The sequence below is a fragment of the Strix uralensis genome, chromosome 2, assembly GCF_047716275.1.
Source record: "Strix uralensis isolate ZFMK-TIS-50842 chromosome 2, bStrUra1, whole genome shotgun sequence".
NCBI lineage: Eukaryota > Metazoa > Chordata > Aves > Strigiformes > Strigidae > Strix > Strix uralensis.
In genome coordinates, this window is record NC_133973.1 from 107,465,963 (window position 1) to 107,610,141 (window position 144,179).

Consider the following 144,179-nt stretch of genomic DNA (forward strand, 5'->3'; position numbering starts at 1 on the left):
ATGATTAATATGGCCATGTCAAGAGTGTAAATGAAAAATTGTAACTGCATGGCCCCTGATGGAACTGGGATCCTTCTCCCATCTTTGGTTAGGCTAATGATGTTTTCTGCTGTTACTGAATAAGAAGAGTTTTCTTTGACAACTGAAGTGTGATAACGCAATCCAGAGTTCACTGGTGTTCCTATGCAGTCCCAAAATCTCTACGGATACGTGTGTGGAAAAGGATGGGCAGATCATCTTTTTGCTAGACTCATCTTCTCAGAGATTCTCTGCAGAACTTGGCTGGAAAATGCACTAACAGGCACAAGGACACTTGTGCGACCGCTCCATTGGCTATAGTTTGCCCTTATAAGCTGTGCTGTAGCAGTCTCTTGTGCTTAGCTAATGAAACCCTGACCCATGCTCTCACTGAACTTCTGAGGTAGGCTTTGAGATTGAAAAGCTGAACGTCAAGTCATATGACGCTAATGGAACATCAGTCTGCTATGGTTTTGATCATCTATATTCTGTGGAGGGATCTATACTGACTTCTTGTCCACCCTCAGCACCAAGATATAGCCATGAGTGGAGGATCTAATGACAGTTCTTAGGAGATCACAACCGGCGTGTTCAGGATATGAATATGTGGATTTCTGTTCTGAAAAAAGTGGTAACAAGCACGCAGGTCTTCTACTGGAGGCAATGACTCCTGCTACAAAGACCACACAGCTTCTTCAGGCTGGGTGGATAACAACGAGGAAATAACGGTTTTGAAAGCTTAGAGCAGGGCATTTTAACCTGATAGTGAAAAACTGCTAGCTGAAAACATTACTCCATATCTGATCTTTCAGATGTATGTATTCACATCTCTTGAGATCTGGGACAGCCAAAGCAAACACTGCACTGGAATTGAGTCATTACCATCTTTTCCCCGCCCTTTTTAAAAGACAAAGTGGGATCTCTTTTCTGTAGGAAAGAAGTAATATTACTAATGATCTAACATGCTCTCATTAAAACGCCTTGGGACAGAATGGAGTCAATGAGAGACTAAAATAGAACACGCAAGCATGTCTCTGTGATGGCTGATAGGTACTAATCTGTTACAAAACCACTTCAGTGGTTGAAAGGAAAAGGTAGAACTTTAGAAACGTCCCAAATGTTCCAGATCAAACAGTCAGACACTTTGCCACATTGATGAAAGAAGTAGGTGAATTGCTACACACAAGGAAGTTGTTTTTTTTCTCTTTAAGTCTTGCTGGAGGGCATATAGGTCTGTACAGTTGGAAAGCCTGTGCTCTGCGATGCCCGTGCTCGGGAACCAGTGTTTACTCTGTTGGGAACCCAAGAATAGTGTGCACAACCTTGTCTATACAAAAGGTCGCAAAGCACTGAATAGCTGCTCGTGCTTCAGAAAACCCATAAGGGTGTCTTTATAAAGATGTCTCTGGAAATGTTGTTATTGCCATAAATGGTCTCTACTGCACCACATCTAGATGTCAGTGGCAATTCTTGCCATTTTAAAGCAGCATTTGCAATATTAATTAACCATAGCCTATTTGGGACCCTCATTTTTGGAAGGTAGGTCTTTCTGCACCAGAGATGAACCTCATCTTCTTTTTGCTCTAGGTGTTTCATTTTTGCTGGTTTTGGAGGCAGCTTTCCTTCCAGAGAAGGCTGTCCTGAGACAATGTTCTAGTCTGGTGGCATTTAGTAATGGTTTGGTAAAACTGTTCTGTCAACTGGATCTTTGGAGGCTTTGTACTCATGGCATGCAAGTAACAAGTCAGGAGCTGCCTGGTGGTGAGAAACAGGATGAAACATGGACATGGACCCTACTACAATAGCTGGTGTCATAGCAACAACAGGCTTTCCCTGAAGGCTGAAGTTGGAGGTCTGGATGGCACGTCGAGGACCCTTGGTGTTTAAGAAATGTTAATATTAGAGATGCTGAAAAATGCAGGAAGTTCCCCTCTCGCCAGCTACCCTAGTGTGAACACACCTGACCTCTCTACCTAGTGTAGGATGCCCCACTAAAGAGAACCTTACAGAAGAACCTTTCAGTCCTCTTCTGGTTCTGACTGAGCACATGAATATTTTCTATGGAACTAGTCCTACACGAGAAACTTATAGAAAACGATCTCTCAGTACCAGCAGAGTAGAGAATGGTTGAATCAGTACAGAAGGTTGGACATACATGGAGGCTTATAAGGGGTGATTCTGAGCCTGATTTGACAGTGGGGTGCTGGATTGCTGTGGTGGGTTGACCCTGGCTGGATGCCAGGTGCCCATAAAGCCACTCTATTCGCTCCCCCCCTCAGCAGGACAGGTAGTGAAGAAAATAAGATGGAAAAAAATCCCATGGGGCAAGATGAAGGCAATTTAATAAAGCAAAGGTCACTCACGAAAGCAAAGGAAAAGAAAATATTTATTCTCTACTTCCCATCAGCAGATGATGTCCAGCCATTTCCTGGGATGTAAAGCTTCAGTAGGTGTAGTGGTTGCTCTGGAAGATAAACGTAACAAATAATAACTGCCCCCCTTCTTCCTCCTTTCTCCTAGCTTTTATTGCTGAGCATGGTATGGAATATCCCTTTGGTCAGTTGGGGTCAGCTGTTCTGGCTATGTCCCCTCCCAAGATCTTGCCCACCCCCAGCCTACTGGTGAGGGAGGAATGTTGGAGAGACAGCCTTGATGCGGTGCCAGCACTGCACAGCAGTAGCCAAAACACTGGTGTGTTATCAAGACCTTCATAGCTACCAATACAAAGCACAGCACTGTGACGACTGTTATGGGGAAAATTAACTCCATCTCAGCCCGTCCCAATAAAATTGTTCTCCCTGCTTGCAGCTGAAGGATCCAAAGGTGATTCAACCTTGTCAAAATCAATTTTGGTGCCATTGTTACTGATAATTTCTGCTCCAGCATCATCGCTGCTGAGGGATATAAGAACTGCAGACCACATTCCATGAAATATCCAAGGTAATTCCAACTCTGCATCATCAGACAGTTTGGTGTTGCCAGGTTTGAGCTATGCTTAACTTCAGAAGAATTTATGTAGGAGAGATTCAGAATCTGTTTTGCAAATGTTCTGTTCCTTGTCACCCTCTAATCAAGGTCTAGCCTTATTAGGAGACTTGCTGACAGCCTAAGGCAAGAAGTGGGAACAGCAAAAGAGTTCTGGTCTTTCTCTGTGTTTCTGCTCAGGCAAACTAGAACCAGAGGCCAGGTGCCTGTATCTCTTGTGACATCTTGAGGCAAGATGTTTTGTGTTTTGTTTGCTCAGCCTTCTAAGAAGGTTCACACAATGCCCAGCAAGCCACATAAATGTATCTTATGCAGACAGTCTTTAATGACACCACTATGTTACACTGTAAGTGTTCAAATGAATGCTAGGGAAGTCGTGCTCATTCACGGGGTATGCACTGACACGGAATTCCTCCTCTACTAAAGCAGTTTCTCCAACAAAAAAAATAACAGAAATGCTACAATTTCTAAAACTAAACCCAATCTTAACAGCTATTTAAGTGTTAATTATAAATTAGTGAATAATAAAAGACTACCTGGTATATCACTGGCTAATGAAAAGCTCTATTCATAGCCACCGGTAGTCTGAAGAATGACGGGACGGCAGGATTAACACTGCTCTTGCACAAAGACACACAGTTACTGCTTTCACAGGTGCTGCTGAACAACAGTCTCCCATACGGAAGTATCAGATGCACAGGTACAAATGGCTGCACACAGTGCTTGTGTACCAATGCACACACACGGAGAAGAGTTCCACGTATTCTTAAAGATATTAGAATCCAGGAGGTTTTTTGGTTTTGTCTATGTAGTACCAAGAGGAGGATGAAAGAAATTGGCAAAGGTAAAGAAGCTCAATATAAATTATTTGGTTTTAATATAGAGGGTGACAGAGAAATTCCGATCCCAAGGACAAGCTTTATGGGGAATCAGAGTAGTTTCACCAGGCCTAGACGTCTCAAAGGAAGAGCCTGTTGGCAGCCTGAGAAACTCAAACACTATAAATCACCAGGACCAGGTGCTATTTTTACAAGAACTCTGAAATAAATGTGAAAAAACAGAGATACAGTTAAGAATTTGTCAATTGCCATTAAAAATATCCACTGCTCTGGACAACTCATAGCTAAAGAGAAAAAGGTGCAGTTTTAGAGGAAACCAAGATACTTTCGTAGTGTAAGGTAATGCCTTTCTCGGGCTACTTACTTTATGCCTGAATAAGCATAAGATAACGGGATCACAATAGCAGAGCTCTGCAAGTAACCTGGTATGGTCTAAGCTACTAGAACTGCTTAAACAAAATAAGTTACAGATACTCCAAGAACTGTGAGGAAGTCCTGAAGTTTAATTCTAATTTGGAAATGGAGAAAGTAACCACTCCTCAGAAAAGTGTTATCATTTTTCCAGTCAGGGTTAAGTTATTTGAATCTTCTTCAACCCAGAACAGACTCTTATCAATACCATTAATTTGTGACAAAGATTGTAAACCCTCCTGTCAAAACCGCATGCCCCCCGCCCCCCCCCCCCCCCCAAAGCCTCCTCAAACATAGAAAAAAGAAAATAGTTTGAATGTAGACTGAAGAAAGGAAGAGGCAAATCCCCTTGCTGGTTGCTGAACAGCCATGAAGTTCTTTGATGCTGTTAGTTGCTCCCCACTTTTCTCTTCAGCAGCTTTAGAGAAAGTAGGACCATAAAGCAGTTTAAAGCCACCTTTACTGGTGCTCTCTTTAGCAATAAAACCCAGAACTTTGGCATAATAGACGTCTGTGATGCAATTCACAAATATTCAGTTATCTTAGTGTTCATCTACTGGAAACATAAGGTATTCCTTTAGTGAGCTTTAATGGGTACTTATATTTATTGTATGCTCATTTTACTGTTACTTCAGGAAACATCTTAGGAAAAGAATATGGAACTTGCAAGGAACTGCACAGTTAGTCCAATAAAAGCAAATTCCACTACCCTTTGAAATCCTACCTGCAGCTTGCTTTCATCTGCTAACGGTAATAGTTATCACTGCCAATAACCTTTGAACAAAACCATTTTGTGACTTCTCTTCTTTTTTGCACATATCCTTGATTTAACAAGAAAGATGGGGAACATCTGTGGGCAACTTCCACTGGGCACTTTTTCAAAAGCAGGAGATGTGAACTTGAATCCCCTCAGGCTTCTGACATCCAGGTTTTCTGTTTTGTGGAAGAGTCCTCTCGCCTTGAGATCGCTTCAGCCAGTTTCTTAAAACTCTTCTGATGGATTTTAGCAAGCCATGACAATTTTTAAGCAGCTCTTTGGTCTACCCCTGTCTTTCCCATTCCCCCTCTTCAATCACAGCATGTATCCTTACCCTCTGTTGTTTTTGCCAACTGTTCTAAGATATCTGATTACAATCAATTTTTTAATGTGTACCGAAGGGGAAAGGGAGAAAGAAATAGAGTCCTTAAGCACTTTGGTTTTCTTGGCATCGTGCTAGTCTTCTGTTCTGTGTTGTAGTAGACGATTAATTCTCACATCAGTTTCTCTACTCCTGTTACAGCTATGGATTTTTAGCCACAACTTCAATTCTTCAAATGAAGATGAGCTTTTACAACCTAGTCCATGCCTGATGCAGAAAGAGATCACCTCTGTATTGCTTATTTCAGAGCAGAGTTTTCAGTGCCTCAGAGTTCTTCCTGGAAACCTTCCTTGGGTCACCCATTTCCACCACAAACAGTGCCTTTTAAGCATGGATACGTCATCAGATTCTATATAATAACTGCTTGCATACATTCATACAGTGCCTACAGCATTCCGTCACCACATGGATATACAGTGACCATTACACGGCAGATTTTAGGTTCCTTTTACAAACACTTAAAAAAAGCCAAAATACCTAATGTGTCCTTCAATATTTTAGAAACTTTGAAGAACAAGGTTTTTAGTTTCTTAACACATGGGTAAACACAAACTGGAAGTAGGCAGCTAGGTGCATCGGTAGCAACTTAAGCCACGTACAAAAGAACAGATTAAAGCAAAGCCAACATGAATAAAAAAACTCCAAGCCTCTTGGTAAAACTGTACCTTGTTAAAGAGCAGAAGCTCTGATAGACATACATGCCTGCAAGAGTACCAGTCATTAAATAAGGCTGGAGCCTATATCTGGCTAGTTCACTGCTAGATTACAAACTTCTATGTTTTAAAATACATTACCTGCACTCTTGACAAAAGTTTATCTAAATATTTTTCATTAGCCAGGTTGTAAATGTGATAGTAAGTATGCTACTCTTAAGTTTTGATCACAAGGACAAAGTACTGTTCTACATTTTCACTGCAGCTCTTTAAAAAATAAGCTTCTATAAAGACATTAAGAAACTGAGTGCAGATACCCTATTTAACTAAGCTTTAACATTTATCTTATACACAAGAGGGATAAAACTTGATTCAAACGTAATTTTTACAAGTGCACACAATTTATTTCCCCCATTTTCTCTATTTGTGATATGGAAATAAAAATAATAGCTTGTTGAGTGCAGTGAACTGCTGAATTCAAGCACAAGTCATTTCTGGAACCTCCACAACAATACAACCAACAGGGGGCTGTCTGGCTACGCGTTGTTATCGAATCTGCAGCGAAATCCTTTCTCTGACTGTACAAGCTACTTCCTAAAACTAGTTGTTGCACAGGTCATTTAACAGATTTCATACCTTCAAAACAGTAGAGCTCTTTTTCATCTTTGTCTGATATTACTGGAAATTTCTTGGTTTTGTGTCTGAAGTTTCATTACACATAGATGGATAATATAGTTTATATATTTATTGGTATGTCGAAAATAACAGATATTGATTATTAGAAAAGAGGGAGCCTTTCACATTGTCTAGATGACAGGAAAGGTGTGTCACAGCTGTTTCCATATGCTAAGAAGCTACATCTAGTGTTAGTTTCATATGTAGACAACCTTCTGTAGAAGGAAAGAGGTAGACCAAGATGTTGTTAGCCCCTTTGATATTGATTTAAAGAGCAGATAGGCAAAGTCTGTCTGTAGGAGTATCAAGAAAGGAAGAATAAGGCCCTGAATATTCCTTACATTGGTTTAAGCAATGGAAATTAATACTGGACTGCCGTTCTCAAGAGCAGAGGGAACTTTTCCTTGGTGCCAGCACTGTTGCTCTCACAGCAAGCACATTCAGCTGGCTGAGCTTACCAAAAACTAACCCAAAGTCATTCAGTGAAACCACCATGGAAATATCAGAGCCAGGCTAATATTGAAGGAAACAGGAAGACTCTGGCAGTCCCAAACTTGTCTGGCTTAAGAATCACAGGACTGTAGAACCATAGTCATATATAATTGTTGACTATTCTAGCTGGTTCAATAATATAATCCCTGAAGCTTTTCCTTTGCCTTTATTTCAATAAAATATTACAAATGTATACATTTGAGACTTTATATTCTATAATTCATGCCTTGTACGGTTCAAATTTTATAATACTTAAGGTTTTTTTGAGTATTTTATGAGAGATTCCAAAATGTTTTACTTTTAAAACCACTTAAAAGTGTAAAAGCTGCTGACAGAAGGTTCCTTTATAGGTAAAGCCACATGCTTGCCCTGCAAAAACCATAGGGTAATGTGAAACTTTCTATCCATGGCTGTCTCCTATGGCTATAAACAGCAGAAGAAAATGTTATGGACACATTATTCCCATCTCTCAACAGAAGCTAAGTGAGTTAGCCTCTAGATACTCAGCACTATATACTTGATTGAAGATTCAAACTGAATAAATGCTGCTATAATTTGTTAATTTCAGAACTTTTGAACACAGGGTTCAAATTTTGCATTAAGAGATGGAAGCAATATTAGATAATTTTAATTTGATTTGTATAGACAGATATTGTAAGTGAATCAAATTTGAAAAAAAAAAAAGTTGTTGCATCTAAGAGCCATTAAATAACTTCCAGCAGAAACGGTTTAATTTAGAGTGAAAAAGTAATACGGCAGTGATATTAGCCCCCTCACAAAAAGATGAACAATGTCACTCATGCCATTGCATTTTCTCTGTCACTTTTTCTTATACCTGCTTAAACATTTTCTTCTCATACACACTTACAACTACCACCTTAGAAAGGAGATTCACATCTAGCTCAGACATAAGTTTTCCTTCAAATACATTCTAAACTTTTTCCTGTTTGTTTTTAACTTGAAGCAGAGCAGCAATTCTTCATTTAACTGTGGTAAAATAGTAGCTCACCACTTCGGATACATTTCTATCAATCATTTCTTGTGACTTCTATGACAGGAGGTGGTGATGAAGAACATAAAAGGAGTCTAAACATTTCGAATTTCAATCATTACTGCTAGTATTGCTACCTGATTAGGAGAGACTTCCCCCAATACTTAACAAGATGCCATGAATAAGGGAAAAGCTGAAACATTTTTCCGATCTGAATATCAAGCACAGAACCATTCTCACTCAGTAGAAGTGTGCCACATGCAGTACCAGGAAAACTGCTTTCGAAATTTGAAGAACAATGGCCTGTGGAAGTCCTAAATACATGGGTGTAAGTCACTTTACATTTTTAAAGATGCACTGTTTACCATGGTACATAAGAAATTAAGTATTACAGTTTCACTAGTTCATTCTTTCTGCAAAATAGATCTTTACAGGTAAATTTCTTGTAAAATACGCTGAAATTCAAACATGAACATCATCTTTAGTGCATAAAAGATTTTGCAGAATATTTGAAGGTGTTACTCAGGAAACCACACTCCAAAAATGGGACAAACAAGTGTTTAATAATAATAGCTATACACACAAAATCAACCAGTGACAAGATAGGACACAAATCAGAGTATTTTGGAGTTCACAGGACTGGACAAATAGACCATGAATCAACAACATGAAAACTCAGTTTTTCAGCTTGAGCTGGTAACAAGGGAAGTTGGAAGCAGATCTGGTCTTTAAAAGATGCACACTACTCACCACTTCCTCTGAGATCAGAATTAATAAATGCATTTCCAGGAGGAAATGTATTACTGTAGTACAGCTACTAAACAAAAGTGGGTTTTTTTAAACAAACAAAAAACCATCAGCCCTTCAAAGTAATTGTCTATTACCCTATTGTAAATGTGACAATGAAATGTAGAAACTATAGTAGTATGCAACAGTTTGAGGCACCCTGTTTAAGACGACAGGAGACCAGCAGACATAACATTACATAGTATAATTCCAATGACAACTCCCAAGAAGCTCAGCTGCAAATGCAAACAGTCAGTGTTTCCGTCAGACGTGAGTGTTTGAAGTCAGACACCTCTGAATTGAGGAATAAAAGTACTACAAAAACAATGGCCTGGTAACTTGTTTAGCATCATGTAAGAATGAAGGCAGAAAAATAAGTATCATGTCAAATGAGAATTCCGAAGAATTGGACATAACCATGAAGACATGGTTTCCTCTACTTGCAGTCTTTTGTTCCATTGGCTACAGAATTTTCTACCAATTTCTGGAGCACCTATAGCAGCATCAGTCTTCTTGCTTGCAGAGCCCACAAACATCTTTCCCGGCTCAGCACCACACCAGGCCAACCCTATCATTAGATTAAGTATTCTGTATGATCACGAAGATTGCTTCATAGTGCACTAACACAAGGGGGCAAATGAAGATTGCAGAATCTTAAAGCAGGAGTTATCTAACTTCTTAGTGTTTCATTTTGTGAACTTCATGTTATTTTTACAGTTATTAGGTTGTGTTTTGGGTTTTTGTCCCCCCAAAGCACTTCCCTCTTTGAGTTCCAATTCTTATATTAGTTGAAACATTTTACTTACTTCCACAAAGACGATGAGAGAACTGAAGCATCTTTCACATGAAGAAAGGCCAAGAGAGCTGGGACTCCAGCCTGGAGAAGAAAAGGCTTGTGTGTGTGTGAGCTTATCAAAGTTTATAAATGCCTACTGATGGGGGTAAGGGAGAGGAAAGAAGACAAAGCCAGGCTCTTCTCACTTGTGTCCAGTGACAGGACAGGAGGCAACAGGCACAAAATGTAATGCAGGAAAGTCTATCTGAACTGGATAGGTTGTAGAGTCTCCATCCTTGAAGATATTCAAAACTTGACTAGACATAGCTCTAAGGAAACCTACTTGGACTAGATGATCTCCAGAGATCCCTTACAACCTCAACTACTTTGTTATTTTGGGATTCCTTTTCAGGACCAAGATCCATGAAGTAGCTGAGAGCACTAATAAGGTTGCCCTCTTCTGTGTGGAATATGATGAGGGGGATGAAATTGACAAATGATTTCACAGATGACAGCAAAAGCTCCTACTTAACAGTCTGCATTCCCTTCTGGATCTCAAGCACAGAGCACTCTAGTGAATGTTAGGAATGATCTGAGGTGTGCAAACCCCTTTTCCCCAAGCCTGACTCGTTCTCTTTGACTCAGACCAGATCCCTTCTGTCAGGCTGCTTCTGCTTCCAATTTCAAGAAACAAACAAAACCCCCAATCTTTGCCCAATCTGACCAAATCCTTCCAATTTTCCAGTTCATCAGATCTGTCCTTCCCCTATCAGTTCTCAGCTCCAACCTTTCAACATCAGGTTTTCAGACACGCTCCTCTCTCTAGCTGTCTTCACTCCTATACAGCTAGTAGTCTCAGTTTATTTTCAAGCAGGCCTACCTTTTCTTTCCCTTTAATATGAATTAAGCATCTTCTTCCTGTACAGCTCCTAAGCCTAGCAGAAAATAAGCACCTGAATGGAAAACAGCGAGTCTTCCTTTCTTACATCAGGCACAATCCTTAGGACCCCAGAGCAGCAATGCAGAGGGAGTTCCATTCAGCCATGGGCTCTGGCAATGCCCACGCAGGTAAACCTCTGGAAAATACAATTGCTAATATTATGTAAGGCAGCTGTGAACCATGTGAGAAATATGACATTCTTTTCAAAGGTTTAGGAACAGAATAATTTGAGTAGGCCTTCATAAGCACTTGCAGTAATTTTCTTAATCCAGATGGGAACTTTGGTTCCTCAGTTGAGCTCTGGTTCTGCAAATGCTCAAATTGTATTTTCATCACGTCACTAAACTGTTATAAGCTGCTAGGGCCACTAAACAAGGCAGTCCAACCTTTCCCCTTCTGCTTCCTCCCACTCCCTGCCATCCTCTGCCTTGTGCCCGTTATAGGGGTTTGCATGGAAGGAAGCAGCCTGTTTCACCATTCACACAAAGGCCTGTGCTGCCACAATGAAGTAGTCAGGGACAAATGGTTTGGCCACTGGACTTTGAGAAAGCCATGCAAATAGACTTACTTGTTGCATGCTCTCAAATCTTTCTGATCAGCTCTTTAGATTCACATCTACTCACAGAGGTCCTGGAGGAAAAGCCTAGATACATTAAAACACTGGATCTACAAGAGTAACAGGATGGGTGGCCCCCTGCAAGCACCACAGTCTGCAGTGTGCTAACAAAAATCAGTGACATTTAAAGGCAGGGAAATAGTGGAAGAATAATGTCTTTTTCTTTATAATACTCAGAGTCTGTTCTTTTCAAGCATTTCTAAGCTTTTAAATGGCTGAAATGTATGTGGAGGTCTTTAGGATTAAGCAATTACAGATAAGCAAATATAACATAGTGCTACTTAAAGAAGCCTCAGTGAGAAAGCTATCCAACTTTGAGCCAGATAGCATATTTTTTCCAAGTAGTCAACCTCATTTTGGCCACATATCTTAAGAGACCTGTAGTAGGTAAGTGTACACACAGAAGCATTTACTTTATGAAAAGCTGTAGGCTAATACTGCATAGCTTTACTATTAAGAACTGCTCAGGTCTGAACTAAATTGGAAATTTCACCAGTTCAAATCTATTGCAGGTACAGTCAAGGAACGTGTGATTTTTACCAGCACATATACCAGGCTGAAATTTCATATGGTCAAACAATGCAGATTTATAAATTCTAACAACTTGGATCCATATTCATCTGTGTCATGTTTGTACCTGTGCAACTGTACCGGAAGCAGGGCTGTGAAGCTGGAAGTCAAAACAAATCCCCAGTGCAGATAAGCATTTTTTTTTGTTCCTTTAAAAAAAAAAATCTGTATGATGTATAAACTTGAGTCTTTGAGCACTTAATTGAAGAAGGCACGTGTATTTTAATGGTAAAATATAACAGGGCTAATAAAATGAGATTAGCAAGTGATACTGAGTCATGATAGTGAAGAAAATAAAATCTTAAAAGGAAATACACTTTCAGATCTTGACTGTATCTAAAATTAGTGACATTTACATAACCATTAGTCTACATTTGACTCACCACACAGTTCTTGCACACAGCTTTTAAAAGGAAAGAAGCCCAATTTCCATTCTCACTGCAACGATTTCAATCATCTCAATGAAAGATTCCCCTGCAAGAGAAACACCTTGGTGGAAGATGAGAAAAAAAAAAAAATTAGTAAATTCAGTCAGATCCACAGTTTAAATTTCTAACCATAAAATTGTTACCTGTCTACAGACACAGCGATTTAAGAAGTGAAGTGTCTCAGAAGCTTTGTTAAAAATTTTGGAAGACACTTTTGCTGTATGTGCTCAACTTTGCTAAAAACATGACAAAACATTTCCCAGTTCTATTCATTAAGAAGAGGCTATAAAAATAAACACAGAGTTTTAAGAATTTTAATAAACACTGACATTTAAAGTACCACCATTTTCATAAATTTTAAAATATATATATATATAAACACACTTACCAAAGCATTGCTAGACAGATGTAGCTTGAGATGGCTCCATTAATAAATTCAGATTTCACGTAAACCAAAGCACTCAACGTTTTTTTATATATATATATATATGTATGTGTGATATATATGTCTATTCTATATTTACCATCAGAGATACTATGAAGTCCCAAATATTGTTTCTGAATAGATAAGAATACAAACAAAAGCCAAGGAAGTGTTCATAAACAATCAACATATAAACTATAACAACAAAAAGGCATCAGGAAATACATGAAACATCCTTTTCAATGACTCACATGCAGAAGTGGCTAGCCTTACTTCAGCAGCACAGTTAATACTGGAGATATTTACAGTCTTAACACCAATATTTACGTGCTGCTAAAGTATGACAGACATCAGCATCACAAGATTGACTAATTTATAAGTGATATTTTCTCTTCAGGATGATGAAATCCTTGTATTTTTGAGGCAGCACAATATGGCCTGCACCTTTTCAAAACTCACAAACCATTATGTGCTGCTACGTTATGCCAAGGTGTCTACTATACCTCAAGGAAATAGAAACATAGGCTGAAAGCTGAATGCAGAATTTTCTTATCAAATGTTAGTTTCATGTACTGACATCAGCTGTATTAATAAACTACAAAATGTTTATAAAACATTTGTCTGTTGCCAAACTGACTGTTTATTTACAGTGAAGCTCTAGACTTTGTCAACTGTGCGTAATACCTTAACGGGACATGAACCAGGAACTGGACAAATGTGTCTGATAAGAGGAACTAAAGATTATGCAGATGTTTACTTCAAAACAAAACAAAAAAGTCTGGGTAATTTTCTAATCTAACTTTTGGTCATCTGGAAATTTCTGACGTGAAAAAACCCCAACTTTCAAACATAAGAGAGTAAGAACTAATTTTGAAATAAGCTTCTGTCAAGTACTGTATCAGTTCTCAAGACATTCATTGCCTCTGCAGGTTACCCTTGTCACAGTTTTTGGGCAGACAGGTTTACAAGTGCTTCTTAATCCATTTCAGGGAAAAAAATATATTAAAAACCCCACAATAGTTCATTACCAAGAACAGTAATTACTTGCTATTAGGAGCAGGAGTTCATCTGCCCCCAGCCTAGAATGGCCATGCTACTTTACTTGAAGAGGTAGGCAAGAGACTCAGAGTTCACATCCCTACCAGGTATCCTTTTCTTATACTAAAATATGCCAGCATTTTAAGTGTGTACGGTACTTTTATCAGTTCCCCAGATAACATGAATTATGCTTTCTTTAATGTTTTTAAACCAAATTATTAAGACAAAAGCTACTTACACAGCACAGACCCCAAGTACTCCATTCCACTGTAACGAGCCTTCTAGTCAGTTCATGATAAAACAAATTCTGTAAATTAACAGGGCTATCTGTAAGCACAAAAAAGTTTGACAGGCCACAAAGGGGGAAAATTTGATGAGTTTTCCTTTTTTCCATTCCTATTTTTGCTCCTACAATAATATAGCAGGATGATTTCTGCTAGCAGGGTGTGTTGCTATAAATGTGTCAATTAAAAGAGAGATTTGCCAGTGTAAGTTTACAGGTAGCTGCAGCAACACTGAGGTTTTTATATAGCTATCTAGGTACAAATGCTACTTTAGGAACTGTATAAAAGAGCCATTTCCGGTATATTTTACACATGCATGACTATATTTACACTTTTTTCCCCTCTTATGACCTCTGTTTGTTTTTTAAATCAGACAGCTAAAATAGGCAAACTAGATTATATAGGTACAACTTACCCAGTACCTTGGTCAAGTAAAACCTGAATGCAAAGTCAAATAAACCTAATGGTAAAGGTAGCATACAGTGACAGTTGGTATCCCCCCTGAAAAAACTGTTCTAGGCTTAATCCAAGATATACATGATGTGGAAGGCAAAGATATAGACAGATGCAAGCAAAAATGCTAGCCAGCAATAAGAGATTTACTTAAACTTTTCTGAAAGATGTTTTCCAGTAAGAGAAAATAATGCTTCTTACTTGTAGATTTCCCTTAAAAGATTGAAAGGAAATTATTTAAATAAGACAATTGCAACATTTAATACCTTTGGAAGTACATTTCTCATTTGTACGTTCAGGTCAAATTCTTCATTTGTAAAGTATATGTGTTTAACTAGATACTGTCATTTCGAATGCCTAGTTGTTTTTAGCTTCTAGCTTAAGCATGGAGGGTTTTTTCTGTTCCATAAGTAAATCCCTCTAAAATTAACCTACACACACCATGAAGACTTGGCAGAACTATTATGCTATTTTCTACAGTAAGTACTTTAGTAAGAGAACTTGCAGGTAATTCCCCCCACCCATCCCAAACATGAACACAAAACCTCACATGTATTACAGAATTGGGGGTGGTGTTTATGTTTTTGTGGGTTCTTTTGGGGTTCTTGTTTGTTTGGTTTGCCCTTTTTTTAAGCTTCACTACCAAAAATGCCCTCAAACAAACCAAACAAATAAAACAACAGGACTGTATATTTTCTATCTTGCTATTAAAAATATATTTCATCTGTAAGGAGAATAAGCAACTTTTCACATAAAACTGAATACGTTGTATGTGAAAGAGGCTGAAGAACAGGAAAAGTCTAAATGAAGGAAGACCAAGATAAAAAGTGTACTGATAGCTAAGCCAGACATCTACTGAAATCTAGGATTGTCTGAACAAAGCTTTGTACTTCTATGTTTTGGTCATAAAGCTAATATAGTCATGCTATCAAGAGTGCTTCTCCTACCTCTATCCTTGTGTCTTAAGATGGGGGTCCGTGGGTGAGTGACAGACAGATAGAAGAGACCTCAAGGAAAGCTGGGAATCATGTATGCAGGCAGCTCCATTAGCTCCCCCCAAGCCCCTGAAAGCGAGAACTCTGCTGAGGAAGATGGAAGAAAGAAAGATTCTGAAGACACAGAACTGAAATTCCATAGAAACAGGCTCTCTACACATACACAGAAGTCAGGAATGCTGTTAGAAAAAAATAAACTCTTTAAAAAAAAAAAATAAAAAGGGCGTGTGTTTTTGGGATTGGGGTATTCCCAATCAAGGAAGGAGCCTTTCCTTGATTTCAGTATTTCTTAGTTGATTTATCAAAGACCAAACCTAATATAAAATATCATGTTCAGTTTTTACTGGTTTATGGTTAAGAGTTTATGACAACACCAAGCCCAATTCAATTTTCTGACCCCATGAAAACCAGCTACAAGTGAATTTATGGCTACTATAACTGCTAATAAGCTCCTTAAATGCTACTATAACTACTAATAAGCTCCTTAAATTCTATGTAACATATTGTATCCAAAAAGGTACCACTAGCCAGCAATCTGACAGTTCAGTGAGTTGGAGTAAAACATATCAAGCCCTTTCTATTAAATACTGTATATTGTTTTAGATGCCCAAGAACACGACATAAGATTAAACATTTACCTTGTGCCTTTTGCTCATACAACAAAAGTGCTCTCTTGATATTTCTTGGCCAAAACACCTTCTTCATGGATAGTGTTATACACCATTTGCACACAACCATATTCCATTACTTGTGTTATTCATGCAAAGCAACACAGATCCACCATGAAAGCAAGGTTATTGCTTCACTGTTCATTGTGACCCTTTCCCAACCTTATTTCAGTTTAAAATTAGATATCTGAAGGTGAAAAACACTGAAAGACTCATACGTGTTCCACAGCCTAAAGCATTACATTGTCCACCAGTGCTACTATCCCCCATAGCACAGACGTCAGAAAGTACTTTTCTGTATCTCAGTTTTCCCAGTTCAGCTTCTTAGTTTAAACTAGAAATGAGACAGGGTTTGTGCTCAGATGGCACAGTATGAAGTGGGGCAGTTTTGACAAGTGTGTCCTGTGCTGTGCATTCCATGAAGTGAGTAACTTACTCATATGGTAGACAGGACGTTTTGCAGTGATAGCTTTTTTTGACAACTGCTGGTGAATTTGCAAAGCTCTCCTCTCAGAGCTCACAGTTCAGTGCCACTAAGACACCATTCAGTACGAATAAGCACACTGACAGTTCAACTCTTGCTGCAAATACATGATTATTTTTTTTTTTAGTAAATTCATCTGGGCAAAAGACAGAATTAGAGATAATCTCAACTCACTGTTAAGAAATCTAAACACTTCTATTCTCAAACATCAAAACTGTAAGAGCTAAAAGTATAAGTAGCTGTATCTTGACAATATACTGTTTACTCCCCCCCCGCCCCCCCGCCCCCACCAGTTTAAACAATAGTAGTTTCACTTTATTTTTGTCATATGCTTACTCAACACTAATATTTATACTGCAAACACACTGGAATTTATAACTCTTGCTCATTCTTAAAACTTACATTTAGAAGTATATTATTTTACTCCTGCCTTCTGGTTGTTTTTGTTAAGGAACCCTCTTTCCCCCTAATTCTTAGTGTCAGCAGCCTTTAAAGTGATATGCACATATTTGAAAAAGGAGAAAAGGTTCAACTGAAATACTTCAGAGTATTACTTTACAAGTATCAGTGCACTTTTGGCTACTACTGCATTATTATTTGGTTCAGGTATAACCTATGATATTCAGTTAATTCACTCAACTTAATTGAGGCTACTTTGTGGTCATAGAGGAAGAAGAATTAGAATAAACTATACACCTTAATTGCTATTCTCACAAAGTAACAGTAACATTTTGAACTCATGTTTAAGACTGCAGTTCTAAAGAACAATCTGTCTCTAACCTAGCAAATCTGTGCTAGGGTTGGTGGTTTTTTGTGGGTTTTTTTGTTTTGGTTTGGTTTTTAATTAAATGACTGTAATCCAGCAATAAATTAGCCCCACTTTACCTCAAGAAGGAGCAGTCATTCAGGATGGAGCTTATACACACTCTCCATGTATAATAGATCTTCCCATACCTTCTACCAAGCAGTTGAATATTTCTAAGACTACTATCAATTTGTGTTAAAAAGTCACAATTAATGCCTTGGATAATTTTCTGAATGCAAAGATGAATATTTGAACAGAGATAACTAGCACCGATCTGGAGTTTTGGTTGTAAATTATGGGTAAAGTCGAGCATACAAACTTTGACAAAAAAGGGTTTGTCTGTTAACTATTTTGTGACCATGTCAACAATTTTCCCCATATAACCATGACAAAAGCCTGGGAGAACTACAGAAGTTGTTTGCAATGTAAAAATATTAGTAATGAAAGTTAAGCAGATAACTGCTGATTACTGAAATCTACTGTTACTAAATTTGGAGAATCTATATCATGCGTCCAGCCATCTCTCCAAGGATCATGAACATATTTAGACTAGCTGGGGAACTACTGCATAAGATAAACATAAAATAACAAAGCCAGCTAAAAATAAAAACCAGGAAGCAAAACCATTAAGACATTCAGAAGTATAAAAATACCTGGAAATTCTGAAGTGCAGTTATGGTCTATCAGCATCAAATTCAGTTTTACATCCAACCACTGCTTATACCAGCTTGACTCACGTATTTGTTTGTATGAGGTGCACTTTTTTTTCCTACCATTGCAGTCATGAAAACAAACCAAAGTAAAGACAGTTATTTGGTACTGCAATATTGATGCTTCTATTGGAGTGATAACTAGCAACCAAAATGCAGTGGATTTATGTGGAAAGCAAGAAACTAAAGGTAGTCAGTTCTCACTTGAACAAGTACAGAATGTCAAACAGTTTTTATAGCTTGATAGCTAAAAAAAGCAGAACTAAGGGAAGCTAATATAGCACACAAATATTATCAATGTATATTTTAGTATATTATCAGTATATTTTAGAATCAAATCTAGCTTAAAAATAAAATTGAAACTCCTCCCACCTCTTTTCCCAACTTCTAAAGAGTGTTTTGTCAGATGTTGATGCATTAACTAGACTGCTATATGAAATACTTTACAGGGAACTTGTAAAGTGTAACAAGCTCTGGGTTCTAACAGAGTTTGTAAAAGTTGTATTTCAGAAAAGCTTTCCAGATCCCTCTTGATTGCACTGCTATAGCTTGCACACAGCTTTTAAAAAATCTGTCTTCCCTGCACCTTTGGCATGCATGCAGGAAGAAAACTCTGTGAACACTTTCAATCTGTACCGGCATTCTTTCTGCTTGAAAGGACACATACAAAATTAGAAAATAGCTTCTTCGTTTTTCTTGAGTTCTATGAAGTAAGTTTTATATTTCATCATAGTGGTTATTAAAATGTTCCTTTGCCCCCAATTTTATCACAAAAAAATATTAATACTCAGTCTAGTGGATCTACCAAAAAGAAAGCCAGGCCTGTTTTAAAATACTTCAGTTTCTATATTAGTATTTTTAAAAAATTCCCAACACCTTTTCAGATTAAAAAAACCCAACCAAGATACTTTCTTTTCAACTTCTCCAATAAACATATCCTTAGATCATTACACTATCACCTTCAGAATAGATTATTCTATGATTATAGTTCAGGTTTACAAAACCTGAAATATATAGAATTGATTCCGGTAAAAGAGAAAACGGAACAATCCTTCCCCAAATAACAATACCCATACAGTACAAACCAGCTATATAATGGAAAGTTATTAAGACATAGAAAATATATTAAGAGTCTTAAAAAAGAAAAAAAAAAAGATAAAAATTCAAAACATATCAGCTGTTAGTTTTCTATCCTTTCCATTAATTTCTAGCTTTCTTAAAGTTGGGGGGTTTTTTTGTTTTTGTTTTTTTTTTTTTAAAAAGTTAATTTTATTAAATTCTCAGAAGACTTGCTTGTTTAGCCCAGGAAGCAGTCACAGGCCTAGTGTAAAATTTTGTGCTCTCCTAAGCTGGCACCCAGTCTTTTATGAAAGCAAGCCATGCAGGTATTGTTGTTTAAATCTTCTAACTCTATAATGTACAGCAAAGCCTTTCTTGCCCTCAGCAGAATACTTAATACGCATGTAGCATTTTGCAGGAACTGGTGGTCTGTGCACAAGATCAGTTTCCAAAGTACTGCTGGAAAAGTGGAAAACACATTAGTCAGTGTTAACCAGACTGCCTTCCTAGTTGCTATCTTATCTGAAATTTGTAAATAATAATAAATCATAGGGTAGTAATATGGCAATGTATTAAAAAAAAATTGGCCTGATATGTGAATAATACTACTTGCACTACACAAAACCACAAATCTTAAATTTTGATTGTGTTACATCTCAACATTGTATGGAACTATAATGCCTAAAGACAAAAACCAGGCCCATAGCTCAGAATGCAACCCCACTTGTAAAGGGCTAAATTTGCTGCATGTCTGCTTCCAAAGATTTAGGGTCAGAGTGACAATGCTATAAAATAAGGGTCAAAGCACAAAAAGACCAGGGCCACAGAACAAAGAGCTTTTCGTGTCCTGAAAGAAGTTGCCTTTTGTAAGCCTGCCTTCTGGCCCCGACAGTAAATTTGTCTTTTTCTTGACATCATCCCTACATGACTTCTATAAAATGCCAGACAACTGTACGACTTATGAAAGGTGAGACTGAACTGTTAAAAGAAATCAGCTCAACTGTTAAGGGAATCCACTAGTTAACAGAAGAGAATACCTCCTAGTAATTGCAATAACTTTTCCAATCCTTAGCTTTATTTCTACAGCTTCATTATTTAATAAGTCACTTCAGCAGAAGTTTAAAGTGTCCTTAACACCTTTGAGGTGCAGATTCCTAGTCATATTATCTACTTAGATTATTGTTTATTCAATGGTAGCTGAGGAAATATGGAGGAGCAGCAACTCAGAAGGCTGTTTTAATCTTCCCCCCACCCCTCTGAAATACTGATAGAAGAGATGCCATCTAAGACAGCACATACTCCCTTTCAAAAACGTTTATGGGTTGGTTCCCTACTTCCCCATCAGTGAGACCCACTACTCACAGAACTGAGTTAATGCAAAATAAAATGGTGCTTTAAGGCTGACACAGATTACTAGGCAGTGAAGTTCATTTTTCCAGCTACAAAGTGAACTTCACTTAGGATATGCTTTTTCAAAACAACAATAGTTTTGCCAAATGAAAGGAACTTCATCCACTGGGGGAAAAAAAAAAAAAAAAAAAGAAAAAGATAAGGATGCTGGATACCTCTTATGGCTTTATATTAAGCTAGATTTTCAATATTTCACTAACAAGCTTAAAGTAAAACCATGCTGAATTAACTAGAAGTTAATATATTAAGAAAAAGATTTATAATCCAATACCTAAAAAGCACACCAGTAGTAAGAAAAAAAAATAAAATCCAAATTGTACTCTTAACCTTATCAAACTGTCTAATAAATATCCACAAACCAACAAGAAGACATTAATCTCTGAACAATTAGCATCTGACACTTTAAAAAAAATAAGTCCAGTTGACAGTATGTTCTTTGAACAAATACCAGTATTGCAAGAGGTCTCTCTCCATCATAACCCAATCCTACATGAAAGGATCAGAATTATCACTAAGTTTTGCATTATCTTTTTTAGCAGGTCTAAAGCATGATATTTTGAAAATCAGATCTTCCTTACTTCAAGTAATTATTTTCCCCTTCGAAACAGATGGCTTCTGTCCTCAAAGTTACTATATTTATTTTTTTTTCAGCCCTACTAACTTACTTAAAAGCAGGAACTGGAGATTCAGATATGTGGAATTAGGTAAAAAAACCCAACAACTAAATAACTTACCTTTTGACTGTGGAGATCTACAATGGTTTTTGAGTTTCAGTGCCAGCAAAACAGAAGCTTTATGTTTTCAAAAGGAAGCAGATTTCTTTGCTTTTACTCTGTATTAAGCTATAATGTGCCTGTTTCCTATTTTAAACATTAAATGTAGCATTTAAGGGCATTATTTGTTTTTTTTATTCCTAAAAAATTAATACAATCAAAAATATATTAGAAAAGCCTAGTGTAACATATGAGAGGCCTACTCCAATCATCCTACACTTTCTGAAGGAAATGATTACTCCTCATCTCTCAAGAAGCACTGGTGCTAGTATACTGATTTTCCTTGCGGTGAATAGCAGCCCACAAGTTAAGGAACTGATGCAAACTGGCAGATTCTCCCTTCTAATTCTGAGTCATATGCGTCATCTTTTTATCAAAAGCTGGGAAGAAAGAGAGTCTCTCTTCCAGCCTGCCACATAAAACCACCTGCTTAAAGATAGAACAGACCAATATTGCAATATTGGTCTGCACGTTGCTGATACTTACACATTTGTTCTTGCTTTGTTCAAATAAACAAAATTCTGAAGACAGCCTTAATGTTAACAACAGAACTTATCTCTTTGATTTAGGGCCAAAAACATCAAGCTGGTAAAAATGAAAAAAAAAAGGAGACAAGAGTCATGTTGGCATGAAAATGCTTATTCTTAAATTGGTAGTGTTTTACCTCCAAAAGACTAAGGATTCAGTTTCTTAAAAGCTTACATGTATGCTCGGTTTAAGCACTTGAGTATTCAGGTAAATTTGGTATAAGTATTCACATTCTCAAAATCAAAGAGTTCATGTGTGTGATTAAGACCTCTTTAGCACTGTACATGATTATCAACTAATTCCTCAACATCCACTCCCCCCCGCGCCCCCCCCCCCCAACCCAAAAACCTCCCCTAAACCCCAGAGAATCTTAACTTCAGTGAGCTAAACTCCACATGTTCCTTTTTTTTTTTTTTTTGGTGCATTTTGCAAATTAAGAAGTGAGAAAACTATTTTCTTCTTTCACAGATTCATCAAGGTCAGTCACTGTTGGACTATATACTGTGTGATGACACAATCTCTCTTCCAAAGGCTCCAGCACTGATTATAGTTGGGCACATCATTTGCCAGCAGATTACATATTTTCAAATTGCACTGGAGTTGCTGATCAGACCTGCAGAAAACAGGTGTAAATGTTTACTGTAACAATGCATTGCAGTATTTCTTTTGGTTTGTGGCACTGCCAGAGTGATTTTAAGTATTCTTTATTAAAAAAACAACTTGAGAGCAGTTAAAGCAAGAATAAGTTTTAGACATTTATAGTAAGTTGTGCAAAAGAATGCAAACATAACACTACTTGAATAACTGGTACAGTGTTGGAACGATCATGCCATTTTAATCTGAGATTAGCTTTTTATATATAAGTACATATAAAATATATAATAATATATATGTATATAAAACTAGATAGAGATAGGTATAAAACCACACACACACACTTATAAAACGCCCTTGTGTTGAAATTTGTACTGTGGCACAAGCATTTACATGGCTGGACGCATACATTTCAATATAATAAGAGAATTTGCATTGCTAAAATAAGAATTCTTGAGTGCTTTTCAAGAACCATGACATCACCATTTGCATTACAGGTTATTATTTACAGGCATTTAGGATGTTCTGTAAATCTATAATGAACATTGCAACCGTGAAAACTGCAATTTATTATGTAATGCACTGTTATATAAATTGTTTAAATTGTGCACAATATACACAGATGGTCTCTCCTCAGTTAAATATTAAATACAGCACCTGGTTGCTCATCTTACTTCAGCTACATTTTTTTTACATTCAATATATTATGTTTTCCTTAATAAAATTATGGACACAAAGTACCTGTTTGATGCCTTATCCTGTTTGTGGTGTGGCTTGCTTTTCATTTTTGTAAAATGAAATTGATTGTTTATACTGTCTTGTTAATTTGCATGTTTTTACAGTATTTTAAAGAAATTTGTAAGAATATATTTTACTCACCATATATTCCATTTTCCTTGATACTTAACAAATATCTTTCAAAGGGTTCAGTGTAACATGAGAGCAAATTAAAAACAAACAAACACAAACCACCACTGAATAAGTTCTGCATTTTTGACAGTGGCAAGAGTGACTGAGGTAAGACACTGGAAGATGTTTCTTAACTTGTAATTCAGCAAAGCATAAGAACTGACTTAACTTCCTCCTCATTCAGTAGAGCACTCAAGGATATGAAAAGCAAGTTAAATAAATGATTTAGGAGGGTAATCACAAAGACCAGCTTTTGCCTGGGGGGGACCCTGACAAAGTCCCTGTAGGCTCCTGCTTTTTCAACACAGGGCCACAGGCACCCGTAACTGTTCTGGGGTAAGCTGCTGCTTTGAATTGCCCTCTAGTGTTAGCCTTCATGAATTCCTACCTCAATGACAAATTCTGTTCAGGTTTTTACATAATGGAAAGTGGGTCAGCAACATAAGTTATATTATTCTAAAAATAAACAAAAAAATTTGAACAGCATTTTGAATAATCATTTTCAGGTCAGAAGACTGAGGTTGACAAATTAAGTATCACCCAATAAAACTGCAAGAAAAAATCTGCATAACTAAATAGTACCCCCCCCCCCAAAAAAAAAAGGACAATAAATTTAAGAGATAACATATGAACATTCTTGTATTTTACATTTCTGTTAGTTTCTTATGCAGCCTCACAAAAATACCAATTTTTGAAACAAACGTTCAGCATTCACTGCCAAATTCACTGTAATTACAGTGACATAGCTGGGATCAAAACCTTAATGAAAATTGAAGAGTTGCTGGTGTAAAAACAGAACACAGTCTAGCAGTACTAATACCCTGGAAGGAATTATTCTCTCGCTGCTAATTCAAGAGTCTCCTAGTTACACTCTAAACCTGGATGCAAAACAGGCACCATGCAAATGAAGATCCAGATTTTAAACCTGGTAATTCCAGAAAGAAAAGTGCACGCATTTTTCTGCGAGTTTATTTCAAACCATATTTTATCTACTCTTGAATTGCTCAGAGAGGTCATGAATTCAGGACTTAAAGAAGTATGGAGAACATATTAGTAACACTGCCTATCATACAGGCTCTGGATTTCAACTTACATAGAATTAAAGACAAGCATATGACCCTTGTTTAAAAAAAATACTCTGGTCATACAGAACTACAATCCCTAACTAATACTCACTCTGCCTGAGAACTGAAACATATTGTTAGAGTTAGGTGATAAAACAGATGAAGAAAAATACACATTTGACTGCTGCTTGTATAACTCCTGTGCTTGGCATTAAAAGCACCATTCTCCCTTCTCCTGCGAACCTAGAAAAAATCTTTTAGTTTTGGGGAGCACAGGGACAGGGTAACAAGTACATAACCATTCTTTTGATAAGGAGGTTCTTTTCCTGTGCAAGATACTGACATAAGTGTGACAGTATCAACAGAGAACTCTGTTCTGCAATAGACTTTTGAATATATATTTTGATTTAGAGATAGACTTTCTCATAAGAGCCATTACAACATTTCACATCAGATGGAGCATCCTCCTTTTCTAATTCTTAATCTTGACTAAAATATGGACTAGCTTATAACACAAGGAAGCAAAGTGTTTGCAGAATTACTAAAGTGATAACACACTTAAGACCACAGTATCTACCCATTTTACCAAGTGAAAAATTTGCTCCAAAAGAATACAGAAATTCTAAAGCACATGCTTGATTTATCAGATCCACAGGATCCACTGGAAGTCCTATCTAAATCTAAAAGACTTATATTATGCTATATCTCTTCTGAAGTAGAAAATTATCAATTAAAGCTGAGAAGATCATCATCATGTTCAGAATTACAATACTTTCAAAATGTTAATGTTAACTTTCATACGAATACATAAATCTATTTCCTTCTGTGAGAGAGGGGAAATTTAAAAAAAAAAAAAAAAAAAAAAAAAAAAATCACTCTTCATCTCAACTACGAAGTGAATGGATAAAATAATGAAAATCTTTGGCCTGAAGGCTTAAAATAATCCCAACAAAACCCACAAAACAAAAACCCCCATAGGACGCTCACAGGAAGTAAAAAGCAAGCTCTTAAAATTTAATGGGTTAATGGAAAGGTGTAAATATTTTAGAGGTATTTGCACATTACTAAGATTTTAAAGTACTGCACAAATTTAAAAAAATAGGTATTGCTGATTTCTTGCTTTGAGATTATCTTAGTAGTATTTTTTGGTAAAAAGCACTAATTTTCTCAAAATACTGCTGTAAAAATTTAGAATACTGTAACAGAAGAAACCTGCTCTCTGAAAAAAAAAAAAATCCTGCCTCCAACAAACTTAGAAAAATTTACTGTGAATATCCATGTATTTAAAAGAAATTCAAAAATAACAAAGCTAGAAACAGTGGTTTATTTAAACACACTACTCCATTTGCAATTGCATCTTCATACATGCCCTTTTTTATGTTAGTGTGCGAACAGCAGTCTAAAACAAGGTGGGTTAGAGCCATCAATACAGTAGTTGAACATTTAAAAACTCTGATTACATTTCTCATTCCCCCACCCACAGCTTAAATGTATGGGTTTACATACATTTCTACTTAGTTTTTTATTTAAATAAATAAATAAAATTAAAAATAATAAAAAGGGGCAATACCTTACTTTGATATATTTGTGCCTGAGTGAGAAGATTAAGCATTTAAATATCCCAATTAGCATGTTCTAACTATTTTTCCTAAAGAATTTGTATGTCATTTGTTTTTCTTTTCCTATTGCCTTGCAAGAACATTTTATCAACAGACAAGGAAAAATGAAGTGTAAGTACACCAGTCTTAAATCCTTCCTATATGCATGTTTCATTAAATGCCTAATCTAATAATGAAAGTTAATGTCTATTTAAATCTAGTACTATAAAAAACTCTATTTTAAAATAATGTTAGGGCTGGATCTAGTTTAAACTAACAAAATCCAGAAAATTCAGTTGTTTCAGATTTCAAAACTTAAAACAGCCATGCCTAAGATATCATAGGGTTTCAAACAATGGCTGATTTTACATGTGTTGTAATAACTAGGCACGGGTTGCATTTATAGCTAATATCTCTTTCAGGAAAATTATTTAAGTTGCCTTTGAAAAGCAAGAGAAGTCCTTAAAGAAAGCATAGATAAGTTGACAAAGTAATCTGCAACAGTTCTTTCAGATGAGCAATAAGCATGCATTGTCAGCTTTCAAATTATGATTCAGTCAACAAGGTCTGTAGAGCCTCAAGTGTACACCTATAGTACGAACAGTAAAAGTGGCCATGCAAAGTTACACATGAGAAGCATTTCAGCAAAAAAGTCTGTACATTTTTATCTTTTCAGCTTCATTACAATTAGATATTGCAAAACAGTTTACGAAGTCAAGCATACAATTTGCAATAGCCACACCAACAATTTTTAAGGGGCCAGCACTGCAGCCCTTATTTCAGGCTCAACTTCCAACAAAATAAATGACAGTTTTACTAAGTAAGAACTACAATAGCAGAGGCTAAGAAGAAGAAAATAAAACAAACACACCCCACATCTCTCTTGAAAGTTTCACCTACTCTTTGGCCCATGAAACAGCCATGCTAACTACCAAATACAAAACAGTTCTAGGAAAAAAAAAAAAAAGGCCAAATTTCAGCATAAAAAAATCTTCTAGAGCCAATCAACACTTTGAAAGTGGATTCTAATGATAACTGACAACTGCAGCACTCTTGAAAGATATTTGAGCTTGTAAATGAGTAAGACTCAATTACTGCATTACTGCAAAACTCTTCTCTTTGGACTTTATAAAAATTATTTAGACTTGTCCCAAAGTTCAAAATACTTTAACATTTTTTATACATTAAAGGAAATAAAGTTTGCATCTAATGAGAACATGATTCTACAAAACCTTATTCATGGTAGTGAGTCATTAGGACTACTTGTGTATTTAAAAGTTTGCAAGATTAGGCCCTATATTTAAAATCCCTTTGATTTACAGTTGTGAACCAGAAACTATATTTTTTTGCTGAATAAGAACCTATGAGAAATGCTCTGAACTTGTGTCAGACCAAGGAACACTCCATCAAACTTTCACCTTTTAAATATGTCTCAAGGGAGCCTTAGATACCTTTGCCTTGCAATATAATCCTGATTTTCATTAACAAGAATGTAATTGCTTTTGTACAGAAAAAAAAAGAAAAAATGAACAAACTCAAAGAAGTGTTCTGTGAAATCCTTATATTCCTAAGAGAACTAGAAGAAAAGAGGAGGGAAAAAAAAACCACCCAACTCAGAAATGCAGTACATGCAGAGCAGAGTTTCTGGTCAGACTGTGAAATATTTATTTATGTGGGAGCATATTAGGCATGCTACCCAGACACTGTTACATCATTAACAAAAATACTTTCACTGTGATTTTTAATCACAGAATGAAAGATAAGATTAAAAATTAAAGAATTACCTACTCACCAATCACACACTGCAAAGCTTATATAAAGTTATGTTTCACTTCCTATACTTTCTGTATTCAAAGTTTTGTTTCTCAACTGATAATTTTCTATAGGAGGTCTTAACTACCCTAAAATCATAGTATTATATGAAAAATATATGTATGAACACATCTGCCTTAAATACTTCTATAACAGGAGGTGTACTACTGGTAAAAGCTAACAATTCTTCAATTACCCTCGCCATGAGTTACAACAATGAGGAAATATGTAATTTACACCTCACTGGATTTGCTTGGTATAAATTAGCAGTTACTGAGATAATCTAAAATTTCATTTTTTAAAACTTCTCTTATTTTATGGTACAATTACTTCCTACAAAAAAAATGTGCTCTTGAAGACAGACAGATTTGATTAAGGATAAAAACTGGATTCCAGCTGAAAGCTGGAATTGCTAAAGTCACGACATGTTCATAAAATTTGTTGTACTATAATATATTTTGCTGAAGATAAAGTCTTACAGTTTTTACTACTCCATTTAGTATTTAAACAAATTTACTCAATCCAAGAGCAGTTACTATTTTAATTTCAATTGTTTATGTAAATCGTTAGTTAAGATTATTCATATACAAGTAGATAGGTTATGATTACTCTGAATGGATTTCTCAGTTTCAGCCAAATTCGTACTTTTAGTGCAAAGCTGGACTTGCAATATGAGTGTAGCACAGTCCATAGTAATTATTATCTAGTAAAGCAGTGAACACTTAAGAATATATATTTACCGACAAATAGATAAAATAAATAAAATTTCTGACTATTCTCATACAGGTAGAGGGCTCAGAAGACCATTTTTCCTGTTTTCTGCTTCTTTGCTTGTCAGGTAGCTAGTTTATTAATGCCTTTAAAAACAAATTTTGCACACTACATTGAAATGCACTCAGCTAGCTCTTTATTCTATTCTTTTACATACCCTCCCAACAAAAAAATAAAGTGTTTTAAAAATAAACACTATTATCATCCATACTTTGTTTTTGGATTAGCAACATTTCAGTTGGAGTAATTCCCAAGACCAGAATATGAGCACAATACTATATGGAGAATTTATATAACTCCAATGATCAAGGCTGTTGCAAACTCAGCTTTTTATACATATTTTTGGCCACTTCATTTCCTTCTGAGCACAGCTTGTGTGAATACTTTTACTTAGTCTTTTATAATTTTAGAGAAGAAGTGTAAAGAAGAATTATTTTACCAAATAAAAAAATCTTGAACAAACCCAGCAGAACTGGCCTATTTTGAATAATCTGAGCAAGTTATACTACCATATACATTTTTTAAAATAAAGAACATATGTAATAAGAGAAATGTTAATACAATATATACCATGCTCATGCTCCATCAACCTTCCAGAGAGTTTTTCAATCACAGGAGTAAGCTGTTCTCCAAAATCAGCTCTCTATTGAAAGGTCGAAACCTGCAATAAAAATGTCATGTATTATAACATATTTCCAACATCCACAGTTTCATGGTTGATCCCCAAACATAGATGTAGGTCATCGGCTTGACCCTCGCATTGTCTATGTTACAGGAAATCCTAATTTTAAAAATACTTTTTTTTTTTTTAACCAAACTGACTTGATTAGGAACACCTGTGATATGCCTCTTTATTATCAGAAGACTCCTGAAACAAATCAGATTAGCATGTTTCTGCTTTCATTCTTCCCGCAGCATTTTAAGATGAAAGTAAGAGGAAGAAAAAAAAAAGGGGGGGGGGGAGGTATGGGGGTGCTGTTCTCCCTCCCCCCCCGCCCCAGTCTCTCCCTCCACCCTCAAACAAGCGAACAGGTAAGTATAAACTACTTAACAGATGTGTGATTACTACTGTCATATTTACTAAAATATGCTACTGAGTGTTAAGTATTTAACTTCTAGTGTTTTTCTTTAAGGAGCTTTAATTTTTTTTTTTTTTTGCTCTTCAAGGCAGTACCATTATTGCCTTTATTAAAATGTAACCTAAAAATATTAGCTACTTTAAAACATATAATGGAAATATTACAGTCATATAATACACTCTGAGAGATTAAATAAAATCTTAAAACTTTAAAAAAAAGCCATGAGAGTAATTAGCCATGATAGGTAAGAACAAAGTATAACTTCATGGTGGTAGTAACTATAGTCAAATATCTACTGGAGGAAACAATGCATTCACACAGCCAAATTCTTAAATTTATTTTGACTTTTCCACTGTAGATACCATGACAAGACACATCCTATGCCTAATAAATGAGTGGCAGATGCCTAGATCAGGTCACCTGTTTACAAATATTTCCATAAGTTTGTTCTGTATACTTTAAGTGTATTCCAGAAAATACTAAAAGCCCCCTCACAGATATGGAACTATAAGCAGCACCCTGCTTTAGCAAGAAAAAGGAATTTGTCTTTATTTTCATGTATTCCACACATCATCTATTTCACCTTTCTAAAACCAGTTTCTGTTCTTAAACCAGAAATACAAGAGTTCTTCTGAAAATCCCCCTCCCCCCCCGCCACCGCCGGCTTATATTGAGATTTAACATACTTAAAGATAATACTGAAACTGGACTTACACTAAACCATTTAAAATGAAAATACAAGCTTAAGCCTTATTCGATGTGTAATTATCTTTTTCTCAGACCAAATCTTCAAGTGAATTTTAGTTCATGATAAATAAACTAATTAGTTGCAACTAGATTCAATGTTGAAAAGTTTATTAATAATCTATTTACTGTGGATACACTCATTGCAGCGTCTGAAAACAAACTAAATAGTCACGGGTTGGGGGGGGTCCTATTTCTAACAGTGATTTCCTTTAGGCATTAATAACGGTCACTGAAATGTCTCAGTTTTGAGCAATGTAAGAATATTGTGTTCAGTTTTAGAAGACATTGTGGGAAACTTAACAAAATAAAAGCTAAATGCACATAATTTACATTTTCTACTGTATGTGGTAATAAATGTGTGTGTGTGTGAGGTCATCCTTATACACTAGCAACTGTTCATTACCGAGATATGGAAAAGTGTTAAGAGTTATATAAAAGTTATAAAACTCAGCATTCTCTGTAAAGAGAACCTATTTTTTAAAATGATACACTAAAATATTATCAGATGCAAATATTAAAGTAAAAAATTGCCAAACTTTAAGTGTTAGCTGCACTAGAGATCAAGTTCTGCTACCCTCCTCTAATATTCATGCAATCCTGCTTGAGTTCCCACACAACATACGAAGCTAAGATCAAAACTATTTCTCAACTGTGGTACTATCAGCTGCCTAGTGAATAGATAGAGCCCAAAGTTTCTTTATTAGAATTGGGACTGTTTTAAAAACTTACACAGAAGGGTTAAAAAAAATAATCAGTACAGACATTGCCTTACACCCTATTAAACATGGGCAGAAATTTTTATACCTAGCTCTCATTCTAACCATTCCTGAAATTGTCCAGTATCCAAAATTAAGGTATTTTTCAATAAAGAGATTTCTTTTGAAACCTAACTTATCAAGCTTGTTATGTATTAACACATCAGTTACCTAAAAATTCTATGTAACTCCTGCCAATAACGCACAAAACAAAAATAAAATTGCACAGCAACATTTTCACCAAGTAAAAAAAAGTTACTGGAAATCTGTGGCTGCACATCTCCACTCTGTCTGATATCCCCTTTGTATTTGTGGGGCATACATTTTTTTTTTTCTATCTTTAAAATACATTACTAGTTCTACTTAAAATAGATGGCTGTGAGAAGAGTCACAAAGGACTATATACAAAAGTAATTTGGGCAGCCTGTTCAAACAAAGTTTTTCAAGTATTACTGATAATAGAAAAGATCATAATTTTTGAGATTGGGTTCCAGTATTAGGTGTTAAGTGTTTAGAACTTGTAATTATATATATATATGTGTGTAAAGAAAAAAGAAAAAAAATCTGTGGAGAACACTTATTGGTGTACATAAAGTTATTTTTAGTTTTAAAAAATTTATCATAAAAATATTTTTCTGTTTACGCACAAAAGCCTACAATTTCATTCCCCATTTCTTTCACAGACAGTCAAAACTAGTCCAAGATGCGCTCTACCTTTGACAGTGTGCAATTAATGTAAATTACTGGAATGACTTGCAATGGGCCTTTGGGTGTGGGTGGATGACTGTATCTACAAACAGAATACCTGCAGCATATTTGTAGAATATAGTGATAAGCTTCTCAGTTCTCCCTTATATATTCAGTAGTGAATTGCTTCCCAACGCAAATAACAAAACCCAGTAAGGTCCTATAAAAGAAATGCTAACTGTTATGTGGGTACTTTTTATGTAAAGAAATGTCATGTGCTTGTATATATGTAAAAGTTACAGAAAAGCATTGATACACCTGTTAAGATGGCTTTTGACATTCAAGATGGATGAGCTGTGCACCTTCCCTACAGTGTTCACAGGCAGGGTGTACAGAGACAGGTAGTGTGTGTTGTAGTTCCAGTTGTACCTCACTACGGAATTAAGGAAATAAAGACTACAATTTAGCAGCAAAATTTCTTCCATGACATTACATTTTGGATGGAATAGTAAGAAGTTCAGAATTTCAGAAGCTAAGCAAAAAAAACCCAACCAACCAAACAAACAGAAAAAGAACCCCATGATACCTTGTTATCGTATATATAGTCTGCCTTTAAAATGTTACTACAATAAGCCTCCTATGTAATACTACTCTAACACATGAAAAAATCACTCAGGTATACAATCACACTTCCAAATTACTGTTATTTCTGAAAATTAAAAACCTCAGAGTTACTCCAAGCTTCAGTAGATATGTATCTCTAAAATGAAAGGGAACCTCTGGGAAACTTTCAGAACAACTTAGTGGGCTAAAAAAAAAAAAAAATGCAACTGAAGCTTATTTGGATGCTTTTCGTAAGAATCAAGATAAAGGATAAAGGATTAGACTCAAAAGAAACAAATTTAAAAAAAAATTTAAAAAAACCCACGCACACTATGCCACATGGTATACCTAAGCAATATTCTATTAAGCATAGAACTTTAACTTTCACTTATCCATATAATATAAATATATGTTTAGATCTTTAAGTTCATTTGATATTTCCTCTGAATGTAACTTTTCCAGGGCCAAGTAATCCCAGTTAATGTTTGACATTTTAACTAAGGTGAAAAATGCAAGCAGTTCTACAAGGGTCTATTTAAGCTACATGATTTCTCCCCCAAAATAAGGAGTGCATCAAATATAAGAAAGGAAAAGCTACTTAACATACGCTATATATTGATATTAGACTGCTCACTGCTTTCATTTTAGCCACACCCACCTTTATGTAATTGTAAAATATGGGAATGGTGCAGCTGAGAAATAAAAAAGCTGAAAAGAACAGTTGTTTTATGTAGTCAAATATATGCTAAGTGCAGATTTTAATTAAAATAAAAAATAGGTATTAATTGCATACTGTTGAACATGACTGTCGAACAGTGGGGAAAAAAATACATACGCACCTGTACGATACTGAATTATAGAATTTTTTTTTTCTAAATTAGCTATGAGTCAGGACAGTTTTTTCCTTGAAAGTGAAAGTCAGTGTCTGTGAGTGCATTTCCACTGTTGAATAGTGTAAATCTCTTCAAATCCTGATATTTCGAAGTATACACAACTACAATGAAACAGCTTTGTGCACATTCCCATACTGACTGTTAAAAACGTTTCTGAAAACACTCTGAAAGTAATGATGCGAATCTAAAGAAATAAGTGCTAAATTTCAATAGGATCTTACTAGTATCGCAATTTCAGAGGTTAAACTGCATTTTCTAGCTATCGGGGCATAAAGGTATAAATTGGAGAGACAAACGAAGCAGCTATTCCCAGGAAAAAAGGGCTGAAAAAGTGTAATTTGTGTACTGGATTAAAGGAATCGAGGGAAACTAAGGATTCGAGTCAGAAAAACCTCCTTGAACTATTGTATTTCTGCGTTACACAGAAAATACCTTGAATCACAATCCAGTTGCCATGCTGGAAATGCTAAGTTTTGCATTTCACTTTAAGACTACACGCTCTCAGCCATGTACACAGAAATCTTTTGTACAGCACTTCTGCACCCCAACTCTTCTCTATGTCCCTCCTACGTTCGTCGGTTAACTCGTTATTTTCGGTGGCGAGGGTGCTTAAGCGCAAGGCGGCCGGTTCTGGCTTTGAACGCCGCGGAGGGATGTGCGGAGGGGGGGGGTGGGGGGGTAGGGGAGCGGGGAAAGGCTGTGACCCGGTCCAACCTCCCAGCCCCAGCACCGCGTCCTCGCAGGCAACCAGGGGGGGCAGCAGCCGGTCCAGTCTCTGCTGAACGGGCGCCTTAACGGGGGCCCGATGCTGCATTCGCTGCGCATCCTGCGCGCCCGCCAGCTCGACGGCAGCCCCGAGCACCCGCCGATCACACGGCATCGGGGAAAATATCCATACGCCTTCCTGCCCCCGGAAAAAAAAAAACAAAAACAAAAACAAAAACACCACCAAAAAAAAAAAACCCAACCGAAAAAACCCAAACCCCCCCAAAACCCAAACGGTCGGGCGGCCGAAAGTGCAGAGGGAAGTAGGAAGAGGAATAAAAAGTAACGCTAGAAATTGTAGCTGGGAAGGAGCCCGCTGGCCTGCCAGCGCCTGAGCTTACCGCGCTGCTATGGAGCTCCCTACCCCGCTGCTCCGTGTTATCCCTGCCTGCGCTCCCACCCAGGAGCTGCCGCAACAAAAAGATGTCTTGTGTGTGTGTGCGCAACTCCGAAACGCGAGCGCCCACGCCAAAACCAGCCCCGAAAGGGTTAAACGGCGTCGTGGAGGAAAAGGCACCGTGTCACATATTATGTGTGTGCGGCGGGGGAATCGCTCAGCAGATAGACTGCGAGAGCGATTTCGGCGCCTATCACAATAAGCACGATCGCGCTTGTACAGCTACGAGAGACCGAGAGCTGCTGGCCACCGAGAAATGACATAGAAACAGCCACCAAAAAATAGCTAAGCCAATGACAAATAGCGACCCGGGTGACAGAGACAGAGAATTTTGTAGGCGGAGAAGAGGAGGTGAATGGCCAGCTCTGATCACAGTATTAGGCTGGGCTATCTATGGGGAGGGTATTTACTCGTTTTTGGGCTGTGTGGGACGGGAGGAAAAACACCTACAAATAGCTGGCACGATTCAAATGGCCTCGGATTATATTTCCCCCCTCTAGTTCAGGAAGGAAACTCGCGTTTTAACGCTGGGGGGGGCGGGGGGGGGAAATAACCCTGTGCAATACGCGATGAACAGCACTTTGGTCCTTCGTTAATACCCAAAGGGACAGAGATGATAAATGTGATAGCATGTGGCAGCATAACCGTCACCCAGGTTTCTGCTAAAGGCGGCTCCTATATCGTGACACGGGAAATTAAGCGCTTAAGTGGGAGGTGGAGAAAGCGCTTGAACGGAGAAGTTAATCTGCTAACATGGAAAGGAAACAAACGGAAGAAAAAAAAGCGAAGGTTGTCCTCTTATTTTGGGGAGTGGGGGGGGGGGTGGGGAAGAGAACGAGCGAAGGGGCATTAATCCGGGTTACGAAAACACGGGGAGAGAGGAAGGAGGAGGCGGGGGGGGGGGGGGGGGGGGGAAGAGAAAGGGAGATGTGCATGTAAGTGGGGAAGTCATCCTGGCTGCTGCTGCTGCAGCGCCGGGAAGCAGGAGCCGCCGTGTCCCGAGCGCTGCCCCGAAATTTCCACGGCAGAGAGGCGGGGGAGAAGGCGGGAGGGAGGGATCCGCGGGGGGGGTGGGGGTGGGGGTGGTAAGGCGCGGGGGGGGAATCAGAGGAAAGCCTGTCATGTCATATCACCGGAGAGCGGGGCGCACACCGGGGCCGCGGCGCGACCCTCCGCTCCGGCTGTCCCGCGCCTCCCGCCCGCCCCGAGCGCCCCCCGCCCGCCTCCGCGCCGCTCTCCCCGGGGCGGGCCGCCGGGGGTGGAAGCGGGGCTCCCGGGATCCCCGCCCGGGCGAGATGCTGCCCGCCGCCGCCCCGGGGAAGCGGGGTTACCTGCCGGAGGAGGCAGCCGCTCCCGCCCGCTGAGGCTGAGGGAAGCGAGTGACAGATCCGCCCAGGAGCCAGCGGCGAGACCTGCCGCCGCCTCCGGGAGCCTCCCGCCCGCTGCCCGCCGGGCTCCTCAGGCGACTTTTCCCAGCGGCGGGCGGCGGCGAGGCACAGGTTGCCCCCGTTTTCCGAAGACGGGCTTCCCCCGCCCGCCCAGCTCCCTCTGCCCCAGCCGCGCCCGGTCGCCTCCGGCTCTTACCGCCTATGCCGGTGGCGGCACCCGCTCCGAAGCACGGCGGTGGAAGCGGCGGCGAAAGGGAGAGGAGGGGGGACGGCGGGGGAGGGAGGCGACTTTCGGCGGCAGCCGACGCGGCGGCGGGCGGCCCCGGGAGCCGCGGCTCCCCCGCGGCAGCGATGCGATCGGGCATCACTCGAAAATGGCGCCGAAAGAGCAGGGCTCTTCATTCAAATTCGTTAGAGCCAGCCCCGCTGCCCTGGGGCATGCCGGGAAGGGAGGGGGGGCGCGCGCGGGGGGAGCGCCGCTCGGGCTGAAGCAGCGCTACGGACACGGCGCTCGCTGTCAATGCCGCCCCTCCCCCCCCGCCCCCCCCTCCGCTCGCGGCCAGCGCGCGCTCCACGCCCTCCCCGCTAGCGCGCGCTCCCGCGCCAGCAACCCAACCGCCACTAATGGGGAGGGGGGGAGGAGGAGGAGGAGGAGGAGGGGGGGGAGAGAGAGAGAGAGAGAGAGAGAGAGATGTCACCCGGAGTCCCGGTCCGTGGGGGAGAGGTGGCGCGTTAGAGATGTGTGTGGGGAGAGAGAGAGAGAGGGGGAGCGAGACCTCCGCCGGCCCCGCGGACTTGTCAAGGTAAAGGCGCGGGGGGGGGCGGGGGGGCAGCGCGTTTGGGGAAGGTAGGGGAAGGAAGCTGGCGGGGGGAGGGGGATGTGCGCCGGAGGACCTGAGGAAAATATGAAGAGCGCCTCCCCCCCCCCCCCCCCCCCCCCGAGGACCCCCGCGGCTCCCGCAGCGCTCAGGTTGCAGCTCCCCCCGCCCCAAGCCACGCACCCCGCCGCGGCCGGAGGGTTTGAAGCGCTCGGCGCTTGCCCACAGCGCGCGGAGGCTGCCCGCGGGCCCGATCCCGCCCTGGCAGCCGCCGCTCCCCCTCCCCCTCCCGCCGCCTCACGCGCTCCGCCGCACCGGCTCGGCGGCGGCAGCGGCCCGGCTCCCGCCCGCCGCGGCGGCAGCGGCCCGGCGACCCCCCCACACCGCCCCCCCCCTCCCCGCCCCCGCCCGGGCTTGCGAACAGCCTGTGGCGGAGCGAAGCGGAGCGGTGCCGTGTGGGCGCATCTCAGGGCAGAGCGCGGCCCGGAGTGCCGTACGCTGGTCATTTGAAAAAAAATATCTCTCCGAGGAACTTGACGGAGCGAGGTTCAACTCTGAGAGCGCTCCCGCCTCGGCTGCTCGCAATGCTCAGGGGAAAACGCGAACTTTCATTTTCACGCTGCACCGCCCCAAGTTGTGACTGATCATAAGGTACCTGATAGTTGGGTTAGTGCTCCTATCCCCGTTCCACAGATGGGGAAACCGAGATGGAGGTTGCGGGCTGCTGAAAGCCAGGGAGGGAAGGCAGGCTACAGTGCCGCCCGAACCACTAGTCTGCACTTGACTTTTGACTGCTGAAGGTTTCTTTCCTGTGAGCTCTCCTCGGGCTGCGCGGACCCCTGCCTTTGTAGAGAGACCCAACGCATCACTGCCAGCGGCTCCTCGGGATTTTTGACTTCAGTGCTTTTTTTTGTCTGAGTCGCTTTTAAAAAGGGAAAGGAAAGCAGTCAGAAGCAGAGGCCTCAGACCTGCAAGCTGTTGTTCCCATGACTTTGGGGAAGATTTTCAGAAGTACATAATGAGAGTTTGGGAGCTCTGTTCCCACCGACTTTCAAAATCTTCCCTTCACGTCTGTGAGCAAGTCCTCTTAAACTCAGTTGGACTGCTTGCAAGGCGAACGTTAGCAGGCTCAGGGCCTAATGCTCCTCATGATTCCACTGCTCCCTTCTAGAGCTGCACTGACAAAAATATAAGCAGAGCAAGTTTTGAAGGGAGAGGTAATTTCTCTCTCTCTCTTTTTTTTTTTTTTTTTTTTTTAACCAACTGACACAGTAGAAAACAGCAAGCTTTTGGGCTCAAAAAGCTTAGACCATCATGGCTACGAAAACTGCTGCTACTCAGAAAATACGTAATTCTGGAGTTCCTTAGCGAAAAAGTAGTGCAAGGCAACATGTAAGTAATCACATAGCTAACATTATTCATTTATGTTACTATGTTTTCCTCCGATTTGAAGTTTGGTATTGCTAAAGAAACTGATTCTTAATTTTTTAATCCAAGCTCTCGGTGAAAATTAGCCAGATGAAAAAACTTCAGTTCGTAAAACCTTTCTGTTAAAAAGGAGGAAATATAAATGATTTGCAGTGTATTTACATTTTTGCCCTTATTTTATTAACATTACCATGAGTGAAATTTTCAAAAAGTGTGCCTTTCAGCTGAAAAGAATGATAGTAAATGTCTTCTAATTTTTTTTCTGAAGGTTATGTGCCTGTGAAAAGAGGACTTTGCAGTAGAAATAGCAATGAAAACAGTAAAGAAAAATATAAAATTATGATGTTGCTCATACCACTTCTCCGTACTTAGATTATGTATAGTTTTGCCCTAAAATAATTCTAGTTATTATTTTTCACCCATTTTTCAAACCATAATATAAGAATAAGATATGGAAGATAGCATGTCATTCTGTTTAACAGGACATGGTATTCTCTTATATGAATCACACCATTGTCCTTTCAGATGTCATTCCAAAGGCTTCATTAAGATTTTTAATGAAAGTTAAATTTTTACATCCCCTAGTATCTAACGTTTGCTCTCAGATTCCGTACTTAATGTACATATAGGCCCTGGTCCTGTACAGACTGAAATGTATATTATTATGTGTAAGCACACTGAGTAGTTCTCTTCATTATTGTGCTTTTGTATTTTGGACTTAAGAAGCTAATAGTGATATTACACTGTCATTATTCTCAGTATTACTTAGGACTGCACGAAACATAAACCTAATGTAGTAGTCTTGATTTACATCTTCCATTCATATCTCTTAAGTTAAATAATGCACTATTATAGTAATTTAAGGATCAGAATGGGTGAATATTTAAGTGAGTATCAGAACAAGTGAGAAAGGCAATTGCTGTAGTCTAAAAATCCATGTAATACGAGGTGGGTATTGCATTCTCTGACTGTAGCATCTGGGAGAAGATCATCAGTTTGTTTCCTCAGTGACTAGTGAAGCCAAAAAGTCACAGCAGGAACACAGCTGAGGACAGAAGGGAGAGAAAGGGATTTTGAGCCTCGCTAAAAGTGATGTCAATTCTTTAGATCAGGTTTCCATTCCAAACAACTTGGGCTCGTCAGAATGATGGAAGTCTTATCTGCTGTGGTAGCAAATATGAGGTTAAGCTGCAGTTTCCATAATGGACTCCTTTCCTCACACAGTTCTCATTATAGCACTACCTGAACACCTTCTAGTAGTGCCTGTCCTCTGTTATAGATTCTTCTCCTCAGAGAGTGTCATTATACTGTCAGAGAATCTCCTCATACTGTAATAAGTGACATGGCCAGCATTTGTCATATTATCTGTTCTCTTGTTGCCAGGGGAAGGAGCATGTGCAGTTGAATGTTTTCAGTTTATTTTATCTGTCTTTTCTTCCTTATACGTGTTATGTATTTATGTTAGTGAGGCAAGGTCAAAGTAATGTGTTTTGTTCTTCAAGCAAAATGCAGTTAGGTTTCTGATGGCCCTTAGCTGCTAGGCATATTCATTCCACAGACTTGCACCAGCCCCGAGAAAGTTCTGTCTCTAGAACTGGTAGCTTTTTCCCCCTTGTTGCACAAGTTCTCTTATGTCAGAAGAGGGAAACGGCTGGCAACTGGATCCAGTCTGGAGACCTAGTAGGCATTTCTTTAGGAATCCTGCATTTAGGCCCTGGAGGATCTTGAGACCCTGAATTTGTAATTTAAAATTCTAGAGAAAATCGGTATAGAGGGAAAGAGAGGGACTTAGAATAATCCACATTGCTGAGATGACATCCCCCCAGCTTCCTGTACTTGGAGTTTCTTATATGTGGCAGACTTCGTGCTTGGATATACTGAATTGCCTAGGTCCAGTTGAGAGATGGCAAAACCAAAGCGAAGTACTTCTCTGCCAGAATGGCACAGGAGCTCATAGCTAGTCAGAGATGATTAGAAAGCTGGAGGCTGTCTTCTGACTCAGGCACACATTACTTTACAAATTACCTTGCTATGTGTTTCTAAGATTTATTTTACAACTATGAGGATTAGAGGAATTTGTTGTAATGAAAACTGGCATTGTGTCATTACTCTGTAACTTTTGAGTTAGATTCTTTGGCTTGCCTGGGTACCTTCATCTGGTCCAGTTCCTACGTTAAGTTAGACCAGTTGGAGGGCACCAAGATACACCCACGTGTAGTAATTATAATAATCTTTTCAATATTTGCACATCTACATATTATTTTGGTGTTCTGTGTTTGGGTGGCACATGGACATCCAGCCAGTGGGAATTCCTTTTTTTTTTTTCTATTTATTTTCCTAATTTGAGCCCTGCCTGGCCCCTGATGCTTGTCCAGCCTTCTAGATCCCTGTTACAGATTCTAGATCCCTGTTACAGAAGCCTCCCTTCAGACCTCTTCTGTAAATTTGATATTAGTTGAAGTTTAAAGTTTCAGTTTAATAACCTAGTAACTGTAGTTGAACGTCCTCTTTCACGTATGAGTTTTCTACTTGCTTCTGTGGCCATTCAGTCTCTGATTTATCCTGACAAATATAGGATTTGGAATTCATTACTTTTGCAGTTTCAGTCTGCTAGCAATGGCAGAGGTTGTAATCTAGAAAGAACTGGACAGCATTTACTATTGTACAGTGAAAAGAGAGTTCTGAATTTGCCAGTATAGACCTGATCTAGGGGTGCTTCTGTAGGCAGTGAGGACTAGAAGAAGTATGTGCTGGCTTAGGACTTGCAACTACTTTATTAGATGTCCTATAAACTTCCAGATTAAAAAAAAAAAACCTTAATATTTTTTTTTTCTTTACTGTAGACTACCTCCTAATTTTTCAATAGCCTACTTTCAATTTAATTTTTTTTTCAGCCTCTAAAATGCTCAATGTAGCACAAAGACTAATGGTGTAGTTGAAAGGTTGGATTTACTATATTTCATTCAGATCTTATAATACTGACTCTAACATAGCTATAGGCCTGAGTCATAATAATGAACATATCCCTGAGGATTTAGGAAAGATTTGTTATTAAACTTAGGTTCTGTGGTAAAGTTTTTCTAAAACAGCCTAACTGTAACTTCTAAATGTTTTAATATTTTTGTGGATTTAACGGTTGTGAAAAGTGCTGGCTTGGTATCTGTGAAAACTGAAGCCCGTTCTTTATTCATGGATTGATTACAGCAGAGCAGTTGCCAAGTGATCTTCTCCACAGCACCCATGAACTTCAGCCTTGAACTGAAGAGGACTCCTCAAATGGTGAGAAAACAGTGTGGTTGTCATGACTATTAAGTTATTGAGGGGATGCTCTATTTTTTTTTTCTTCCTAGCATTGATTCTGTTACTTAATAGGTATTGAAGTTAGGTTTTTGTAGGGTAATTGCTGGGACCATAACCTAATTTCTCCCCCTCCCCCAGTATTTCAGATGTTAATTTCTCAAGCTTTGCTATTTTCTTAGCTGTCCTTGACTTTTCAAAAATAATTGTTAGTGATACACTGAATTCATTAGCTAATTTCTTTGTTACTTGCTTTAACCTTAGACCTGTGCATGTGCTTAACTCTGTTCACATGAGTAGTTTTATCAGTAGCACTACTTAGAGGAGTGAAGTTCAGATACGTGGAATCATTTGAAAGATTGAAGCTTAAACTTTGCAGACATGTATGCCCGCATTTAAATGAAATGCTACTGAAATGAACGCAGGAGTGGGGGATCTGGAAATGCTTTAGCTTGTACTAATTTGTTTGCTTTTATGCCGTTCAATTTATTTCTCTCAAGACAGCTTGATGTAAGTTGTTCATTTGCTTCTCTAGTTTCCCAATTTCTGGGAAATTTTAAAATCAAAACATTTATAAAATTTTAGCAATGCTCATAATTCTCCCGAGAAGAACAAAACATTATTTTATTTAACCATTTTATGAAAAGGTGACTGAATCTATAGAGGAACGAATCCTACCTCTAACTCACTGCCTTAATCAGGTCTTTAATCTTACTCTAGTGCCCTACTTTCATTAAGTAATGATTCTTATATGTATAGATTTATTAACCATACATCTTAAAGACAGGGAGTTTCCTTTTTTACAGCTGAGGATAAAGGATGGAATATTGGTAGCAAGGGGTTTGTGTGTGTAAGAATATAGTTGTTGAGTGTTGATATTGGCTCCCTGGTCATTTAGATAGGTGACAGCTTAAAATAATGATGCACAGAATGATCCAGAGTTCAGGAGACAGATCACAATGATCAGAAGTTCACAGGATGCTGAGAGATGCCCATTTTTTGGTATGTCAAAAAGTGGCTCAATTTCTGTTTTCCTTTAATAATTGTATTGTAGACTAAGGAGTAAAAGGGACAGAACCCTACTATCAGCTTATGATTTCCACATTTTTCTCCTATCTCTATGGTTGCTACCATAGGGGTTGGAATACGGGATATTAACCCTCTCCCAGCTATTTACCCAATTGGGTTTGGAAGTGCAAGTGCATTTAAATAGGCAGGAGAGATGGCGAGCCCTTTATACCAATAACTGAACTACACCCTCTTTTAAGAATTACTTTAGTACTCTTATCAAGCACTGAACTCATTTAACCTTTGCCAGGGTTATTTACCATTTCATGTATTAAAAATAAGATTTAATACTTAAGCCAGAAAGAAGCAGTAGTTTTCAGGCAGAGTGCACTGAGATATAACCTAGAGGTCATTTATTTTTAATACAGATTCAACAATCTGTTTCTTTTTTCTTTCTCAACCACTCTTTCTTTAGTTTTCTTTTTGAGACCTGATTCTTGAATTAACTTTAAGCACTTAACTATTTACATTCTGCTTCATCAAACAATTAATCTTGTACTTAAGTCACAGTAATTGCATGAGTATGGCTTTTGAGAGAAGAGTTAGTCCCTTGCATGTTGTGCTTGACTCTGCATATCTGCTAACCAATAGGCTGGATCCAGACTAGCGCCAAAATGTGAGTCTGCATGTTAGCAGGGTAAGGAGTTGGGGCTCAGATCTGAATGTGTGCTCAATACTCAATCCCCTTATTGGTTAAATCACTTCCCTGACTCTTCTTATACCCATTGTTTCCCGCTAACCCTTCCTCTAACGTCCAGTTTTCTGTTAACTTTTCTGCACTGACTATTCTTTGTCTCTGTTCTTTGTCTCTCTTCTTTTTACTGGAGTTTTGGAGAGGTCATTATACTTTTCCAATTTCTTCTTTCATCAGTTTCTGGAATCCAACAATAAATAAACCTCTCTGATTTCAACTATGCCTTTTTGGTGAGAAACATAGAAGTCAAAATTTACTGTTAGATCATTAGAAAGGGTAAGCAGAGCACTATGGATGCCATTTATAAAAAAGGGAACTGGGACTTGCATGTTATTAAAAATTATTCCCTAAATCGGTACATCAGGTTCTGAATCCAGGCAGTAAGATCAGGATTTTAAGGTGATTCTTTAAAAATCCCTGTGCTTATTCTAAAAAAAACCCAAACCCAACCAAAAACCCCACAAAAGAAAAATCCAGGTATACTGACTGGATTCATTAGACTTAATGCCACTGTTCTTTTACTGAGCTATGTATCACTGAACTTCTCTTAAGCCTTAGGAGAGACAGCATGGAGTTGGAAGAGAAGCAGGGGTCTCCATGAAGGGCAGTCAACTACAGTCTTGGTAAGTTCAAAAAATTATATATAAAATCTTATTTCTGTTAAATTTTCACCTTTATGAAGTGACATATATTTAGGGCCCTGTTCACAGTGGCAAAACAAAGCCAGTTTTATTGAAACAGTCTCTACATTCTCTGGATTCATTTATGCTATCACCATGTGAAAATCTGTGTTCTGTTATAGCTGAGTGGTGTAACTCCTGAATGAAAACAAGAAGTGACATAAAATTCATTAGTTATTTTCACAGTGATTATGCTACAGTGTTTTCATGCCCAGTTTCTGAACAAAACAAGATATATAGGATTGTGTTGTCTCCTAATAACTTTTGAATCCACTGCTTAATTTCAGCTGCGTTTGATATAGAGATAGAGGTCACAAAGTCAAGTTCCTACAATTTGAGTGAAACTTAGCAGCTGGAAGTAGAGAAAGGACTCAAATTAGTGCCCCGGGGTAGAAAAAGCTGCAGCATCGACTCAGAAATTTTCTGTTTTGTTCAACCTGTTGACTTGCCAGTCAGCATGCTTGGTTGGTCTGCCAGTCAGCGCATTTGTAGCTCAGACCTAGCCGCAGCGTGAGCTGCCTCTTGTTCTCCTAGAAGTCAGAAGCTGATGTTTTCTGCAGGAATTTAGGGAAATCTGTTTAGAAGGGAATGGGAAAACAGCCAGGGCAGTGTCAGGCTGGGATTACTGCACAAGTGTGTTGGTGGCACGTACAAGCACGCTGATAGGTAACTAGACTTCATTACTTCTGCTAGTTATGAAAAAAACCTTGGTTTTGCCAAGGCCTTCTAGTCTACCAAACCACTTGTGAATCATTCCATTTTATGGCAGTTTCTCTACCTGGATTAGATGCATATTTTTCCTGTCCATGTCAGAGAAAGGAACTGTTGAGACAGCTTCAGTATTTAATTTCTTTGACTGTTTGGATGTCAGCTCTGAGCTATTCCTTAGGCTGTCAAAATTGTAAAACTGTGTTTTCAGCTCTCCCCAGAAACTGACTGTAATTTAGACTGCAGCTATGTGTCCCTGACCCATCCTACAACCTACGCTCCTGGATCAGCACAGGAAACATGCATTGTATTCCAATTAACTTCCTTTGTGAAGAAAGATGTGGAGCTAGGCCCAGGGACAGAAAACAGTATTAGGGTCTAGCTGCATCAAGTTACCGCATTGCATTGCAACTTGGGAAATGCTAAATCTGTAGCTGTGTGATTATGGGCACCACGATTGTCCTGAAAGGTATGGTATGCCTGTTTTTCTCAGTCAGTGAGAAATGGCCAGATTACACTTGCCCAGAGATACTGATTCACTCACTTTGCAGCTCAGGTAGGCAGCACTACCTTGGCAGATGTCTGATATTTTTAAATTTTCTGCGTAATGTTAGACAGAGGTCAAGATATCTTATAACACTTTTTAAACAGAACTTAGCACTGTAGCAGTGTTCTTTAGAAACAGTTGAATTTCTCAGAATAACAGAAGCCTAAAAGTCTTGCATATGAAACAAAATTTAAAAGTGGTAACATGAGAAGAAACACTTCCAATTCAATATTGTAAGACAAATACCTTGAAATTTGTCATGAAGTCTGAAATGTGTATTTTAAATTTTTTTGTTTGTCCTCCTGCCCAGTTGAAAACCATCAACCTGGTGACACGAACACTGTTCTCCATTTTCTGCTTATTTTCATGTCTGTTGTTTCACAAAATCAAAGGCAGTAAGAGAACAACTGGTCATTAAAAAAAAAAAAAAAAAAAAAGACTGCATTCCATTTACATGGAACTTTTGGTTCTTCTGTTAGATTCTCAAATTCTTTCATTTGGTCCCAGCTTTTTTTTAGAAAAATACCATTGTTTTGCTAATGCTATCTCTATTAAAGTGAAAAAGAAATGTCTTCTGCAGGTTGCTAGATTTGGTTGTTCTTTTAACCTTTATCACCAGTACTCCTGCATAGTGTCACAAGTTAAATATTACTTAATGGAACCTATGGCTAACCTGTTTTTAAATGGTTTCTAATATATAAAACTTTATAACTTATAATATTTTCATTATAAAGATCAACATAGATGTGTTTTTAATAAGAGCAGTAAGGTCAAATTATGAATGTTAAGTTTTGTGTCAACAGCAAAGTGGTGGTATATTCTTGTTCAACATTATGTTGGTGCTTCCTGTGTTTAAATGGTGTTCACTAAGAGAAACTTAGCAAATAATTAATTATAGTTGATTATCACAAGGATTTTTCATTTAAAAAAAGCTGACCCTTTTTAGTCTAAAAATGCCTAATACTAAACTACTTTTTATCATGTATTTTTGAAGACCTTGGTCTTGGATGCTGTTATATGTGGTCAGATACTTCCACGATCATGAAGACCTCACCAAATTTACAGATCTATGGTGTGTCCCCAACATTGTGGGACAGATTTTAAGAAGTCTTAAGAACTAAAAACCACCTTGCATCATAGACCAAAGAGACTAGGATAATGAATTTTTAGAAAATAATAATTAAAAAATTATATTTCAAATATATATCAGTAAAAGCTCCCATAATGTGCTGTCACTGCATGTAAAATCCATAAGCAATTGTAAGCCAACATTCTTTAAAGAAGGAGCTAAAAATTCCTATAAATAATATGCAACTTAAAGATGTATGGAACTCCTTTATTATGTGCTAAATGCTGTAATAAAACAGGCTATCAGTAGGTTTTGCTGCATGTGACTAATTTTAATTTTTTTTATCCCAATATTTTTGCAGGTGTGTGGAGGAACAGGTCCTGTTCTTGCTGTTGTTACTCCCACATAGGCGGACTCTGTAATTGATTATGTGTGGGTAGGGCCCTATTGAAATTAAGGAGATTCTGCAATAGTGCAGGGTTCTTTTTGTGAAAGTTCAGTTGCAAGATCAGGACCCTACTGTGACTCCTTACTGTGAATTCTATCAGTGTATCATTGATTGTGCTGGAACCTGCCTTTTGGGATAATGTAAGTCCTGCTTTTCCCCCAAATGTACTTTAGACATGAAATAATCATAAAACATTTCTAATTAGAAAATTAATATAATTTACATGCATTCTTTTAATTATGTTTTTTTGGCAGTACCAAATAATATATTCCTCAAAACTTCTTAATGGCACTGAGGCTTTGTGGATAGTTGGTCACATGATGAGAAAATTCAGCTGTAAGTACATTGAAATGATTGAATTTTTCAATAGTTAGTCTTTACTGATGTTGACAAACTAATAATGATTAAAAGGTGAATCGAGAGGTTTGACTCATGTCAATTGACTTCAGTTCTTTTTAGAATATATATACAATATATCCATTAAGGATTTCATTATTCTTGGGTAATTCACCATGTGAACCTGGAGTCCTTCTGTACTGCTATTAGGTAGGGAGTTTTAATTTGTTTTCTTTATTTTCAGAATAGTGTCTCTGATTTGCTCTGTATTTTCACCCATAATCTTTCTGAAATTTATAGATCTATAAAAACTGTTTATACCGCCAATATTTGTGTAGATATTGCAAACTGATTTACTAACATAACTGTCTTGCTGAGTTGAACATTGAAATGTTAATAAATATACGCTTACACTTGTGTCAATGTAACTTGGTTAAATTAAACTAAACTGAGCTGGCATTATGAGTGAATTTGATCATGCATGCTGATTACCTATAGTCTTAAACAGGAGCTACCTATTTTATTACACCCAAGTACTTTGTGCTTAATCAATAATAATTACCCATATCATATGTCAGTAGATTCACCCAAAATAACTATAAATACCTATGCTTGGATTAAGGAGGAAGTTCTTTTCCTGTAACTATGGGTACAGTCATTGCTATGACTCCTATTTTTATATACAAATGAGCAAAATCTACATGTAGGTGTTTTCCCTGTATAACAAAAGGGGTATTATAAACTTCATGCCCTTTTTTATGATGCTGTATTTCCTTTCTGGTATTCAAATACAAGAATGTTTTCAATGGGGGCTTAGTATCTGAGAAATGGAAGAACTGGAAATGTTAATGAATTTGTGAATAATTATTAAGGGGCTGTAAAGGTCTAGAGGAGTTGTGTCTAAGGACAATTAGAGGTTCTTTCCTGTGGAGCAAGGACACAGATAATAATTGGTGAGTAAAGATTAAGGAGTACAGGATTTTTTTTTTTGCTTGCCACAAGACCAGCATGAAATGAAAGTAATTTCAAGAAAGAGGAAGACCAAAGAAGAAATCATAAACTCAGTTCAAAAGCAGACTAGAGAGTCCAATTTAAAAAAAAAAACAACAAAACAAATGAAACCAAAACCCAGCAAATGGATGGCAAAAATATGCCTGAAAAGAGAACTAAATGAATAGCTACTGGTATTTCTTGTTACACTGAATATATGATAGATGTAAGTTTAAAACTTTCAGTAACTGTTTTTCTCCTTTTTTTCTGTTGGAGGGGAGTATATGGGCTTTGAAGAAGACTCGTTGACTAGTTGTACCTGTATAAATTGGGGATTCAAGATGACAGTTACAACTAAGAACAGAGGACAATGGGTTATGTGTGCTAAACTACAATTAGTTCTAAGCAGAAGCCATAATTTCTTCTTCAAACACAGAACTTAATGATTTTGAAATGTATCATCTTCAACAGAGCTTAAAACAGAATTTCATTATGTTCAGTACAGGATGGGAATTTTCCAAGTTCTAGTTTAAAAACTTAACAGTGATTCTTTTGACATTTTGCAATATAAAATGAAAATGAGATTTTTCAATGTGAAATGAAATCAAGATCTGAGAACATTGGATGTTTCATTTTGCATAAAAAGATCTTGATCAGCGTATTTTGTTTTTCAGATATTTAGACCTAATGGTTTACTGTTTTCACCTTTTAATCCTATTGGCCATAATTATTCTTACTTGCACTAAATTGGGTAAAAGAAAGAAAAGGAGAGGTAGATTAGGTGATTGCAAAAAAAATGCCAAACACGGCCCTCGATGCCTGCCCCGCCCTGAACCAGATCAAAAGAAGTGCCTCAAAACAGATCCAGTTTCAGAGGAGAAAAGGGAGGAAAGTGACAAGCTAGTGAGTGGGATATAATGAATCATCTGCATGTTTCATATGTATCCAATTTTTTCACTCATTGCCACTGAGAGGCAGGTCACCTAGGTGTGACTGCTTCTCCCTCCTGTCATGGCAGCTTCCCAGTATTTTGAGGGAGATAATGTCAGGGCACAGCTCTATTCTGCCTGTTGTAGGGTACTACAAATATTATTTGGAAGAAAAGGAACTCTGAATTGTCTTCTGCTGTAACCAGCTCTTCACTACTCACTGCTGCTAACCCCCATTGTTGAGCACCTGATCTGATTGTTTCTTTGGTTGAACCCATGCCGTGACGCCATAAATGACTGAAACTAGGAGAACAGCAAGAAAGCAGATAACAAGAGAAGGAGTTGATGTTGTGGAATGTAGGGAGTGGGCATTTGCTACACAGCTACCCATTGTGTGGGCTTGGGAATACTTCAAGAGCTGGAATACCAAACTACAGCTACAGAAAGTTTCCTTTAGTGGCAAACCAAGGTGGTAGCCCTGTTTTTGTGTTCTAAGAAGGAAGAGCAAAGAAATGTGCCTGAACATTCAGCATGTTAGTTGGAAGTTTAAGCTGTGAGATCTTTTTCTCTGCTGCTGTTTGTGCTTGGCTTGTATCATGACTGTTCTGTCTTCAAGCTGGATGTAGCATGTTTTTGTTTATGTCAAATGAGGCACCATCATATTATAACATCATGAACATTGTTTTTCTCCAACCCTCGGAAGTCAAAATGTGGTAGCATAGATAGCTGTAATAACTTAGTAATAAATGTGACATGAAAGGATTTTCTCATTTTACAGTACTTGTAGAAAAAACAATGTTTTATGTGTTTCATATACCTCTTCCCATCTTCCTTTCCACTCCTAAGCAGATCTAATGCATGAAAATTTTCTTCAGTAGTGCCCTCAGTTCTTTATTTCCAGTTACAACTATTGGTCTTTTGTTAGTAGCTTTTTTCATATTTAGGTTGAGGCCCTCACAAAACCTCTCTGCATCCTCTGTGGTTGGCACCATCATGCTGTCATCTGTTCTAAGTCATCAAATCTAGGCTGAATCTGAGTTTTGGGAATCTTTTTCCAACTCTTTAAGGATGATCGATCTTCTCTGTCAGACGATTATATTTTTCATCCATGTTTTCCATGGATCATGTCTTTATTAGAAAAACTTTTTCTTTTGACTTGACAAATGCAGTCTTGCCATGCTTGTTATCTAGTCAAAAGTGCTACTCTACTGTAAATATCAGTTTCCAAACTTACTCCTTTGTTATTTTCAATTTTGTCCTTCAGTTTAAAGCAATAAAGATAAGCTATCAAGACTACTTCTACCTGATACCTTTCCTTCAGTATCAAGAGGTTGACTCTCATTTTGATCAACATGTGATGCCAGCTTCCATCCATTCGGTCATCAGATTTTCAGACCACATTGGATATTCTCTTCTCAGCTGCCTCTCATGTATTGGTTGATTTCTTCATAAACAGAACTGTTCACTATTTTCCTTTAAATATCTTCTTTGAAGTTTTATGTACTGTGAAGCTAGACAACAGTTATATTGCAGGTATATTAATGCCAATGCGTATCACAGTAGTACTGTGTCATTGCATTTGTACTCTTGACATAATTTCTCTGTTGTCTCTTTCTGTAGAATTCAAGCACATCTACTTTTTGTTGTGTGTTTATTCATGGCCCAGCATAATGAAAAATGGTCCAGGGTGAGGCCTCCCAAGATTTATGGCAATACAAATAATGAATACCACTGAATACTGCAGTGTAGCTGTTGGATTCTGCTGTGCCTAATGTCACATCATATTTAATGCAGAAAGAAGGTGCTCCAACTAGAGGCCACACAAAAGGGAGAGAAGTGAGTTGCAGCCAACAGATAAAATGCTAGCTCCAGAGGCCTTCTCAGCTGTCAAACCAAAGTCAATAGCTGCTGGCATAATGTCCTGAAAGCATCCCTCTCTTCTCTTCTCCACAGCAGTAAGAACAGACTCTATCTTCTCATAGAAGGAAGTAAATGCAAATATTACAAAGTTCTGTGTGCAAAAGGTTAAAGGACTTTTTATACTTCCATAGCATCCTTCTGCTCCTTAGTGCATTCCCTTCCTGACGCAGCCTCTCTTGGTACAGAAACCTTGAATAACCACAAGCAGTTGTTCCAGCCATAGTGCCAGTCAGTCCCTTTTCAGATGCCATCTGATCTCTGTTGAGAAGGAACCTACACTAGTTTTGGTCTGGTATCTTGGTGCATTGCTATTTCATAGTGCTCTGTTTCCATTGTGCCTTGAAGGTAATGATTCTTCAGAAGAGTGGTAAGCATGAATTCCATCAGGAATTCCCCAGGTATGTCACCCTCTTTCTGGCAGTGGGTCTGCATGTATCGCTTTTCTTTCTTTCAAAGGGACACTGAAATGTCAGTGTATAGATTATACAGAGATGATAGAATGTTTAGTGCCTAGCTGATACAGAGAGGGTGGATTGGACTATGCAGACAAATGGTACTATATGTACCAAACAAAATATAGTCAAATAAGTTAATTTTATCAGAACAAAGCACAAAACATAATTACAAATGGTTCTGTATCTGAACAGGAGAAGTCTAGTAAGAGCTCTGGACTAGTTGATAGGATGGAGACAGGGAATGTGAAATACTCTGGAAGACTGGAGAGACTATACAACCCGAAAGCTTCATCATAACAAGAGTTCTTGGTTATCTATATATAGACTGGATAACTTAACATTAGGCCACATTAGGCCATCATGCACAGGCTGTATTTTTAGGTATTGTCAAGACAATATTGACAGCCCTTGATTTAGTCTAGATTAGCGCACAAGAAGTGTCCTATAGAAGACCCATTCAGCAGCGATACTTTGTATCATACTCAAATTTCTCGAACTCGTAGGAGAGAAAAAGATTAAAATTTTTAAAAAAGAAGTCCAGTATTGTTTAAAAAAGAATTGCATCAAATGAGGATACAGTTTAACTAAATATTAAGAGACATGTGGACTTTGCTTTCAGATTCTAGCCCAACTGAATAAGAATTGTCCAACACAACTGAACAGTAAAGGAAGTGACTAGAAATAAACAGAGGTTTTTCAAAAAGTGAAATCCAAGCAAGCAGAGCAGAAAAGAGCACAATTCTGGCAAGTTAAATGTAGACCTATTATAAGGCAGAACAAAAAGATTTTGAAATGCAACAGGCAAAAATCCTAAAAGTCAAACCCCCTTTTTTTTTCAAGTGTAAATTTTGCTAGCAGGGAGGTGAGTTCAATAGACAATTGCGGATAAAGAGAATATTTAAAGAAAAGGCCATCGCAGAAAGAAACAAATGAACTCTTTGCATTGTCAAGGTTTATTATAGGGAGATTAGGGACATCCCCACATAAAAGTTGTTCTTTATAGGGAATAGTTCAGATTTGAAATATCGGTAATTTTTTTTTAACAAATTGTTGAATAGATACTGAGATTGCCAGATAGCATGTTGTTCATTCAGTAGTCCTAGAAAAATTCAGAAATAAAATCGGCAAGTCATGAACTGTGTTGCATAATCTATCACTTAGATTAGCCTTAATAACAGAGGAATGGAAAGTAACAAATGTGACACTAGTTTTAAAAAAGGCTCTAGGGATGATTGTGGGCTAATGGACTAGTAAGTCTGACTACCATGACAGACAAAATGCCAGTGAATGTGATAAAGAATATAATTAATAGGAACATGGATAGGTGTAACAGCCAACCATCATCTTGGGTTTTGTACAAGGTAGTTTTGTATTAGAGCTTTGCTAGTTTGAAGGAGTCAACAGATACACAGGAATGAGTGACCCTAACATTTTAAAAAAACTCCATAACCAAAGACTGTTAACAAAATGAAGTATTGAGTTACTTAAAATTCTTTGTGGATTAGTAAAGGGTTACAAGATAAGGAACAGTATAGCAACTAATGGGCAGTTTTAACAATGCCACTTCACAAAGATTTGTACTGGCACCTTTCCTGGTTCACTTGTTCCTAAATGGTCTGAAAAAGTGCAGTGATAAAGATTGCAAATGATAAAAGGAAAATATTCAGTTGGAGTCCGACCTAATGTTGACCCTGAAGAGTTGCAGAAGGATCTCATAGCGGGACTGGTGGTGATCCAGGAGCCGTGGCTGTCACAGAGGCCAGATATCGTTGACCCCACTGTTCAGCCATACCTATCAGCAGAGAGAGGCAGTGGCTGTTGGATACAGCAGCCATCACCCCGTAAACTGTGAGCTCAGCAGGCCTGCCGCTCAGGAAGGCGGGGACTTGTAGCTGTTCTTTCTAACCACAGCAGGGGATGCAAGTTGAAGAGAAGATTCTTCCTATTTCACAGGGTTTCACAGCCCTGATGAGCTTAAAGTACAGGTTTTGATCCTGGAGTTCTTGCCTGTCACAGGGGTGGAATATCACTGTTAAACTGATAGGTAGTATCTTGCTGTTGTGAGAAGCCAGGGCTCTCAAGCCATGTTACTGGCATTTGCATGGATTTTCAGCAGCTCCTGCTAATTTCCTAAAATCATTCTGGATGGGGTTGATGCTAACAAAAAGTGGCAAAATGGTATTTAAAACAGACAAGTGGCACTGGCATGCTGTTCAGTTTTGAGCATTGATGGGAACTGTATATGATATAGAAAAGGGTGACTAAGAGCTATAGCATAGCTCTTCTGCAGGGACAGTAAATGGACCAGGATTCCTCAGTTTGGAAGAATGTTGACTGAGGAGTAGGTAATGTGAGAAAGGTCTCTAAAACCATGAACACATATAAGTGTTTAATAGTGGATATAACGCCTTGTTTCTCATATTAGAAGAAGGGGTGTTTGATCACTGTTTTGTTTAATTTGGGCGATCTTTAAGATGGCAAAAGGCTACTTAGCATCAGTTTTATCTGCCATGATTTTGTGGATACATCTTTTCAAGTGCACAAACCCCAGGTGCTTACTGGTCTTGAAAACTCCGCTTGTCCTGAACCAGCTGTGGCCAAAATCCAACCTGTGCAGAATTATAGCTTTTCTGTAAATAAAAATTTGTAGTCCTCATTGACTGATGATAAATTTTCAAATATGAATCAAACATAAACTGGTCCCGTTTTCCTAAATCTGTAGATATTTATTTATCCCCTGCTTCTGTTTGTTCCTTTATCTGGCAGTAGCAATGTTATATATGGGCAGATCAGTTTTACTTCTGTTGTTTACAAACCTGTGCACAATGGAGAATGCCAGTTTGCTGCTATTTCAGAAAGCTAAAAGCAGTAGCAGGCCCTAAAATTAATCGCGGGGGAAATCAGATAAAGAAGCAGAAATGTTTCACACAGCAACCAGAAGATCTGGAGGGAGGGCTAGAGTAGAAGACATCATTGTACCTTTGAAACAGCTGGAATGGTTTCCAAGCTGTGGTCCACAAACCCCTGGTGGACTACAAGGCTATGGTAAGTTGAACAGCTGTTTGGCTAAACCATAGTTAAGTGTTTTAAATAGTGTTTCCAACTAAAAGTTTGATCAGATGGGTGGTTTTTGAAAAACGTTAAGGGCTGATAACGATCTGTTGTTCCAAAAATATGGGAACCACTGTTGTGGAGTGTTTGAAAAGGTAGAAAGCACTCTCCACTTTCTCAGCTTTAGCTAGGTTGCATGCCTCTCCATCAGAAGCAACAGTGAGAGGTTCCCAGAAGGGAGCCAGGAAGAGCAGTCTGGTAGCATTAACCCTTCTGTCCCCACCACGCCGTGGTTCTGTTACTTCAGTAACAGAATTGTAGGGCTCTTAATCATTGCCTTGTCTTTGTGTATCACTAAAAGTCTTTGCCACCCCTACTTTTCATATATACTTATGACTAGTAGATTTAGTTTTCTGAGAAGGGAGTATCATTTTTCAAGTCTTGGGTCCTCATCAGACAAAGATTAAATTTGTCAACTCCACTAGATTAAAATACATATCCATCTTTGAATTAATACCTGGTTTCTCATTACCAGAAAAACAGATTTTAAAATTTTTTATTCAGTCATTATTACAGATGTAAACTTTCCTTACAAGTATTAGCATGTCTTATTACAATATCTGTTTATTACTTTTAAAAAAATCCAAATTCTATTTGACCAACTTCTTTTAATTTATGTCAGCTCCCTGAATGGTAATTTTACAATGTAAAAATCTTCTTTGTCCTCATATCAGGTCTCTTATTACTTTTTTTTCCCTACTGAAAATTTTCCAGAATCATAAAGTATTTGTATTATCAGTGGTTTTAGTTGCCCTTGACGTAGGTTACTTCCCATTGTCCTGAGTACCATACAACCACATCCATAAGTAATTTGTAGAGATGTTGTCTTTTCCAACATACTGTGCTTTTTTATGTTAGGAATTACAATGGTGTTGAATTTGAGACATGCCAAATTACAAGACTTATTCAAATGGTATAAATATGTTTATCCTGAAGAAATTAGTTGTCTAATCTAAAATTACTGTAGTGTATTTTATGAAATTTAAACAAAATACTGGAAACAAACGTTATTGACAATAGCGTTTTAAGAGGAACTAAAGAAAGTTGGCAGGCAAGCATGCTCTGTGTAACCTTTTTTTATTCCATATTTCTTAACCATGTGCTTTGATACCTATATGGAAAATTAAGGGGTTTGTGCATGTTTTTCTATTATCTTGCTAAATACCTGTTGCTAACTTACATGATTCTGAAATTGTCTTTGCTCAGGCTTAAGCTACTAGCTGAATATGAGATCAAGGGGAATCTTTGCTTTTTATCAGAAAGGAACATGTAAGGGAGGAGAGAGTGACTTCTGCTGTAGTGTGGAAAAAGGTTATTTCCTGGTGTCACCCGTGAGTGACAGGAGAGAGGGATTCATGAGTCTAGGCAAGGCATTTGGGTACAGAAGCAGTGATGGGGTGTATGGGTAGCACCAAGCATGAGTGGATGTGAATGAAGAATTTGGAATAGGGATCAGAACAGGGTTTCTGTAAGAGTCAGAGAGATCACAGTTGAATAAATATATTTGGGTCAGTTGGAAATCACTTTAACACAGAACATGGCTACAGTTCTCTATCCAGATCTAGCTCACTCCACACTTGCCCTAGCTGTGCCATTCCCTGTGTCTTCTGGAACCCCAGCTTCTTCTCCAGTTCCTGAACATGAGCATTTTAACTGGAAAACCTACTTTCCTGCTTACTCCAGGAACAGTTATATGCAAGGGTCCCACCAATCCCTCCAATCAAAAGCTTCTCTTCTGTCCTACTTTACTTTCTTCTGCCTCCTGCGTATGGGGTTCTGCACTGCAGGTGCAGACAAACAGATGAATCATAGAATAGAATCATGGAATCATTTAGGTTGGAAAAGACTCCTAAGATCATTGAGTTCAGCCATAAACCCAACACTGCCAAGTCCACCACTTAACCAAGTCCCTAAGTGCCATATCCACATGTCTTTTAAATACCTCCGGGGATGGTGACTCAACCACTTCCCTGGGCAGCCTGTTCCAGTGCTTGATAACCCTTTTGGTGAAGAAATTTTTCCTAATATCCAGCCTAAACCTCCCCTGGTGCAACTTGAGGCCATTTCCTCTCATCCTATCACTTGTTTATTGGGAGAGGAGACCCATACCCACCTCGCTACAACCTCCTTTCAGGTAGTTGTAGAAGGCAGTAAGGTCTCCCCTGAGCCTCCTTTTCTCCAGGCTAAACAACCCCAGTTTCCTCAGCTGCTCCTCATAAGACTTGTGCTCTAGACCCTTCAACAGCTTAGTTGTCCTCCTTTGGACAGGCTCCAGCACCTCAATGTCTTTCTTGTAGTGAGGGCCCCCAAACTGAACACAGTGTTTGAGGTACGGCCTCACCAGTGCCGATTAAAAAGGCACTCAAATGAGATGCCGTGGAAGTTCTGGATGCAAAATAATAATGCCTCTCCTTTCCAACATACAGTTTGCATCTTCTTCAAGTGGGACATGTCCCATCATTTGAAATCTGCTGATCATAGATAAATTCTTTTGTTCTTTTCCCCCTCTTCATGTAGTACTCACCAGAATGTGACGATTTTCCACATGATGAATTATGATTTTCTAAATAATGTTTGTCTTAATAAACAGCAGAAAAAAATCTTGGATTTCTAAAGCCTGGTCCCTTTGATTTGCATTTTTTTGTGATCTATGACCTTCCTAAAAATAAATGAATTAATCCAGTGGATGATTGCACCTACTGGTGATAAGCTGAAGGTTTCTGAGATGATGGTTGCTTTTCTTAATTATTGTTTTTCAGATCCCTTAAAAGTTGTTCACGAAGACTAAAGGGTCTGCAGAAAGATTGAAAGCCAATGTCTTAGAGCATCCCCTAAATACATGGGGTTTTTTAAATGCAGATGGTTTTTTTGGGCACAGATATTTTCATAAGTCTTAAGCTTTTATTTAACAGTTTTCCTTCTTAATATATGATTGCATACTTGTGTCTGTGACTAAACTTAGCCAGCCAGAAGCACGATTTCTGTAAAAGTTTCAAATTCAGTAATTAATTAATAAGCCTTTCAGTGCCTGACAATACAAATAGGTTAGGTAGCAAGATCACCATAACAGTAAGAAAATAAAGCATACTTTTTATTTTTTGGTTAGAGGGAACATTTTAACAGCAAACTATTTTGTGTTTCTTCCTTGGGCAGGTTTTTATAGTGGATATAGAGATCACTCTTCTAGTTAGTCAGTGTTGGTCCCTAAAAATTGGCTCTACTCTTATTGCTTGTCACATGTCATTTTATCTTTAAAGACTGCAGGAGTTCATGATTACTGAGAGGTAACACCTTGAAGTTTTGGCACTATCCTCTACAAAGTAACTTATACTGAGCTGACTTTCTGTTATCATGTTAGTGAAACATCAAACGTTGATACTATGTGTGAAACAACATTTGATATAATGGCTATTAAGTTACTTGAAAAAAATCTTGTAAAGATGGATTCTGTGTTTAGAAGAGCTGACACCTAAAAATGTATGTCATGGATATAGATAATAAATGTTGTTTATGAATTACTACAGGAGAAAAAAACATTTACGCTTGCGTACAATATATTAGTCTTAACTCTAGCTATTTTTATCTTCTAAATATCATAAGCTGGTTGTAAAGTATTTAAAGACATGAATCTTTTGTTGAAGCATTCAGTGCATCATTTAAAATGGCTACTAAAGGAGAGAAGTGGACATGCGCTTCTCATAGTAGCTAAGCATAAAAATAAGGTATCAGAGATAATAATATAGTTCCAAATCAGTAAAAATCATTGTTATGTTTTGCTGCATAAACAGAGATCTTCACAGAATGGTGATCTCATTCAAAGATTACAGTTATCTAAATAGATTTTTATTGCTAAACTTTATTCTGGTGATTATATATCTTTGTTGGAAATGAGAGAACACAAACACTTAAATTTTGAGTCCTTGATCTTCAGCCATGCTAAAAGCTTTCAGGGCTTGGTATTTCAACCCAGGATTGATCCATAGCCCTTTTAATTTTTGAAATTTCAGAAATTATGAGGGTGAGTAGGAAAAAGCAAATGTGAAAGGAAGAAATTGACATGGAGAGGAGGAAATTTTCCTTTACAGAAGGAAGGGAAAGATGAAAAACAGTGTAATGAGCATAGGAGAAATAATAGGGTGAAAAGGGAGGAGTCAGGTAAGTATTTACACTAATATTTTGTATTTAGTGCTCAGACATGTTATGCTTTACGTGTGCATAAATGCATGCATGGAAAACAGATTGAGACTTAAGCTTTCTGACTAACTGCTGTGCTGAACTGTATTTTATTCTCTGTGGATTTTTGCTTTAGCATGGTTGCTTCTAAAGAAGGCTTTAAATTGACTTTCAGAGCCAACCTGAATCACAAAATACATTATCCTACTAGAAAATGATGACTGCCCCAAGGTTCTGTCTTCCTAAGTCAGCTTTTAAAAAAGACACTATTAGACATCAAAAAATCGAAGCCAGTTTTTTATATATACATATTTCTGTTGTTAGTTCTCGTCACTAGCATTTGGGACAGGGCACAGGCAGGCAGGCAATAACACTTAAGAGTGGCAAAATTTGTGTGCAAAACCTAATTGTAATAATGCTGAAATTGAAAATTGAAACTGCTAATTAATCATTCTTCAACAGGACTAGGCAAAATCAATTAATTCATAACCAAATGTAGCTGTACAACACTGGATTACTTACACTGGCTTTCACTACAGGTTAGACATCAATGTGTGGATTTCATCCATAAGCTGTAATAAAATACAATAAATTAGGAAATTGGCAAAAAAAGTTTAATTCAGTGATTTGTTCATTTATGTGCTTGGTTACTGGATGATTCCCGTGAGTATATATAGTATTGTAGCCGAGTAAATGTTTAGGGAAATGATGTACTTTTTAAACTGAGCAGTTAACTAATATTTATATAGTGACTATAACTGGTCTTCATGAATTACCATGCTAAAAACTTGCTTATTTTTTAAATACAGAGACAGAGACCTCCCATTTTCTTATATTCACTTGGTGGTATGCATAAAACACTTTATCTGTCCATCTGAGCAATCCTTTAATGTAACTGAGCCCTGAGCCAATTGTACATTGGCAGAGTAGTATCCCCTCTAGAACTGTCCCATTGCTGACTGGGGACAGAAAGAGTGAAAGTGGGTGGAGCAGGGAGAGGCCTTATGGTGCAATTCACAAATAATTTTGGAGTAGTAACATCTGCTTTCTGGAAGGTAGTGTATTAATATCTGCTGATAGAGATAGGTCTGCATAAGAATTATGCTATAAATTGCTGTGTGATGGGGTTCCCTTCCCAGTGCAGTGTCTGTGTCACTGGGCAGCAGTTTTTAAGGTCACCCAGTGAAGACAGGAATACGGAAGAACTGACATAGCTATACCCTTTATGTTAATTCTAAAAGGAAAATGAAATTAAATGCAGATACAACTTTTAGAAGTTTTAAATAAGAGACTTCATGCTGTATTTTATAATTAGCCCTGTTATGTTGTTTTGCATTAGTGTTACACTATTTTATGTTACATGACTCTAGAATTGTTTAAATCATATAAATTCTCGAGTGCAAAATCGCATTTCAAGTGGACCAATATTTAGATTTTAAAGATGTCTTTTTAATTGCATTGTAACTGATGACTCTGTGTTGTTCTCATGTAATAGACAGTATCAGGATGACTGTATTCTGAAATAGTCATTAACAGGTCTCCAGTGAGGTATGAATTGCACAGTCCCAGGATTATGCCTCTCAGACTTTCCGTACCAACAAGAAAGCACAGACTGTGAATTGTCCCTTTGGTATATATTCCAGCCCCCAGATCAGTGCCCAGGAGGAAAGCTTCCCATCCTCTTCTCTGGTTATTTATGCTTTGGTACTGCAGCTCTGTAAGAGCAGAGTCTTGCTTTTGCGTCTGGGCTGGTGAAGGTGGTATGAAGAGGTTGACCCCACAGACCTGCTCCACACTGAAGCTTCCTGCACAGAGACTGGGCTGTATACCAACTTTAAAATCAGCCCTTCACCCATGGCTCTTGTATTTAATTATAGTTAATTTAAAATAATCCTTATAATGTAAGGGTCCATGACCATGACGTAGGATTTCAGCATTTTTTCACTACAGTATTTACAGTATTTAGTAACAAATTACTGAAATATCAGCAATGCCATTTTAAGTATCAGTTAAATTTGTTATTACCTGAATGTTGTCTTAATGTTGGGAATATAGAATCTCAGTAATGTCAAGCTTTGATTTTTACTTACAGCAGATAAACTTAAAGCCCCAGTAGTACATAATTAGTCCTAATAGAAAAGCTAACTTTCTTTTATTTGGGTCAGACTTCATTTTTTTGCTCAGTATAGTGAACACGAGTAATGTTCAGTAATAAAAAAATACTATGCAGTCTCAAACCTATTACATGTTCTGTGCAGATGAAAGTAATTAGTAAATTTTCTTTGTTCAGAGTAAAGGAAGTTGAAAATATGCTGTTTCTCATATTATTTTAATCCAAATATTGTTATCCATAAGTATTCAGCTTAAATTCAGCTAGGTTCACAAATACCTAGTGAACTTCACAAAATTAATTACATTTCAAATATGTGATTCAGAATCTAAGATTCAGACCTTCGGATGGGATGAATCGCCCTCTGGAGGTGCTGGTTTCAATCTGCTGACTTCACAGGAGTCCTGCTTTGAACTGACTAGCTCAAACTAAAAGTTAATTGAGTGGCCTGTCACCTTAAGAGTGGAATAACTGAGCATTTCATACCATACTAGGTCTTTTGTGTAGACTTCTTTCTTTTTAAGAATGACTGTCTTATTCCTCACCTTTTCTGTCAGTGTTTTTCTTGTACTGTTTCTAAAATAAATAAGCACAATTGTTACTGTTGCTATTTCCTGTGTATTTTGGTTTTTTCCTGTCCTTTTCAATCTTGTTATCTTATCTTGCCCTGTTTTTTTTTTAACTTTTTCCTGACTATTTTTAGCTACCATCTCTTCTGAAGCTTTTCACTTGCTACCTCTCTGACCATCCTACCTTCCATGTTGAGAGTACTGTCCTAACTTCTGATGTGGAAGACTGCTGACCTTTTCCTTTGATGCTGATACCAGTATTTTCTGTGAGAGATAGTACTGTAGTGAAGACATAGAAAAAGAAGAATATGGCACTCATCAATTTTTTATGGTTTTGAATAGTCAAGAAGAATTGTTCTTCTGTCTTCATATAAAATGTGCTGGTTTCCTAATGTACTTGTGATTTGAAGATGTTTGTAGAAATGTAAAATCAAATGTGAAGAATATAAAATCTATATTAAAGACCTTTAAATTTAACAAAATACAGCATTAGTCTTTATTTTAAAAATTGAGTCCTACATGGCTCACTTGCAAAAAGTGGAATAGATTTAAAAAGTTGTGTACTGGTAAAGTCTGACTTACTAAAAGGTGAAATTATTTTCTTCCTCCCTGCGGTAATATTTTCTTGATTTATACCTATTAAAGATCTCTCCTTCTCTTGAGTTCTCTGTTTTCTCCTTTTTTTTTTTTTTGTTCCTTTTGTTAACCTAAGTTTCCTTTTCCTTTCTGCACTGGACTCCTAACTCTTTTGGTTTGGTACCAATCCATTTTTGTCTCATATATGCATCCATTTGCCTAAAATATTGCCCTAAGCATGATCATATATATTCAAGAATATATAAACATTACTTCTAAACACTGGATAGATCTGCTATATTAGGACTTCAGTAAACTAGATGAGAAACTTAACAATTCAGTGACAGCATTTTAAGTTTTTTATGACATGTGCTTTCATAGGATCAAAGTACCTTGCCTCCTAAATCAATGGAATAATAATTATGGACAGAGATAAACATTCCTGTAAGAATATAGACTTATGGTACTTGTTCAGTTTAGGAACGCCAACTTGAAAACAGCATCTGAATGAAAGCAAACATGCTGCATTCATAAATGGTATGGCAGAAGTTTTCAGATTTTATTTACAGATAAAGAGAAATGCTAATAGAAAGAGTGCTTTGTATTGATAGTAAGATAAGTAGATAAAGTTTTTTAAAAAAAGACAACTAAAAGATGTAGATCCATAAAACCAGAAGAATTTTTGCAAATCATGCTTTGTTATAGCAGAAATATTAAATAAAAGTTATTGTTTTCTGAGGGGTAGATACCTACATATTTTATTATCTATACTAAATGTTCTTTAGATAATCTGAATTCCTTGGATTGAAATAAAAAGAATGCCAAGTATATGATAAAACATAAACAGTGAAGTTCAGAACTTTTTGGTTTAGATCTGTAAAATATGATTCTGAAGCCTCTTCTGATACTTACAGTAATTTGCAATAATGGTAATAATAACAACTTACTAGAAAATGCTTGGGGGTGTGCCTGAGAATGTCATTTATGGTGCTTAAAAGTTTTTAACTAGTGTAGTTATAAGCAGGACTTTGCATAATTTTGAGCCCATTAAAAAATCACCTTCTTTGCTAGATTCATTTACTGGGCACGAGGATGACATTACAGACAAGGATTAGAAAGCAGAACAAATTTGGAATCTCTAAAACAGTTGCACAGATGATGAGTTTTTGTGTTGTACAGTGGCATCAGTAAGTTTTTTGTTAGAATGAATCAACTGCAACTACTTTTGTAAAAATAAACCATATGAAAATTATCCATAGAAAAAGAAAGAATATTAAAAACTATGTAAAACCTATTAGGATTTTCTGGGTTATGTCCTCAAATGGTATAAATTGGCACGCGTAAAGTTAAGTCACCGCTGCTTACTGAAGATTTGTCCTTTCTATTAACTATATAATACAACAGATCCTGAAATAGTCCCTTACTTAATACTTGTATTCATTTTACAGTAGAGTAGTTATGGAATAAGGTCTTACTCATCATGAGAAATAATACAATTCTAACAATGGCATATTATTGTTAGAAGGAAGTACATCAAACTGACTGGAATTAGTATAGTTTTAGGAAAATGTCTTTGTTTTTGAGAGTTCTGTATTGATATCACTTGTTAAGTTACAAAGCTATTGCGTATTTAATAGTACTACTAATCTAAAATTTAGAGTTTTAGTTTGAAGATAAAATTACTCTTACACTCAAGTTTAGATACTTTTGATTTGCAATTTTTGGGTGATAATGTCTCAGTTAAAAAAAAAATAGTTAAAATATCTATCTTTTAAATATATGAAGAACAGTGAGGAAAGCATAGCTGGAAATACTAACAAAACAGGAAAGATTTTTCAGCAAATGAGTAAGTGTAACCATAGGGAAACACTTGCAAGAGGAGAATAAAGTTGAGTGAATATTGCTACATTAAGATGTGAAAACATACTTCATCTATAAAGTCCTGCAGGAAATAATAATGAAAAATTAGGTCTTTCTGTTCATAAACACAGCTTAGGTACATGTGGTCTTGAGAGGTGCGGTACCACTACATATTCCATGAAATGTTCTTTGATCTCATTACAATCAAGTCTGGCTAAGACATAAATAGAATATAACTATCTGTTGCTGTATAAGGAAGATAAGGTGAGGGAAGCATAATTTATAAAACAACCATCCTGTTTGCAAATCCTGCAATTCACATGGCTGGCAGACACAGAAATAATTTCACAAATGAAATTGGAACATGCAAAATCCATAAAGATTGTGTTGAAGATTTGTTTCATTTGACTTTCTCTAGGATTATGAGGATCTCTACAATTATGATATATATATACACATAATATATGTATATTATACATATATTGCTATGTATATGAAAATAAATGTGTGAAAAGCTGTAAAAGGAATTTGAGTTACATGCAAGAAATGTTTCAAAATAGGCTACAGGAGGATATTTTTGTACAGTACTTAAAAGAACCAAAAGAAGTAATGAGAGTTAATTCAGTCCTGGATCTGATAGTGATCAGAAAAAAAAAAGTACTAGATGTGAAATGAAGACCTTATGGATGTACAATACTTCTGGTTTATAAAGAGACCATCAAAAGGGTAAACATATTGTGAAAATCACTGACAGAAACGTTAGAGTTTGAAGAGCAATAGCAGAAAGCTAGTTCAGCAATAACATTGCAATAGAGTAAGAGCAAGATTCTGCTGTAAATAAATGTTTAGTGAAGTATAAAATAGGAGAAAAGAAAACAGAACTGGAAATGGGAACTTTAAGCTTGCCATTGGCAAACATAAAACAGAAAGAAAGCTCTGACCATGTGATGCTATCAGAGAAAGCCTAATTATCCACTTGGTATAGTTTTGCTAATATAATCTGAAAATATGTGAAAATTTTAAAGAAACACTAGAAAGCAGATTTTTTTCAAATTTCTCCAACTTTTTTCTCTTTGTTCCCAATAGAGTAATACTGAATAAAAGGAAATCTGAGTCCACTGTCTACAAATCAGATAATTTATTTGAAGTGATAATTGAAGAGACTGCAAACAAAAATCATAATTGAAAATATAGAAAAGTATCCGCAAATATGAAGGGGTCCAGATTCTGTACCCCTGTTCTGCCCACTGGAGGTAGCACAAGGTAGCCAAGATCCCTTCCTACTCACAGGCTGAGAATTTGCCTGCCATGGGGAAGTCACGGTCAGCCTAATGCTGGTCTATCCCTCTGCTGTGCCAACAGCTCTCATCCTTCACACAGGTTTGGTAATGGGAGCATCAAAAGGTACGCCTACTCTCTACCAATTTTCACCTGCATTTAATTTCTTAGATGACATCTGTACTAGAAAACAAAATGGACCACAACCCAGTCAAGAGTTGGTAGCAAATTACAGCTCACATTGGCATGGCTAACGCATCAGCTCTCCTGAAGCAAGGTGGCCTCGTTCATACTGCCTACTAAGAACAGTCCCTAACCCATGCTGTTCCCCAAATCTTGCTGTGTCTCACCTGAGTGCTTGTTGGCCTGGGCCAGAAGCATACCAAAGATCATGGTAACAGTTAAATGGCATGGATTGTCACACTGTAGAGCTCAAGCACGTGCCTGGACCCTGTTTAGCTCGGTAACAGGGATGTAACCTTATGAACTACATCCAGTTGGCAATAATTACAATTGTACTAGCCTGCTCTAAATTAAAATCACAATGACATGAAAACCAAAAATTTATAGGTATCTTTCAGACTAGTGTTTCTTGAACAGAAATGTCAATGAACGTGTAAATTTGGAAGTAATGTGTGACTTAATTAGAAGAAAAGAAAGCGTAGAAAATCTGAAAAATCAGTAAATTAAGAAAGTCAGAGGAGGACAATAAAAGGCAAAACAGTACTTATCTGATGTGAAAGTATTTTTAAATAGAAACTGGAAAGCCAGTTAGATGAGTGAATATTCTTTTCAAAATAAGCAAGGTTACAATAAAGAAGTCAGTATATGACCATTTGGGTAAATAGATTTAGTTCATTCTTAAAATGCAGTTTGGGTCCCACCTATGTGGACCTCCTCGTAGGATAAAACCCTGAAATATAATGCATTTCGTTATGGGGTTTTATTCTAAGACTTTTGAGAAAGACTTGATACTGAAGTGGGCACACTTCAATATAAGATAGTGACCTCATCATGCACATGATAAGTACTTTACTGAATATTTATACAGATTTCAAGAAAGGATATGCAATAATATTTTGGGATTAACATAATCTCTCTATTACTTGGAGAGTTTTCCAGTATGTGATGCGATTACTATTAGGTTCCAAGTCATATTTTGACCTTGTGAGGTCACCAGTTATTTTCAGGTCATAGAAAACTATGTGCAGGATGCACAAAAAGGGGAAATTCATTACATTCGTAGAATACTTTGTGACCTGGGATTAACTGCTTAAATCTGAAGACAGAAAATAAAAAGGGAAGGGAAAATGTGGCAAGTCAGACAGTGTTGGAACATAATGCATTAGTGTTCAGTTGAGTATTGTCTTTTAAGTTACTCAGAGGTAAAGAGAGGAAATAAACTGCTCAAATAAAAATTATATGCAGATTCTGAAAGGGGGTCAGCTCCTCAGGTGAGTGATGAGGATGTAAAGGTCATAAATGAAAGAAATAAATTGGGGAAAATTTCAGGATGCTATAGATCAAAGGAAAATGGCCAGAAGTTGAGAAGAAAGGTTGGGAGTAGCTGCTTGGAAACAATTCTTGATAGGAAATTATTCTTAATGGAACACTGGGAAACAAATAGGCCATCATAACAACTATTCAGCAGTAAATTTGCCTATAGATTAAGTATTTGGAGAAGCAGTCCTGCAGAAATGCAGGCAGCTTTTCTGGAGGAACTAACTGGCTGTTCTGGCTTTGCTGTATTGCCATCAACTGTATGTGCAACACAGTGCGGAACTATGTTGGGAAAAATCACTTCTGTAGTATGAATGTACGATTCAGTTCTTTTGGCTTGCTTTGGCTTCAGTAGAGTCATGTTCTTGCAAATAATAGAAATATATTATTGCAAATAATCAAAACTACATTAGAAAAAGCAAGAGGATATGAATGAAAAATATAAGAAAGTAGAATTATATACACATAGATGGAGGAAAACATAAAGCAAATCTGTCACATATATTACATACCTAGCTGGAAAAAAAAGTGTTCTTTCTTATAAAGACCTTGTAATTTTGAAATGCAAATGCATTATATAAAATTATTAGACTATGATCCCCTTGAGAAGAGTTTTAGAAAATCGCATGAAACAACCAAACAAAGTATTTGAACTTATCCACTTCTCTCTGAATACATTGCATATTCTAAACCTAATGTCTGAAGTGCCGGAACTGGTAGTTCCTGTTTTGAGGAAAAAAGTCATTTTAACACTCTATGAAAAGAGATTCTGAAAAATGTTATGGCAGATAGTGTAGGTACAACTGTCTGCTAGGGACGTGTTCATAAACTGCTTCTCTCTTCATTGTGAATGCATTCTGTGCCCATCACTCCTGCTTAAATAATCACTTTTGGGGGCTTTCCCTCTGTTGCTCAAGGAAGTGGGGGGACATAGTTTTTTAGAGCTGCTGGAAGCTAAGTTGGAGTGTGGTAAGGAGGAGATGACTACATCAGAATTTTGGCTGAAGTGTAAAGGAGTTGTAAAAATGCGTTTTCAGAGATGAGGAATGGGTGTCTCTGAGCAGGAGTGTAATGCTGCTGGGAGCCCTTAAGTCTATTTACTCATTTAGTATGTTGAGAGCACACGTAGGTAACATGAGATTTGGATGTTTTGCAGATGGATAGATTAACTAGATTACAAAGAACAACTACTACATTTCAGGAATTCATTATGAAAGTACCCTATGAATAAACTATATGAATATTAAAAAGCAAAACCAAAGCATAGAAACCACTTCTTAGAAGAACTTTCATATGTGACTGGTATAGTTGCATAGTCTGTGCAAGTGCAGTAGAGCAAAGAAGCAGAAAATCTGGGCTAGATGTCATAAACCGCTGCCCAGTTTTTCACTTTTTTTTTTTTTCTTCTTTCCAAGGAAATAATTTGGAGATTCCTGGCTAAGCTATCTCAGGTTAAAAAAAGGTAAAGAGAATAGATTCTCTAAAGGTGAGCATCTGGAAATAAATGTGAAGACAGACAGCCACTGCAGCATTTAGAACACTTCTTTGATCTGTTATAACCTTACATCTTTTGGTTTAATTTTTTTGGTCCAGAATATTTCTGCTTTATTCAGACAAAACTCACTGAAAACAATGCAGAACGTGACATACTTTTACCACGAACTAATAATTGCATAATCATCAAAAAGAGACTCCGTAGTGTACTTCAACTAGCAACATCCTTCTACCTCCATTTAATCAGATTTTTTGAGACAATAGAGAGAGATACAGGCTTTGAGTCAAATCTTCCTTCTGTTATGCTTGATTCTCAAAGAACACTAGTTTTATGCCTGCCTGTCCATCCGTCTGTCTACTTATTTGTGAAGAATAGTATAATTCTTGTTTTAGCTAACATTTTAGTTAAATGCAAAAATAACAGTTATAGTATTACTAAGCAGAAGGTGTACAAAATCCCTGGTTTATCCAGTTCTTTGAAGAAAAGGAAAAAAAAAAAAAGAACAAGTGGCTTCTACATTTAAGAAAATTAAGTGTCATTACTGATTTGCAAAAAAGTTGCTGAAGAGATGGACAGATGTATTTTGTTTGAAGGGTCTGTGGGTCCTACTGCTCTAGAGTACCACAAAATCCTGCATAACATTGATATTCCCCAGTTTTACAGATGAAGCAAAATCAAAGAACGCTCATGCAAAATGGCCGTTATAAAAGTGAGTGAATAAAATTGTTGTATCTCTGTGTTAAAATAAAGTCTGGAAAAGGAGAATGATTTTGATTTCCAGGTAAAAGTGAATCCACATGACTGAAAAGGTTTTTGGAAAGCAAGATTTATAAGGCACCTTTCAAAAGAGTTGTATTGTTTAGTCTAGAGAAGAGAAGACTGGGAAAATAGTTTGACATCTGAAGATTAATGTGAAGAAGATGGTCATCAATTGTCTTTTGTACCCCTTTGTGTAAGGACAAGAAAAAATTATCTTAATTTACAGTGAAGAACAGGCTACATATTTGGAAAATCCTTCTAAGTACAAGGACAGTTAAAGGCTGGAACTGGACTGTGTGGCAATGCTGGAGCATCTTCCTCACTGGCAATTTAGAACAGATTAGACAAAAAGTTTCTGTCATCACAATGCTCTTACATCTATCTTCTTTCATAATTGTTGGCTCCACTCAATAAATAATGTGGAATATTAAGAAGTAATTTGAAAAATAAATACGGAATGTGGAGATGAAATTGGATATTCTGAACACATGATAAGTCATCAAAAATGCAGGTATAATTTTTTTGTCAACAGACATATTCTTGTGTTTTGTATGCCTTTCTATGTTTTAATTTTAACTTTATTTAAAGTTCATATACATATAATTTCTATTTACAGATCATCCATAAGGATAAAGCGTTTTACCCGTTCGTGCAAACAGTACTATTACTCTGCTTACACTACTTGATCCTCCGGGCAGGAAGTTGGTTTCAGCATTGTCAATACCCTTTTTCCTTGGCTTCTAATTCTATCTAGCACATGCTCTTCAGGTATGTATAGCTTTGTATATATTACGGTGAAATATTCTGCATTCAGAACACATGTAGTTTCTTTTTAAGTCACATATAGGTAACTAGAGTTTATTATTTGACAGAATATCTGAAAAAGTCTGATTCCTAAACAGAACCAGAACTCTGAGATGAATTTTACTTTCTGTGGTTAACAGCCTATTTTTACTTTGGCAAGTAAAGCCTGTTAGTAATAAAAATGAATACTAGTATCTCTGCTGTGATAATGGAACCCTAAAGTGAAATTAGTTAGTGATATTAGAAAGTATCGCTTGTATTTCTGCTCCAAACCTCAAGATATTTTATTTTCCTGTACTCAAAAACAACATTAAAGAATATGTATGGCTCACGTTACCAGCATTCATGGCCTTGATTATAATGTGGATCATTCGTGTATATGCTTTTGTTAGAACAGAAAATATGTAACATGGGAGAGCAAGGATGTTGAAGGAATGAAGATCATTTGCCTATTCAGAATATTGACAGAGTTCAGTCCATTCAGAATACTGGCTAGCATGTCTGTTCTGTCTAAGAAATTCAATGTGAAGGATGATGAGAAAACCGTTTGTATTTATTACTGTGATAATCTGTTAGCTGCTTAAGGACTTAGATGTTCATATCAAACAATAATTAAAGTCTTCAAATTAAAGTGTTTATCTTCCAGTGGTTTTTCTTGTATTGGGTCTGTGACAGAAAAGGCTGTGAACATTTACAAATGGACATTTTATTGTACCTTCTTCCCTCAAATTGTGTTAGAAACGTTTCAATTATTAGAAGCAGCTGTATTAAAAATGTGAATAGTGTACAGAGAATCAGGTGACTTTCACTCAGTTAACCTCCCAGAGAGGAAGATCTGAGTAAGAAAAGTAGCACCCCTTCACTTCTGTAGCTCACTCCATCTTGTTATCTTGATACAGAGCCAAGGGGTTCCAGTATAACTTTTCTGTTTAATACTGCACTTGAATCATCTAGATTTACCTGGCTTTGGTTTATGTTTTTTTAAAGTAGGAGACATCTACTTACGCTATTTGAGAATTAACTTAGAAAGAGACCACTAAAGTCTTAAAACCTTTATAATACAAGCCAATCTGGAGAAGGATTGTTGTCAACTTGAATAGAATTATTCAAGAATATGAATTACATACCACTGCACCTTTATATTAATACAGTTTATATAGAAGAAAAACAGTATAGGTCAGAGAAGCTTTTGGGGGAACATGTCTAGCAAATAACTTTAGAATGTTTAACTCACACTTTTTTACAAGTATAGGAAAATATAATTCCTGGGTAGAAGTGAAATACTGCTTTAAAAAGGCCTCTGAAAGTTGAGTGACTTGACTTCACATGAGAAGTAGCTTATGATCCAAGATGTTTCTTGAAGAGAGAATAATGGTCTAAATTGTGAGATGCCTTAATGAATTGAACAAATTGAGAAAAATGAGAAAACTACTAAGGCTCCTTTTACTTACAATTGAAATCTAAGGTTGTCTGGTTTTGCTTGTCAGAACTTGCTTTTCAACGTGTATATTAATTTAATAATTGTTGTTATTGAACATTCACATTTATATTTATAATTTTAAGTTATAAAATGCAAACTATATTTTCAGCTTTCCCATTTAATATTTTATTGAACAGTTTAAAAATAATTTTTGCTGACTAATGAAAATATTTAGTTAACCAGAGGGGATTTATTATGATGAAAAATTTCATTTTCCTGCATATCTTCAGAGGCCCAATGCAGCTACTACAGAAATCAACCCCCAGCAAGGTGCCTGTGTCTATTTTGGATAGTATGATAGTCAGAAAAATATAGAGCTAATAATATAGAAGGATCTAATGCCCCATTTTCAAAGGTGCAAATGAATTTGTCATTTAATAATTTTGAAAATATTACTTACAGGTTAAATAAGGACATTCAGAAACAGTAAGAATAATTAAAGGGTGATTAGGAAGAAGAAGAGTATATGCAGTTTGATTAAGTGAGGTAAACAACCATATACAAGGAAACTGGAATGATATAATATTTATTTAAGTTGGCCGGAGAATGTAGAATTGGAGGCAGAATTGGGAAAACATGGTGTGCAGTTATTCTGAGTTACCCTATTTTAGCAGATTTAATGATGTTTTAAAGTGGTGGTAATCCCCTTATTTAACATAACCACAATTAGACTGGACAAAGTAGTAGAAACTGTACTTCAGAAAGACAATCCTATGGTCAGATACAGGTTGGAAAGTATAAGTGTTAGCATATAAGAGTGTGGAAGTTTTTTGGCCAATTTTGAGAAATAAATAAGAAAATGTCAGAATTAAGAAAATATTTTCCCTGGAGTACTAGAAAGTGTATTTGTATGTAGTTTTTGGCTCTGCAGAATAATACCGTGATGTACGGTAACAGTGTAAAGAGATAGTTGTCTTCTTAATGCAGTTTGTGTGTGTGTGAATTTGTATAGCCTAGTTTTCCATCTAAGTTGGCCAAAGCACAGAGAGTTATTTTAATTGCCCAATTTTTATAAAGAGTATGAATAACTCATCTGGGATGCTTTTGGCTGCTTCTTTTTGAGTGGTAGTGTAGATGAATTTCATTGCTGGTATGTATGTGCCCCATGAGTGCAAGGCCAAATTATTTGGACAAGCAGAGTCCATTAGATGGTACCAGCAGACTACTGCTTGAAGGACCCTCATGTCCACTATCCTCAGGGCATTAAATAGTGACATGAGTACAAATGTTCATGATTTCATTATTTCCATTATACCACAAAGATGGAGATAATGCAGTATATGTACTATGTGATTCTTTCAACTTTATATGTAATAGTATAATTAACTTCATGCAGTAAATTAAGTCTTCTTATGACCATTATCAAAATACTAGATATCTATCTTTATATATGGATAAAGGAATCATAAGTTACTGGGGTTTAAGATTTTCCATAGTGTGATTCTTCAGAGAGCAACATGTCCCATAGTAACATTTCCTTTTTCCAAGAGGAAACATACAGCAGGGGAGGGAGGAAGAAGACTTCCCTTGAACAGAAATCAATTTATTTCTATATTCCACAAATAAAGCTATAATTATGATTTAAGACAGTGTCTCTTATTCAGTGTCCTAAAAGCTGTGATTCTGACCTTGGGGTACATATTCATTACCAGAGTCCACTTATATTGGCAGGGAGGTCTGATGGAGGCAAGAGCAGCCTGATTCCCAGCACAAGTTGCTGCCCATGAATGTAACAAGGGATAAAAGATTCATCAGCAATATGGCATGTCTTTGATTCATGTATTTTAAAGCCCAGGGCCTGAAAAGACCTATTTTATTACTTGCACACTCCCTGCAGGGACTGTGATAGTGACTGGCTTTGTGTTGAATGCCTTATGTATTTATAGCTCCGATAGTAGTGATTGTCTTTGTATTTTCAGTACCGTGTTGTACATAGTCTGAGTGACTTGCTGGTCTTGTCGCTTTCCTCTCCCTTATTCTCTAACAAACTATCCGGCTTATTAGAAACAATAAACACCAGAAATAGATTCCCTTCTACGACTGATTGCAGAAGCAAATGTACCATTACAAATCAGTGACAGAGCCTTCTGTATCTACAACTTTACAGAGGGTGAGGGGGCTAGCAGTTCAGTGTCAACTATCAGTGCCTCAGCACTTTCATTTGCTATTTCAAATTCAGACTGCAGTAGTACCCATAATCTCCTAACCAATCACTAATCCTCAGGGATTTTGAACTGCCAGCCTGCAAGATGTCTATTTTTACATAGGGGTCCATGCAGCAGAGAAAGGACATTAGATTCCTCATAGGAGCACTGGACTACATTACAGAGGGCTACCCTTCAGTCTTTCTCATGAACCAAGAAGGAATTTTCTGTTGCTGTTGTGTTCCCCCTGCCTCCTCCCAGAAAAAGTAGCCATCATCACAGCCTGTCTCAGAAGATAAAGGACTGAAGTGTAGTACCACAATAGATGATTGATTCAGTTCACACAGGTCTAAAACTATATGATCAATAGTTCTCAGACTTACAAAACCAGCAACATTGATTTGAAACACTTGGTTATGATTTTGCTGTTATACATCATATTATCAAGGGCTTTTTACTTCCCAGAGGAGAGATCCTACGCAGTAGCAGGCCAATTAAATCATCTTCTAGGTTATCTTTTAAGATCAGTGAAAGCATCTCAGCATTTATAGTCTCTCACAAAACATTCTGTACTTTATCTACATTGTGCATAAAGTTGACTGAAACCACAGCCTTGCAACTACCTGGTACATACCGCACCAGATGTCTATGGTACACAAAGAAGTCCTCTCCTCATTAAACTTTGAACAAATGATACTCAGTACTGTGTTGTCTTCATACATTAAGGTACCAAGGGTCTGGGTGTCAGACAGGTCTATTCAGAGATAGGGATCTGCTCACATTCAAAATCTCTGTGATGCTCAGGGGATGCTTTGTCTCCATATAAGTATTTCAGAGTCAGGAACCTCTGCCTTGAACAAAAAGTACATTTGGGTTTGTTTTTCAGGGACTTACCAAACAAGTGCCAGTAGTCAATGTGATAATTAATTATATGTTTTGTCAACAAGCCAGTGAGGGGCAGGACCATCTTCAGGAACTTTTATGTGACATATGGCTCTGAATTAAGCCAGTCAGAACCAGACATCATTTGGGGTTAGAGCTGGTAACTCTAGCTCTGAACCTTTCTGACCTTCATCATGTCTAACCATCTAAGCCATCGTAGCAGGGAGTCAACAGCAATGATCTGTCTTCCAGAGTTACCTTTTTCAAATGGGGACTGCTAAACGTGCACTTGTTCGTAACAGACACGAATGGGTGTCCCGTTCTAACTAGAGGGATGCTGAGAGCTCTTGAAAAAATGTTTTGCTTACCTGTTTAATAACATGGGGTTTGTACACCTTTTTTTTTAACCTTTCTTTGTGTCTTGTGAAACTTTCAGTACAGTTTCTTTACCTTCTTAGCCAGACATGCTCTTCCAAAATCATAATCAGATCCTGCAGCCAAACCCAGTATGATTATAGTTGATAGACTGGGTGTTGCCTAGGTGAAATCTGCTGACAGAAACTATTTTGCAACAGTACAGATTATTTTGTGTCAAATAGAGTCACTTTAGAGTTACTCACAAACCTAAATGAAAAGACTTTCTGTCTTGAGTATCCTAGCATCGTCAGTCTCCCTTAACCTCTTCAATAGTACGGGACTGTTTAATAGCTTTGACACTAACTGGAGTTTACATAATTTCTCCAAAAGTGCATTCTTCTGCACTACCTGCTTATCTTCTTCTGTACAGGGATACAATATGCCTTACCTTATAGTAAGATTTCTGAAAGGCCTTTGTTTATATTTTTACTTAAGGTTGGAGACCTGTCTTACCTATCCATATAATTTTTTACTAATGCAAACATGGCTTTCTTGTCTGCTTGAGGAATATTTCTGTGCCTTGTAAAACACATAGCAGGGAAAATGGGAGTATACTGCATGGGTTATGAATCTCCTACTGAAATAATAGGAAACTCTCACAAGCTTCTGCTGTTTTAATTATGATGATAACTGTGCCCACTTAAGGTCTACTGCCAAACTCTAGAAACAATGCCCTCGTCCTTTAGAGGAAGCTTGAACTACTTTATCTTCAGTTTTCTACTTCAGTTTTTATATAAAGTTTACATTGATTCGTTGAGCTTTAGTTCTTAGCAAGTAATTTTCTTAGAACAGGGCTGATTTCTGTGCATTGGCACATTTTCTTCTCTTCATTTCCACTCCCTACTAATCTTTTAGATTCTGCTTGCAGAAAGACCAGCAGGGTTTTAAGAGCACAATATGCATGACTGCATCTTTTCCTCTAATGCATCTTTCCTAACAGTGGGAAAGAATGGCTCTCTCAGAATGTGCTCATCTAAGCTTCCAGTTCCCCAGGATCTTGGAAGGACTTCTGTGCAATAGCAGCTTCAGCATCTGCCACAGATAGCAGGCAAACTGGTGGTTGATTGGCAGAGCTAAGAAGAAATAGATTTCCAGCACAGGGGCAATGGACTCTTTTTCAGAGACTTTAACTACAGCACCCCTCTAACACTTCTTCAAAACAGCAATAAATGTTTTAAAATCACACATGAAAAGGATGGACAGGGATCAACTTTTCACCTTCTCTATCGATAAAAAAGTTGAGGGCGCATCAGATGAAGCTGGCAGGTAGGCAGGTTCAAAGCAAATAATAGAAGAAATTATATTGTTTTATGTGTTCATGGGTAACACACTCATGACATTCTTTGCCTATGGATGAAAGACGTTCACACGGACCTAAGGTGTGACTGCACGAGACCTTAGAAGAGAGATCTAGTAAAGGTCACTGACTAGACAAACCACATCAGGCTCAGGAAACACCCCTAGCTAAAACAAAGTTGGACGCTGGAACCCATGGGGATTATCAAATGTGCTTGTCCTAGTCCTGCTGTTCTCCGAGAGAGTACTTGAGTAGAAATTGGCTTATGTCTGCTGTTGGAGATAGGTAAATGGGCCAAGTGTATGCCTGGCCTGAACCAGTCTGACCTCTCTTGTATTCTTAAAGTTTATTTATGAATCTTGGCCTACTGGCAGTCTTTGCAAAAATGAAACAAATACTTTTAGGACCTCCCCCTCTTCAACTTCAACCAGCTAGAGCCAACCTTAGTCATTCTCGTTCCTTTTACTGCACTGTCAGCTTTGCTAACTACGTAGTCTCTGGTATTTAAAAGATTTTATGACATATGAAACATCACCTCTTTTTCCTCACTTAATCAATGCTCTTACCTAACCCAAACTTTATTCATCTTTATCTCTTTAGAAACTTGTTGCTACCACTGTAGTTTTGAGTAGTGACTTTTCTTGTTCTTTATGTTGGCTTTCAGATTCTACTGCAGAGAGGAAATCTTTGAGCCCACCAAAGAAAAGAGAAGAAAATTAATAGAAAATACATTGGATGTTGTTTCCGTCACAGTAATTTGGGAGGAGGAATTTCATTCTGATCCTTGTTACATGAATAAATCAAATCCACAGATCTGCAATGCCAGATCTGTAAGTCATGTTCCAAAATTCAGCAAGCCACGATCACAACCTTTGGATATTCTCAGAAATAACTTTCCTCTCTTCCATTCACCTTGGGGAGTTGTCCTGATAGTATTTATCCTAAGTCACTTAGCAAGGACAAGGAAATTCAATGAGAAATATCTATATTTAGCAGAGATTAAGGTGGTCGATGCTTATGTTCAGTTCCCTGGTCAGCTTAAAGTCCTTCCAATTTTTGGTAGATAGGCATAGGTGAACACAGCTAGAGCTCGAGGAGGAGGGGAATAGGAAGGGACAGAGGAACAGGGGAAGATCTAGAGCCCTTCATAACATCCCTTCACCCTCTGCCTCCTGCTGCTGGTAAATCTGCACCTGAACAGCCAGTGCTTTAAAAAAAAAAAAAAACAAACCAAAAACCTCTCCTGTTTGGCTTTTTACTTTTAACACCTCAGGTGTTGAGCAAATGAAGGCAAACCTTTGTGCCAGGGCTCTGTCTCTTTAACTTTGTATGTACACCAGCAGGCACAGTAGGAACCCATTCTGTTTTGAACATACTACAGCATAAATGGCTGATAAATCAGAAAGGAAGGAATCCACATTTTCTATTACTTGTGTGGCCTCCTGGAATGATTAATATATGCTTAATGAGTTTTATATGTACACTTATTTAAATGAAATGTTTCTTTTTTAACAAGACCACTTAAAATTAAGTATAGAAATAGGGCAGCTGGTATTAAGATTAAATTTACTATAGTATTTTAAAATAACACAATAAAAATACTATGCAAGACATTTTTTGATGCCAAAGTTTTAGAGAAAGTCAGACCACTGAAGGGGTAGAAGTCATTGGCAGAGCAGTTGGAACTATAACCTACGGAATGCAGAACCTGCTCCTGATAGCTTTTTTTTTCTCTTTTAATGTACTCATCTACTTTATATTAATGACTACTGTGTTCAAAATTGAAAAATCCACTAGAAAATGAAAAAGCAGGCAATTTCAGTTTTTTCTGATCATGAATGAAAATTGTAAGAGAATGAGATGTACTAGTTATAAAGTCTTGAAGGTCATGTTGACTGGAAACAATCACTTAAGTTCACCAACTAACAGTGATTAGTCCTTGTTGAATAAATCAGTTTTCAGTACAGTATATTTTGATAATTTTTTTTCTTACATGTTATGTACATCTATGGTTATTTAATTTAACTCATAAAAAATGAAGTTCTTTTTTGCTACGTTTTCATTGAATTCCATTTTCCATCTGCACACACTTTACAAATTATAATTGGAAGACTGAATCATGTCGTAAAGAAAATCCATTAAATTTTCTATCATAAAATGTAAAAATTAAGAATCAGAGGCTAGTTGTATAGATGATTAAAGAAAAATTGTACAGGCATGAAATAACAATCTGGATAGCAAAGAGATTCATATTTTGTAAAGAAGGTATATTTAGCTGAATAAGAGTCTTTAAAATGATGAAAAAAACCCCAAATGTAAAACTGTACCAAAATAGACTGTGTAAGACAAGGTCTTTCTCTCTTCTGCTTTAAAAGGTAGCCAGAATTGATAATTTAACTCGGAGACACAAGCCAATCCACCCAGTCTGCCGATAACATGTACTTGTAGTTCTGGGTCCTAAGCAAACACAATGCGGGCCTTGCAAGTGCTTTAGAAAGCCCTGGTTAATAATCAGTTGTCCAGGAGTCCCCTCTGACCTGCGCAGGCCCTCCTTCATCTTGGAACAAAACCCCAGCAGCTGTTGCTTATATGAGCCATCACGGTGCAGTAACTGCACCCCTTGCCGCTGCCTCTGCCTCCCTTGGCTTTCTCGCTGTGTGTAGCGAGAGAAACCTGTGTCTGCAACTTACGTTCAGAGCAAATTAAAGAAGGCTGGGCAGCTGAGTTACAGAGACTTGCCTCAGAATAAGGTAGAAGGAGATGACCTAGGGTTAGATGACCCTGACTATCAAGTGTGTCGCCTTGACAAATAGTAATTGCTTAACAATTGCTCTAGGCTTGGAAAACATATGTTATCATGTTCATGCTGTATCCACTGATAGAGATTGTTTTCATTACACATACTGGATATTTCTAACTCTGCTGAACCTACTGATGTGTGAAAACATAGATAAGTTCAAACTAGAGGTCTCAAACTTGAAAGTCGGAAACTTAAAAGTCTCTCCTTTGTTCGAGTTATTCCTTTTGGCTAGCGGATGTCTGTCTTTAACTCAAGAATCAGTCTATGTCCAGCATCTACAGTGATCTTTGAAATGCTTTTTTTTTTTGAATGGCGTCTTTGTTAGAGCTGGAGAAGTTTCAATGAAAGAATATCTCAGTTTTGTGCTTGGTGAATGCTATTGTATTAATTATCTCCTTGTATAGGTTTCAGCGTTAAGGCTGTTGGACACATTAAAGAGCAGTCCACACTCACAGCTCAGTATTTAAGTTCAGCATTGATTACATGTTTTATACACTGTAAGAACTTAAATTTTTTGGTCTGTACTGTAACAGAACTTCCTTCTGAACTACTGTCTACAGTTACTGTTTCCTTCCCTTTCAGCAAAAGTCTGCGTGATAATATAAACATGAGCCTCTTCCAGCTGAAAAAGATTTTCTTTGATATAAAGCATTCATTTTTCTAAAAACCTGTCGAGTGTCTCCCTGATCTTATCTTTTTATGCTTTTCCTTATACCTTAACACATGTCTGCTAAAGTATCAAGGAACTTCTCAGTGTAAGAAAGGCTGCAGAGAGACATAAAAGATGATAGAAATTTTTTTGGGGTGGTATAGATTGCCAAAATAAAAAAAAAGTCAGGGGAGGCGGCATGTGATGTTTAGCACTCATATGGGCTCAAGTGGTTAGAGAGGTGTATGTTGTGTTAAAGAAAAGGCGCAAGGCATCTGTTGGGGTCAGTACATGGTCACTCATGACCTCAGGGGCATAGAGAGGTAGAATCCTTGTGACATGATTTGCAAGAGAATGTGTGGGCTTTGATTCATTCATTTTCAAGGCATCAGAAAGTAAATAGGATACTGCTTTTTTATTTGACGAAGATGAAGAAGTCTTCCAACTCAGCATCAGAAAGTAAACTTCTTTTCTTATCTTTCCCTCCATTTTTATGTGCCTCTTGCATATTTCCAGAGGCTCTCCCTCTAGAATGATGAATCTTATGCATGAGAAAAGGACAGTTGTGCTACTACTTGTAAATTTGTTGTCATATGACACAACCTGTCATTATTTTAATTCTTGCTTTCAAGTGAAATGTCTCCCAGTCTGTATGTTGAAACCGTGTGTTAGTAACAACTACAATAGTAATACCTAGATCTAGTACACAGCTTTTTATGTATAGATCTCAACCTTTTTTTAAGCCTGGAATGAGATTTTTTTCCTTTTAAAACTCACAGAGCTCAGATGGAAGTGGCTGAGGCAAGATTAAACAGCATTTATACCTTCTCACTGTTGGGCCGCTTTGACAGATGATACCATAAGGATACAGCTTTTCTAGCCTCTGAGTGCCACTGACTCACAGCCCAGCATCTATGCAGTGCTTTGTGCAGACCCTCCCACTGCACTCAAAACTTCCCCTATTCCAACAGCAGGAAGCTTATGGTTTCCTTCCATAATTCCTACAGAAGGATCCTTCCCTGGGTGGGATATGAGGCTTTTAGTGCCCTTTCTCAGTCAGGTCTTCATATCTGATGTGAAAAGTGTGGAAGACTGGGGAGGATTTCAATCATCATAATTTTTGGTTCTTTTATGTGAAGACGTGATATAGCATGAGAACTCCTTTAAGGGAGATCTTCCTAGCTGGATTAGCCTTTTGCCATCCAGTAGGCACTGCTAACTAGGCACCTTACATCTGGAACTCTTGTTCTTTGAAAAGACAAATACACAGGTAAACAAAATGTTGCTAGACACTTACTTCAGATCTTAGGTTATTTTAGACTTTTTATAACCTTAGTATATGTAGCCTTGGGGCATCCTGTAAGCATTATTCTGTCTCTTAGATTCAGTGAGTGGTAGAACAGTTTTAATTACCCCTATCTTAGAATCAAAAAGCCACTCATGAAATTCTGACTCGGGGAAAGGATTATGTCCCTCATTTGAACTCCCATTCCAAACCTTGGCCAAAACACCATCCATCTTTCACCTTGATATAGATTTAATTTGATTTGTCTGTAGGAACAGTAACTAGCAATCTGCACTCAGATAGTGGAATGAAAGAGAGAGCAATTATATTCTTTAATGTGTTAATCAATCCAGTTTATTTAAGCGTATTCAGGAAATTGTGCTAAGTCACTTAATTTCTTTTTTCATTTATTTACAGGTCTACTTTACCTGTAGTGTTGAGCTATTGTCATAGTTTGGTTTTGATGACTTGCATCAAGCATGAAGCTTTCAAAACCATGTGTCAAAGGTAAGTTAGTTCAATATTCTTATCTGTATACATCCCTAAAAATATCATACGTTTACAGGGGAAGTTTTCATCACTTAATTGAAGGCTCAGTTCTGTTGATAAGTCACAGTCCTGAGTAAAGGATGTTGTGAAGCAGCATGTGCTCCTGCAGGGAGCTCTGAGAGAGATTTTCTCCTAGTGCTCTCTAATACACTGAGAAAGTGTGCATACTGCACCAGCTTTTAAAATAGTGCAACCTGATCCTTTCTCTACATCTCAGAGGGTGGGGGTGGGAAGTGAAGGTGAAAGAATAGTAGCCCAGATCCTCCTTCCCATTTTGGGTCTGGTTTTCTCTATTGAGTGAAGAGAGCATTAATTGTGCATGACCATGATGAGAAAGGACCCTTTGCTCTCACCCTTCACAGTTCTGGTGACATAGGCCAGGTTTAATCTAGTCCGTGTTAGGAGAAACTAAGTACACTTACAGGGTTATAATGAGCTTCCCCCTCATTTTCATTTTCCCTTACTGGCATGTAAATCATTGCTTGTAAGGGATAAAAATCTGTAGGAGTTACGAAACTGAAGTGATTGCACTAACGTGGAGCTCCTTCTCATTAGTCTGCAGTGTTTATCGCACTGTTTAGTGTTGTAAAACTAAAATGAAATAAACTCCAAATCAAAAGATATTATCTAGTATTTCTCTACCCAGCTAATAGAAGTAAGATTGATAAACTAAAGTAGATTACTAAACAGATCTTTACAAACAAGAATAGACAATGTGCAAGTCAGGAAATTGGTTTGTTGGAGTTTCACTTGTGGGTATGGATTTAAAAGTTATTCAGATATAGTAGTTCATAGATTTAGCTTGGAAAGACTACCAAAAGTAATATTTAGTCAGTAGTTGTGACAGCCAATCAGTACACTGTCATACAGTGGAATCTTTGTGAAATTTATTATTTTATAAGAAAAGTTGTTCATGCACATACCACATTCAGCCAGAAACAAGAATACTAAGAGTCCTGAAAAAGTACAGTGGTTTCGATATTCTGTTTTGCCAGCTAGTGTTGCCTAGTTTTTGGCATATTTATTTTTTACTTCTTCGTGCAGTTTAAAGGGCATATTCCTCATCTGATGAACTACTACTGATTTCCTAATATTCATTCATCTTTTACAAAAGATATATTTGTAACTGTAACATGCTGAGAGCACCTAGTCTGTGCTAGGTGTGTCTTGTGTACACATTATGTACACATTTTAAAGTAATGCCCTGATTAGCTAGTATCATCTATACCTATGTAGTATTCAGAATGTTAACTGTACATGTAGAAAATATTAGTGAAAACTACTACAGTACTTCAAAATATTCTGAAAAATATATTACTTTTTATGAAACATTAATGCCAAACTTAAAAACTGTTCTATTAGACACCCATCGGTATAGCTAGAGGATAAGACCCAGAATCCAGAAGTAGGTTCAAGAGAAGGAACTGAGGAAAACAATACTTCTCGTTTCCAGATACTAGAAATGAAACCTGCATAAAGATTTCTCCAGGAATTTCACCAGGTCTTCAGTTAGAAGGGTCATGCTATCACTGGCTAGCTGCTGGAAGGAAGAGAGAGTTTTCTTTCCTTTCCCACTTTCCATAAAACACCAGTTACTATAAAAGGATAGCTGGAGCTGTGCTGCTTTCTTCCTGTGCCTCAGGCTCCATTTTTTAAAATATTTTTCTCCCCCTGTATCTTATCCATTGTGAATAACTACTACATTTTCCCGCTGTTAATAGTTTTGTCATATGTCTGCAACAATATAAAATGGACATGTCATGTAACTTAAATGCCGGGTACAGGCTTCTAAAAAGCAGTAACTGGACTTGCAGTCTTGTTAGTTATGCATGGCTGCTGCTTGTTAAAGTGCTACTGTGCAAAAGCTGAAACACTGGAACTGCCTGCTTGCAGAACCAGGAAGACTATGCTGTCTGTATCAGTCAAATTTCCAAATGTAAGTTAGTAACACCCTTTACAACTGAAAAGATAGAAATGTGTTTAGAGTTTTAAATGAAAGCTGTAGAAATTCATAGCATAGGCCTTTTTGGTCACCAGAGAAAACTGCTTGTTTTCATTAGGAATTATGAGACTGCGTTTTTTAAAAGAACTGAGATTGAAGTACAGAATTGCATTTAAAAAAACTAAAAAGTATCGGACACCAAATGGTACAGTCCGGATGGTCACAGATAGAATACTATAGCAGAAGTTGACTGATAATCTTTTTCAAGTGTGCAAAGGGAAAGGAATGGTCATTCAGATAATCATATGTTAAATTACTCATTTATGTAATTCAGGTAATCAAAAGAAAAGCAGACTTAGATAAATTAATAATCAACAAGCCTTATTTTTATAAAACAAAAAAATATTATCTTGATCTTGCAGACCTAAATTAAGTAAAAACTACATCCTGTATATATTAAAATACAGGTATCAACCTCCCAGTGAGTTAATACACTTTCCCTTTTCTTTGTACTCTAGTAACCCAACTCTAGTCTCCAGTGATTTTTGGTAGTTAAACCAGAAGGGAGTATTAATGTGAGGAGATATTTATGTGTGTGTGCACATATATATATGTACCTCCTTCCTTAATGGATTAATTTAAGACATATGTGTAATACAGAGAAAGTATGCTCCTATTTTGTTTGCTGAACACTAATACCTTTACATATGGACTGTTGAATTGACATTTGTTTATCATCTCTGGGATGATCTGCAGAACTAGTAATACCAATCCCAAGGCCAGAATTTGAGAGCAAAGTGGTTTTGAGGTACACAGAAACTTAGCTCACGGTGATGGGAGTTGGCTCCAGTTTCTGTGCCTCAGTCTATAAGCCATGTCCCTACCCAAACTGCTTTTCCAATCCACTTAATACATCTGCCCACCTTTTGTTTTCAGAAAAGCAACAGTGTTGGGGTTTCCTTTATACTGTTGCCACTTTGATTTGTTTCTGTGACAAGCTCCAGAGCTGCAGAAGCAGCCTGGCAGCAGCACTCAAGCTCCAAGTGCAGCAGAACTAGGGAACCCTCCAGGAGCCAGTCACAGCTCTCGGTCACTGGCCAACCCATTGCTTGTAGAAGTTAGCATGCTTAAGTTGACATTGATCCCTCAAGGGACTAGCTACCAGCTAAACAAAACTGGAGCACAGGGCTAGCCAAGCATAGATTCTCTGTGACCCTGTGTCAGGACCTGTGATCCTGTTGTAAAAGCCAGCTATGTTACCTCCTTGCCCTCTGAGACTCCCAGGGAATCCCCAAGTAAACGAGGAGGGGAGTTATTTACATCTCCTTCGTGTCCCCGTCCCAATCTTCTTTTTGTTGGTTTGTTGGGGTTTTTTTGGTAAAAACAAGAGATGATGGAATACTTTAAAAAGGCATATTTGTTCCCTTATGAAGGCTTGCTACAACAAAGCAAGAATAATTTGCCCCATTAATTACAGATAATGGAAAATGTGTATCTATCTATGTGGTTAAAGAAGTGAGCGTACGGTCATCGATGGTATCACGACTGTTGTATACAGCCTGGAAAGGCAGATGCATTTGAGTTTTACTGGTAGGTTAGAATATTTAGGAGCCAGGAGACCTATAAAGTCTAACGATTAAATATACTGAAGGTAAAAATGCTCATTTGCTTGTGCAGAGGAAATAGAGCAAAGATACAGCACAGCAGAGAAAGCTAGCAGGACAAAGGAGATACTATTGACTCATTCCAGACTGCCGACTTAGCAGCTCAACTTTGTTTCCTTTTAACTTTTGTAACAGTAGGAGCTCAAAGCTTCTCAGTCTATTTTCTGCACAAATAGAAACACCCAGACTTCAAAAAGTAATACACTTTGAAGAAACCCAAACCATTAACACATTAAAAACTGTGTGTACTACTAAACAGGGGGTCACGGTTACTTGAATTTTGCAGTGAGTAAATGCTGATGTTTTAGTGATAATTTTACAGTGCTGCATTCTGGCAAACAATTCTCGACAAGTATCAGTTTGTAAAACACTTTTTGTTGTTTTTCAATATTTTCACAGAGTACAAACCCCTCACTTTTTCCACCCCAGTAGCATATTGCAACAAGTTTCTAACCCTATAGAACATTACACTTGTAACACTGGGGAAAGCATACGATGTGTGAAATCTAGATTTTTGTCCTCGGTGCTTAAATCTATTTCCCATTAAAAAAAAAAAAAATCAACTTTTTATTGTCCACTCTGGACAATTCAAGGCCATCGCTGTGACAGCTTCTACGCTGACGTTTTCCCTGTACCAAACCCTCTCCGGAGCGTGTGCCCCGGGAGGAGACCAGCCCCCCCCGTGTCCCAGCGTGATCCCGGCGGGGGGGGGGGGGGGGGGGCGGGGGGAGGGAAGCGCAAGACTTAAGACGGGCATTTAACTTCACAGACATCCCGCGCTAACAAATCCACCTCGCCTCTCTCCAAGCGCTTCTCGAGCCTATAAGTATGCGCTTGAAACGTCATAAAACGTCATAAACGCAAATTAATCGGCATCCTGTAAGCCACCCTCGTACCGGAGCGTATAAGTTTGATTTGACTTCTGAATTATTTCGTCTTGGGTAAAACACTCCCCCCCCCCCCGCCGCCGCCGCCCCCAGCGCGGAACCGCTCACGGCCCCGATCCCCGCGCGGCGTGGAAGTGGCGGAGGAGGGGGGGGGGGAAGGCGGGCGGGGCGCCTTGGCGTCGGGGGCCGCGTCCCCCCCCCGTTGGCGCGGCGGGCTGTCACTCAGGCGACGTCACAATACGCCTGTGTAAGCGCTGTAAACACTCGGGCGGGCGTGTGTGTGTGAGTGGCGCGGGGGCGCGCCTCCCCCCCCCCCTCCCCGGCTCGGGCTTGCGCCCGAGCCGGGGCGGGGGGGGGAGGCGCGCCCCCGTTTGTTTCCCTGCGCGCATGGTAGCGGCACGAAAGGTAGCATCACTGGAGCAGGGGATGATGTAATTCTCCCTCCGGCCAGTAACTGCCTGCGCTTGCACCGATCCGACTGGCAAATGAAGGGGGGGGGGGGGGGGGTTACGCGTGATCGTATCAGCATCTCCTGACCGCGCACCCCCCCACCCCTCCCCGCTTTAAACCCCCCTCCACTCATCCTCTCCCCCCCCCCAACCTCCTGGGGCGCGGAGGAGGGAAGGGGTTGGGTGGTTGGGGGGGGGGGAAGCCCCCGCGTCGTGTGTGCAGGGTAAACACGCCGGTGAGCGCCGCGCCGAGCGGTAAACAAGTCTAAGGTGCCCTCCGCCGAACGGCAACTTGGTGCGGGCGGGGTGTCCGTCCGTCCGCCCCCCCCCCGCGCACACACACACGCACACACTTCCCCCCCAAACAAAAGCCCGTTTAATATCAGCGTCAGCTTTTGTTCGGCGGGCAGCGGCAACCGTCCGTTCTCCCGATCACCTTATTTCACCGGTTCTCCTCTCCACCCCCCGCAAATCTGAGGGTCCCCCACGCCCCGACCAACCCCGCTCGCTCCGTGGCGTTGCTCCCCCCCCCCCCCCTCCCCGCCACTGCACTAAGCGCCTCCAACGCCCCCCGGCCCCGGAGCGCCTGGTCCCTCCTGCCCGCTCCTGGGGCAGCAGGCAGGTAGGCGAGCAGGCAGCACCCCACACCGCCCCCCGAAAAGGCAGTAGCTAAATGGCACTTACTGTCAGCAGAGGAGCGGGGGGGGAAAGCCCTTCTCTCGGTGCAAAAGCAAAATAGCCACTCGCAGGACGTTGCCAGCATAGGAGACAGCGAGGAAAAAAAAAAAAAAATCTTCCAGTAGCGGGGGGGGTGGTGTGGGAAGGGGTGGGGGGAGGGAGGATTCGCCTTTTAGCCGGAGAAAAATAAAATCAAAAAATAATCGTGTGTGTGTGTCCCCCCCCCGGTTGCCTTTTTTGTGCAGTTTCAGCAAAGCTGCGAGGAAGTTGGTCCTTTTGTTCCACTATTTATAGATTGCGTCAACATTGCGAAAAGGAGAAGGCGGAGCGGTGGCACTTACTCCTCGCCGAGGGGTGGTGGTGGAAGATATCGGGGTGGAGGGGCGGGGCGGGGGGGGGACACGGACACACACACACACACGACGGGGACACACATCCAAACCCAGCGCGTACGAGCGACCTCAGCGCTCTCCGCAGCCGCCGCCGCCGCTGCTGCCCCGGGCACGGGCACCGGGGGAACCGGGCGGCGCGGCGGCGGGGAGAACCGCGCTGCCTCCCCGCTCGGCCGCCGCCGCACAGCACCGCCCCGCGGGCGGCGGGGCGAGGCGCGCCGAACCGAGCGGCCGGGCCCCCCCCGGGGGCGTGGGGGGGGGGTTTCGCCTCGCCTCGCCCGGGCCCTCCACCTCCATCCCCCGGTAGAACCTGTTGCGACCCCTCGGCTGGGAGCTCCGAGGGCAGGTGCACGCAGCGTTCCAGCCCCGTTTTCTTTCCGAGGTGACCGAAGGGTTAATTTGGGGAGACGAGGGAAAAACAGATTAAGAGCCGGGGAGGGGGGGGAAACGTGAAAGAAGTCTCTTCTCCTCCGCCACCCGAGAAGGAATGGGGAACGGGGGGGGGCACACCGGCGCGTTTCTGGCCGAAGGCCAATGTTTCTAAACTGAATGTAAACAAAGAAAACTGCAAACACCAGAGGAGGGCCTTCCACCGCCGCCAAGGCTTGGGAGCGAGTTCCCAAACGGGTGCCGAGCTTTGCCCACCCCCCGTTTCCCTCCCCGTTCTGAGCGCCCACGGTCACCCCGGCCACCGCCCTCGGGTGCCGCGGGACGGGACGGGACGGGACGAGACGGGACGGGACGAGCTTTCCGCCGGCGGGGACGGCGCAGGGTAGCAAGCCTCAAAAAAAAAAAAAAAAAAAAAGCGCCTCTTTTTTTTTTTTTTTTCTTTCAACTCGGTTTTTAGTTGTTGTTGTTATTTTGTGGTTTTTTTTCGGAGAGCGAGGGCTCGCCCCTCCCGCCCCGGGAGGCAGAGCCGCCGTGCCCCGGGCGAGCGGAGGCCGGGAGCGGGCTTGCCCGAGCCTGCCGGGAGCTCCCGGCTCCGGCCTCGGGGCTCTGTGGAGCTGCTGGTGCTGCTGCTTGTAACGTGCTCGGGGAAACATTCACGGGACTCCTGCTCCGTTGGCAAAACCTGCTATGTTTAGCCGGGGAAACCCTCGCTCGCTAGCACCAAGGCCGGCGGGGTGTCACGGCGGGGTTAGAGAGGAGCTGGAGGGAAGGAGGAAGGCTGGAGGCGTGCGTGGCCGTGACACCGCTTGTGCGATCGCCCTAAAAACACCCGCGATGGACACGCGGGCGGTGCGTACGCCGGCAGGAATACAGCCGTCGGACCGGGCGAGGTCTGGATTTTTTTTCCCCGCTCCTTGCTTTCGTGAAATCTATGGGTGGATGATTTCCGCTCTTAGTTATGCTTCGTGACAACGGACGCCTTCCCGATGATGATTTTCTGGGGGACAGTGCGAGTCCCTCGGAAATCTTCCGCTATCTCCCGCCCCGCCCCAGCCCACGCACGACCCCCGTGGCGAGCGGAGAGCGCGGGTAATGGTTGGGGAAAGTTTCGGGTGAATAAAATAAAATCCGTTAGTGTGGTTCCTTTCTTGAAGCGTCCCCTGATCCAGGGCTTTCCTCTCCAACTTTGTGCTTCGCAGCGAGCTCTCCGTCCCACTTCGCTGCTCTTGCGACAGAACACGACGCTTGCTCATCCTCCGTGAGCTCTCCGTGGGGACTGCGGCTACTCTTTTCCTGCTCTGCTATGGTTTAAAAAAAAAAAAAAAAAAAAGAATAAAGAAGGAAAAAAAAGAAAATAACGAAAATTGCCTAGTTCGAAGACGGACAGTGTTCGGTGTCACTCAAAAGACGGATCGTCTTTTGCGTACAAAACCCGTGGCAAAAGTGAACTCCTTGAATAGCCCTTTAACTGATGGTGTAAAAATTGACTGGTGGTGGAAAGTAGTAAACAGTGGTAATAAAGAATAGATCCAAACTATGAGCCGTGAATAAGCCTTCCTGGAAAGAGCTGAACTGAATAGAGAGTAGGTAGGCAATTCGCCTGCTTCTTCTCTGAAAATTTAGAAGAAAATGGGAGTGGGACGCGCTGGCACGTTTTATTTTTTTTTAAACACGCCTCTGAGACAAAAGGAAAAAAAAAAAAAAGTAGCGTTGTGATGGCAATGGGCGAGGGAAGGTAAAAGGGAGAGGTGAGAGGCGTGAGTGGGGCAGCGCTGCCCCCGCGCTGCCCGCTCCCCCCCCGCGCTGCCCGCAGCGCTGCCCGCCCCCCCCCCCCCCCCCCGCGCTGCCCGGCCGCTCGGAGCCGGGGGCCGCGCTCCGGCAAAAGCCACGGCGTTCAGAAATGTCTGCAACAGCCCTTTGGAAGTCTCTAAAGAAAAGCTGAATTGTTCGAACTTAGGTAACTTAAGGAAACTCGTTATGACCTACATTGCTTTTCTGAGTCAGCACGCCAGCAGCTGCTGCCCCAGCCCCGGCGGGTCCGGCCGCGCTCCCGCCGCCACCGCGCACCCCGCGGGCGGAGCCGACCCCCCCCGACCCCCCCCCCCCCCCCCCTCCCCGGGCTCGCTGCTTCCCGGGTTTACAAATAAACTCGCCTGGATGGAGACGGTTTCACTTCTGCCGTCAGGAATGCCACCGCCTTTTGGGTTGTATTTTTTGTTTGGTTTGTTTTGGTTTTTTTACAGGTTTGCGGACAGAGCGGCGTGCCGGCTTCGGTGGTGGTTTACCGGCTGGTTTGTGAGGGGGAAAGATAATTTAAGAAGAGGACAAGTTTGTGTTTTTTTCTCAAGTTTTTAAGAGGTGTACTTTTATTTTCCGAAGGGATACCGATTGTTTCCTGCACCGGGCAATAGATGCCTTATAGGGAAAAGTTACTACGTGTTGCCCACTGCTTTGCTCTTAGGATAGACAAGGACACTCTGAAATTCCTATTAAATTCCATATTCCTTCTGTAATGTAATATAAAAGTAGCAACGATTAAGCTCCAAAGTCCACATTCTCAAGACTCATAGTTTAATCCAGTTTGCAGCGATCTCGGACAGTTAACACCGACCTTTTATTAAACGCACGGTCAGCAGCAGGGGAAGAACCAAGAATGTTTTAACAACTTGATTAAAGTAATCGGTGCGCGAAGTTACGCATCACCCCAGCCGGGCGAGGGACTGCGCAAATCAGCCAGTCAGCTTTCTTTTATATTCAAAATGACGAAAGAGTCGAGATGAAATGACCTCAAAAAACTCCGCCTTTTGGAAAGAACCGCTTGCTGCCTCTCCCTTGCCCCCCGCCGCGTCCCCTCAATTCTCACTTCTTATTTATGGACACGCCGTTGACATCAGCAGGCAAACCGAACCGACAAAACTCAGCTCCCTGGATTTTCCGCTCAGGCGTTTTTACCGGGGTTGCACACCGCTCCGAGCGCAGCTGTTAGTGTTATTATCATGATTACTGGTATCTTTTTGCAAACTTTTCAGGATTTTATTGGCCAAGTACGGCAACTCACAGCATTTCAAAATGAGACGGAGAAATCAAATCCAATTTCCTTTCCTTTGTTTTTTGAAAAAGAAACTTTCGCAGCAGTGGCGGGGAGCTGATTTGATGCTCTTTACTAACAACTTTTAGCCGCTGTGCGTTTCCTGCAATAGTGATATTTCAGTCTCCCTTCTTCAGAAAGCGAAATTCGGAGGTAGCGATCGAAAGCAGCTCCCCGTGCCCCTAAGCAGGGACGGGGGCAGGGAAACCCCGGCTCTGACAGTGGGGGTCGGGAAGGGTTGTTTCTCGGTGGGGAGATGGCACCTCTCCAAGCCCCGTTTCCCTACCAGATGGGTTTGCAGCTGGACACGGGGGGACGTCCCCGCTGCCTCACCGTGGGGTGAGCCACGGTCGCACAGCCACCTCCGGCTCTGCCAACCATCACTGAATAAAGTCAACGCCTTCGCCTGCCTGATTTTTTTTTTTTTTTTTTTTCAAAGAACACCCAAAATTCCCCCGTGGTGTCACGGAAAGAGAGCGGTGGTAACCGCCACTTCAGAGCTCTCCTAACTCAGAGCCCCAGATGTCAAAGGCGAAGGAGAAGGCATTTGTGCTTAGGAAAAAAAAAAAAAAAAAAAGAAAAATCAGATATAGCTGGGGAGGAGAGGGGTGTGAGGGAGTGAGAAGGTTTTTGGCTGTGCCGGGGCTGACACGGTGCGTCTCCACTTCCAGCGAAGCGAGAGCAACTCCGGGGCAGCCCGCGCCCGTCCGCGGGGGTTTGCGTGGGGGTGCTGGGGGAGCCCCGCGGCTGCCCACGGGCTGCAGCCCCCCGGCGCTGCGAGGCAGCCCCGAGACCTGCCGACCCCCCCCGCCCTCACTCAAACGCCTCCGGAGGGCTTGGGCACCCCGCAGGGGGGCGGGGGCGGGCGGCGGAGCCCCCTCCGTTCCTCCAAGTCGCTCTCGGTGCGGTCAAGCCCACAGAATGAGCTCGAAAAGCGAGATTTTGGGAAACCTGTGGAGGGAATGGACGTGATCTGCGCGCCAAAGCGAAGCTGAAGGCTCAACAGCCGCGATTAACACCAGTCACTTCTACCGAGATTTTGGGGCTTTTTTTTTTTTTTTTTTTTTTTTTTTCGGTCTGGAAACTTTTTTTGAGAGTGCTTAGCTGCGTGATTTCGTAATTATTTTTTCAGACACCGTTGTCTATATCCAGCGTGTGCGACCGGGTTGTTAAAGACTGGATGATTTTTTGCTCATACCAACTGGATCTCTGTAAGATTTAATTAACCCCGTGCGCTTCATCATGTTTCTTTTACCGAACAAACTAGCTATCTGGGCAGCCTACGGTCAGCTCGGTACTGCTCTGTATTTGTGAAAAGGTACGATGCAATGTATACAAAATGACTGTAGCCTTTCAAGATGTTACCGAGGTTAAATGAAAGTCTCGGGACGGTAAGAGCAAAAAACTGGTAGCCGTCCAAAACCAAAATCGTTATTTTTAATTGTGTCGAGTTGGTCTTTTTTGTTTGTTTGTTTTTCTTTTTCTTTCCTAGCGTGGCTGGAAAGTGTCTTTGTTCTGTGAAAATTAGTGGAGGCTTTAAAACGTGCTCGTCACGATTGACTGACGGGAGGATATACAGAGCAAATAATGACAACCCTTAGCGAAAGAAATACAGTAACCTGGGTTTGGATAGCGGTGTCCCAGCGACGACTTGTCTTTTCCTGTTTGGTTTTGGGGGTTTTTTGTGTTGTTGGTTTTGGTTTTTAAATTTTATTTCTTTTTCTTTTTATCTTTTCTTATTTTTTTTTTCAAACTTTATTTCAGAGCTGTGGCCAGGAGCAGGGGGGTGTCGTTTCAGAAATGCCCCCCTGAGCCGCCCCTGGCCGGAGAAGGGGCTGCCGGGCACCGGGGCCGCGAGCACGGGGAGCTCCCTTCTCTCCAGTCCCAAATATTAAGTTTCTTTCCCCTTTTCGTTCCTCAGTCCAAAGATTTGGCTGATAATAACTAAATCTCTGTGTCACGGCTCGCTTTCGTGCCAGGCTTAACATTCAGCTCATCCCCTCGATGTTGGCTTTCTCAGCGCCCCATTTTCGGACACCCTTTTCCTCGGAGATGTCCCCAAGCCCATATTTTTATGTGCCCCCTCTGTCCCTCTCGCGCCCCAGTGGCACTGGAGTTACCGGTTTCGTCTCTTGTCAAACTTCACGGAGATTTGGGTGTAAATTCGGGTAGTTTGGGCTCTACAGACGACTATGTTATCTTCCTATTTGGCATGATTAAATTACGCGATTTTAAATCTCGTCGTTAAAAATACCAAAAGCAAATACTCGGCACCTTGGTACTTTTATTTCTCCCGGCACATCAGGAGTTATTTAACATACAGAAAGAAGCGAAGAATCACCTCCTTTTAGCAGAAGGTCAAGCGGTGCAATTAAGCAAAAAAAGTTCAGACAGTCGGGAAAAGCTGGAATATCGCTGTAAAAAAGCAGCAACAACTGTTTGTTTTTCAAATGTAATCGCCTTTTGGACTTGAGCTAGCTGCTTCTTCTCGGTTATTTTCTCGTCCGGGTGAAGATACCGAGGTCCCGAGGGGCCCGATTCTGCTCCCAGGGCGGTTAGCAGGGAGGTGGTGGCGGGGCCGGGGGCCGGAGCGGGGTCCTGGCGCTGGAGCCGTGTCTACACTCAGCTCTTGGTCAGGCGAAGCGGGGTGGAGAGCCGCTGGCAGCCCGCTCCAGATATGCTTCCCAGGCTGGTTTCGGCTGCCGGGAAAATGAGTAGTTACTGTAAAATGTTCAAACTGCTCTGATAGAAACTGTCCGGTGGATTGGAAATACGTAAAGACAGAAACGATAATGAGGCCACCTCGAAAAGTAACTTCTGACTCCCTGAAAAGCAAGAAAAACTTTCAAGACCTAGTAGTTAATGAGACTCATTTCCATCTCGCTCCACTGAAACCAACCCGTGTGTGCTTGGGGGAATTTCAGACTTCGCTTTTCGCTCACCCTTGGGGCGCGGGGGAGCTCTCCTTTACCCACCGCTTGTCCCGTGGTGCCTGGTACCGCCGAGGCTCGGTCCGCATTGCCCGCAGGTTGCCCCGTGGGGCAGCGGGGTCTCCCTGCGGCCGATATTCGTTTTCCCCGCTCCCTCCGTGCCCCCTTGGCCGCCCTGTGCGGGGCGGAGGGACCGGGGCCGCCGGGCGCTGCACCGCCACCCGCTGCCACCTGCGCTGCGCTCCCCACTCGGGACGAGCAGTTCTGCAGGGCTGCAACTGCTTTCAAGTCATTAGTACTTCTTAGGCTTTGTGTGGGGTTTTTTTGTTTTGTTTTGTTTTTTAAATGGTTTCTCTGCACCAGCCTCTTATCTTTTTCTCGCAGACACCCGAGCCAGTGAAACCAGTGGGCGTGCAGGCAGTTGCGGCAGCCCGGAGATCTCTCTTTTCTCCCCCTCTCCTCTAAAAGCTGCAGTTAAAATGCTGGCGGTGTGGTGATTTGTCTCCAGTTGCTGCTGCTGGTCAGTATTTACCACCAGACAGTCATTTATCTCCCGGGTTCAGCTTATTATTTTTTTTGTCCGAGAGAAAAGTGCGAAATAAATTTGTGTTCGGCCATTTTCTGCAAACTTGACACCCCGATTTGTCCGTTCTCGGACTTTCCTGGGGGAGCTGAAGCGTTGCTGGCGTTTCCCTGCGCACGGTAACTCTGCGAACACTACAGCAGGGCTGCAGAGCAACTCGCGGGTCCCATCGGCAGAGCCCCCGGCTCCTTTTCCCGTCTGTGTCTCTGTGGCAGTGGTCGTGAGCCGTCCCAGGGCACGATTAACCCTTCCCGTGGCCCTGGGACCGTCACCGAGAGGTGCACTCGCCGAGTCCCTCCGTTTCGTGTCGCCTGGCTGGTACACGGGTGGCGAGCCTTGCCCTAAGGCAACCCGGGGGAGGAAGATGGGTGCCCGCGGAAGAGCTGTGGCAGTGAGGGGAGAGTGCTGGTGCTATGCTGGGACAGTCTGCGACTCTGTTGGGAAAGTCTGTGGCAGCCTGGCACAGTCTGGGACAGCGCTGGGACAGTTAGGATAGTGCTGGGAGTGTGCTGGGACAGTTGGGATAGTGCTGGGACATCCTGGGATGGTGCTGGGACTATCCTGGCAGTCTGGGAGAGTGTTGGGATAATGCTGGAACACTCTGGGACTGTCCTGGGACAGTTGGGATAGTGCTGGGACATCCTGGGACGGTGCTGGGACTGTGCTGGGACAAAGCTGGGGCAGGCTGGGACTCCCCCGGCACAGTCTGGGACGGTTAGAATAGTGCTGGGAGTGTGCTGGAACAGCTGGGATAGTGCTGGGACATCCTAGGATGGTGCTGGGACTGTCTCGGCACAGTCTGGGACAATGCTGGGACAGTTAGGATAGTGTTGAGACATCCTGCGACGGTTCTGGGACAGCTGGGGCAGTGCTGGGCAGGCTGGGAGAGGGCAGCGCCAGGGGAGCGAGCAGCCGAGCCGGCTCGGGGGGAGGCAGGGGAGGGCAGGGCAGGGCAGGAGGGGGGGGGCAGCTGCCTGCAGCGCCGCCGCCGCACCTGGGGCCGGGCCGCGGCGGGGCTGGAGCCTCGGCCTCGGTTTGCCCCGGTCCTAGCGGAGAGCGCACTGGGGACACCCGCGGCCCCGGCCCCGGGGACGGGCTGGCCTGCGGGAGCTGGCCCCGGGCTCTCCGCCCGGCTCTGCCGGGGCTCCTTCCAGCCAGCCGCCGCCCCTCTCCGGGCTCGCCGGTGACACGGGGCTGCCGTGCTGCGGCGTTCAAGAAGTGTCCGCACCCCGCATCTCTTCCATGTAAAAACCAGTATCTAGCCCCCAAAAATCTAGCATCAACCCCTCTGGTTCTCTACAGCTGCACCCAATACACCTTGTGGTTTCCTCCCTCGTCTTTTTTGTTTGTTTGTTTTCTTTTGTGTTTGTTTTTCGCCTCCTGGAGCCACCGCTCCGGCCATGCCGGTCACCCGGAGCGGCACCACCGGCGCTTCCCCCTCCAGCTCGGTGGCGACCCGAGATGCTCCAGCTGACAGACCTCGTTCTTCCCGGCCCTTTGTGGTGGCAGAATCGGGCCCGTTAGCTGAAAACTAAAGGGCAAAAGACAGAAATAAAAAGCTTCCATAAACGTTTTCTAAAAATTATTTGTAAAAAGCAGAGTTATGTTTGCATCTCAGCCATGGCCTTTTAGAGCTCCCAAGCAAGCTGAAAGCTTCTGTAGGTTATGTATCTGTGAGTGTGGGACAACGGTTCCAGAATAGTTTAGACTTATTATACAGAGTTATATCAAAGATACCAATACTCAGCTATTGATCTTGAAAATTATTTGCCCTTTGAAATGCCAGTGGCTCTGAAAAGATGTTTTCTTCATTACTTTTGCTTAAGAGATATAAAATGCAGTTTTCTCTTGGCCATGTGCATTTAGTGGACCAAATTCATTAGAGATGTGTGTTTTGTACAATCCCACAGGACAACTTTAATTGCTGGTGAAATTTTATTTGTCTTGGCAATGTAACAGTGGGGATTTGACTCATCAAGATGTAAATTAAGAGTAAATAGAGAAAAAAAATGTTCCTCTGCATACATCTGGATGTATATTTCCTCATTTTAATAGATTAATTAATATTACTTCTCAGTCATAAATTGATAAGTCTCTAGAGGGAATTCAGGGAAGAGTAACCAAAATTATTAGTGTACTAAAGGGCTAATGTATGGAGAAATTTTGTTCAATATCTGTAATGCACATCTGCATAGATACAAATTAAAGTAGTTTGGGTAGTGAAATGTATGAGGTTGTGGCTGGGGAGGTTTGCAGCGTGCAAATATAATAGTACTGCTCCTGCTGAAGTGCTCACTTATATAGCAGTGCTCAATGCTTAAGGACAATCCTAGGTTCCAGCCTAGAATTCAAACTGATTTTGAGTTGTTGCTTCGAGGTATGCAAAGTCTAGAGAGAAATGAGATTTCAGAAGCTTCACATGCCTGGCCTGTTGTATCACCTAACTCCACTTGATTTAACATGCAACTACGTATTTGTCACTCTTCTGAGATTCCAGATTTTCTCACATATTTCACAGCAAATTGAAGCACTTGATATGGAACTTTGCATCCTATCTTAGAGGCTATGTCCCTGAAGTCTGGATATGGTAGCATTTAGCTTATAGGTACTGTACCAGTTATGTCTCTTTTTCTTTATATTGCAATCATTCTTCCCCACAAAGAAACAGAAGAGTGTTGCGGAAAACATCTGAAGGAGAAGAATGCGTCCTCAGGATTAGCATTTCTCCACTTTAATAGGTATTTTATTTTTCTTTCTTTTTTTTTAATCAGCTGTTACATCCTGTTCTTGTTTGTATGTTGCCTATTTGGCTTATAAGCTTACTTGGGTAAGATAATTTCAGGGGAGTCCAGAAACCTTCTAACTTGTTATTAGCAATTCTGTATATCGATTTACAGTGATTATGGAGAGCTGTAGCATGCTTATAAAATGTGATAGTCATGTCAGAGCCATGATGGCCTAAGGATGTAAGCAAGGCAGATATAAAATGTTATAAGAAAAGGAAATCTTGAAGTCTTGTTACTAAAAGTGTGTCAGTGTAATATGATATTCAGAAAGTATTTGCTCATCACAAAATAGTTACCTTATTTTAGTAAATACAGCTTGGTTTTTATTACAGCTCAAGTGACTGTTTCAACTACATGTGACACTATAAACACTGTAAGTTAACAGAATCAGCACATCTTTGTATAGACCCCACATTCCATATGTAATGCGACCATTTCTAATACACATCATCTACCTCTGATACAGATTTCAGGAAACAGACCAGCAACACCTAATTCACTGCCCAGAAGTATGTTTAATTCAGAAACTTTGGCAAAGTTTTCTACCCGAGACTCTCATCCATCTGAGAGCATCTTGAATTATTTGGTGCTCGGGTAGGTCATATGGGACCACAGGCCTGGATCCCCAAATGCCATCTGGGATCCTTGGGCATCTGACTCCTGTTTATATTTCTTGTTGGGTAGTAGGAGGTAAATATCTAAGTAGCTTTAGATTTTGAGTCTCATTTTTTTCTTAGGCATTAATATCAAAGATCTCTCATTGCACCTGTAAATGTACATTTACTAGAAAGTAACCCTGGCCAAGAATATCCTGCTTCTAATGAAGGGATTTCAGCTGTTGTGGTCTAGTGTCCTGCACTGCACTATTAGAGAACTGAGCTCTGTTTTGTAATTGTCAGGAGGTGAGAGTATTGTAGAAGTAAATCTTTTGGCTCCCGAGAACAGGAGAGAAACATCAATCTGTTGAAAAGGTACTTAGAGCCTCCAAGGGTAATCCCATACAACTTCATTTGGAAGGAAAAAGAAGAAATCTCAGAAACAGTGGAAAAGAGTATGGGAGGGTAAAAGTGAAAAAAAGTGGGGTGGGAGGGCACAGCAAGAGTGAGAAGAGGAAGGCATGCATCTGAGATATCCAGTGTCGTATATAAATCAATATATAACTGGGCAACTTACGTAATGATCTCAAAACTCATATTGTATCTAATATGACAATAGTAAGAATCATAGTTGAGGGGTATTCTCACAACTATGGGTAGGTGTAAATTTTGTGCCTCTCCAGTAGAAACTAGTTTCAGCTATGCTAGAACCATTCACTAATGCAGTGCCACTCAGAAGGACTTAGAGCAGTTATTATGTCTTTATAATAATTTAGAGGAATAAATGACTTTCCGTTGTTGTCATAATAGTTATTTTCAATACATGTATTCATTTATTTCTAAATTTGGATGGCTACTTCAGGAGCAGGTACAGTATAGAACATATGTCTGACCGACTGGGCTATCTCAACATCCCAGGAAAATCAGCTGCTTGCTCACCTCATGCCAAGTTTGAGTGAAGAAATGGGCCTTGTGTGGTCTCCCAAAGCTCAACAGGTTGTGGGTCAATCAAGGGCTTCCTATCAGGCAGGAAGAAATTTGCACAGGGGCCTTCCCATAACAACAGATGCCTTCCCAGAAGCTTTCACAGAGGGATTATAATTCATAGTACTCTTCCTGAATGTGCTTTAATTTAATTAAAGTTAAAAATATATAGGTTATTGATATCACATGTGTGTGCACGCTAATTGTATCGGCAGATCGAAGAAATGAGACATGGCTAATTAGCAGAATTAGGTTTTTTTATCAGTAGCTCTGAGTGTTCTCTTGCCAGAATTGCTGCCCTCAGAGAGCTTTCTAGAATACATACATGCAATTACCACCTTACTACTAAAGTCATCTACTGGGAAAGTTTGTGATAGTCTCTACTCCTTCCTTTTGGAGCCCTAGGTCTCTGAGGAAGGAAAATAAGCATGACATGTGAAAACCCCCTAAAGTTTGTACTTGATATTTTAACTTCCCTTTGCAAGGCAGCTGCTGCATTTGCACGTGTGGGAATCTGGTGAGCCACACAATCTTAGGCTGAGGATTTCTATTCACTAGGGATTAGCTGAACTGTTTTCCTAAATCAGTCACCAGATCTGGATTCCAAATTAACAAAGTGGTGCTGAGCAATAATGTAGACTCTAGGTAGCAGCTTTGCAAATTTATTCAATGAAAGCATTATAAAAGCAGGCTGTCTAACTGCCTTAGCTTTAGTGCAGTGAACTCTGAGAACTAGCGGACTTACTGAATTTATAACAAGTGAAAAGCTCAGGTTCATTCAGCTCCAAGGATGCTGAATGAGAAATGCTGGTCTTTGCACAATTACTCTAAACACAACTACTCATAACAAAAAGTTTAGAAGGTGCAGAATGACTGTAACCTAGAAAATGGTGTTAGAATGGACCTCAGAGATCACTGAACATCTCCCTGTGTCCTGATGACCCGCTATTCCTCTGTCTTTACCGTTTGTCTAGTCTGTTCCTAAAGACATCCAGGGATGGAGATTTCACACAGCTCTCATGCAATCCATGCCAGTGTTTAACTGTCCTTCATGTTGGAAGTCTTTTCTTGGTGTGTTTTCTGTAGTCATCTGTAGACTAAACTGTGCCAGTCCTTTTGCTTTTTCTTCATAGGTGTCATGGTTTCTTTTGACCTCTGACAATACTTATCTCTCTTTTCTGAACTCTGTCCAATTTCTCTTTTGCCATATCTCAAACTAGACTCGGTATTCCAGCTCAGATCTTGCTGCTGCTGAGGGAGCAGACAACTCAAGACGCCTAAAGGCTGTCTTTATGTGTCTCACTATGGGGTTTCCTTTTCTTTTTTTAATTGCAGCAGCACAGTTGATTATATCCTGGCTGTGCTCCCCTAGCTCTTTTCTACGGGGCTGCTGTCTTACCAATTCTTGCCTAGCTTGTATTTGTGCTGTGTGAAAGGACTGTGCATGTGTCCTTATTGATTTGCCACCTATTTTTAAGACTATTTCTCCAATTTGTCAAGATAATCTGAATTTCAGTCCTATCTTCCACTGAGCTGGCAGCCTCTATTAGCACTGGATTATCTGCAGTAACGAATAAGCATATTTTATCTTCCCTCATTTAGGTTGTTAATGGAAATATTGAGAAGCCCCAAATTTAGCACAGATTCCTGGGGAATCCCACTCTATAAATCCTTCCATTTCAATACGTAACCATTGATAAATGCTTCTAGTGAATGACTTCCCAGCCAGTTTGTACTCATCCTATACTATTTTCCTCTAAACTGTGTTTCTCTGTCTTAGGTAGAAGAATAATACATGTCAGTGTCAAAAACAGTCAAGATATGACACCTCCTGCTTCTCCCATCTGTTATCCTGTTGCAGAAGGAAACTAGATTAGTATGTCACCACCTAGTCTTATCCAGGAAAGACTATATACACTTAATTCAAGCCTTTATGAGGCCTGGAGCAGCAGTTCCTAAACGATGGCCTCAAGTCAAGGCACTGCCTACGAGGGGAGGCACTAAGCTGGCTGAAATCAAACTGGAGAAGTGGGGCTTACAAGCTGAAGTGCATCTGTCAGGGTTAACGTGGTGTCACAGTCTGGGCAGTAGGGCTGCTAGAGCAATCTGATGTGAGACACTGTCCTAGAGCCTTTTCCATTCATCTTTTCTACAGGGGAGTATGGTGTCTTGAGGCACTAGTGTTTGAGACAAGTGACATTCAGATGCTATTTGTGGCAAAAGAAAAGAAAAAGATTGGATCTCTGGAACACACCAAAAAAAAAAAAAAAAAAGAAACCATTAAAATTTGACTTTCGTTTGGATATGTAATGAAAATGTACAGAAGATGTTCTGTGGAGGGACAGGGGAAATACAACATGCAGCCAGTGATCTGAAACCTACGGTCATTAACTTGATCACCCCTAGTAGGGCATGCCAAGATGAAACAAATATTAGGGAAAACTTGATATACATTAACATAATTTATCTTTAGAGGTGTACAGCATACACCATGTCACATCAGACTTTATAATCAGAAGAGAGAAGTAAGTACTTAGAGTATATAATTCTTCTAGTCTGTTTTAAAGAGGAGTTGAACCCATACACACACATTTGTGTAAAGCATGATCTGACAGGTCAGATATAGACATCTGTGTTTTATATGTCTAATGCAGAGTTATACATTTTTTGCTTTTCATGTCAGATGCATAACAAATCACTTTGGGTCTATTTATTCTTATGGAAAGAGAGGCAATATCACCACATTGGGAATACGCTGTTAATTTGAATTTTAGGAAAACTTGATATTAGCAGGGCACTATTTAAATGTACTATATCTAAATGCCTCCAATTATAACCCCAAATATAAGCATAAGCTTCTAATTTGCTGGATATATTGCTTCTCTCATAACTGTGATCACTTCTCTTGTAGCCTGGTTAAGAACTGCAGGTCTAGATGGAGCCTCTTCTAGCCCTGAAAAAAATCTTAAGAAAAAGAAAGGCTTTATGGCTCACATAAGGGAGTTTCTATTAAGAAACTGCCATTGTCACAAAGCACAAAAAACCCTTACCTGTGAGACATGGAAGTTTATCTCAATAGATTTCTAATGCAGATTTACTAAACAGTATTAAACACCTGTGCAGATACTTATTCAGAGTGTAAATCCCATACCATATAGTTCACCTCACTTGGTTGATCCAGATTAATTTTCTCAAAGCTCCTTGTCTAGACAAATCCTGAGCATGTTTTTGACCTGATCACAGAGCTAAACTGTCTGTGCTACAGTATCTGTGGATCCAGATGGCGAGTGTCACTGATGGAGTTCCAGAAGACAGTGCCTGTCCCAGAGCCACTGGCTTCTACATTGCTACTTTAGGGTTATAGAAGCCAAAAATGGCATGCAAATTTTACTGTAATCTGATAGCTCTGATGATCTTGTTAATTTATAAGGTCACAAATATTAAGGTCTGGTAGCATGTGTGACTACTCTTTTATGCTTGGCGTATAAAAGCCCAGCATACTGAATAACAATTTTGAAGGGGGTTTTCCCAAGGCACAGGGAAGTACTTGGGAAAAACTTCTCCACCTCCTGAACACTGCTTTGCTGGAAGGCTCATTAGTATTGCCATAGGACCCCACAGAAGTGGTGGGTATATGTTTGGGCCATCTAGAACAAATTGCAAGTCTTTTTTTTTGACCCTGGGCACAAGATCATTGAAATGTAATGCCAGAAAGTTGCCTTAATTCAGTGCAAATGATTGTCATGGTTTCTGAGAAAGATACGTGGTTTTATGTTAGATGGTTATGAAGTTGCAGTTTTCATGGTGGTCCCCTAACCCATCTGTTTTGAAAAGGTCAAAGAATGAGATCATACTTTTGGGTCTGTGTTAACATTATTCCACAGGGAAGTCACTGAAGAAAATGAAAGTGATCTTTACATATGACAGAAATAATACTGCTGCATTCTTTCAAGTTTTCTTTGGTATATTTGTTTCAGGGAGTTTACAGGCAACTTAAAAAGACACAAAAATACTGCATGAAATTGCATGCACAGTTTTGTATCACTATTTGCTACATAATATATTTATTATGCTAAGTAATTGATGTGACTGTAAATGCAAGTCTGGTTTTTATACATTAAATAATGAAATTGCTCCGTTTGTATTTACAGATTCAACTATAATGGTTATTCACTTTTTTAAATTTGCAAGTGGTACACCCCCTTTTTCCCCTAGGAAGACTACTGACAAACAACATGTAGAAAGCTGAGGTACTCATTAGTTTTTTTGGCTCAGTTTTCGATGGTAATCTCCCTTCCCATCCCTCTCAAGCCCCTGAACTTCAAGGCAGGGACTGGGGGAGCAAAGTCCCTCCCAGTGTAAGAGAAGATCAGGTTTGACACCACCTGAGCAACCTGAACATACATAAGTCTATGGGACTTGATGAGATCCATCCCAGAGTCCTGAGGGAACTGGCTGATGTAGTTGACAAGCCACTCTCCATGATATCTGAAAAGTCATGACAGTCAGGTGAAGTCCCTGGTGACTGGAAAAAGGGACACATCACACCCATTTTTAAAAAGGGTAAAAAGGAGGATGCTGGTAACTACCAAGTCAGCCTCACCTCCAGCCCAGTAAGATCACGGAGTGGATCCTTCTGGAAGATATGTCAAAACACATGGAAGACAGGGAGGTAATTTGAGATAGGCCAACATAGCTTCACCAAGGGGAAGTTGCGCCTGATTAATTTAGTGGCCTTGTACAGTGGAATGACTGCCTCAGTGGACAAGGGAAGAGCTACAGATGTCATCTACCTGGACTTTTGTAAGTCCTTTGATACAATCTCCTACAAAGGAGATTGCCTTTAAATTGGAGAGATATGGGTTTGATGGGTGGACTGTTAGATGGATAAGGAATTGGCTGGATGGCCGTGTCAAAAGAGTTACAGTCAGTGCTCAACGTGCACGTGGAAACCAGTAATGAGTGGTGTCCCTCAAGGGTCTGTACTGGGACCAATAATATTTAATATCTTCATCAACGACATAGACAGCGGGATTGAGTGCACCCTCTGCAAGTTGGCAGATGACATCAAGCTAAGTGGTGCAGTTCATTCGCTAGAGTGAAGGGATGTCATCCATAGGGACCTTGATAGGCTTGAGGAGGGGCCCACATGAACCTCATGAGGTTCAACAAGGCCAAGTGCAACATCCTGCACATGGGTCGGGGCAATCCCTGATATCAATATAGACTGGGAGATGAATGGATTAAGAGCAGCCCTGTGAAGAAGGACTGCGAGATACTTGTTGAAGAAAAATTGGACATGAGCTGGCAATGTGTGCTTGCAGCCCAGAAATCCTATCGTATCCTGGGTTGTATAAAAAGAAGTATCACCAGTAGGTTGAGGGAGGTGATTCTCCTCTTCTACTCCACTCTCCTGAGACCCCACCTGGAGTACTGTGTCCAGCTCTAGGGTCCCCGGTACAAGACAGGCATAGACCTGTTGGAGCAGGTCCAGAGGAGGGACATGAAAATGATCAGAAGGCTGGAACACTTCTTCTATGAGGACAGGCTAAGAGAGTTGGGGTTGTTCAGCCTGGAGAAGAGAAGACTCCAGGGAGACCTTATTGTGGCCTTTCAACATACAAAGGGGCCTTGTAAGAAGGACAGATTGAGACTGTAGAGACAAGGAGAAGGGGCAATGGTTTTAAACTGAAAGCGGGTAGATTTAGATTGGACATAAGGAAGAAGTTTTTTATGATGAAGGTAGTGAGACACTGGTACAGGTTGCCCAGAGAAGTTGTGGATGCCCCGTCATTGCAAGTGTTCAAGGTCAGGTTGGATGGGGCTCTGAGCTACCTGATCTAGTAAAAGAAGTTCCTCCCCATGTCAGGGTAATTGGACTAGATGGTCTTTAAAGGTCTCTTCCAACCCAAACTATTCTATGATTCTATTTTTAAAATGTGGTTATTTAAAAGAGGATTTTTTTCTCTTAAGAATAGGTCAATATTACTGGCTGGTGCTATTTAAAAGAATGTGATAAGTCAGGGTGTCCTAATTCTGGATATGTCACACTGTTGTAGTCAAAGGCAAGTCATATTTTTTTCTTCTGTATGTCTAAAATGGGTTGTTATCACAGAATTGTAGAAAGCAATGCTAGAGCAGATCTGAGGTCATCTACTCCTTCCCTCTGATCAAGGCAGAATTAAATATACCTATATTCTCCTTAACAGATATTTGACTAACCTGCTTCCCAAGACCTCCAAGAATGGAGATTTCAGAACCTCTCAAGGTGGTTCACTTTAGTGTTTAATCATTTTAGAAAACTCCTTTTTGACATGTGTAAGTTACGTGTACGAGCCTGATCTGTAACCTGAATCTCTTTTGCTGCAAGTTAAGCCCACTTCTACCTCTTCTGGATCTTGACTTGAAAAGGCTTGAGAATAACTTATTTTTCTTGACCTCCAGCCATTCGTGCACCTTTGCTTTTATTTTCCATCTTTCCTGATGTGCAGTGCCCAAAACTGGATGCAATGTAACCTGTGCCAAGCAGAATGGAAGGATTCCTTCATATGCCTTGTCAGGTGTACATCCCATCATATTATGACTGCTTTTTTTCATAACCAAATGACACTGTTGATTAATCTTCATTCATTTTTTTTCTCAGAACTGCTCCTTAGCTTATCATCCCTCACCCTTCATGCGCTGCCTAAGTGTAGAACTTTATTCTTGTCTCAGTAGAATTGCCTCGCATTTTCAGACCATTTCTCCATTTTGTTAAGATGATTTAGTTCATTATTAAGTTAGTCTGGAATATTCACCTATCTTCCAGTGAGAGTTGTAAGGCCTGGGAGAGATTTTAGATGCTTACCTTTGGGGTAGATGTAGGTGTCCACATGTGAGTTGGGTGTCTAAATGCCATTTGCAGTCAAACTAGTCAATACAATCAATGGAGCTTAGAGACAATTCTTCTCACTCTTATGTAGACATGTACATTTGGTCAGTTGAACAGATCCTTCATTGTACCCTTCACCGTTAATTAATGTTAATTCAGTGTAATCATGTCAAAGGAGGTCTGTAGGCCTACTCTAGCTTGGAAGACAGTATGAAATAACATAATAAAGCTCTCTGAGAAAGACATTACAGCAATTTTATAGCTTGTGCAGTAGGAACTGGAAGTAGGAGCCCCAATTATGCTTTTCTTTCTCATCTCTTTGTTCACATGGAACAGCTCTGCCTCTCACCTGCCTACTCCTAGTTTTTAATTATGAAAATATTAAGGAGGAATCTTGTTACAAAGCGAGAAAAAAAGCTTATTTTTCTTCAAGTCTGTTACCACAGAACATATACTTTCTCTGTGCAGGACTCCATCCAAGGGTGAAAAGCAGCCCCAAACTCTGCAAATCTCTACCTTTTGGTTTCTTGGCAAAGAAATAGATCAGCCCTACTGTGTGCTTGGATATATTAGTTAGGGATAGTTAGTTACTACTGTACTTCATAGTTGCTATATTTTTTCTTACAATAGGTGTTTCTCTGTGTTTGCTGGCAAATAAATAAAACAGTAGTTAATATATGTGCAATTTCTTATAATGGCCAGCTTTATGAAATTCCCAGGCTTTAAGCCGTATGTGAAAGAAGTATAGCCATAATCTGTGTTCTGCTCTTGAGAAACAGGCCGCATTCCTTCCAAATGTGCAGTCTGACATTCACTGTGAATGCCCCGAGAAGACTTGGGAGTCAAAATTGTTAGTCTTCGTAATGTGGAACACTGTGATGATAATATCACCTTCTACGTGCATCTGTGCCATAAGACACCAATGTTTTCCTCTTCTGAAATACAGATAGGCTGGGATTCTTCTAATCTAAATGTAGATGTCTGCAATATGGTTGTTTGTATCTAACCTTGTCACCTTATGTATATGGTTAATGGAGAGAGTAGGTAATTCTGGGGAATTATTCATCTGACCTGTTTTCGACATTTCCTTTATGTTGAGAAGAACCACTTGTTAGAAGCGTCTGTTTGTCTCCTCTGGTGTCCTGTTAATGAGAGGGCTGAGGCCACCCACTGTCATCAGCTGCACCCAAGACCAGTGTTTCCAGAAGACCAGTACTGCAGCAGCAGTCAGCTGTCACTGAGGCCCACAGAGAAAGGGAGGACATCTCTTAGCTAGCATTTCAGCCACCTTCATTGATACCAAACAAGAAAAGGACACAAAACACTGAGGCCAGCCAAGCCAGTGCATTGCAGCTGGCACTGCAACAGGCAGTGGAGGTTGTACTCTTAGAGGCAAAAGCATAACTAATTTTAGTTTTTAGATCTTCAGTATCTTCCCAGTCACTGATAAAACTGTCATCTGCAAGGAACATAATGTCCCAATATTTTTGTCTGATACTGTATCCACATCTCCTCCTTCTGCCCCTGATGGTATTGTTGCTCTCAGATGATATCTCTGGACTAGATTCACTCTAGAAGTGCAAATCCCCATATCTCTTGGGAGAAAGTCCTCTCCTTGGCTTTCCATTTGGCTACAGGAAGTATTTTTCATCATAGGTTGCAGTGAGGAGCTACAATCCAGCCAATCCTTCTGGTGTCTTTGTTGTCAGGAAAAAAAGATCTATCAAAGCTCATTTAGTGGGCACTTCAGCCAGACACTTGTGAGTGCTGGTTCTTTGTTATTTTCTCATTATGTGGTTCCTAGGTTTCCAAAGGTCTTGACATACATTCTCTACCAATAAGAAAAAATCCCTCCTCATGAGATTTAAGCATGTTGCTTTTATCTTTAATGGACCCATGTTTGAGTGTCTGTCATCATGTTCACTAAATCATCTGTCAATGAAATCCACATTTTTAGTAGCCATTACCTCAGCTCAGGGATAAATAAAGTTCTGGCTTTTATGTCTAATCCTCCATATTATTTTCAGGTGGATAGGGTGACACTGAGGCCACATCTTAAATTTATTCTAAAGGTGGTTTCAGATTTCTTATTAATCAGTGTATCCACTTACCAATATTTTTTCCCATGACCCAGTTCACTGGTAGAAGGATCAAAATGTTGATCCTTCTTGAACATACTGCCTTAGCCAGACAAAGCTCTTTTGCAAATCTGAGATGCTCTTTAGTCTCAAACAGCCTTTGTTGTTCAGGATCAAATCTAAAAAGACGTAGCATCAACTTCAAACTCATTCAAAATGAGTTAGCCGACTGTATCAGAGCCACATCTGATGTTATCAGATTTGATCCACCAACCCATCTCAAGGCATATACAGCTAGAGCACAAGGTACTGCCACGGCATGTGCTGGCAGAGTTTCTGTAGCTGAGGGCTGTAGAGACACCACATGATCACTGATACTCACATTTGCGAAGCAGTACTTGTGCTGGTAGCAGAAAGGCTTGAGGGACACTGATTCTTCAGTCTTTGTTTCAATGAATAGCTCGTATTTACTGGTGTGAGTGCACTCCTAATGTGAAACACCCAGAAAGAGTTTCACAGGTGCCAGAAGCTGAAGGAGGAAGAGTAACTGCGTTTGTAATTCTTCTGTATGTTCTTTGTACGTAGCTCCCACAGCCAGCCCTTCTGTTCCCTGGGTGGAAGGCTTGTCAGGTGGACTGAGAGCTGCTGAAGAACTGGGTGGTGATTTGTTTACATGCTTGTGGGATGAAGGTGAGCAAGTTATGCACACACCTTTTTGTGGACACATAGCAACGTTAGAAACATTTGAAGAGACATATCCATTCAGAGTGGGTTTTACCTGCATAAAACATCCTGAAGTATCATAGCTACTACAAGGTTAGTAACCCTCTGTATTGTTCCTTGTAAAACACTTGATGTGAAACACAGTGCTATATCTTTGCCGGCTATTCTCATTGTTATTATTAGCAGCAAAGAACCTATGGTTGCTAATGCTATTACTAAGTCATGAGTTTTTTCATAGGAATTAGACCTCATTAGAAATCAGAAGCAGGATTTTTTTTGTGTGCTGCTAAATTTTCTTTATTAAACCCAGTGATATATAGCATGATTACATGCCAACCCACAGAAGTCCTTCAGAGTTGTTATTTTAAACCTGTATCAATGAACAGTTTATTCTGAAGCCTTTCCAATGTGTATGCATATGTATTATATACATATATACTCTCTCTATATATATGTAGTGACAAAGCAAGTAGTTTAATACATTTTATGGGTCCAGCCTGGAGTTCTACATACATGAACTTGTGTGTGGTCAAGGAGGCTTGCATATTTTTGAACTCTAAGTTGGCCTAATAAAAGATATCAGACTACAGTGCTTGCTTTGTCAACCCTGTTTTGCTGGTTCAAAATGACTTGCAAGATTAATTTTCATTTTTTAACATAAAAACCAAGAAAAAGAAGTGTTTACTTACTGCAAGGAGTTGATTCCGTGTTAATGACCCTGAAGGCGGCTTGTACACAAGGTACAGATTGTTGCCAATTTGATGTATATTCATGTTACAGAATATGAAAATGTGAAGTTATACCATCTTGAGGATTTTGTTTTTATAAGTAGGATTGGTTAAAAAAACCTTTAAGTAATCATACTCTGTGTTTGATGGTGGAAATTAGTATGAATGTTTCTGGCAGTGGAATGATGTGATGTGGTTATGCGTTTCTGTTTTCACTGCCGGCTCAGTATTGGCCTTTTTCAAATACAGATTACCATGTCGATGGAAGGAATTTACAGCTTTGGCCCCCTTGTCTCACTCTGTTTTAGAGCACCTTTTTTTGTACTTTATGTTACATATCCTCCCAACTGTATTTTTCTGACAGAAAAAGGAAATGTCTGTGGACTGAGATCCTGAAAACGTGTGAGCTTTACTATTTAATTGGATGAAATGAGTATTATTTCTCACTTACCTTGATTTCCTGTGGGGTGAAAAACTTGCTCTCTGAAATCAGTAGCAAACTTTCTGCTGAGTACGACAGGATGGAGAGTTCATCAGTGATCCCTTACCAGCTAGTGATGTTGCATACTGGAAGCTCAGAAAAAACCCAACCACTTAATAATAACAATGGTAGAAAGAATACTTTTTAAAAAATCAGGATTTAGAACTGTCAAATAAAATCCATAAATAAAATCCATAAAAAAATCCAAGCATAATGCAAAAGTTATACGTCTGATATGATTAATATTGTTAGTTTTGGGGCCTCACGGCCCAGATAGTTAGAGCTGCAAGATCCGTTTGTGTTATGTGGGCTGTTGCACTACATCCCTTACTTACCTCATCTTGTGGGCAAGGAGCTGCTTGCTCTGACTTCATGGAATTGCAGCTGTATTTGTAGAGTGCTCTTGTCCTTTGGCACTCTGTCCCCTGTATATTAATAGGGTTTGAATGCACCAGCATTTTCTCTGGAAGCAAACTTCAAAATTTGTCTTTAATCCTGATGCAATGCATATTCAGAATTTTTTCTTTTCCTGGAGTTTAGTTCCAGAGGAAAACATACTTGACTCGTGCTCCCACCAGCCAGCTGCGGTTTATAACAATAATTAACAGTAAGATACTGCAGCAGAAATGGGGAGCAGAGAAATGCAGTCCAGCAGCTTCAGCTATGTGGTTCTGTTCACTTCTAAGGATTCCAAAGTGCTTAACAAACAATATTACAGGCAGGATGGGCAGCTCTGCCCATGATGAAGGTTTCCTAACGCTTCCTGTTATGAGATTCTATTTTCGGGTTTTTTTTTCAGAGCTTTGCCGAACTTAATCTATTTAGGCTAAATTTATTTTTATGCTATGTCAGTCTCTAGGTTTGGGTATTTTTTAAAATTTTTGAATTGAAAAGTGATTGAACTATTTATAGGAAGAAGGCTGGTAAAAAATGTATTTCTGCTTATGTAAAAAAAAATATCACCCCTATAATTTTAGAAGGTTTTGGATCAGAGATGGACCTTTCTCTGCCTTTGAATCAGGTATGTGCCTTTTGCCATCCTCACAAAGCCCTTCAGATTTGGTCGACTGTTTCAAGACATGGAAAAAAACACAGTTACCAAATATTCCATAGAGATTTACTAAAGCCTAACAGCAAATATTTCCAGAGATTTCATCTTCTCCGCCTCGCACAGCTCCTTCCCGTGATCAGACTTTCCATACACCGTCCTCACAGAATGACTGAGCAGTCACTAGCTGGGTGCACCAGCAGCCAAATCAGAGGCAACCCCTGCAGTACTGTCCCTGGACATTACTTAGAGCTGCAGCAATGCTATGCAGTGGAACTGAGAGTAGGGAGTCTGTCCCTCCTGAGCTGGAATGCAACTCAGGGCTCCCGAATTTTATTGTTTGTGTGCTGTTGCTAAGCCTCCAGCATAGTTTCTCTTTGCCACTAGCCTGAATGCACATAGAGAGTTGGACAACCTCAACAAGGCCCTGAGCAACCACATCTAATGTTGAAATTAGTCCTGCTTTGAGGGGGTAGTGGGACCACATGACCTCCTGACGTCCTTCCCAACCTGTTAGTCCATGGTTCTGTGATTCTTTGCTGTCCATTTCTCTGTTAGTCTGTGTGGGCCTGAAGGCGCCATCCTAGTTGATGGGTCTCTGTGGGGGTGATGCACATAATGGAATTAGTCTTTATTAGTTTATATTTAAAAACAAGTATGTGCAAAACACCTCAACAAGATAGTATTCAAGCTACATGGACAAGTATCCAAAAATCATAGAACCATAGAATTATTTGGGTTGGAAGGGACCTTAAAGACCATCTAGTTCCAACCCCCTGCCATGGGCAGGGACACCTTCCACTAGACCAGGTTTCTCAAAACCCCATCCAACCTGGCCTTGAACACTTCCAGGGAGGGGGCATCCACAGCTTCTCTGGGCAACCCATTCCAGTGTCTCAGCACCCTTACAGTAAAGAATTTCTTCCTTATATCTACTCTAAATCTACCCTCTTTCAGTTTAAAACCATTACGCCTTGTCCTATCACCACACTCCCCGATAAAGAGTCTCTCCCCACCTTTCCTGTAGGGCCACTTTATGTACTGGAAGGCCACTATAAGGTCTCCCCGGAGCCTTCTCTTCTCCAGGCTGAACAACCCCAACTTTCTCAGGCTGTCCTCATAGGGGAGGTGCTCCAGCCCCCGGATCATCTTTGTGGCCCTCCTCTGGACTTGTTCAAACAGGTCTATGTCCTTCTTATGCTCGGGGCCCCAGAGCTGGACACAGAACTGCAGGTGGGGTCTCATGAGAGCAGAGTGGATGGGGAGAATCACCTCCCTCGACCTGCTGGCCACACTTCTTTTGATGCAGCCCAGAACACAGTTGACTTTCTGGGCTGCGAGCACAAATTGATGGCTCATATTCAGTTTTCCATCCACTAATACCCTCAAGTCCTTCTCTGCAGGACTGCTCTCAATCCACTCATTGTCCAGCCTGTATTTGTGCTTGGGATTGTCCTGACTCATGCACAGGACCTTGCACTTGGCCTTGTTGAACTTCATGAGGTTTGCACGGGCCCACCTCTCAAGCCTGTTAAGGTCCCTCTGGATGGCACATCCGTTCCCTCCAGAGTGTTGACTGCACCACACAGCTTGGTGTCGTTGACAAACTTACTGAGGGTGCACTCAGTCTGGAGGGAACGGATCTGTGTCTCCAACAAAAATGTTAAACAGCACTGGTCCCAACACTGACTCCTGAGGAGTGCCACTCGTCACTGGTCTCCACTTGGACATAGAACCATTGACTGTAGCTCTTTTGAGTGCAACCATCCAGCCAAAGAATGATCTCTGCAGTCTCAGTATGCTTCTAACATATATTTGCATTGAAACACTGACTCCAGTTTTGTGATTGCATCGTGTTTTTTCTCATATGGCTTCATCCCTATATCTAGCATGGATCTGCTCTAGAGATGAAGCAGCGCTGAGGAGAATTGGTGGATGGTAATGGCAGAACTCTAGCTCACTTGTTGAGAGGGTGCAAGGTATTTTCTGAATGAAGCAGGGCATGGCAGAAAAAGAAAACAAGGTCTCCAGGTTAAGGTAGTTGAATTCTGCTCTGGAGAGCTGGACAGTATCCTTGCCTCTTCTACCATGCTCATGTGTGGTAATGGGCACACATTTCCCAAGCAGTTATCAGTTGCCAAAAGATCCTTTTGGCTTGTGCCAGTAGTATCTGGAACAAGATGATTGTGCAAATGTCATCCATCAGTCACAACTCTTTCTTTGGTAATGTCATGTATGACATTCCATCAAGTCAGGTTAGATAATTGTTAGTTCCTTATATCTGTTTATCCTCTAGTGTTCACCTTCTATTTATATTTACACATTATACTTAGAATTATTTCGAAATGATTATTTGGCAATGAATTAGGTAAACTATCTCAAAAATCTCTGAAATTCATGGAAATGTTCAGGCAACATATGAGATTGTTTTTCAAACCTCAGCAGGCTTAATTAGATCCTGCAGTTCATTCATTTGCACTGAAGTCAATTGGAGTTTTACATGTGGAAAGTCTGCAAGATCAAAACTTATGCCCAATGGGCACATAGCTCTATAGAAGAAAACGTCAGCTCCGGATGGTAGTATTTCTGACTTCTCATCGGTTAGACTCTCTCTCCCCCCTCACTTTTTCTCCCTTTCTTAATTAGCTTTTCTTGCATTTTTATGTGAGTAGTTTTGAAAGAGTTCCTGGAAAAAAAACTTGCTGCATATACTGTACGTGTTTTCATTTACAGATCACTGCAATGGATAGGCAGATAAATAAATAGATAGGGTTTTCTGAGTTTGTGAAATATGTCGCATAATATAAAATCCTCTTCTAAGTCTGTTTTACCAAATATGTCAAATGATGTTTTGGGAATTATATTTCTGGAATATATTTTCAGTGTTTCTTATTGCTGTTCTTGATCTATGCACCCTTGTTTGACAGTGTCTTAATCTGTTCAATATAAACTGAATGAATAGCAGCATTTAAAAATATGGCTTCAGGGACTCCTTAGGAGGTTTCTTTGTAAGTGTACATTTACTAGTTCATCTGTAAATTTATTTTATGAGGTGTTTAAACCTCAAGAAAACTGAAAAGCATAATATTAATGCCTGGTTTACATCTACTGAAGTCAATGGGAACTTTGCAATTGACTTTAATGGTAGCCTATGTCCTCTAATTATGAAAGTGGCAAGGGTGATACACATGAAACCACAAGGAGAGTTTTCTGTTTCATCATATCCTATTCTGTTTGCAGATACATAAGCAAAGTACAATGTGGTTTTTTCTTGAATTAAACAATTCAGTGTTTGGACCTAATCCCGAACCACGTCACTACTTTAGGTGGTGTTTTGCTTCTCAAAAGATCACGAACTGCTCATTCTTTGTGTGGCTCACAAAGGTGACAAGGTAGGAAACCCAGCCAAATTTTCAAAAGGCTTTTGCAAATTATGCTTCTGGTTTTGATCTGACATCTGCCCTATGGTATGAGTAATGGAAGAAGTTGATGAAGCACTTTTCTTCCTAATCGTCTTGTTTTTTTTCATGTGATCAATTTTGACAAGGTTCCTGGAAATGCACATAGTATCTGTAGCGCATATGTACATGTTTTCCCTTAAGGTTCGCTGAAGTGTGGTAGAAAGTTTCCATCGTGCTATTGTAATCCCAGGCATCATTTTCGTATCATGTTAGTGAAAGTGAGTGAGGGTACACCACAACAAAAAAAGACTCCCAGAATTCAGCTTTTTTTCTGTTAGTGTAACAAGCACAACAGTCTGAACAGGCTAGATCTGGTAACTAATTTGTAGTAGTAAATAATACTAGACGAAAAGTCCCACAAGCTTCTTGTTGAGTCTGCTTCAAAGGTGTTACTTATTTGGTGGCTGAAATGCTGGTCTTGTTTCACATTTGTAATGCTTGTGAAAGATTTAAATATTCTGTTGGTAACTGGAGGTGGTAGTGCACTGCAGACAAGAGCTTGTCAAAAGTTTTCAGGTGGGGCCATGCTCAGTTGGAAAATGCCACTTGTGCAGGGTGAAAAATGCTGTCCCTGGGGTGCATCAGCTCCACTGAAGCCCCAGAGGCAGCTGAGCTGGGGGGCTGATGCCCTATCCTCAGTACCCCCACCAGCCACCCCTCAGGTCTCTGCTGGGCTGATCAGACCACTGGTGTGGTGGTAAATAACAAAGTGGGTAAAGTCACCCCTTAAGGTGGGCAAAAGCTACACCGTCAAAATTAGAAGGGATTAGATTCTGTTTTCCCCCACCCTCCAAGTCTCCTCCTGCTCCAGCATAGCCAGCTCCCACCTTATCCGTGTGGTGAGCTAGCAGCTCTCTGGCTTTCTTCCCTTGACACCTGCCAGGCTGGTGGAGGATCAGACCTTTCTGGTCGCCCTCCCCAAGCCTTCTGAGTCCTCAGACTGCTGCCTCTCCACTCTACCCAGCCCCAAGGCTTCCAGATTCACAGGCAGCTGCTTTTTTGAGGTACCCCAGTGTTAGGGCAATCAGCAGTCCAGCAGCCCTGGGATTTGTGCTGTCCAGTGATGCAACTGCTTTGGGAATGAGCTGGAAATATTGTATACTGACTTTCTCAAAACCAGTGTGTCATAAATTTTCCCTCAGAAAAAAAGTGATTATTAGTATTGATTGCTGGCCTAACACAAAATTTGTCTGTGTTGAAATTACTTTGGGAAAAGTTAGTTAAAAGAGAACCCGTGGAGATCATTCCAGATGGCTGCTATAGCCCTTAGTTCATCTTTATCATCTAGACATGAACAGAGATCTCTGTAGTATAATTAGAGAAATAAATAATGACTGGAAATTATGTCTTTATGGGAGATTTAGACTTCCTAGATGTAGGTTGGAGGGAGGTGTGCAGAAGTAAGGACCTATTTCTCAAAGTACCTATAAACATGGCAGAAGAAATACTTCTTCACCAAATGACTTCTCAATCAATCCTATTTTAGACTTAGTTTTGAAGAGCACCATGACTTCTGTGGAAGAATAAAAATAAAAGAAACTTTGAAACAAGTACTCACAAGTTTACTGTGTTTACAATAAATAGAAGAATAAATAGAAGCAGGACTGTAGTTAAGGTTCCTGATTTTGAAGAGGAAAATTTTGATATACTACATGAATTATTTACTGAAGTCATCTGGACTGAGGAGCCGAGGGGTTGAAATGTGGAGGAGAGGTAGAGTTTTTGAAGTTTCAGATGTGAAAACTACTTAGAACTTGTATCCCGAACAAAAGAAAAAAATTAGTTGAGAAAGGCACCGCATCTAATTTGATGGGTAATCATCACAGAAAAGATGTTAGTACATAATGCAAGTACAGAGGTAAACGAGGGATCAGCAAAGTAATTTGTATCTCAGAAGGCAGGATATGTAGCAATAAAGTAAAGACAAATGCAAGGAGCTTGAGAGAAATACTAAAAAGTTCTTCATCTAGAAAAAATGTGAGAAAGAGAAAGGCTCCTGTGCTGTGAAGATGAACTATAATCTGTGTTGGATAAACTCATGATGGTCTAGCAACAGGGCAAAGGCTGGAGGTTTACTGAGGGTACAGAAGTGGCAAGGGGAATGAATGAACGGGGGAACAAAGCTCAGGACAATTAATGGGCTCCAGTCAGGGAAGTGGGATAACTGTTGTTCCAGAATTAGGCGGAACAGGTATTTGAAACCATATGTGTGAATGTCTCATAAGGACAAAAGGGACCATGTGAAAAGAACACAGTTTCTCTATATAAGAAGGGAAGAGAGAGTTGTGTGGACAAGAGCAGGCCTATTAATCTGACCTCAGGGGTGCAAAGCTTTAAAACAGATATTGAAGGAAAGAAATTGCTATGTAGTTAATATGAAAAAAAAAAAAATTTGAAAAACCTCCTTGAATGTGATATGCAAATCTGGTACTTTGATTTGCTGGAAAAGTGACATCTTGTAAAATGTAACCTTTCTGGATCTCAGTGAAGAATTTGCTATGGTACAGCAACATATTTGATATGTCCCCAGGAAGTATTTTCCTCTGTGAAAGAGTAAACAAATAGCAAAATAGGGGGAACATGAGGAGGAGAAGAGTAGTGAAATAGCAATTCTCTAATCAAGTTTACTTGGGTCAGGTAGTTATGCTTTTTTTTTCCCCATGAGCTGACATTACATCCTTTGCAGTCCACAGTGCTTAGCAGTCCTGTGCAGATGCAGAAGGCATGCACAGTATGGGTTCTCTTCTGTTTTGCTCTTACCAGAGTTTAAAATATATGACATTTTGGCTGAAAATATAGGTTTTTAGATGGAAAACCATAACTGTCATTCTGGTGTTCAGGCTAGGATTGTAAAATGACAAACAACTCAGAGAAAAGGAAACAGTGTAGAAGGGAAAAAAAAGACAGTGCAAAAATTAGAAATACAAAAATATACAACACTTAGGAACCTTCTTACTTCCTCTGTGCAGAAGAACTGTTGTGGTTCTGGATCTGTATTGCATTTGGGGGTTAAACTCTGGTGTAGCACTAACCATTCCTGAAGGGAAAGGAAGGAGCAGTCTACACATCCTCTGCTGCCCGGTGGTCCATGCAGGGAGGCTATCTGCCCAGGAAAGAGCACAGTGAGCTTTCCTCAAGTGTGGTGAGGGTAGCACGTACTTGTGGCTGCATTTGGATCTGTCCCACAAACAGAAGTGCAGATGGACAGGTTGGTTCAGGTTTCCGGGAGCTCTGGTTCCCTACACAGCATTTCACTTCCTAGTATTGATCCTGCATGTGCTCCCCTTGCACACCAGAGACTTCCAGCACTCACCGGCCTCTAGTACTCTGAAGAAATGGGCACACTTCCCTGTGGGGATTCTAAAGGATTTCCTGCTAGGAAATCATCATGTGAGCAATCCTGCATATGAGTAAGACTGGCAAAGCCTCAGCTTCAGCGAGGATGTGATGAGGAGATGACCCTGGAATAATGAGGAAGAACCCAGGAAGGTAAACAACTTCAGGGTGTTGGTCTTGGCAGAGAAGAAGCTTGTACAATGTCGATGTGGCAGTTCTCATCCAATCAGAAGAGAGCCTAAGGAGCATGTGCAAAGCTACCTGTCCAATCAGAAAGAATTGTACCATGTGATTGTATCTTGTGATTCTCACCTTCATTATAAAAGGCCTGTCCACCGTATTAAAGTTGGCATTGCTTAATCACTGTGTGATCATTTGCATGTGTTTATCTCCTGCACCAATCTCCTGCATTTCCCCAGTTGCAAACCTGGGCCTTCCAAACCTCTTCGAGCTGATATAGGGTGAGTGACATTCAGAAAACATAAGTTACCTGGTATTCATCCTTGTGGGACAAGTACTTGGACACTGAGAAGTGGCTGCATGGTGCCTGTGCAGCCCAAAGGAAGTCACTGCACCCTACACAGATAAGCGGTTCCCTCTGATTTGGCTGCACAGGACTACATTTGGAATGAGAGGAATTTCTCTGAAAGAAGCAACAAAAAGGTACATGCTAATAAAGTCCCTTACAAATACAGAAATTATGTGGGTAAGACAAGGAAAGCTTGAGACAAAAAAGAGAAAGGTAAGGACACATTTTTTGGGGGGGAAGAAAGTACTCTTTGCAGTACAGAGTCAACCAAATCTGGTTACAGGGGGAAGAAAAGCATGTCCATCAGGCAGAGCAAAAGCTACACATGCAAAACTAGTGAGAAAATTAAACCATGGCATGATATATGGTTATTTCTTGTTCTGTGTGTATCAGTTTAAAGTAATTCTTAACTTTGATGTTAGAGATCACTTCTGCAGACCCCATGGCTGTCCCCAAGGAGGTCAGCTGAAGCCAGAATGCCTTTGAGGAGGAGATTTTTGGTCATAGCGTGGTTTAGCAGCTAAGGGAGTTTGGATGAGCTGGGACTTGTCATAGAGCATATGCTGTTTGGTGGGGAAAGGGATGGGAGGACTTCTATGGGAAATGATGCTGGTAATGCATTACCAGAAGTGATGAGAGTGCTTAAAAACATTGTAGATGCAGGGCTTGGATCCAAACCAATTTCCTGGTAGCTGCCTACTAAGAAGTGGGATGGGTCTATAGCAATCATGCATACCTTATGATTTGGTGAGCAAGGCTTAAAATGTTGAAGTTAAGAATGTCCTAGGTGAAATAAAAGGACATGAAAGTAATCCCAACACCAAGGTTATTCCATGCCATGTGAGTTCAATAAGTCGAGTTGAGAGCGCAGAAAATTTGTCCAAATTTGGAGCTCTCATCCTTGTGCAGAGGCTTATTTGAATCCCAGGGTGTTTCTATCCCGTGCATGCACTTCATTTGCCACGTGTAGCATTAAAAACTGGAAAGACTGCTTAAGGGTCATCAGTAACATGAGCTCAAAACTCAAGCTGTCCTCTAATCTGACAAGAAAAGCAGTGCTATGGCTTTGGGATGAGAAGTGTCATTTTGCTGGATTCTAGCAGAACTGAGACGGTCATGGTCTTTTTTCAATAATGATGCCAATAACAGTGCAAACACCTAGAAAACCTGTTTTGGTAGAGATCCTCAGGCTCTGGCAGTAAAAAGTAGGGACATATTTGCACAAGTGTCTTCTCTGCAATTTCCTCTCTGCTTTTCAGCTAGCTCAAACCTTGTGAGAATGGCCAGGCTATCACAGGTTTGGGGATTGTATCAGTCTTTCTGCTTCCAGCCTGCTGCTGTTCTCAACAAAGTGATTATCCTGGGCTGAGGTCCCACTCTGAAGGCATTGGGATGTAGCTGGCCTCTTCGTGAAGTCATTGCTTTGTTAAGGAGGTTCAGGAGGATAAACCAAAGTTATGATAAGGTTCCAGCTTTTGATAGTCACAATTATATGCGTGACAAACAAGGACTCTATAAACAGAAGTATGTATAACCATAGGTAGTACTGAGGCTTTGATCAACTTTGCAAGAAATATGTTTAAAGAAACTCTCCAGATCTAAACTATCTTTTGAAACAGCCTCATGTGTCTTATATTTACCAGTGAGTTTAGAGCAATGTACCGCCTTTTCATGTGTTTGCATTTAGCAAAATAAAAACAATCTTTGGAAGTCAGTCATTTAACTGTCATAATAAAGCAATGTTATCTTCTTTTCACAGATGAGAGAACTGAAGGAACAGAGTTGTGAAGTTATCTGCTCAAAGCCATAAAGGAGGCCATTGACAAATCCAAGAATAGTAGCGAAGTCTCCTAAATTACAGCCTTATGCCATCTAATACTGTAATCCACAAGAGAGTTTGCCTTCTGATGTTACAATGAGGTATGTCATAGCGGGACATATTTGAATGTGTATGTTTGCCTATGGTTTTGTAAATAATTCAAAAGAATTTTTTGAATTCTAATTCTGAATTGAATTTCTAATACTGTTTTCTTTATAACTGGGCATTTTTTTCACAAATATTTCTTTGTAAGTCATGTTTAAAACATACAGTTCTCAAAATCTGACTTATTAAAATTACCAGAAGTTAATGTCCAAAAATATCCCAGAGTAGCTTCAATAATTCATATTTCTGGATATTTTAGAGTCCAACTTCAGGGTTTTCTTCAGGGTCCCGAGCACCTCTGGTTCAGCTTGCCTTTATAGAAGATGGTGGATAGTTGACATCTCAGAAAGAGGAAATGAAGTTGTGTATTCCCAAGAAGAATGTTCTTACATTGGAAATCACTTTTTGGAAATATTGCTGTAAATGTGTTGGAAGCATCAAAAGCTGAAGTCTGGCTCCATTTTAGCTGGAGGGGAGGCTACGCTAATAGACCCAGGCAGCAGAGGTGCTATGAATATGGAAGCCCGTTACAGAGCCTAATGCTGTCTGGTGCATTTGTCACAGTTTTGGCAGAGGTACAACTTGCTTTCTGTCTCTCCTAGCTATGTCCTCCTATACCAAGTCAGGAACATTTGCACAATACTTCTCTTTGAGATGCTAATCTTTTGGGGTGTTAACCACCAATAGTTGCATTAGGAGCTGGTTTTACTTGCACTCTAGGGTTTGAAGCAGTGCAGCAGCTTTTTGCATAGGACAGGGAGGGTTTCCTTCAGGCTTTCACCTCAGTCTAACATGTTAATGCTGTGGGCTTCCCAAAAAAGTGCTAGTGTCCAACACCACTGAAGCATTGTCTTAGTAGTAGGTAGCTTGGTGATTTTTTTAAGATAATATATTAAATCAGATTGGAAAACTATATTCTACAACACACTCCTTATAGCACCTTTACAATTCCCAAATCTTTATTTTCAATAGTTTGCCTGGACACAGGCGATGAGCATGCTGAGAGAGTATGTCAGGTTAACTGCAGTCAAACCTATAAAGTATCTGCAATTCATCCATGCTTCTCCCACCAGCAGGTGTCATTCTGGAAAAAGGAAAATATTGTAAATTCCTGAACTGGAGAATTTGGCTGTGACAAAGAAGAAAAAAAGTATGTTTGCTTAAAATATAGCTTTTGAAGGATACTTTACTCCAAATAAAAACTAAGAGAACATTGGCTGGTCTGCATTTTTTAATAATCTCTGTGCAGCGTGTAATCCTGACATATAACCAACAAAGGGCAGATGATTGGCAAGGCAAACCAATGTCTAGTTAAAGCTGTCTTCTGCTTTTTCTGCTCTCTGTGACATCTTCACCATTGCTTACTCACCCCCATGACTATGAAATCAGTGACATTAATCAATCTTTATGATGGGCTTTTGGCTTTAGTTCCCCCAAAGGAAACACAGAATTAAGGTGTTGAATTCAGATCTCATTTACTTCAAGGTAAACTTGAAGTAATCTCATTGAAGCAACTGAAATCCGTAGAATTGCCTGGGATTTAGTCTGAAGTAACCAAAAGTAATATTTCACTTTGTATTCCATAAATGAGCCTCAAGCAGAAAATAATCACATAATCATTTTAATGTCTATTATAATATTTATGTTTTCCTTTAAGTGTTCATCTGGGCATTAGCTGCAACCTCCTTTAATATGAAGAGATTCTTTTTGATTTCTCATAATCACAGTGAGAAAACTATGGCTGAGTTATAAAGAACCAAGATCCTGCTGGTAAATTGCTGGGGGCTCCTGGTCTACTGATTCAAGTCTTCTGGCTGTTAAAAACAAACTTACCATGAAATCCATGCAGAAGATGTCTCGCCCACCCTATATCCTACTGGAAGTTTTTTCCAACCCATCACAGCTCTCATGATTAGAAATATTTGTCTATCTTTCAGCCTAAAAGTATTCAGGGCCCTGGTGTCTATATTGTCCATTTTACATTAAACAGTTTTTTCTCCTCTGTTGTGGTTTTCTCCATGCTGATGTATTTAGGAAACTCAATGACACTCCCTTTCAGGCTTGATTTTGTAAGCCAGAGGTGCTAGACTGTGGGCCAGCGTGCCAGGCACAGCCTTCCAGGATAGCTCCTCTCTCCCACATTGACTTTCCCCAGGAGCAGGCTGTGGGCTGGGGGGGTTGTGGGGGCCCATGCAGTCCCTTCCCCTACCATTTGCATCAACATGAAGCTGAAAGTTTGGGCCCAGACATCCTAGACTGAATGAATACAATCTGCATGGTTTTCTTTCAGAAGCTTAGTTTTCCATCCCCCATCATTACTTTCAGTTAAATTGATGTTTTTAAAATAAAGGCAAACAGAAGTATGCATCCTTCATTATTGCCTTGCATACGACAATAATGCAACAGCTTCTACACCCTACTAGAAATACTTCACCTGACACATCCTAACACTGTATCTACCTTTCTCGTATCTTCATTGTGATTGTCTTTCAGTTGACTAGTTCAGCCAGGTTTATCTTCTCCTCAGCCAGTTCTAGAAGTGCTGCTACAAAGGACTATTTGCTACTGTGATATGATGCTCCACCAAAACTCTTCCTGGAATCAAAGGGAAATTTGCTTGAGGAAAAACACGAGAACAAGCTCCAAGGCTTGGCAGCGAGAAGCACATTAAAACAGGAATTAATTTTACATTTTTAGAATTTGTAATTGCAACAAGGTGATGTAAAATAATTGTACTGTTTGCAGCCATATCTTTTTCAAGACATTATTTAACTATGAATGTCACAATGCTTTTCTCATGAACAGTATCAAGCACTTGCTTGCTGAATGAAAAAAAATAGTATATAAATTTAGAATTAAAAGCTTCACTCTAAAATAGCTAAAAGCTGTAGTCTTGCATTTGCAAGAAGCCTGTATTAGTGTTTTCTGACTTTTTGAGTATTTAACTTTGAAAATGTAGTAAATCTTAGATTTGAAGTCAGAAAGTATAAAAGTGTTGTGAATGTGACTAGTTAAGTCTGCACATTATTTTTATAGGATCTAGATAACAAGTGGTGATGATCTCCAACAGATTTTTATACAGTGAAGTATGAGATTTAGACAAAATTATTTCTTTGGAGTTTTTACAATTTTTGTTCATGTTTTTAGTTAAGGGAAATCATATAAAATTTTGTTTAGTCTTTTTTGTTTTTTAATTTTAGTGTTTTATTTTATTAATTTTAGAAGAAATGCATGTGCCTAAACATAGACCTTCTGTGTCATTTTACAGCCCCTGTGGATTCCACCTGGCCTCTCACTGCCAGTTTAAAGGTGCAGATCTCCTGTAGGTCCCACATCATATCTGCCATCCCTGCACAGATATTCTGGATACTCCAGGGTATTCCAGCAGGCATTAGGTACCTTCTTTTAGCATCTGAATTTCTCCTTTAGGTAAATGTTGTAAAAGATAATAATGTCTCTACAAATGCTTAACAAAATTAAATATAGCACAGCTGTGAAGGTAATTCCATCTAAGGTGTTTTATTTAAGTTTAACAAGACATAGAGGCAGGAAAGTAATTTTGTATCTAACAAGTACAGAGTTATTGTGTTTAACAGGATGCTATCGAGAGTCTGTTTTGAATTATGGTGGCTGAGCTGAACCTGTGCGTGAGCTGGGAGCTGCTATTGCTGAGGGTATGCACCACGAAAGGTCCTGGCCAGAAATCTGGGGCTTCGCATCAGGAATGTAGTGGTCTGATGTTCAAAACTGTTGGGAGTCTTGCAAAAGTAAGCTTAATTCCTCAGTTTTGGACATGATGCAGCAAACTAATTTTGCTGAAGAAAGCAGTAATTTCAGGTACCAGGGCACTCAGATAGAGGGAATTAGAGAAATACTTGCATTAATTACATAGGCAGTTAGAAACCTATGTTAATCAGGACCATTTTTGATGGTCTACTGAATCAGAGGGAAGTTAAAAACCTTGAATGTATTAGGTAGTGTAGTTATATATGAATTGTACAGTGCGGGGTTGAGCATTACTGAATTGTTTTTCTGTAACAAGAACAATTTGTTGTATATAATGTATAAAATGATTTATTGTATATGTATAAAAATATAAATCAAAATTAAAGCTATTGGAAGGTAGGAAATTCTGGATAAAATTCACTGCAGGCATTAATTAGGATTCTATAGGCAGAGAACAGTTTCTCATGAGCTTTTTTTGAATCAGTCAGTAGCATTATGATCAATAGGAATTTGGACTACTTTTGCAGAAGTTTAAAAAAATGAAATTGTTACAGAAAAAGGCATGATGTAGGGTGACTTACAAAGCAATCACAAAATCTGATTTAGTAGTGTGCAGTATTAATTTTATAACTTTGCAAATGAAGCAGAACTATTTTCATGTACTCTTTTTTTTTTGAAGTCTTTCTCAAACTTTTTCAGGATGAACCCCCAAGGCATGGCTGAGATGGTTGTTTAAAACAAGAAACAGATACCCTCTTGGTGTCATTAATTTCACTGATCACTGGGAATCTGAGCCCGAATGAAGGTGGAGGAAGACTCCTACAGAGAACTGGGAATGGTTTGTCCCTCAAGAAGGGTATAATGGCATTTATAATGGTTTTACCAAATACGACGACATCTGATAAATGTTTATGGATGGGAATTAATTGAAAGGCTGTGAAATGGGAAAGAATGTGCGTTATGGGAAGCCTTGGAGAGCTACGACCTGAGCACCCTGAAATTTGCAACCAAGCCCACAGAGTATCTTTTGAACCATCTCAGACCACTGTTATTTTTGATATAATTTACCAGCCCCAGTAAGCTCCCCGAGCCAGACTGGGAAAAGACGCTCCTTTTATTAATGTTAATCCAGGGGACTAAAGTGTAGTGAAATATTTAGTTTATGAAGCTCCAGAATTCAGAAAGGCAGCATGAATTTATACCTGGGAGGTGGTACATGTTTTTAAAAATGCTGTTCAAAACATAATGTGATTATATCTAAACTCTGTTATCTGCATCATAAATGTTTATAGCTTTATATATATTAAATAACACATCTATATGATGAAATGTGGAATGTATAATTAAAATAATGACTATAAGTATAGAACTAAGTAAATATTATCTAAATCATATGTGTAAACCTTAAATAAACCGTTTCATTTCTAGATGTTAGAGAAAACACTTAAAAAATTTTATACAGTCTTTCCACCCCCTCTAGTTTTTAATATAATTGCGGTTTCAGAGCTAATCTGTCTATTAGTTTTTTAATATTTGCAGTTGTGTTAAATTTTACTGAGGAACAATTCAGTCTGGGGAAACCGTTACACTTTATCCCAACTGTGGTTTGTGTTGTTTGAATAAGAAGTCCCTGAGTATTTGTCCCAAATACCACTATTTTTACTCTACTGGCAGCCGTGTATTTGTGGTCACCCTATGGCAATGTATGCAAAGAATGTATACAGTGGCAGTGCCTCTTCCAGAGAGTACCAGGAGGAAAACTGGATGTGGTCAACCCACACATAATTTGCTCTTCTTGGTGGAGGTCTCATGTAGACAGCACTTAAATGACACTTTTTGTTTCTGGATAAGATGAAGGTAAGAGATAGAAACCATTCAAAAGCCATTGCTTATTTTCCCTCAAATGGGCTAAAAAGAACAGCTATTCTGAGACACGGCTTTACACTGAACATATGCGAGGCTGTGACATTACTAATTCTGAAAATGTGTTTACAATGGTTAGGTAAAATATTTAGTTACTATTTAAATATTTTGATCTATTATAGCTCATACACGAATTTTAGATGTCTACTGCACTTAACATTTCCAATTTAAATAACTGGTTTCATTAAGAGTTTTAGTGATACAAATTAATAACAAAAGGCGGTTAATACAGAGTGCAGTTATGAGACCAAAATACATGTGGTTTAAATTTAAAGAATTAAATGTTAGCATTTCCCTATAGAGAAAGGTTATTTGGACAGTGGTGCACTGACATTATCACCACCCACGGAGAAGGGGACCTGTTGATCCTATTTGTTAAGCAGAAATTTAAAAAAAGGAAGAATGTATGTCTAGAGGGTTTACTTGGTGTAAGTGAATCACACAGGAAAAATGCTGATACCCAGAGTTGTCGTTGGGACCTTCTTTGATGGTTAGAAAGAGAAATAAGCACACAATATTTTTGTCAAGTTAGAGGGTTTAGGTTGCTTGCTAGGTAAAATTGGTCTTGGTTATTAATGTAGTGGAAACTTAAATGATGACCATGGAAATATGATAATAAGAGCTGTTGTAAATTAGACAGAAATGATTTTCTGTGGCCATTAAGAATGATAATCCAATGTGTTAACCATTGGGCTGAAGGGCTACTAAGAAAATTGATGTGCAAAATGGATAAAATAAATGATGAAAGTATGTTTAAGTAGGTGTTTCTTCAAAGCTTCCTTCAGGAAGGTGTTTCTGGACACTACCATACTGCTTCTGACAAATCATGTCTGTTAAGATAAAGGTAGGCAAACAGAGTTCATCCAGCAGTAAATAGTGCTATCTGTATCTCTGGATTTCTGTTTAAGCAGACGTTTAAAATAATTTTATTGGACCTAGCGAAAACCGAATCTATTACAAATAATGACTAATTTGCCACTATTTAAAGTTAGTTTAATCTGACAACTCTGGGATGGCTTCGCCTATTATTCCTGGAAGAAACTACATAAAATTGGGTGGTTTTGAGTAGTTTCATGCAGACATGGGACTGCACAGAAAAGTCAGGTCTCAACATCACTGCACGTAGAGAAAGCTTGTCTCTGACCCTCAGTCTGATGTCTTGAACATGGGCTGAGCTAAACCCCAGGCTACCAGTGCTTTGCACTTTGGTTTTTGAAACTTTCTGTGTGAGATATAGTTTCAACATGAAAAGTCAAAATACAGTGGTTTACAATCAGTTTTGCTTTGTTTGAAGCTAAAACTCAAAGCAAAACTCCTGGGGTATAGAACTGTATAAGCAAAACATAAGAAAGTTAACACAAAAGCTCTGCAAACTGAGCAAGCTACTTTTACTCAGCTCTTGAAATAACCCCTTTTTGCAAGTTCACTTTTCAATTGCATATGTGTGAGATGTCAAAAATGAGTTGGTTTCACTACCGCGTGGCACAGATGAATGCCGCAGCTCTAAATCATCACTCTCCATCTGAGCAAGGTCTCGCTCTCACTCTCTGTCTCAGCTGATACTTTAGACATCTGCCAAGAGACAAAATTTTCTTAGTCCCAGGCTAGTTAAGTTTAGCTTTTGTTCGTCTGTAAAACAAGGGCTTTGGGTCTTACCCCAAATCCCAGTCTGTATGTTTTTTGTAGTTGTATCCAGTTGTGAACTCCTTTCCTAAATCTCTAACAATGCTCCAAATAGCACCCACTCCCAAAATGGCAGGAATCACTTCACCTCTGGGAGGTCAGCTAAGGATTCCTGTATTTTAAGTTCAAAGCTTGCTATTTCAGAGATGCTGAATACCTGTTGCTCTTCCTAACTGGTATGGGAGCTGCAGGTGCTCATGCCCCTGTGAAGATCAGACCCCTCCTCCTGAGGTACTCTTATTTACAGTGAAACAGTAAACAATCCTCTGCTCTGTTTTCACTTTCTGTAAAATTTTAGTGCAACTGGCTTGAAACAAACCTATGAACTGCACCGAGACAGAGATACTTTTAGCAGAGCATTGCTGAGCGTGTATGAGTTCAGACTGGTCAGGGCTCCTTTGTTTGCTGGGCAGCTGATCCATTTACTTTCCCCTAAAATATTGAGGGACTGAACTCCTGAGCTTCCAAAATTATCACTGATGGTGAAGCAAGGCCTCAGCAGCAATAGGGCTAAGTGAGTCAACTTCTAGATGGAGATTTCAGACTTTGGCAACTTTGTTGAGAAGAGCTAGAGCGATGTTGAGAAAAAAAAGATTAATATCAGATGATCAGTGATCTTGTGTGCATATATTTTGCTTATTCATATGTCAAATTTTTGTGTTGACTGGTACCTAGGAAAGTGCAGAGTGCAAGTGGAATGGCTGAGTTTGAAGGCTTAAGGGCATCTTGAAATACAGCTCACAGACTGAGCTACATGGGATTATTGTGAGTGGAATTTATAATATAATGGCTCACCTCTGCACAAGAGTGAATTTTATATGGTGTGAGTATATGTTACCCAAAGAAACCATTGGGCTGTGGTGGAACACAAATATTATGTGACTCTGAATCTCACTTGGTATTTTAAACCATGAGAGTTTCAGATTTGAGTCATAGTAACTTTTAAGTAGAAAATATATATGCATATATAGCACACAGGCTGTAAGCAAGGCTTCTGCCTTAGAGTTATTTTCCCCTCAAATTGCAGATTTAGTTCTCTGTTATGGTAAATCATTATAGCCTCAATGAAAAGTCAGAAGTGAGATTAGATGCTTCCAAAACTTGAAAAGAAACCTGAACTAGAAACCTTTACAGTCTTCTATTTTCTTTTCTGTTTGGCTGCTTTGATTTTCAGAACCCCTGGTCCATCAAACCATGTTACACCTTTCTTACACCTCTCCTCGACGGTGCTTCCTGCATGGAGCTGGCATCAGAATTTGTCCAACCTCTAATTTACCCCATGGGAGCGCTCAGGAGCATCTAATCTTTTGTGAGAGGCAGAAACTTTGTTAGCACTTCTCAAAGAGCACCTTTAACCCAAGATATTTATTGGAAAACTTCTCTAGTCAGAGCAAGAGCTGGAGAAGATGGCACATGAGTGCCTGCTAGCAGCCCCAGAGGCACATGTGGGAAAAAGTTCTTTCTTCTTGTTTTGCTTTTAATTCAGCATTTTGACTTAAAATATTCATCTAGCCAAGCTCTGCAAAGAGTGACTTGCTGAACAGAAGACTGTAAGGTAGGATTAGAGGCTCTGCTTAAGAGAAAATCTGCTTCAGCCTAGAGAACAATCCCACCACAAAATAAAATTAACTTTAAAAGTAATGAGATTTTCCACTGTTAACTTAATAGCAGCAAACCACATGTTCTAAACAATGTTTTAATTTTTTTTTTTTTTTGTATAAGGACTAATTTTTAGTAACAAACCCCAGACTATTAGCCCTGCCATTTTTCCACTGCTGGAGGAAAACGTGGTCTCTTGCTGAGTTGTATGGTGAATATCTCAGAGATATTTGAATCTGCCACCAAAAAAAGGCCTCTAAAATGTTAGCATGGAGGAACTAGTTCAAGGTAGAGGAAATGGAAAAAATGGGAAAAAGAAGAAACATCTCTTTGGATCTTTAGTTCTGTTATTTTTAAGATTATATTTCTTCTGGGCTCCCAAAATCTTCAGTAACAAACAAGTTTTCTTTTAAAAAGTATTAAGTTATCAAAACATTTGCCAGGTCCTAATATTAAATCCTAGCAGTCAGCAATGTTTAAGTTCAGCCATATCATTTTGCTGAGTAAGTCATGCTAAAACTTAAAGTTTTCCCCTCAAAATGATCTTTCCAAATGAGATTGATATTGTGAGAAAAAAAGAAAAAAAAGAGAAGGACGCCTTCATCATGAGGAATTATGGAATTAATTTTCTTTATACACTCTGTTTGCACAAGACATTTTTGTTAACTCTTAATAAAAATACCATTCAGCTGCTACTTTCATTGTTTTTATCCTGGGACCAATACAACATTGTCATTATTGGATATAAAGTGCTGTAAAAACAAATCTAATTTGTTAAGTTTATTTTGATAAGAAATAAATATAAAGGTAGTGCATAGTTTGTACAGTGCTGCTATCATAGGACTCCTGGGTATAATTTATATAAAGAAAATAAAAAAGCATACATAACTTTCTAGTTGATTTCCTTTAACAGGGCTAATTGAAAACAGTTTCTGTTATTTAAAAGTAATTTATTTTAAATATACTTTTTAAAACAAAGTTCTTATTGATATCCATTTTAAGTATAATATTATCTCAGTGTGGGATACAAGTAAAAGGTCAAATCTTGTAGGAGTATTTTCTGTATGACTCAGTTCTGATCATAGATAAACTTATCGGGGAAACCAAATTAGTTAACCTTTTCGGTACCAAAAGCTCGTTTTAACAGGCCACGGCAGTTTCTTTCACAAGTACAGAACTTCAAAGTTCATACTTTCGTTCTGAAACATGAAAAAGAGAGTGCTATTTTCCCCTTTCTCTAGCTGATAAAAGGCATGATTTTAGCACGAAATTAGACTTGTTGAGATTCAGTATATAGGCACAGTAAACAATACATTATTAAGTTGTAGTTGTTAGCTGTGGCGCATAGTGGTACAGCAACAAAAATACTCATTTTTTTACTTTGATTATGCCTTTAATTTATGAACATTGTTAAAGGATGTACTTTTTCTTGTCCAGTAGCATAATCCTTATGTATGGACCATCTTTCAGTTGTGTATGGACAAAATGGCTGTATGTGGTATATCTCTAGGAACCAGCCTCTTTCCCTATTGCTTGATAGGTTGTTCAATTCCTGCCCGGTTAACTGGTTTGTGACATTTCTCAGAAGTCCCTTCAGCTCTGCTTCCTTCTTTGTTTCCATCACAGCAGTGCTGACAATTCAGTGACTTGGGTTGCTTCAATACATGCAGTCAAACTCAACACCAGAAACTGTCCTTCTTTCTTAAAGCCAAAACAGAGTGATTGAAAGGCTTTAATGGACCTCAGATCTGGGACCACACTCATGTCTGAGAAAAACTCTCTCAGCTGTTAATGAGCCGAACCTCATTAACATTCATGCAATCTCACCTTTATCAGCATGATTTAATGTGGTAGCTGGGGGAAAGTTTGACTCATGGGGGGTTTTGCCTGCAAACTCACTCCTGCCACCTTTACTCATTTTGCATAGTATTTACTCTCACTGATTTATGTGAAGAAGTTGTGCTGAGAGGTATAAAAAGTGGTGAAGTCTTTCTCCAGATAGCTCCTGGAGAGCTACAGTTCAGACATTATCTGGTGGGGAACTCTCAAGATGCAGATATTAATGATACTTCTCATATGAAGTAAATGCATTAAAAATATCCAAGGGTGAAGATATCTAGAAATCTGGGTTTGAAGGTCAAAGCATGCACAGCGCTAGCTGAGCTGTAGCAGTATACTGGTTCTGCACAGCAAAAAGTAAAAACAAATGTCTGTAAGGCATGTCCCAAGCTGAACTCGAATGGGCTTGGAGTGGAAATTTTGTCAGCCCTGGTCATTTTCAGTGAAACCTTCATCTCATGCTGACAGTGGCAATGAACTTTTTTTCTTCCATAATTTGCAAAATATGAGCAAGTAGGTAGTTAAAGCATTTCAATTCTTCCATGAATGGAATAATTTTACATGGTATTTTCTAAGCAGAAAAAATAACTGGCTCTTGGGGAATTACTTTGTCACTCTCACAAAATGTAATTTCATTCAAATGGGCAAAATAATGCAATTATCTGGGCAGATAATGCAGCACAGTCTGCATACATGGGCAGTGAAGATAGCCTTTTATTCCATGAACAAGAGATGATTGCTCTGGAAAACTTGCTGGGTCACTTTTAATTATGAAAAGAGCAAATTCATAGTTTCTTCATGGACTAGTCACACTGTATATTATTTTCTTTTTTGTTCTATTTAAATTTAGAGTGGTTATTCATACTTCCTGGCAGTGGTTATAAGTGGAAGATGACTGAGAATTTGGTAGGTAAGGTAATCTCATTTTTACTGTGTCTTTAGGGCCACCCACCTTCCCTTCATATGACTCGACACCAAGAAGTCCTTACAAGTTTTGCAGAGTGAGACCAAAGTACCAACCTCCTGCATCCCTCCATCTTCTCTTCTGCCCTGTTTTTGCAGGTCCCCTGTTTTCTTCTGCACATTTCTTATTTTTTAGCCCGTCTCACCAGCCTGACACTCGGGTCACCTCCACAAATGCCTCCTGACTGCAGACACCTGGTAGGATTGATGTCATTAAAGTCCAGGGAGTCAGCAGAGAGTGGTTAGGTGACCGCTGACTCAATGGGGTGAAGCCCTGAGGTCCCCATCTCCAGCCCCATACCCTGAAAATGAGCATGCTCTTAATGTCAGTGAGGAATTGCTTGAACATCAGGACTACTGAAGCCCAGTGGATTTGTATAATGAGTGAGCACAACCTGGTGTTGAAGTCATTCTCCCTGTTGAAGAGCTCCTTCCCCCTACAGTGGGTGTCAGAGAAGATAATAACATATAGGCTTATATCACAGTGCCACTTTCAGTCCAAGTGCTTGTAGAGGTTGTCTGTGGGTCTCCTCTCTTCTATTTGACCAATTATTTTCATGTGGTTTTTAGAAATCATAGAATGGTTTGGGTTGGAAGGGACCTTAAAGATCACCTAGTTCCAACCCCCCTGCCATGGGCAGGGACACCTTCCACTAGATCAGGTTGCTCAAAGCCCTGTCCAACCTGGCCTTGAACACTTCCAGGGAGGGGGCAGCCACAGCTTCTTCGGGCAATCTGTTCCAGTGTCTCACCACCCTCACAGTAAAGAATTTCTTCCTTATATCTAAATCTACCTTCTTTCAGTTTAAAACCGTTACCTCTCATCCTATCACTACATTCTCTGATCAGGAGTCCCTCCCCATCTTTCCTGTAGGCCCCCTTTAAGTAGGAAGGCTGCTATAAGGTCTCCCCGGAGCCTTCTCTTCTCCAGGCTGAACAACCCCAACTCTCTCAGCCTGTCCTCATAAGGGAGGTGCTTCAGCCCCTGGATCATCTTTGTTGCCCTCCTCTGGACTTGTTCAAACAGGTCTATGTCCTTCTTATGTTGGGGGCCCCAGAGCTGGACACAGAACTCCAGGTGGGATCTCACAAGACCTGAGTAGAGAGGCAGAATCACCTCACTTGACCCGCTGCCCACGTTTCTTTTGATGCAGCCCAGGATACGGTTGGCTTTCTGGGCTGTGAATGCACATTGCTGGCTTATATTCAGTTTTCCATCCGCTAATACCTTCAAGTCCGGCTCCACAGGGCTGCTCTCAATCCACTCATCACCCAATCTGTATTTGTGCATGGGATTTGTGCATTTCAAGTTCTCTAAATTATATGTTGACATTCTCACTGCAAGCTGAAGAGCAGTATATCTCACAATATTCCTGTCTTCATGTGGGATATGTGGCACAACGTTGAGGAATATGCCCAGAGCAGTGTAATGTGGACTTCACCTGCAGCAAAGTACAAGGAGTGAAAGTTGCAGTGGCTGTCAAAGGACTGGTTCATAAAGGAATTTAACACTTCGGATCAAAATCAGGGAGCTGTGAACGTTTTGAAGGATTGGAGCTTGGAGATTTCTTTTGGCTTCAGCTTCATGCAAAGCTGAAGCATCTCTCACAAATAAATCAGCATTTTTGACTGAAGTGATAAACAATTGATTGAGAGTTTCTGTTTCCCTGCTTCCCAGTGCGTCGTGTTCCTGAGTATGGATGTCCATCATTAACAATTATGGACCTGAAACCTTTCCACAATTACTGTGGTTGCAGTTCTGCAAACAGGAAGAGATAGTGAGATACGATCACTGAGCGTGGTCCTGTCGTTTCTGTGGGTTGTGTGGTCTTCTCTAAATGTTGACTAAACACAGTGTCCCACAGCATCTGATTTTTCCCTGCAATATATTATCTCTACTAAAGCTGAAGCCATACAATTAGTCCATTGCCCTCCCACTGCATTTTTATGTTCTGAGAACAAAAAAATCAACTTTTTTTTGTTTTCAACTGGAGGAGACTATATATACTTTTAATGTGCTCTTTGACTTATTACCAAGCTGCAGAAAGTGCTCCAGTATGCAAGTACAGGAGATGTGTTTATGTGTCTGGTCATCTCTGGAATGCGTAGTCACCAAGTGAAAGGCTGGGAAGCTCTTGTGGGACGGCTGTGCTGGTGATGACCTGCCAGCACCGACAGCCTGATCTCTGATGGTGGAGAGGGAACATCGTGCCTCTGCAGTGCTGAGGGTCTCCAGCATGCTTGGAACGTGCAAACTGGAAGGATGCTTTGTACATCTCCTGGTGTTTGCTTGAGTCCCTTAGCACCTTACAACTGGCACTCAGCAGTTTGTAGGACTGGGCTTCTGCTGGCTGAAGAGAAAAAACTTTATCTGCGCAGGATTTCTGTGTGTGCAAAAGGCCTACTAGAAAACTGTCAAAATTAAAATGATCACACATGTCCTTCAGTTAGGAAAAGAGAGCTCTAAGTGAGAGCATGTGTGCTCCGACTCTTGGGCTGAGAAAATGTCAGTCTGATGTGCTTGGGAAGTTCATATTGATACAAACAGGGAGGCTCCCTGCTGCCCACAGATTTCCCACATAAAAGTCCTACTGGTAGCCGTGGGAACTTAGCAGCAGCCACTCTGTGGCTAAAGTCACCACTCTAAAAATGTAGTGAAATTAGTGTTCATAAAAGTGAAAAACATGCCACAAGAATGAAGATGTTCTGATTCACAGCCATGAAAATTACATGAGTTCTGGCATAAAAAAAAAAAAGCTAAATTTTGCAGTTACTCTGGCTTCAGAAAGGGATTACTGGTGAATTTTTTAAAAAATTCCTTTGAGCAAAAATCTTGGCTTTTCACAAATCAATTTGTTACACCAAAACATAACCGCCTTGCCCCCAGTCATGCCCCTGATGTGATGCTGGTCCTTCTCACCAGCCCTGTGGAAAGGGCCCATCCTGTGCTGCACAGTGGCCTCTAGTGAAACCGAGTAGTTTGTTCCACAGTCTGTGAAACAATTTCCAGCAGCTGGGTTGTTACTAATTTCAGTTCTGCCGTCTGACCTGACCCTCATCTCATTCAAACTATGCCACTTGCTTCATATATTTTTAAGACAAATAAAAAACCCCACAGGATGGTATGATGGACCAACAGACTTGTCCCAGTGTGAATTGAACATGAACCTGGGACCCAGAGGCAAAAGTAATAGTAGCAATAATCAGCTTTTGTAGCTTAATAGTATCATTTAGCACCATTTTCAGTTTGAAGTTCCCTGTTTTTGACTTTTTCTGCTATGCCTAACATAAGGAGAGGGGATGGCTATGCCATCTAGCAGGTCTTGCTGCTAGAATTTGGATTTGTATGTTGCATCTCTGTTTCAATTACAGAGACTTATCCTCAGGTACCCTTGTCCCTCACAGCTTTTTTTATTCTTGCACCACAAGGATCTGAAACATCAACTCTGTAGTCAAAGCACTGGCTGAGGCTCTCTCCTTGTGTCCTATCAAGCCTGTTTTCCTTGATTTTCCAGGAGAGATGATATGGAGTGACAAGTATCACCCTCCCCTTGCTCCTTATGGTGTTCCCTCCACCACCACACTGTCTTGTGGAGCAGTCGTCAAGCTGACGCCTTGTCCAGCTGGCTATTGTGCTTGCTGGGCAGACACCACCTTCCCATCCCCACCCCCATGCTGGCAACAGCTTATGACAGCAGCAATCTTAAAAATAAAACAGGAAATGATTTCAATAGGGGATGTGGTGGCTGACAGAGAAAAGTGGAGTAGGTCTGAAGTGCAGTTGTTCTTTCATGTGAGCTCCAGGGCCCTGCACAAATGTTGCAGGGGAATGAATGTTTGCACAGTCTTTCATGTGGCGGAGGGGCCTGCGCTTGTTTTTGTTGTTGCTGCTACCAAGACCTATTGTGGTGGCTGTCCTCGTGACTTGGGTCCGAATGCTGCTGGTTGTGATGCAGCAGCATTTTGCTGGGGCTCCATGGCCCCAGCGCACTATTAGCACATGCTTGCTAGTGTGTGGGCATTGCCCAATGATCTGGCCTGTGTTTGGGTCACTGAGATAACCCCTTGACTTCAACATCGCAACTACTTCCTTGCATTAGCTGCAGCTGGGATAGAAGTGCTCTGGCCAGTAAATAATTCACTTGCCCACCATTTTGGTCTGATGCTTGAAGGAAACACCTACCCAACCTGCTATTTCTTCTGAGAAGAACCTTTAGCATCAGGTTAAATTACTGAATGGGAAGACTTAGGATGCTCTGATTCTACATGTTGCTGAGAGCTCCTTCATCCTCACCGTTTTCTCCTGGCGGATCAGCTGGAAAGAAGAAGGGGTCTGGGTGAGCACTGCCCTGGGAACGCTGAGCAGCCAGAGCCTCTCAGGCTCAAAGATGCTTCTTGGCCTCAGAAAACTGAGTGTTTTCGTGAAGGTAATGTCTTGGGCTTGGAAATGCCCTTTTGGTCTGCTTCCACCAGCTCTGTATTTATAGTGAACATTTATTTCTCTCACCAGCTAAGTGTTTTTTTCCTGTAGCATTCAAATGCTCGGAATAGAGGTTCAAATCCTTCTCTGCCTTCAAACACAAACATACCATATCTGGGTCAGGAAGTCCCTGACCTCCAAATCGCTGGAGGTTGACAGAGTATATCATGGCAGTTTTATTATAGGCTTGCCCTAGTCTTGTCCTCTTTCCTAGGCATCTGCTATTGCCAGCATTAGAGACAGGATATTGGGCTAGAGGGACCTTTGGTCTGACCTCCAATGGACGTTTTTATGGTCTTTTGTCTTTATCTGGGGCCTCCAGAGGCTAATAAAGATTTTGTAAATATAAAGAATTCATTGTGATCCAAGAAGAAGTTGTGAGCATAGGAGGGCTCTCCCAGCCCTGTGCTCCCTGGGAGCAAAGGTCTGATAAGAGAAGTGGGTGTCTGGCAAGTGCTGATGAAACAACTTCCAAAGTCTATCAGTTGCTAGATAGATAGTCCTCAGCGGGTAATGAAAATAACTGTTTCTGGACACTTCTTAACACATACTTCTTTGTACAGTGTAGGATTTAATAATTTCATACAGTATGTAATTTATCATTTAGGTTTGCTTCTAGCATTGGTCCATAGCCTCATTGGAAACAGCAGATCTACCTATCTCCTTTGGCTTCATAGCTGGTTTCTTCAAAGGATAAAGAGGTCCCCAAAGAGGTCCCATGTCCCCCTTGCCAAGCCCTGAAGGCTGAGCACTGTGGGTACCGGCGCTTGTTGTTCACTGTTATCTAAGTGGAGCAACTCCAATATCACGAAGCTGTGCACGGGTGTCAGGCTTGCTGAGGCACATGGTGTTTGTGCTGCCACTGGAGATGAGCTCTGAGATATCTCCAGTGCACCAGGAAATGCCAGGGGGGTTTTGAGACAGCAGAAGAGCATCTGCCGAGACTCCTCTGAGCTTGTTTTCTCTTCTGCCTGCCTCTCCTCTCTGCTTGGTCAGAGGGAGCAAGCGGGACAGAAATACTTCATGTAACTCAATTTTCCTTTCCCCTTTTCAGTTTGCTTTTATAAGGCATTTCTGCATAAGGTAGAGCAGCCTTATGGTTGAGAAAGGACCTCAACTAGCCAATGAGGAAGGCTTGCCCAACTGGCCCCAATACCCAATGCATGCCTGACCCTCTTAGGGGCAGCAGAGCTGCTTTGCCAGCTGAGGAGAGAGAAAAGAAGAAGGGTGAATTTCTTGATGTGAAAAACCAAAAAAACCTCAGACAAGGATTTTTAAAAATCCTGTTCAGTTTTCCATCTTCCTTTGCTCTTCCAAGCCTAGGAAAATCCCTTTCAGTATGACATTAAGCCTGTAAGAAGTCCTGTTCTCTTTTTAGTCAGATGTTGCTGAAGGTTTTAGAGCTATGGTTTCCAAGTCCTGCACAGAAGCTCCTTAACTTTCACTTGATTCTTTGCAATCCCTGTGTCCTGAGCTGGAGCTTCAGTATTAACAGTTGTAAAGAAGATGCTATTTTTAAAATCAGGCTCTACATTCATGTTTTATGTACTCCCAAAATACTCCTGAAGATTCAGATCTCTGTGTGCCCAGCCCTGCCACCCCCTGTGCCGAAAAGGGTCACAGCCCTGCCTCTGCAGCCAGAGTGCATCTCCAGCACGGAATATTCAGTGGAGCTCATCCAGTTACCCTGGGAAGAAAAAGGGTTTGCTTGCACTGTTGGTGCTTTCCTGCATATTGTACAGCTTTTAAAAATCCAGTTTTTTAATCAGAATGAGCAAAGTGTATAGTCCTGCTTAAAAGCTTTCTAAGTGACACATTACAGCTTAAGAAGAGTCAGCAGTTTGCAATCAAGTGTCAATGCAGTATACAGCCTGAAAAAAACACTGCACATTGAAAAATACTTCCTTCTCACAGGATTGACTGAAATGGTTGGTGGGGATTCTGCTACAAAACTGAAAAACACCCCAGAAGCAAACACATGATGACTCACGGAGAGTGGCAGCCTCTTCTAGAAAGTTAAAAGTATCTAAACATAAGTGCTTTTAAAACCATTATGGCTGTCTGTGCATGCATCTCACTTGCCTGATCTGTGGGGATCCTTGTTACTCATTTAGGGAGGGCGGCAAAGATCACTGAAGTCAACAGAAAGACGCAGAGTTATTTCAGGTGGTTTTAGGTTAGGTCATGCACTTCTCTCCCTCCAACTGCCAGTGTCCTCAGTGTTCAGTGCCATCCAAGCCTTTGGTAGCCTTGACAGCTGCTACAGCAGTTCCTGAATTGCAATAAGAAGATGCAGTTCTGAAGGCTCATGTTTCTGAGACACTGGTCTGCCCCAGCCTCCTCACACTGTGAGCTGGGAACTTCTACAAACATGACCAAGGGCACCCCTCCACTGATGGTAGACCAAAGTAGACCTGGAAATGAAGGCCTTTGAACTTTTTTTTGTAACAAAAACTAAAGGCTTTTTTTCTTACCCAATGGCATAAGGTAAGAAGGTTTATGGAGGGATTAATAGTGTCCTTTACAAATGTGAAAGTCATAAACATGCACATGTCTTCAGCGCAACCAGAGTCCACACACAGGATTTGCTGAAAGGCAGCAAACGTGCAAGCTCTCTGAAGTGGATGGATTCAACTAAACTTCAGGGCTGGGCAATAAAAAGGGCAAAACTCCAAAGCTGCAGTTTACTACTTGGTATTTTTTAACACAAGTATGTCCACAAAATCGTTGGTGTCTCCAGTCATTTTTTGTGAAGATGGCTGTGGCAGCTGACTGAGTTACCAGAGGCGAATGCTGCACCTGGGCTGTCTGGGCTCTCCCCATGACTGAGGCTGACAGAGGCGGCCACATCCCACAAAACCCCACCAAGGAGGATGGGTGCGAGCAGCGGCACTGCTCTCACGGGGTGCTCTGAAATCGGCTCTGGCTGAGCAAAACAGGGTGCTCTCTGGGGAGGCTGGGCGCTGGCTTGGCGTGGCGGTGGGGACAGCTGTTGAGCGCACAGACAGCCACCCACCCACAATGTCTGCAATGCACACAGCTGCTGCCTGGCTGCATTACAAAGGTGCCTCCACAGCAGCACATGGGCCGGCTGACACTGGCGGCTGCTAGCTGTGCTCGGGCTATATTTTACAAGTTCGTTTTCTATGGTGCTGCAAGCACAGGCACGCTTTTATGGCATCTATAGCATTTCGCTGAATGATTTGGTAGTACGCTACTGACCAGACACCACATTTCCAGATTTAGATTATAAGAGGAAAACAGCAAGTGGTAGGTTCAAGTGCAGGTCAGTGGATATGTTATACCAGAGCTCCTTCGCTGAGCACTGGAGTACTTGTGCTCCCTCGGGACCAATACTGTAAGCTGTGCTCAATAGAGATGGCCTAAGGTGTTTGCTTTTATGATTACCAGTACCATTCACACTGGGAAAACGCTGTTATCACATTGTAAACATAATTTTTAATATCGCGGAATCTTTTTGGTTGGTATTTGCGCTTCAAACACAAACTGATGATATTAATTTTCTCCTGTTCTCTGGATGTATTAGGCAGCATTTTAGCAGGAGGTTTTCAGTAAGGAAAAGAAGGGTACAGAGGTGAGAGAATATTCTGAATCTGCTGATGGGCTCGTTTTCAAATAGCGACTAGCACCAGTGAGCGCAGTTTGGAGGAGGAAAGCAAAGAAAAGCTGTAAGCCAGACCATGAAAACCAAAATTGACACTGATGGCCACACTACCAATACACATGGAAAAGCAAATACTGCAACACAGTGTCATCAGCATTTAACATCAACAAGCAACATTTAAATATCTCACCTGTAATAAAACCTGAGTTTACAGACAGCATGAACCAACTTACTGACCCGGCTCATATCCACCACCTGAAAGGCAGTGGGAAAGTATCTTCCGATGGTCTGAAGGGCAAAGCAGATCCTGATAACGATGTTTAGTAATTGCAAACTGACTTTGAACGCTGCAAGTTTTTTTAGATTAAATTCTGTTTAGTTAAACTTTAGATCACCTTTTACAGGGCAATATTGCCTTTAAACACAGACCTAGTAGGGGTGCACAAGCCCCCTCTCCCCACTCTCGGAGTGTAAATGGTGATTGCTGAAAGCACAGCGAGGTACAACACCACCAGAGAAAGCTGCTTACCGTTTCATTGCCACAGGGAATAAAGCACCCTTTCTTACTTTCACTGGGCTGAACTGCTTGTGAAAGCCCAGCCTAGGTCCCGGCCCTGTGTTTGCTGAGTAAGATCTGGCCTGTGTAGGAGTTAGTCATGAATAACCTGCCTGGAGTTATGGTTCAGGTTGCTCACAGCTCTCCCACATCTTTTAACACAACGGTATTCTTAATGTTGGGGCAAGTCATGTCCCTGCAGGTCATTAATCATGGCTTTTGGAAAGGTGGTCCATGTCCCTGGGCAGAAAGGGGATGCGAGAGCTGCTGCTGTCCCAGGGAGATGGGGGTGAGGAAGGGGGACTGCACCTGAACTGGCAAGGGGGGAATCACCTGCTCCCAGCACAATGTGCTAACTTGGGTGTTATTTGAAATATTTATTTTTGTGACAGGAGACTTGAACACACACAGTAGCAGTTTTAGGCTGATAAGGCTTATTTTCCAGGATGGTGTCTTTTTCCCTCACACCAGCCCAAATCCCAAATTCCTGCCTTAGCTCTTACTCAGAGAAACCTCCTGTGGACCTGCTCCTACCTGGACCAGAACTGACCAAATCCTTCAGGTCTTGACCCAGAAGGTATGAAAGAATGCTGAAATTAAGGTTCACAGAGCCACACCCCTTTCATTTAACCTAGTTTCCATATGACACAGGCACATCTGCAGGATGGTGCAGTCCAAGTAGGGCAGATGATGTTCATTGAGAAAACATTTGTGTTGTATCTGCGCTTCTTGCTGCGTGTCCCAGTGCATGGGACCCTTCCTCTCAGACTTGCTCTGAGGATGGGGCTGTGCTGAGGTCTGGGAGAAGAGAAAAATGGAATGTTTAGATATGTCTTTCTGAAATAAATGGACTTTTTTTCTTTGTTTTTGCCTCTGGATTCAACCTTTTTGCACAGGCAAAGTGTACGAGATGATGCAACAGGCCCGGGTGCCAGAAGGATGGTGGGCACTCCCCATGCCTGCCTGCTCCCTGGTCAGCACCTGCCCACTGCCCTGCCTGGGGTAGGGTCTTTTGACCAGCCCCGGGGCAGGGTCTGGTCTCTCATAGGGGCTGCAGCCCCACGCTGTGTATGGGAGAACAGTGCTTTGCATTGGGAACTTGGATGCTGCTGGCAGATGTGGAGAAAACCTCAGCGCGTGTAACCAGACAACTCCGTACTGACAGCGCAGCTTGCATTCCTGAACAGTGCTAATTATTCAAAGCAAAGCTGGCAAAAATTCAGACTCCCAAACCTTTCTTGGGAGATGCCCTTTCCCTTTCCATTTTCACATCATGCTCTTCCGGCAGATCCGGTTGGCCTCCGTGCCCAAACCTGCCCTTGGCGGGGTGCTTCTGACTGGAGCGTGCCATGGGACATGGCAACCTGCTGGCACCCATGGGCTGCAGCCATAGGGCATGCAGGTGGCTTCATGCCTGTGTCCGTTAATGAAGAATTAAATGAATCCTAGAAAAGTGAGAACAGAGGGTGAGAACCAAGGCAATGGTACATTGCTCAACTGTTTTGCTTGCTGTAATTGCTCAGGTTTTAGAGCAAAATAGAAAGCTGTGCTTAATGAATTGCACTACCTTAATGTGTCCTACAGTTAGCAAAGGGTGACAATAGAAACTGGGGGGCACAAATGGGCTGTACAACTTCGCAGAAGGCCACCCAAAGGACAGAAAGCAAAGGGCTGGCACTGCTGGAAGCAGGTGTCATGGTGACTGCAGATGCAGCTGCAATTGCAAACAGCCTTATTTTGAATATGAAAACTTCAAGCTGTGAGGCACAAGGGCTGGGTAAAAGGGGGAAGGAAGAAGAGGAAGGCCTGTGCTAATCATGCTCAAAGCACTGGAGCTGAGTTAGCATCTCACTGGCTGAGTACGGCTTGGCTACACCGAGCAGCCAAACAGCCTCCCTGTGACCTTCCCTGCTGCAGTGCTTCAGATGTTGCTTTAGAAAACTGCTATCGCTGCAAGAGATTAGAAGTATTACACTTCCAGGAAAGCCCAAGGAAAAGTATCACAAAAAAGCCTCCCACTACAAATGAATGCATTTGAAAAAATGCCTCCTGTCCAAAATCAACAGGCATAGATAGAGCTGGTTGTCCATATTTCTGCATATTCTGGTCTTTCTATGCCCCCTATTTGCTGCTCATGAATTGGTGACAGTTTTATCCTGCTGTTCATCGAGATCATGTTATTCCATAAGGTCCTGTATCTCAATTTATCATGAGGCAACTCTTATTCTGTAAAAACACTTGATAAATTGAATATTTTGTTCTGCTTGATCATTTTAAGTTAATTGTTGGATTATTAAATAAGGATTGAATACAAAACTGGCAGAATTCCCAATTCTTTGCAGATCTGAGCAATAATGGGCTATTGGACAGTAGTAAATTGGCTCTACATACCTAGCAGCATAAGCTTCTTTCAGTCTGGACTTTTTCTTCTTATGTCTTTGTAAAGTATTCTTTATCTCTATGTTATTAGAGAATTTGCAGCCTTCGTCACAATATACAGGATTTATTCATAAAAGTAGATCTGTTGTCTTTAAGAGGGTGACATGTCTGCAAGTGGTAAAATCTGTCCAAAAATACATATCAATGATAATTACTATTACTGTTAAATATTTGCAAGCAACTTAAATTAGGTATTTTAGCCTCATTAAATAAATACTAGAATTATTTCCATTTAACTTTAAATACTAGCATTATTTCCATTTTACTTAAATACTCTATTACATTAATAAATAATAAATGTATACAATAAATAGTAAATCTGTTGTTTACTGCTACTCCTTATTACTATGAACTTTATGTCTGGTTCTGTTATTAGTATGAGGTCTGTTTTAGGTGAAAATTCTTCAAATGTCAAAGCATGACTAAAATGCAGTAAACTGTGAGTAAAACAACCACATTTGAAAGAATGCAAAAAACGCTTTGGCAAATTGTTATCTTTACAGTGGTATCTTTGCTCTATATATTTACACAAATACACAGAAAGATATTATATATTAATTACACAGGAAAATGTTACTCATCTCTGTAGAAAAACAGGATAGAGATTTCACATGTGGCTCAGTTCTAGGATGATGTGATATTAGTGTCTGTGCTGTTTTCAAGATGCAATTTATCTAACACTGGAAAAGGGTATGGTTTGGCTGACTAAACTCTGGAGTGATGCTGAATGATAAAAATGCTAAGGGGAATTTTTGGGGCGTCTAAAAGACAACGTATAAGACTCTGTAGGTGTAAAAAAAACCAAAAAGACTTTCTGGTGGTTGTATAAAAAGCTTACTGACATTTTATGACATAGACTAACCTCCTCCCATACCTTTAACCCCCCCATCTTGCAAAGCTGCCTTAAACCTGAATGCAGGCTCGCTTGCACAGAGGTGTTATTTTGGCACTTTGGTTCATCTCACCTCTCTTCGAGAGTTTTGTTGTATATTTAGTGTTCTGAACTGGAGCAGGCTGTAGTGTACATAGGCACGACCAGTGAGAAGGGAAAACAGACAAACCCAACAGCTCGTCTGGGATATGCACCACTAGTTATCTACAAAACACTCGGCATCACAGATGATTGAGAGCTGAGGCAAACCCTGCACTAGTTTCAAATGCTGGGCAGGGAGAGCTCTTCAACCCCACCCTGCCGTGGGGTCTGCCCTCCACAAGGGATGGCTCCCTGTCTGCAGAACCATGCTGGGCTGTGCTGAGGCAGCTTCTGGGAAAAGACCTGACAAAGAAGGGCTGCCTGAGCTAAGAAAGCCCCAGTACTCAGAAGCGTGATGTGGAAGGTCAGTGGGCTGGTGGGTATGCGTGTGAGAACAGCGCACTACAGGACAGATTTGCATCAGGAGAAGCACATTTGGCATAATGGTGATGGATGGGTCTAGATGGTGATGGATGGTCTTCAGCATTTGCTCCTCTGGGCTGGCTGACTCCCCTCCACATTGAAGCTGGGGTATGGTGACACTGTTGTTAATACAGAGGTCAGAGCTAGCTCTCAGACCTGGGATTCCCAGAAGCCCCCCACCCTGTCTCATCTGCATATTTGTCCTTGTTTTGGCTGGGATAGAGTTAATTTTCTTCCTAGTAGCTGGTATGGTGCTGTGTTTTGGA

The 144,179-nt window shown here is 40.1% G+C and overlaps 3 long non-coding RNA genes across 11 annotated transcripts; 2 read left to right on the plus strand and 1 right to left on the minus strand.

Annotated features, from left to right (window-relative positions):
* Positions 1-8,749: 8,749 nt before the first annotated feature.
* On the minus strand, positions 8,750-89,602 carry LOC141939623 (uncharacterized). Of its 5 annotated transcripts, none has more exons than XR_012627664.1 (5): positions 86,763-89,602; positions 59,205-59,254; positions 29,268-29,358; positions 12,274-12,379; positions 8,750-10,840 (listed from the first exon to the last, which is right to left on the minus strand). It is a non-coding gene; the product is annotated as an uncharacterized LOC141939623 (long non-coding RNA). The 5 variants fall into 5 exon arrangements; XR_012627662.1 differs by having other exon boundaries at positions 8,750-9,557; positions 9,796-12,379; XR_012627661.1 differs by having other exon boundaries at positions 8,750-12,364.
* On the plus strand, positions 36,692-82,598 carry LOC141939624 (uncharacterized). Of its 5 annotated transcripts, none has more exons than XR_012627668.1 (6): positions 36,692-36,814; positions 38,102-38,221; positions 41,462-41,536; positions 43,869-43,939; positions 46,682-47,104; positions 69,446-82,598. It is a non-coding gene; the product is annotated as an uncharacterized LOC141939624 (long non-coding RNA). The 5 variants fall into 5 exon arrangements; XR_012627665.1 differs by having other exon boundaries at positions 38,105-38,221; XR_012627667.1 differs by lacking the exon at positions 36,692-36,814 and having other exon boundaries at positions 38,015-38,221; positions 46,682-46,908; positions 47,023-47,104.
* A 33,084-nt stretch (positions 89,603-122,686) lies between the features above and the next one.
* On the plus strand, positions 122,687-125,422 carry LOC141939625 (uncharacterized). Its single transcript, XR_012627670.1, has 3 exons — positions 122,687-123,079; positions 123,281-123,358; positions 124,110-125,422. It is a non-coding gene; the product is annotated as an uncharacterized LOC141939625 (long non-coding RNA).
* The last annotated feature ends 18,757 nt before the right edge of the window (positions 125,423-144,179 follow it).